This window comes from Leptodactylus fuscus, chromosome 1, assembly GCF_031893055.1.
Source record: "Leptodactylus fuscus isolate aLepFus1 chromosome 1, aLepFus1.hap2, whole genome shotgun sequence".
NCBI lineage: Eukaryota > Metazoa > Chordata > Amphibia > Anura > Leptodactylidae > Leptodactylus > Leptodactylus fuscus.
The window spans coordinates 185,475,626-185,619,804 of NC_134265.1; the positions used below are offsets into that span (position 1 = coordinate 185,475,626).

The window sequence follows — 144,179 nt, forward strand, 5'->3', positions numbered from 1 at the left end:
GCTCTTATAAGAGCTGTTGGTTGTCTTCTCCTTCCTATCCTAGCCTGTCCCTGCCTACCCAGAATCTAACCCCTAGCTAACTGGACGGAAACCTCCGTCCCCGGTGAATTGCAAGCTCAGAATGACGCGAAGCTGGGCGGCGCTGTTCTTTTAAATTAGAGGTCACATGTTTTCGGCAGCCAATGGGTTTTGCCTACTTTTTTCAACGTCACCGGTGTCGTAGTTCCTGTCCCACCTACCCTGCGCTGCTATTGGAGCAAAAAAGGCGCCAGGGAAGGTGGGAGGGGAATCGAGTAATGGCGCACTTTACCACGCGGTGTTCGATTCGATTCGAACATGCCGAACAGCCTAATATCCGATCGAACATGAGTTCGATAGAACACTGTTCGCTCATCTCTAATAATAATAATAATATAGGTGGGGCAGTGCTAAAAATATAATTCTAAAAATCATAGGCAGAGCAACAGCCCCTGACACTGCTCTCTGCAGAGAAACCCCATGGGGAGGACACCTGAGCACCAGGGACAGGTGAATTTTTTTAAATTATTTTTTTCACCTCTCCCAGCCTAATTAAAAAATAATATTTAAGCCTGGACAACCATTTTAAGTTTCATTATTTCTAGACGTACTGCATCTTATCTTAAGAGGAGCCTGTTACTAGATCTCAGCATATTAACCCCAAAGTTAGATAGGTTAGGGTCACCTGAACCAAACAATGTTTTCCCCTTGTGAATCTCTGTCTCCATGACTGAGATATCACTTTTCTTGTCAATATGCTAATAAGCTCTTTGGAGCAATGGCAACACCCTCATTGCTCCAGTTTGCTAATCAGGAACACCCTAATTGCTCCACAAAGCTTCATTTTCATTTTGACAAAATCTGTGATATCTTGGCAATGGAGGCAGCGATTCACAAGGGGAAAACCCCATTTGACTCAGGTGACCCTAACCTATCTATCTGTATGACTAGGGTGATATACTGGGTTCTGGCGACAGACTTCCTTTAGTATAGATGCATATTACACACTTTTTAATATATTCATGACTACATGACTATATATATATATATATATATATATATATATATATATATATATATATATGTTTAAATTGTTATGTATATATATGATATACAGTTGACACCTTATTATGTAGGTGTAATTATGTAGGTGTAATATATATATATATATAACGCCTTTATGTGGACCCTACTCAAAGACATGTCTAAATATATAAACAGATATACATATATATATATACATATACTGTATATATATATATATATATATATATATATATACTCTGTATATTCACATCAGCTTTTACTGTTATTCTTTCCTCTGTTCTGTTATGGGGACAGAAGAATCCGTCTAATAGTGGACACTAATAGGAACTGTTGAGTTTCCAGTACGTTCTCTCATACTTCACTGGACAAGAAGAGTCCTGTGATGTTAGACTGATTCTGCAATGGAGGCTCCTAATAGAGTCTTCTACCCAGCTATGAACCTAGTCTTATACATAATGTACATAGAATGTACACTATTTACAGACATCTCTAACTATACATAGAGATATATACATAGATATAGCTATATACAATATAAATGGATATTTCTATACAGTATGTATACATACAGTACACATTCAGTATATAGAGATATCTTCATTACATGCGGTCACTATTTACAGATATTTCTAAACATATAAATATATACAGTACATGACATAAATTTACATATATCACACATGGACATTATACATGTGGCATCTTGATATATATATACAGTACATGAATATATACATGACATAGATTTACATCTAAATTAAAAAATCTTATTTTACATTATTATTTTATTTGCTTTATTTATTCCATTTACTTACTTCCATTTCAGTATAGGGGTAATGATGGTAGATGTCAGGAAATAATAAATATTGTTAATCTTATTGCCGCATCACTATTACCAGTATTATACTTTTGTATTTTTACATTAATGTTCTTTGCTGTTATTATTGTATTATTTTATTTATTGTATTATTGTACTATACTATTATATTGTTCGCACCTGTTCTGGTTTATGGGAATTTGGACTCAACTATTGTCACTTAAGCTCTAGTGTCTCGAGGTACAAGCTATGATCAGCTCTCCGTCATGTCCATCATGTTATCTGTTATACATCTGATATGTTTTAGATATCATAATAATATAATATAAATCATAAAGTTCTTACTTGTATAACTATGTGGAACAGCAGAGCTGACAGTGCTATTCTGTCGGGCGCCATAATAACCCAAACCTGACTGAGTGGAGCTAACAGATTATAATTGATGCCAATGGCCACAAGAAGAAATCTTATTACAATAAGCAAAGACGTTAATGGAAATATTTCTTATGTGTTATATAAATGATGAAGCAGAATAATGTAGAGAGAACCTCATGTGAACGGAGACTAATAATGGACACTTAATAAGAGTCGCCCCCTGCTGTTATCTGTGATATGTGCTGTCTAATGATCCGTCATGTCTTAAGATCCTTAGCAATATGATCAGATCTCTTACCAAAGACGTCACCATACAGTTATCACCTCTGCAGAGCCGAGCGCACAACGTCCATCCCCTCCATCACTGCAGTAACTGACAGCATCCAACTGCTTTTTGAAATTCAGATCCAGCAATCTTATTGGTTGGTGGCTGCAGTTACCATGGTAACAGATGCAGCTGTACCAATGTACCAGCTGTACCTTATGTACCAATACTATTTTAGAAAAGAGGCCTTTTTCATTTTCCATAGACATTGATATATAGGGGTTTGTATATTGCAGGATTAGGTCCATTGTACTTACTGATTAACTGCCACCATTGATTTCGCATTTTACATTTGGAATTACATATGGATATTTTTCATTCACTGCTTTGGAAAATAATAGCACATTTATGGAAAAAAGCAATTTCACTGTTGTTTGCAAATATTTATATAACATGTTAACTTTATTATATGGGTCGTAGGGAGGGTGGCATAACATACATACCATATGGTACATGGAATTGCTAGAAAAGCATTGCCACCTAATACCCTATCGCAGTGATGGCGAACCTTTTGGAGACCAAGTGCCCAAACTGCAACCCAAAACCCACTAAATTATGGCAAAGTGCTAACATGACAATTTAAACTTAATACTGTGCAGATCCACAATTGCGGACCGTTACGGACCCACAAATACAGCTGTGTGGATGGCGCTTTACAGAGATTTCAATAATACAAGCAACTTTGTACTGAAATGTAAAGGTCTCTGCATTTAGTATTTTTGAACAATTAATGTTTACTATTTACATTGCACAGGATCTGTGTTATAGTGACCGTGCAATGTTATTACAGCCTGTACTATATCATGTCTCATATAAAACAGATACTGTGTGATATAAATAGTGAGGGGACCCCAGACAGTATTATATGGTCCGCAGTGGCCCCCAGACGGTATTATATGCCCAACCCGTGTTCTTCGTTCACTCAATGACCTAACACTTACATCCTCTATTATCAGAACCTCCCACGCTCATATACAAGACTTCTCCCGAGCTGCACCACTTCTCTGGAATGCTCTCCCCCGGACAATCAGATTAACTCCCAATTTCTACAGTTTCAAACGCAAACTAAAGGCACATCTTTTCAGACAGGCCTATCACAATTTCTAACGTAAACCCTTCCGTACTATAATTAGAATCCCCAAAATTTAACCTTCCTCTGTCCCCACTCCCACATTACCCCACATGATATGATGCCTTTTCAGGCTAACTTTATTTGTCCAAGCTCCATCCACATGTTACAGGACACCAATAGTGACAGCTCATAAAGTTTTGTTTGTATAATGACAGTAACCTCTATTACAAAATTGTCTGACCTCTGTTTAAGCAATACCGCCCCTGCTACCTCTTGTGTCACCCCCTCTACCTCATAGATTGTAAGCTCTTGCGAGCAGGGCCCTCAGTCCCATTGTGTGAAATGACGTTCTTTGTTATGTATCTGTCTGTATTTGAACCCTACAAATTGTACAGTGCTGCGGAATATGTTGGCGCTATATAAATAAAATTTATTATTATTATTATTATTATTATTATTATTATATGCTCCACAGCAGGCCCCCCTACAGTATTACATGCTCCACAGTAGGCCCACCACACAGTATTATATGCTCCACAGTGGCAACAACACCCCTCCCAGTATTATAGGCTCCTTAGAACCCTTCCCCCCAGTATTATATACTACTCAGTATGTCCCCACATACACACAGAGGAATTTATTTATTTTTTGTAGAGCTGAGTCTGGGCTCTGGCAGGCAGCCCAGGGTCACTACAACCCCCTTTCCCCTGTCTTTAGTTCTTTATCTTGTTGTAAAACAATAAAACAACATCAGGTTGTACACAGAAAAAGTAATTTCCTCTCTGACCCCCTTCCCTTTGTATACACACATACCACTGAGGTGGATTGATAACACAAACATAACAAAATATTCACCAATGATATTTATATATGACTAATATGATTAATTAATAATGCATACACAATAATACATAGCTTAATTAATCACATAAGGTCTTATTTTTTGGGCGACAAATTGTATTCGTTCTATTTGTTCAATTACGGGTTGTCTATGATCTTTTGATCACTTTTGATTATATTGTTTCAGAGAGTGAAATGACCAAAAACCTGTGTTTTGGGCATTTACCTTAATCTATTTTTGCATTACAGCATTTACTAAACAGGATAGGTATTTTTACATCTTATAAATCTGGGCATTTTTTGCTTTTGGTGATACCAATATGTCTAATTTTTAGATGTAAAATGGTGAAAGATGACCAGTATACAAGCCTTCCTGTTTTCAGAGATCACTTTTCAGCTGTCATCTTATTGTGACCACAAGCAGATTTACAATGAAAGGTAACATCTATACCTAAAGGCCCATTCTTATTGTGCAATTTTCAGGAATATTACTGAAACGACTGTTCCTAGAAATGCTCAATCCTGATAATTAGCCCGTGTAAATGTGGGAATGATCACTGATTTGTTGGATGACTGCATCTTTATGCAACATAAAAGATGCTAAATTCTCAACCGCACATCTCCCATATACCGTATTTTTCGGACTATAAGACGCACTTTTTTTCCTCCCAATATGGGAGGAAAATGTGTGTGCGTCTTATAGTCCGAATGCAGCGTGCGCAGCGTCTGTGTCCCGTCTGTGCGAATGAAAAGAAGAGCAGCACGGTGCCTGCCTGCTCTGCCCCTCCTTCCCTGTCTGTGTCGCGTGTTTGCAGGAGCGAGATCTGAGAGGCAGGGAAGTAGGGGCGGGCCAGACAGGTGAAGGAAGCGTGGTTTCAAGCTTGCCGAGAAAACCACGCCTCTTTTACCCGTCTGGCTCGTCCCTCCTTCACTGCCTCTCAGATCTGGCTCCTGCAATAATGCCACACAGACAGGGAAGGAGGGGCGGGCCAAACGGGAGGAGGAGGCGTGGTTTTCTCGGCAAGCTTGAAACCACACCTCCTTCACCCTTCTGGCCCGCCCCTACTTCCCTGCCTGTGTGGCTTCATTGCAGAAGCGACATCTGAGAGGCAGTGAAGGAGGGACGAGCCAGACAGGTGAAAGAGGTGTGTTTTCAAGTTTGCTTAGAAAACCACACCTCCTTCACCCGTCTGGCCCGCCCCTTTTTCTATTCTTACATAGCTTCACTGCAGGGTGTCTCTTTCCATCCATGGATGAGATTAGATAGAATAGATAGACAGACAGACAGACAGACAGACAGACAGACAGACAGACAGACAGACAGACAGACAGATAGATAGATAGATAGATAGATAGGAGATAGATAGATGGATAGATAGATAGGATAGATTAGATAGATAGGATAGATAGATTAGATAGATATGTTCAAATCACCCCCATAGCCCTACAATACATATAAAACAAAAACATTACTGTGAAACACATACACATTTGGTATCCCTGTGTCCGAAAGCCCCCGGTTCTATTTACATTGGTGAAATATTATATTATTAGGTTATTAAATATTTCACCAATTTTTTTTCCTTAAAATTTTTTTTTTCCCTATTTTCCTCCTCTAAAACCTTAGTGCGTCTTATGGTCCGGTGCGTCTTATAGTCCGAAAAATACGGTAAACTGGGTAATGTGCTGCCAACAAATACAAATTGTATGGGGATGAATAATCCCCATACATACACAATGATTGCTGTATTTAAATGGAGCAAAGGTGTGGTCATTAATCAGAAACAGTTTGCAATCATTGCTTGTAAAGTCAGGGCTCGTTCACATCTGCGCCCCGGCCTCCGTTTAGCAGGTTTCCGTTTCCTGCCCAAAACTGGGCAGGAGACGGAAACCTGCAGTCATTTTTCAAACCCATTCATTTGAATGGGTTCGGAAAGTGTTCGGCCGTGAGCACTGGTGAGCGTTTTGTGCTCTCCATGGTGAAAGTTTTTTTTTTTTAACTGGACACAAAGTCAGACACGCAGGACTTTGTGTCTGGTTAAAAAAAAAAAAAACGGGTTCACTGCAGAGAGCACGAAACGCTCACCAGTGCTCACAGCCGGATACGGTCTGACAGGTTTCCGTCTTCTGCCCGCAGAAGACGGAATCCTGGTCGGAGATAGGGCGCTGGTGTGAACCCAGCATTAGTCTGTATAAAAGGGCCTGAAACTTGTTTTTTTTTTACATAATGGAATAAATACTATGTTTAACATAAGGTGCTTTTTAGCCAAATTAAAGCTGGAGAGTCATGAATGAAAGAAGCAGGATTGAAACATTGAAGATTGACGGGAGAAAAGGACCACATCAAGTCCATTTACCCTATCCTTATATTACTACCATTTTATCCTAGAATAGATATGCATTTATTCCAGGAATGCTTAAATTCTCCTATTGTAGATCTTCCAACTATATCTGCTGGTACATTAGTTCGATGCCTAAACTCAAATCTTTCAGTGACACCATATTTCCTGAAATTGATTGTGATGTTACCCACAACTAATTTCAAATTGTGCCCCATTGTACTTGTATTTAGTTTTTTTTTTTAATTAAAAACATCAATTTTTCAGGTCAAGAACGAAACCCAAATGCTAGTGTGAACCTACCAACATCTGCACAGCTTGTTACACTATGGTCGAGTCCCCATGGGCTGGAAACGCCATGATTTGCCCGAAAAATTGCGGCATTTTACAGTATCTGTAAAGTGCATGGGATTCATGCGAATCCCATGCTCACTTTGCATTTCGAACCGTAGCGCGGACACGCTGCATTTTCCAAAAACGGCATGGTTTTGGAAGTTGTAGCATGTCAATTACCGTATTTTTCGGACTATAAGACGCACTGGACTATAAGACGCACCTAGGTTTTAGAGGAGGAAAATAGGGAAAAAAAATTTTGAAGCAAAAACTGGTAAAATATTTAATATATGGGAGTTGTAGTTTTGCAACAGCTGCAAGGCCACATTGACAGGTGACCCTGCAGCTGTACGGGGATGCATAGAGTGTTTTTTTTTTGCGGGGCCAGAAGTACTTTTTAGTTTACCATTTTGGGGAATATCTATTTCTTAGATCACCTTTTATTGAAAAAAACCCCAGTGGTTTATGATATATGATTTTCTACTTTTATATATATATATATTCTAGGGACAGGAGGTGATTTAGAACTTTTATTTATTTCATATTTTTAAAGTTTTTTTTTTACTATTTTATTCCCCCCCCCCCCCCCCGGGGGCTTGAACCTGCGGTCACTTGATTGCAAGTCCCATAGACGGCAATACAACTGTATTGCCGTCTATGGGACATTCTGTGTATTAGTATTACGGCTGGTCATAGACCCAGCCGCAATACTAATATAGCAGTGACAGACCCGGGAGCCTCATTAGGCTCCCGGCTGTCACCCGAACAGGTCGGCTCCTGCGATATCGCCGCGCAGGAGCCGGCCTGCAACTTTACAGGTACGGGGGAGAAGGACACTGTATACACCATGTTCTGTAGATGTCACCACCTGTATACACTGTATATAGTCACAAGGCTCACAGATGGTATACAGCGCACTGTATACACCATGTTCTGTAGATGTTACACCTGTATACACTGTATGTAGTCACAAGGCTCACAGGTGATATACTGTGTAATATAGGGGTACTATTTATTGGAGGAGCATTATATACATTATTTTTTTTTTACATAGCAGAGTACAGGAGGGGCCCGATATAGGTTATATATAGCATATACAAGCGGCAGTATACATATACATGGTGCAGTGCACATTGTATAAACGGGGGGGCAATACATATAGTATATACAGGAGGCAGTACATATAGTATATACAGAGGGCAGCACACAGTATATACAGGGGGCAGTACACACAGTATATACAGGGGACAGTACATATAGTATATACAGGGGCAGCACACACAGTATATAAGGGGGGGGGGGGCAGTACACACAGTATATACGGGGGGGTTTAGTACACATTGTACACACTGAGTTGCCGGATGCCGAGCTCCTCCCCCTCTCTCTCGCTTTCCCGTCATGCTCCGCTTTCTGTCACGTGCCTGTACATAATCGAGTGAAGAGTGAGCATGCTCCGTGTACAGGATGTAATGAAGAGGCCTCGGATGAATGGTTTCTGTGTGCGGCTAGTTAGGTCTGAGGCTCCATGTGTCACCTGTATGGGGAGAAGCCACCGATACTGACCCGGCATCCGCTGTACTAGAGAGGCGGATGCCGGGGAGGGATAGACGCCGGGGCCTGAGACATCGCTGCCCTGCATGAAGCCAGCGGCGGGGGGGACGGAGGAGCGGAATAGCATCACTCCTCCCGCTGCTGGCTTCATGCAGGGCAGAGGAGCGCAGCGATGTCGCTGGCCCCGGCACCTGTAATGGCGTCTATCACTTGCCAGCTTCCGCCTCTCTAGTACAGCGGATGCCAGGCGCCACATTCAGACTATAAGACGCACCCTTCTTTTCCCCCCAAATTTGGGGGAAAAAAAGTGCGTCTTATAGTCCGAAAAATACGGACTATAATCTTAGGAAACGCTGCAGCTTTACCGTAGATATAACAGAAAGTCTGCGGAGGAAAACTCTGTAAACTTCCTGTTCAAAGCGCTGCAGGAAGAACCGTGATGTGCTCCCGCCGTGCTTTTTCCCGCAGAGTACAGAGCTTTAGCGCTGAGTATTGTCCTGTGGGGCCTTAGTCTAAGTTCACACTGAGTTTTTTGGTCAGGAATCCTCCTCAATTGGGAGGCTTTTTTTGGTGGCTGATTTTGAGGTAGATTCCGGACCAAAAAACTACGTGTGAGCTCAGCCTAAACTCCTTGAGACGTGAGTTTTAGGGTAAGTTCAGACAGAGTTTTTTGGTCCAGAACCTGAGGCGGAGGTGGCCTCAGGTTCGGGACCAAAAGCTGGGTAGCCGCAACTGAAAGTTGGTGCACTGCACCGGCATCCAGGCGGACACTCCGCTCCGCTCCCAATGAATGGGCCTAGATGGGAGGAGGGTGCGTCTTCAGGCAGAATCACGAGCCCAAACGGCCTGAAGAATGAGCACCTCGCTTCTTTTTCCGGGAGCCGAAACAAGCCAGCTCCCGAAAAAAACTCCAGAGCGGCTCCCAATGATTTCAATGGGAGCCGTCTTTTTGGTCAGGATTTTGAGGTGGACACGGCCTCAAAATCCTGACCAAAAAACTCTGTCTGAACTTACTCTTAATTTTCTCCTCAATGGTTGGTTTGTTCAAGTTCCCCATCATATAACACCCACACATACAGCATGCACACATTTTAGTAGTAGTAGTGAGTAGTGTCCTCACTTAGGGACACAGCACACCAACTGCACGGCCATAAGGAACATACATAAGCACATCTTCACTCAGTAACACACTAGTCATCCTCCCTCCTTGTTAACCGAATACGTCACATGGAGGCGTCGCCAGAATAGTCTCTCTGCGGCCCCCGTATGACGCACAATTCTCGCGTCCTCGGGAGGCGGAGTCTCGTGTTGCTGACCTCTGTAGTTTCAGTTCTGTGCCCGTGGAGTTCGTCTCTTGTATAACCATGTTCAGACTGGAGGGTCTTGGGCCGAAAGCTGATCCAGAAGAGATGCGAGCCAAGATGAGGCGAGATGTCATCAGCTCAGTGCGGAACTTCCTCATCTATGTGGCCGTGCTTAGGATCAGTAAGTGACAGACACGTGTGCATTGATTCCCTGAACACACCATGCACTCTCTATCGATGTGTATCTTCTGGGAGGATGGGAGTGCTATGGCTATTTCAGTAACGAAATGGTGGTGTGCGCTTAAACTGACATTTGGAGAAAAACCTGGAAGAAAGGCATCCTCTCTCCAAGATGAATTGCCTAGTCACTGCCTCTCCGATGTCCTGTCCGTGTCCTATTGCCATGAGCTGCTTTGTACAGGAAATAACTCCTGGGAGGCAGACACCAATGTAGGATCCTGGAAAAAAAAAGAATTGTCCTGCTCAAGTCTGATGCAGCTAATTCAGCTGCATAACCCATGTACAAGACACACTGGCTTTTTGCTGCAGGCTTTACAGGGCCAATAAAAGTAGTGCAAAATTGGAGGCAGAAGTCTTCTTCTCATTCCTCTTTGCCTGTGTGAATGGCCCCTTAAAAGGGTATTTTGGGCACTACAAGTTACCCCCCCCCCCCTACATAGTTATTGTAATTAGTGTAAAAAAAAAAAAAAAAACCTTAATTATTCCCCTAACCCTAGATCACAAATAACCATAAACACATTAGGGTATCTCCACATCCAAAAATGCCCAAACTACAGACACACAAAAATATTTTTCCAATGTCGAATGTGATTATAAGGGAGTCTGCTGCTAAAGTATGTTCAGTTGTCAGTACCGTGTTAGGCTAGGTTCACACGGGTTTTTTGGCCTGGATTTTGATGCAGAGGCCACCTCACAATCTGGTCCAAAGTCGCGGCCTTCCGCTCCGGATTAGGCTCAAATGAATGGGCCTAGTCGGGAGGTGTTGCGCCGCGGACACTGCAGTGGAAAGAAAGGGCAGGTTGTTTCTTTTTTCCGCGACAGCATAAAACCGCTAGCGGAAAAAAGAAGTGAACGGCTCCCACTGAAGTCAACGGGAAGTGTTTTTTTGGACCAGATTCTGAGGCGTATTCCACATCAAAATTTGGTCCAAAAATCCCCCATATGAACCCAGTCTCAGGGGCCGTTCACAGCTAGGAATTTGACACTGAATTTGAGGTGGAATCTACCACATATTCTGCCAGAAATCCTCCTCCCATTCACTTTAATGGGAGGCAGTAGCTGATGTTTTTTCTGCTGGTTGATTTTTTTTTTTTCAGTTAACAGAAAAAATTAAGTATCCGGCTTGTTCTTAAGGCAGACTCTGCCTGAGAACTCAGATTGAAAAGAATGGGAGCAGAAAATACACCTTTTGCAGGAGCGCAAAAATTTAAATTTGGCATGACGACATGCATAACAAAAATGTTATCACTGTAATGTATTTATGTAAAGTGGTGGTGGTGGTAGTAGTAGTTGAATATGTTTATGGTAGGTGGTTGGTGCCCTTTAAAATAAAACCTCTCCATTAGCTTCTATTGAACCACAGGGCTGAGGACACAAACTGTAAACTAAATGGATGGTGTGCTTATGCATGCTCACTCTGTCACCAAAAACTTTGATATTTAGCTTGATAAGAAAATGTCTGATATTAATGTCCTTTTGGTTCACATGGTAGTCATCTCACTTTTTGTCCACTGTGCCCTGTATATGGCTAACAAATATACTTATGCAAAGGGCATGGAGCTATGAGTACTCATTGACCATATGTACAATGTGATGCTGAAACCAGTTTAGATTGTGGATTACAGGGGTGTTCTATTTCATGTTTGTAATTTCTGTTGAGGTGTTGAGAACATAAAAACAGTTACTGTATACTCACTTCTCTGTTCTGGGGTCCCAGACTTTGGTGTTTTGTTTTCCATATCAGTAACGGAGTGTTAATGCTCTCCTTGAATTCTCAGCCACTGATTTGCTGCATCATTCACGTATGGGCCAAAGGTTATGAACCACAAGGACCCCAACAGAGAAAAATATGAACTGGAACAATCCTTCAATGAACCTGTTGTTAATACATATCTTCTATTTTTTTGACAGCTCCTTTTATCTTGAAGAAACTGGACAGTATATGATTAGGTAACATCTGCGGGGAATGGTCTCCTCCAGTTACCATATGCACTGAACTAATTTATCAGCTTTTAAACTATGGGCAGAGGAACATTGGAAGCGTCATCAACATTTTTTTTCAAGAAAAAAAGTTCTCTATTGTGTTGTCTAATTGCATGAAGATGTGTCTGGTCAAGATGTCCCCCTGGAATTGTGCAAGTTATGAGTGACTCTTGGTTCTTGTGCCATTGCTTCATTCATTTTGGATGGAATATAGCATACAAATGCACGCAGAGGCCTTTCTATGACCTTTTCTTCTCATAAAATAAAGACAAAAGGTTTTCTTTTCTTTATTATAGCTTAATTCTTTATTTCAAATAGGGAAGGTAAGAGAATACACTGTCAAGGTGCAGTCTTTCTCCCACACACAACCACTAGCCATTGAATTGATCACAGAAAAAATGGCTGCTAAAACATAACTTTTATAAAAAAAAATTAAAGGGCACATTAAGAAAATCATGTGGCCTGACAGCATGACCAGAAATGTGGTCAATGCTTGAGGTCCAATGTGTGCTTTTTATACACATCAGCGATTAATTGAAAAATAACAGACACCAAGCATCAAATGTAATTTTGTTCACAAGAGATTTTTTGGCTTGGTCATTGCAAAACTTGCAATGTTCTACCTGCAGTTTCATTGAGACTGAACGAGTAAAATCCTATTATTATACTCTGGAGTCTCTTTAGAGTATAGTAAGCAGAGGTAGAACTTGAAATCTAGCTAAAATACCCGAATAAGATATTCCTTTAATAGTCCCACAATGGGGAAATTTCAGTGATACAGTTGCATAGATGGTACAGTAGTGTATAACAAGAGAGAAAAAACACATACAAGCTCCTGGCAGATAGAGAAATCCTAGGAATCATAGCAACTAAAAAAGAAAGAAACACAGACACACTGCAGGATCATTTAGTTCTCTGTGCGGAGTGATGTTAATAATACAGCCGAATGTGGTTGGAGGACACGAGGAGGGGTCACAGCATGTAGATATAACAGCCAGAAACGTTTTTGCAGAGGTGGGGGACATATGCAGCTATCATGATAACGTGGTAGTTCCTTTGGTAGGTGGTGAGATCTCCTGCTCACAGCTGATAGTTCGGTATCTTGTATCAGCACTATTGTCCATTAACCATAAAAAAAAATGCCCCAAATGTCTTTCATCACAAGTCCTCCTCCTTTCTTCTTAACACTGTGTTCTACTGCCCAGAGAAGTCTGAAGCCATCCAGGTAGACAGGGTGCTGCTCTCTTGCCAAGCTTCCATAACTCCTGGGGTAGGTGGGTGATGGTAGGTTCATTTGCGCTGCTGTCCACCCGCTGTGATTCTGCTGAAATTGCAGGAAAAACAGCTTGGGAACGGCTTGCATACGGTCAGTTTAAAAACCCATTCATTTCAATGGGTTTTTATTTTTTTTAAATGTAGATTGTAAGCCCACATGAAGCTCACAATGTACATTTTTCCCCTATCAGTATGTCTTTGGAATATGGGATGGAAATCCACGCAAACACGGGGAGAACATACAAACTCCACTCTACAGACTCCAGCGCTGCAAGGCTGCAGTGCTAACCACTGAGCCACCGTGTGGCCCGTCTTCAATTGGTTTTTAAAGCAAACCGCTGGTGTCTGTATGAAGCCTCTCAGGTGTGAAACTTTTTTTTTCTTCTTTGCACGGACACAAAGTCGGACATGCCGTAGAGGCTGCATATGGATACCGAGAGCAGCGCAAGTGTGAATGTTCCCTTAACTCCTTAAGTAAACCTATCTGTGTTTGCACACAATGGCTAATCCCGCCAGACCACATCACTAAGAGGCAGGATATCTTCTATGAACTAACCTACTTACAGCATCTTTGGGTGGAACTGTGTACTCGAACAAACCCACTTATAACATTGGTGGGCAGGACTGTCTGAAACATGACGTCCACCATGTCATTGGTAGGCGAGGCTACACATGTACTGTGACACTGTGTCTATTGTGTACCCCGTTAGCCATGAATAAATCCTAAATAAAGCCCTCCTACTCCTATCCAGAGCAGGTAGGGGAAGTTAAGGTAGGAAATTCCAAAGAGGGGTGCAACTCAGGATCTATTCATTAGGTAAAGCCCCTATTGAAACTGTGCTACGGGCATAAATATAAACAATGCTACCCAAATGGGCAAAGTAAGTTGTATAACACCCCCAGGCCTGCCTGATGTAAAACAGGCAACAGAAATACTGCCAGTGTCATTGATTGGTTGCACCAATATAGGCATCTCCCCCTCTACTGCGACTTTATCAGGCAAGATCATTTTGTCACACTTTTAAAGAATCTAAATAATTTTTATTAAAGAATCAAAATAATTTTATTTTATAATAATAGCATGCTTCATAATTCCTAAGGCTTATTCACATGTCTTTTGTACCTGGCTCTGAAAGGAACCAGTCACTGTAATGTTGCTCATACACCTTAGATTCTCACTAGACTTTTGGAGGGAGCCCTTTGGGTCTCGCTTCTACCAGCCACACAGGTTAACTATCGGTTGTGTAAGGAACAAATGGATAAGGCCACTTTTGTTATGTGTTTAGGATACTTTTTTTTTTTTCTTTTACCTGACTTGACGAGAGGGTGGCAGAAAATGAGGATGAAACTTGTACCAAGTTATCTTCTATTGATAGAAGAGAGGACAACTTCACTATTATTGGGAACCCACCGATCCTCAGAATGCAGCTGCGTTTCTCTCTTCTTGATGGAGCAGCAGGCCCAGCATGTACCATTCTGCTCTATGAGAGTGTCAGAGAAAGCATAACTTGTGACATTGTGTACTAGAATTGTGCCAAAATTCTGGTGCAAAGCAAGCCAACTACTTGATGGTATAAATTTAGACTAGACAGTCTAAAGATGCCTCAGAACTATTATCCTTCGTCAGCCACATCACACTGTCTAGTTTGTTTGTACTGTGTAAATGTTAGGTTGGGGCCCCACGTGAAGTAAACACCACGGAAAAAATTTCATCCACATCTTTCAAAAAGATAGACACTGCAATATTTTAATTATACCTACGGAAATGCTGGCGGTTTCCCTATTGGTATAATTGAAACAGAAAGTCCGTAGAGGTTTCTTGTGAAAAGTGCTGCGGTCTGTTTTTTTCACATCACTTTTTTTTTTTGCTGTGGCCCGCTACGTGGGGCCTTAGACAGGATTTGTAAATCTTATCCATTGCTTTTGCATCTTCATTTGGCTTACACATCTAACATGCACATAAACTATAACTAGTCAAACATATTCGGGCAGTAGATACCAGTATACCTTTGCCTCAACTTTACTTAAAATTGCAGTCATCTAGACTTTCCAGTACAGGTATATGCAGCATAAAACATACGCTCAGCATATATTTTCTAAAAGAATTGTTTGGCAGGTGTATGCAATTTATAGGCTTGTATTTCCCACCATGTTCCCTGGCAGGAAGCTATTATTATTCACAGAGGCTTGACATTGGATGGACAAAGCATTGGACAGTGTAACATAAATGTGTTCTCTGCTCTTATATTGACAATCTTTGAAGTGCCAAGATAAGGGTTTCTGTTTTCCTGTAATTCTCACAGAAAAGTCACTACATTTTCACTTTGATGTTAGTAGATAATATATTCAAATGTTTGTAAGAAGCAAACAGTACAGAAACAGCTATAATATGTAGGTTTTATTTTTCACTACTTACTCTCTTTACTCTATTATGACTTTTCATATTTGCATTTGTTTGGGCAGTGGTTATTCAATTTTGGATAAATAATAATAACGTTCTAATATACGATGAATAGAGTTCTTCCTGCTTCCAAAGCCTGTGCTTGAAAGGGATTGGTCCAAGTTTCAAAGTTATCCTCTATCCAGACCATTGGCTTGCTGTTGCATTCGCTATCTATGTGACTGTCAAAGATAGCAAAGTATAACACTTGGTAGTGCCATAGTTATGAATCGGAGCAGCAGTGCACATGCTCAGCCTGTGGCTCCCTTCTTATGGGGGCACAAAGCCCACCTCCACCAATCAAATAAAATGCTTCTGTAATATGTCTGTGACTGGCACAGTGGAGTAGAGAACCCTGCCCGCGATGGCTTACAATCTGTGGGATCTATATACAATATATATATCTATATACAATATATATATATATATATATATACAGTCCTATGAAAAAGTTTGGGCACCCCTATTAATCTTAATCATTTTTAGTTCTAAATATTTTGGTGTTTGCAACAGCCATTTCAGTTTGATATATCTAATAACTGATGGACACAGTAATATTTCAGGATTGAAATGAGGTTTATTGTACTAACAGAAAATGTGCAATATGCATTAAACCAAAATTTGACCGGTGCAAAAGTATGGGCACCCTTATCATTTTATTGATTTGAATACTCCTAACTACTTTTTACTGACTTACTGAAGCACAAAATTGGTTTTGTAACCTCAGTGAGCTTTGAACTTCATAGCCAGGTGTATACAATCATAAGAAAAGGTATTTAAGGTGGCCAATTGCAAGTTGTTCTACTATTTGAATCTACTCTGAAGAGTGGCATCATGGGCTACTCAAAACAACTCTCAAATGATCTGAAAACAAAGATTGTTCAACATAGTTGTTCAGGGGAAGGATACAAAAAGTTGTCTCAGAGATTTAACCTGTCAGTTTCCACTGTGAGGAACATAGTAAGCAAATGGAAGACCACAGGGACAGTTCTTGTTAAGCCCAGAAGTGGCAGGCCAAGAAAAATATCAGAAAGGCAGAGAAGAAGAATGGTGAGAACAGTCAAGGACAATCCACAGACCACCTCCAAAGAGCTGCAGCATCATCTTGCTGCAGATGGTGTCACTGTGCATCGGTCAACAATACAGCGCACTTTGCACAAATAGAAGCTGTATGGGAGAGTGATGAGAAAGAAGCCGTTTCTGCACGTACGCCACAAATAGAGTTGCCTGAGGTATGAAAAAGCAGATTTGGACAAGGCAGCTTCATTTTGGAAACAAAAATTGAGTTGTTTGGTTATAAAAAAAAGGCGTTATGCATGGCGTCCAAAAAGAAACAGCATTCCAAGAAAAACACATGCTACCCACTGTAAAATTTGGTGGAGGTTCCATCATGCTTTGGGGCTGTGTGGCCAATGCCGGCATCGGGAATCTTGTTAAAGTTGAGGGTCGCATGGATTCCACTCAGTATCAGCAGATTCTTGAGAACAATGTTCAAGAATCAGTGACGAAGTTGAAGTTACGCCGGGGATGGATATTTCAGCAAGACAATGATCCAAAACACCGCTCCAAATCCTCAGGCATTCATGCAGAGGAACAATGACAATGTTCTGGAATGGCCATCCCAGTCCCCAGACCTGAATATCATTGAACATCTGTGGGATGATTTGAAGCGGGCTGTCCATGCTCGGCGACCATCTAACTTAACTGAACTTGAATTGTTTGTCCAAAATACCTTTATCCAGGATCCAGGAACTGATTAAAAGCTACAGGAAGCGACTAGAGGCTGTTATCTTTGCAAAAGGAGGATCTACTAAATATTAATGTCACTTTTCTGTTGAGGTGCCCATACTTTTGCACCGGTCAAATTTTGGTTTAATGCATATTGCGCATTTTCTGTTAGTACAATAAACCTCATTTCAATCCTGAAATATTACTGTGTCCATCAGTTATTAGATATATCAAACTGAAATGGCTGCTGCAAACACCAAAATATTTAGAACTAAAAATGATTAAGATTAATAGGGGTGCCCAAACTTTTTCATAGGACTGTATATATATATATATACATCCTATTAATATTATAAATGTGAAAGTTTGTGGGTTTGGATGTTTATTCCTCAATCACACTTGAACAGCTGAATGGATATTTCACACACACCTACATATTGGCCAGGAAGGGGTGATAGGCTACTTTAAAAGTGTCTCACTCACCCTAAAACGATAAGGCCTACTATAGCAGAGTCATCGGAGTACTTCTGTAGGTAACAGCTGGATGAGTTGTGTCTAAAGTCAGCAGTGTACAGTGTGAAGAGAAATGGGGCAAGAACTGTACCTTGTGGTGCCCCCGTACTACAGATCACAGTGTCAGACACACAGTCCTGGGCTCTCACATACTGAGGGCGGTTTGTCAGGTAGTCTAGGATCCAGTTGGACAGGTGATGGTCCACTCCACCAAGGTTCAGCTTCTCCCTCAGTAGCCCTGGCTGAATGGTGTTGAACGCACTGGAGAAATCAAAGAACATTATTCTCACAGTGTTCCTAGGTTTCTCCAGGTGAGAGAGAGCTCTATGAAGAAGGTGGATGATGGCGTCATCTACCCCAATGCCCGGTCGATAGGCAAACTGGTGGGGGTCCATAGCCGAGCTCACTAGGGGGCATAGGTGTGTCAGGACCAGTCATCAGGTGGGATGTCAGTGCTACAGGTCGGTAGACATTGTAGCCCATTGGGTTGGGTTTCTTTGGTACTGGTAGCACGCAAGATGTTTTCCACAGTTGAGGTACCACTCCCAGCTTTAGACTCATATTATACATGTGCGTGATGATGCCACACAACTGGTCTCTGCACACTTTAAGTACTCTTGCACTTAAACCATCAGGGCCACCGACCTTGTCTGCTTTAATCCTCTTAATTTTCCTACACACTTGAGACTCCTTGAGGATCAGATAGCCAGATTGCAATTTTATATATATATAAATATATATATATATATATATATATATATATATATATATATATATATATATACTAAATAGCTACATCGCCGCGATCTATTAAGCTGGTAGTTTGGGTCATTAAAACCCACAACCAGGCAGGGACTTATGCCTTTAACCCCTTCCCGACATGTGCCGTAATAGTACGGCGCATGTCGGGTCTGTAACTATGGCGACCGCCCGGGAGCCGGGCGGCCACCATAGCCGCCGGGTGTCTACTGCTTTCAGCAGTAGACAACCGGCTCTGATGCCTCCGATCGGTCCCCGGACCGATCAGAGGCATTAACCCCTCCGGCATTAACCCCGGCGGCGCATGGGCGCCGCCATTTTGCCCGGGATCGCCGGCTCCTGGAGCATGCTCCAGGGCTGACGTCCCGTTGCCATGACAGCCGGGAGCCTTGTACAGGCTCCCAGGCTTGTCTGCAAATCCTCTCTTTTGCAGGCTGGTCTATGCAGCCTGCAAAAGAAAGGATGCTTTTTTGCAATGCATTGCAATGCATTAGCATTGTAATGCATTGCATTAGTGATCAGACCCCCTGGGGTTCAACACCCCTAGGGGGTCTAATAAATGCAAAAAAAAAAAGTTAAAAAAAATATAAAAAAATATAAAAAGAATTAAAAGTTCAAATCACCCTAGAACAGATATAAAAGTAGTTAAAAACTGTGAAACATATACATGTTAGGTATCCCCGCGTCCGAAATCGCCCGCTCTACAAATCCATAAAAATATTTTTCCTGTTCGGTAAACGCCGTAGCGGGAAAAATAGTCGAAAGTGCCAAACCGCCGTTTTTTCACTGTTTTGATTCTGATAAAAATTTGAATAAAAAGTGATCAAAGCAATAACATTTCCCGAAAATGGTAGAAATAAAAAGTACACCCGGCCCCGCTAAAAAAGACGCTCTATGCATCCCCGTACACTTACGTATAAAAAAGTTACGGCCGTCGGAATATGGCGACTTTTATAAAAAAAAAAAAATTTAACACAGTTTTGGAATTTTTTTTAGGGGTCAAAATGTAAATAAAACCATATAAATTTGGTATCCCTGGAACCGTACCGAAACACAGAATATAGGGGACATGTCATTTTGGCAGCACAGTGAACGCCGTAAAACCAAAGCCCGTAAGAAAGTCGCAGAAATGCATTTTTTCTTCAAATCCACCCCATTCTGAATTTTTTTCCTGCTTCCCAGTACATTATATAGAATAATTAATGGTAGCATCATGAAGAAAAATTTGTCCCGCAAAAATTAAGACCTCATAGGGCTCTGGGAGCGGAGAAATAAAAAAGTTATGGGGTTTAGAAGGAGGGGAGTGAAAAACGAAAATCAAAAAATGCCATTGGCGGGAAGGGGTTAATACTAAGGCTAAGTTCACATGTGAATTACGTTTGGCGTCATTTTCGGAATCGGTTTTTTGACCTTGATGCGTTTTTTGGCACAGTTTTTGGTAAAAACTGCTTCAGAAATCCTCCTGGACAGTTGACCTCCTGAGGCGGAATCCGCCTGTAGAAAGGTCATGTCGATTCTTTTTTCCGCTAGCGGCAACAAGAACGCTTGCAGTCTCCATAGACCACCATTGTGAGGGGGCGGATTATGACGTGGATTCCGCGCCACAATCTGTCCCCTCTGTGCCTGTGTGAACATCAATTGAAAAAATAGTCCAGTCTCCTATACTTCTTCTGGCATGAAGTCCACATGAATTCTGGCAGAACAATCCAACTAGTTACTGGTGTTGCCTTGGCAGATGACTCAGCCCCTTTATCTCTGTCTTCCCTCACATACTCAAAAAAAAAAAAAAAAAATCTGCAAATTGGTTGGTTATCTGTTGGCGGTGGCCAGGATACATACCCAAACTGTGGAAATTTACTTCCACCACATCTATGTAGGCCTTGCTTCAGGAGATCCTTCACGTCCGACGTATGGAGGACCTGGTCGCAGATCTCAGGTCAAATGATACTGCTCATAAACATGTGTGGCTCCAGTGGCACAAAGAAAAACATGTGATTAATACTAAATAAAATGTGCGTGCTGGTTACAAATATGAACTCAGAATTTGCCTGACACGTCTAGATTTTAAGTTGTGCATGCAAAGCCTATTCAGTTCTAATATTAATGCATTATATATTGGAAATATTCCAATGGAAATGCCCAGACCTGTTTGGACTCAGGCTGGTGTCAGCAGTAAGAATATAAGGCAAGCTGGACAGATTTCAATAAAGTGATCTGTTATAGTTCTATCATCTTATGAGGAAATGTGTATTTTGTCTAAGGGTATGGGTTTTGTTCCCAGTAGTAATTTTGATTTTTTTCAAACCCTTTTAGATATAAATAAGTTTGTCCGACTACTTACTGTAAAGAGGCATTTTTATGGTGTAGAATCTAATGATCAATTTTCAGAAATAAGTTTGGATAATACAGAGTTAGCATTGAGTGATGTTGAGGAATTTATAGGTCATCGGGATAATATTGAAAATGAATTTGCTGGCTTAATGTTTAATGAACAGACATCGTTGCTGGATTTAATGCAGTTGCAGGGAGAAAGTGTGTGTCCTAATGATGGGTCAATACATAAAGTTTTATCGTTTTATCCCTTGGGGTCCCGGGCTCCCGCCTATGGTCTGTTTCAGCAGGCCATGGAGCTGGACCTCGGGACCCTGAGGGAATCTATGACTCCTAGCCAAGGGAATTTGACACGAAGTGAACAACTGGCACTTAAAAAGTTGCAAGAAGTGAAGGGATTGTTTTTTAAAAAAAACGATAAAGACGGGAAGATCGCAGTTATGGATGACAAATTTTATAGAGAAGGGTGTCTAAAAATATTGCAAGATTCATGTACATATCGAAAATTAGACAGTGATCCTACTAAAGTCTTTCTGAGTAGTTTGGCCAAATTAGTACAAAGGGGAGTCAATTTGGGAATTTTTTCACCCGAACAGGCTAAACATCTAGTGCCTGATTTTCCCATAACTGCGGTCTTCCACGGTATCCCAAAAACTCATAAGGACACAGTACCGGTTCCCTTTCGACCTATTGTGGCAGGAATCGGGTCGATGAACGAAGCTTTATGTTCGTGGCTCGATTCCTTGCTACAGCCCATGGTAACTCGTATGCCAGGACATATACGCGATACTAAAATGCTGTTAAACATGCTACAAAATTTAGCATGGAAAGATGAGTATTCCTGGATAACAAGTGATATCCAGGCTCTGTATTCTAACATACCCCATAGCATGGTGGCCCAGGCATTGACCTTTCATATGTCTCGGTATGGCAATTTTTCTGACATTTTAAGTGAGTACATTATAGAAGTTGCAAACTTCTTATTGACACACAATTTTTTCTTTTTTGACAACCAATATTTTCTCCAAATTAAGGGAGCCCCTATGGGGGCCCCTTTCTCACCATCTGTAGCCAACCTGGTTTTAGGTTGGTGGGAGGAGAATAATGTATTTTCTAGTTCAAACCCATTTTTTGATGAGTTGGTGTGGTACGGACGTTATATCGACGATGTCCTGATGATATGGAAGGGGTCGATGACGTCCGTACCGAACCTGATTTCTTATTTTAATTCAAATATAATGGGTTTGAAATTTACATATATGTGTCATGCTACAAGTATATCTTTTTTGGATGTTACTCTGGAAGGTGTCAGTAAAGAGAACAAAATAGAGACAAGTATTTTTTGGAAAAGTTTGGCTGGCAATACTCTATTGTTAGCCAATAGTTGTCACCCAGTTCACACTTTAAAGTCGGTCCCTGTTGGGGAGCTTATTAGAACCCCTCGTACGTGTTCATCAGACAGAATATATGAAAAACAGAGTGAGATTACATTGACCAGACTTAGGGACAGGGGATACCCTGAGTGGTCCCTACAACGAGCAAAGAAAATAGCAGATAATAGGTCACGAAAATCTTTATTGGAAAATAATTTAAAAAAAACTAAACAAGGGGATGTATTAGGAGATAATCAAAAAATAGTTTTTTCCACTCCTTACAGCAGGCAATTTAATAAAATTAAGAAGATTTTTGAACACAATATCCCCATATTACTACAAGACCCTATTACATGTAATTTACTTAGAAATGGAGTCCAATTCACAGCTAGGAAAGGTCGTTCACTTGGAGACATATTGTCTCCAAGTTTATTTATAAGTGAAAAACAAAGTCCATCTGAAACATGGCTCAAGGTGAAAGGATTTTTTAGATGTGGCATGCCACGTTGTAATATGTGCCGATACGTTAAAAAAAAAAAAAAAAAAAAGTTTTTTGACTCAGAACACAAAAATATGTATAGCATTAAAGATTTTTTAAACTGCAATAGCAATTACATAATTTATGTTATTGAATGCACTGAGTGCAAATTATTATATGTCGGATGTTCGATCCGAAAAGTAAAAATCAGAATAGCAGAACATATTTGCGATAGTTCTAAACAAAAAGGTAGTATGTCCAATGTTTCTCGCCATTTTTTGGAGGAACATGGTGGTAAAACAGAGTCGTTAGTTTTTTACGCCATAGAGCAAGTACCTAAGCCCATTAGAGGCGGCAATTCGCGAAAAAAACTGTTAATACGTGAGGCGCATTGGATAATGAAACTCAATACCCGACATCCCTATGGTCTAAATATGAGATCTGACCTGTCGTATATCCATTAAATAATAGTTATATTGTAGGATAATACGCTGCGACCTGGAGCAGGCCGACAATTCCAGGGTAATGTGAATATGGACATAGAATGGTCTATGCTACAAGATCTGGAGATGTGTGACTCCCTCTGATCACGTGATAGTAGGTGTGGTTAATGAAAACACATGATCTAAATCTAAAATGGAGAATGAGTGAATATGCTGCGGCCTGGAGCAGGCCGACAATTCCAGGGCAATGTGAATATGGACATAGAATGTAAAGAATCCCCAGAGCAGACTTGCTTGGGGGTTTCATGGCGTCATAGTACCATAAAGCAAATGTATTTTAATTAATAAGTGCTTATGTCTCCTCAGGTCTTATAGTATTCAGTTTTGGTTTTTATAGTATATGCACCACTTAATAAATTACTTACCTCAGGAGTAGGGAGGGCAAGTTTAGGTCACCAGAGGTGGAAGAATCGGAGTGAAGCATAGTAACAGCTGTAGAGAGGAGAAAACAATTGATTGGTTGCTGGCTCAAAGGGAAGATTTCAAGCAGTGCTCAGTAACATCTGTAATGACGTGTAAACAGCTGATTGGCGGTTAGAGTTCTTGTGGCGCGAAATTGGATTATAAATAAGCGCCAATCAGCGTTCTCTGGTGAATTTCATCAAAGACCTTCAAGCAAGCTCCCTCCCTCCCACCCTTGTTTTCTGATGTTTTTGAATTGTCATGGTGTTTATTGAAGGGGTCAGTCTATCAGCTATGCTGATAGGACATTGATTAATTTTGGTTATTATTTATTTATTTATTTATTAATTTAATGAGTTATTATTTATTGATTACTATTTTCGGAATATTTATTGAATTATTTATTTATGAAATTAATTATTTATTTAATTGTTAAACTTGGGTTACCTAAATAAACACCGTGGCCAAAATTATTCCACTAAAGACATGGTTGTTTGTGTTTTTATTTAAAATTGTTTATTGTTCAGCAATGGTTTCTAGTAATGGGTACTTATGATGCCATGGTCTATGCTACAAGATCAGGTAAATAGTTAAAAGGATAAACAATATATGATCATAGTGATAATATATTTAATACTAGATGTTTGCATATATAAATGAATTTAAATTATAAAAGTGTGATGAGTTACGAGTACTTAAAACTGAGACGAGTGATTATAAAATAAAAGTTTAATATATGATAATGCAGGTTAAAGGTATACTTACCATATAGAGTTAATATATGTTTTAGGGGAGGGGTCTGTATTTTTGACTGTTTTATAAGGAACTTGTGTGTAAGCTAGCAGTAAGCCATGATGAAGGAACCAGCAAGGTTCTGAAACGCGTAGCTTAAACAATCTCTGTACGCTGGGTGTACTTACCTGTGATGCTTATATTTTTTTAATGCGGAAATAAAAGTTAATTTTTACCTTCTGGAGACGCTGGATATTCTTTACTTTTTGCTGGCTTTACAAGTGGAACAAGGTCCATCCACATCCGTGCGGCCCAGGATCAGGTGTTCATGATTAAGGGGTGAGCTGAATATACATTGTTTTTTGCTGTTTGGACTCAGGCTGGTGTCAGCAGTAAGAATATAAGGCAAGCTGGACAGATTTCAATAAAGTGATCTGTTATAGTTCTATCAGTTTTGCAACTTAAAGGACTCGTTTACACGGGCACAGAGGGGGCGGATTATGGCGTGGAATCCACGTCATAATCCGCCCCCTCACAATGGTGGTCTATGGAGACCGCGAGCATTCATTTTTCCGCTAGCATTTTTTTGCCGCTAGCGGGAAAAAGAAGCGACATGACCTTTCTTGAGGTGGATTCCGCCTCAGGAAGTCAATACAAGTGAATGGGAGGCGGAAACCGCGTTGCGGTTTTTGGCAAAAACCGTGACACGTTTTTTTAAGGTCCATTCACTGTCCGGGAGGGAAAAACAGCCTGGCGTTTTCTGAAGCAGTTTTCACCAAAAAAACGCCTCAAGGTCCAAAAACTGCTTCCTAATTATGAAGCGTTTTTTTTCCGGACCAAATTACACCACACGGTATTCACGTGTAAACTAAGCCTAAGAGGATCTTTCTTGTTCTCAGGCACATGTGGTTTTATATATCGCTAGAAAGTCGACAGTGCGCTGAATTCAGCGCATTGTCTGCTTTCTCGTTATGTGAAAAACATAAATAAATTTACTCACCTGACCCCTCTTTAAAGGGGTTATCTCGTTTGTATTATTGACGGCTTATATTTAGGATTCTTTCCTTTGGCTACTGAGAGGTAACGTGTGACAGGGACTTCCAACGGAATAAGCCTCAGGGTGCTGTGGAACCGGACAGTGGCCTGGGATAGAGACCCCAGCACCGGGAATAGGTGAGTGTGTTTTGTTTTGTTTTAAATAACTTTTCCTGTCCTCCAGATAAACAACTGTTTTTCCTAGACAACCCCTTTAATACAGAGTAGATACTGTAAATTTTGGTAACTGTAAGCATCACTATAAAATCAGGGTAGGTAACCCTGAAAGTACTCAGCGCTGTTTGGGTATAAAATGTGGGTCTAAAGGATCTCACCAAAGATAGGATCAACTAGCAACTGCTGAGTTGTGACTGAAACTTCAATATGTGCACAAAAAACATTGATGAAATCTAAAGTGGTGGAAAAACAAAAAGATACTAATAGCAACAAATCCAGCTGTCATCTGTCCAAAGCCCCTTTGAAAATGAAAGTACTTATCTGAGGATGTGGGATTATGTAGCACATTTAGCACTATCTGCTATTGGCAAATAGAAAGGTAAAAATAAAAACCAGCAAATCCTGGAGACTGTGACAATCCAAGCCAATTTTTTACTGGCATAATACAGGCCATAATGTGTGATAACGGATAACAACTGTGAGCAAATGTCGGTAATGTGTGGATAAAGTGTGTGTGTGTGTGGGGGGGCTGTCTCCTGTGACTATTAGGCTGGGTTCACATGGGAGTTCTTTGGTCAGGATTTTGACGCGGAATCCACGTCAAAATCCTGCTAAAAAAAAACGCCTGGGAACCAGTCATTTCCTTTTCCCGTGAGAATTTTTTCCCACTCATAGAAAAAGGAAGCGACCTGCCCTTTCTTCAGGCGCAATCAAACGCGGATGTCCGCCTCACGACACTCGCTCCCGACTAGACCCATTCATGTGGGCCTAATCCGGAGCAGAATACCGCGTCTGGATGCCAGTGCTGGCATCCAGTTGTGGCTAACCGTTTTTTTTTGGACTGGATTCTGAGGTGGCCTCCGCCTCAGAATTCGGTCCAAGAAACTACCGTGTGAACCCAGCCTTAGTATGAGGCACCTCCCACTTTGTCCATGTCAAACCAGGCAGATTAGGTTCGCAATATAGGAAAAGCATACTTGGACCATGTAATACACAAACATGCTGTGGTTCCGCGTGTGTTACTTGTGATGGGCTGGTGGGCACAGCCTAGTCTTGAGCCAACGCAGCATCCACGCCTCAACTTGTTTTAAAGGGGCTGTCCAGGCAAAAATGGACACACAAAATATTTTTGGAATTGGCCGGGGGCATACAGACAAGAGAAAATCCTTTTTATCTATGCTTGATGAAGACTTTCACAACTGTGAGCAGTGCTGGATCGGTTATATCAGGGGTAGGGAACGTACGGCTCTCCAGCTGTTGCAAACTACAACTCCCAGCATGCATACTGGCTCTGCTGTTCTGGGAACTCCCATGGAAGTGAATGGAGCATGCTGGGAGTTGTAGTTTCACAGCAGCTGGAGAGCCAAAGGTTCCCTACCCCTGGGTTATATGATGGACACCAACAGCACCATGCTGTGCTACTTAAATTAGGACTCAAGTGTGAACAGAGTCTTAGAAGAATGTAAAATGCTAATAATGTCAATAGTCTGTAGAGTCTCCTCCAGATTCAGATACATTCATGATGCAGCAATGTATTTTTAAGAGAAGACTGTCCTAGTTTTAGCAACAATGTAGGATTCTAGGGACCGCTAGGACTAGTTACACCTCAGTATAAGCCATTCTGTGGACTAGCTCCGCCAGCTGTACATAAAATGATCCAATCCCTGGAAGCTGTAAAGTAATGGAGCAGCGCTTTGTATGTGCAGACATCTCCTGACAGGAGGAGCTGGTGAATTCTGTGTGACTACCACATGATGGAGTTACATGCTCAGCTCTGCACTCCCTCCTTTCATCTTTACGACTCTTTCCTTCGCTCCCTCAAGTCTCTATGGTGTTCATTGGAAACAACAGGAGGGGCTCCTCTCCAGTGCTACTCTATGGTTGTAGAGGCAGATGCTGCCGCTGCTGCTGCAGTGCCGGCTGGCTGGAGGCAGCGCTTCAGAGTGGCGGGCTCAGGTAGGATCAGCGTCTGTGGGGAACTTGCCCGGCGCTTGTCCCCTGACTGACAATAGCCGCTGCAGCTGTGGCCAGGCGGGGAGGGATTTGTTGCCGCTTCTATGTCCGGCGCTCTCTGGGTTACAGGAAACCCCTGTATGTGTGTTGATGGTATGCGGTGATGCTGGAGGCTCAGGTACCACAGGAGTGTTTCCCACTGTAACCGGGAACTATGGAGCGTCAACTACGGCCAGACTGATGTGACAGTGTTGTGGGGATTATATTGTTCCGTGCTCCCATGTTTGGGTGGATGTGATTGATAAATAATCCAGTGTACATGCATAGCCATGTGCCTTTAAGTTAACCTGCAATGTGCCATTAGTGACCTCACAACTGTTGTTTACACCTCACTGATAGCGCATACTATGAATATATTCCATATCTAGCAGAGCTAGCAGCTACTATGGGGCCAACAAGTATATAGGGTGCTATCAGTGATCGGTATGGACGATGGAAGGGAATGTGGGAAACCTGTATGTGCTCCTGTTACTTTACTGGGACATCATAATGTCTACTGTCACTGTGTGATGTCACAGTATACGCAGTGATCTTTTTCTCGCTGAATTAACCCTGCGCTTTGATGTCAAAGTGGATATTATTCCTGTACTGTGACAACACTGGGACAGATAAAGAAACATACACCAGAATTCTGACATCATTTACATAGAAAATGAGGTTTAATGTGCTTTAGACACTTTCTAACAGTTTGTGGGCAGGGCTTGTTAAAAAGGGGGCATGAAGGGTTTACTATACATAAGCATGGCGTTGTTGGTATATGAGCATTTGGGGCCCCATTTTTAATTTTACCCAGGGCCACAGTTTGTCTAAAACCGGCCTTTGTCGCTAGGAGGCATATTGTATAGCTGGGAGTCCCTATCATCACTGTTTAGGCTGGTACATACAGCCAACACAAGGACCGGGTTTCACCGCTGAAACTTGGTTGTGTGCATGCAGGGTTAGTTCATCTGCCCCACTGTTTGTAGTATCCCTGTACTGTGACCACACTTTGTTCGTTAGCCCTGTATGTTAAAGCTAGTTCACACTACTATTATTAACGTCCAATGCTTCAATCCATCATAATATGACACCAATGGGCATTAACAGTGGCAAAGTAACAGATACAGATGGAGCCCCCTGTGTCTTAGGCCCGGTTCACATCTGCTTGGGGGACCACCCCCCACCCCGTACGGAAACCCACAGACCCCATAGACAATAATGGGGTCCGTGTGGTTTCCCCACAAAACACGTGGAGAGAAAAGTACTGCTTCAAATCACCAGGAGGCGTACCAGTTGAGGATGTCTGGAACGTGGCTCTTTCTTAAAGGGATCCTATCATTCAAAGTGTTTTTTTTCTGACTAACACGTAGAAATAGCCTTAAGAAATGCTATTCTTCTCCAACCTTTAGATGTCTTCTCTGCACCGCCGTTCGGTAGAAATCCCGATTTTCTTCGGTATGCAAATGAGTTCTCTCGCAGCACTGGGGATGGGCCCCAGCGCCCAAACAGCACTGAGGGCGTCCCCAATGCTACGAGAGAACTCTCTAGCGACACCTCCATCTTCTTCCGGCCCTGGGGTCAAATTTCTAGGCATGCGCTGTCGGCTCTACCGTCGGGCCTTGAGCAGAGCCGACTGCACGTGTGCGGCCGCTTTCTTGTGGCCCATTACCCCTGCTTACTGTGTAAGCGGCCACAAGAAAATGGCCGCTTACACCAGGCGGGCATGCACAGTCAGCTCTGCCCGAGGCCCGACGGCACAGCTGACTGCGCATGCCTAGAAGTTTGAAGCCAGCACCGGAAGACGACACAGGGAGATGCCGTTCAAGAAGATAGAGGCGTCGCTCTCCCAAAGACAAGGTGGGGAAGAGTTTCCGGGACATAAAATAGTACAGTAAACAGTGTCAGTAAAAGACAAATTAACTAACTGGACTGTTAACCGTAATGAAACATAATGAGGAGAGCTGGAAGAGGACTGGTATGGGTAACAAATGAAGGGCTGCAGCATCAGGGCACACTGGGGGAGACAGAGGAGAACCAGTCTATAACCTCCAGTCTCGCCGGGCGAGCACCCCACTCGGTAAATGCGAACAGGTGCGGTAGAGATTAAGAGATGGCATGAAAGAGGGAATGTTGCCAGGATCTTAGAGGACCAGGAGCCCACCCTTTCTGTAGACCTAGAGACGAAATGGGAAACCTCAGGTGTAGGAAATATGGTTGCGGATTAGGACATCCAACAGCAATTTGAAAGTACGTTATGTGGCCAGAGTGAGACACGAGATGTCTAAAAGAAGAAACAAGTATCCCTGGAAAGAAACATGTCCAGATTCTCTGGCCTTATACATAATAGCTTCTTTCAGTAGGTAGCGGTGGACTCTGCAGATGACATCTCTGATTGTCAGGGTCCGGAGCATGTGGGCCCAGGGATCAGTGTGCTCGGTCAAGTTTCAGGGGCGAATCTAGGTTGACTCCTAGTAGAGAGTTAAAAACTGAATGATGAGTTGAGTCCAGCTGCTGAGGCTCAATTGATTCAGGAATCCCTCGGATGCGGATGTTATTGCATCTGTTACGATTTTCCAAGTTATGAATGAGGTTGGCTACGTACTGGAGTTGATGAGAGTGAGTCAGCAGGGTAGAGTCCAGTACAAAGAGTCATCAGGAAGGTAGAGGAGGAAGCCTCAATAGAGTCAACTCTGCTCTCCAAGAGCTGAACAGAAGTCCGAATAGTGTACAGTTCCAACATGGACTGTTCCAGCCGTGATAGGCTTCCATGTGCCAGGAGCTGTTGTCCCAGTCTCCTGTGGAGAGGTAGTGCCAGAGATGGGAACCAAGCAGGAGGGAGGCTGTGAGTCTGTTGTGACAGGTGTCCCTTGGGGCTAGGAGGAAGTAACTGGTAAACTTTTGGACATTTTTTTTATTTTTCTGGCAGTATTTGTGTCTTTAATAAAATTTGTAATAAACTTTATTAACACTTTTTCACTCCTTTCTGTGAAATCCTGTATGTCTTTATTTTTCCCCTTGATTCTGTATTGAGATCTGTTATTACCTCTCACTGAATGTTACTGTGTATGGAGTATGGGGTTGGAGTACTGGGCTATGTAATATATAGAGAAAATGAGGGTGGGGGAGGGTCACTTCAAACAGTTATATCTCAGACATTATAAAACGTACAAACTTGCTTTTGGTATCATATGAAAGAGAAGAGTCAGTGCTGTCTGTTATTTCTGGAGATGTCACTGGTTGAAAATGCATTTGGGATATTTACTTGCATCTGCATATTATATGTGATAGAAATATCCTAATCCCGACTGTGTTTTCAACCAGTGATATGTCTGAAAATAATACAGAGAGCACTGCAGCCTTAGGCTGGTCTTACACGACCATAGTTTAAGTCCGCAAATGGTCCGCAATTGAGGGTTTTCAATTGCGGACACATTATATTCAATGCGGCCTCTTACACCACCAGATATTTTATCCGTGGTGTGCCGGGCCGCAACCGAGGTCCGCACTTTTTGGAACATGTCCGCAATGGCCGCAATTCACGGCACTGCACGGACTCACCCATAGAACTCTATGGGCGAGTGCGGTAGCTCATGGACATCTGCGGAGTGTAAGTTGATGATCAGCAACTTGCGGACTGCAAATGCATTACGGTCATGTAAGACCAGCCTTAGCCTTAAATCTCTTTCATGACTCCAAAAACAAGTTTGCATATTTTATAATATCTGAGATATAATTGTTTGAAGTGACCCTCTCCTACCCTTATTTTCTTTACATTTGACACCCCCCCCCCCTTATTCCAAGCCCATGCTCTATACACAGTAACATTCAGTGAGAGGCAGGAACAACTCTCAATACAGAAGCATGAGGAAGAATAAGGGAATTGAAAGGAGACAACGTTTGTTAATAAAGTATATTAAAACATTTATTAATGACACAAATACTGGCAGAAAATCAAAACTTGTCCAAAAGTTTAGCTGCACTTTAGCTTCATAGATGTCTTAAGAGAGGCAGAAGGCGTGACACCGCAGATTATTTATTTGCATGGGTGTCCAAATATTTATTGGTAGACAGTGTATACATCACCTGAAGGCTCATATGTAATTTTTTTGTTGTTGTTTATTAATCTGTTGCCCTGGAAAGTAAAAAGAAAGTATTAGGCCCAGTTCACATCTGCGTTCGGTAATCCATTCGGGGGGTCCCCATGCGGACTCCCGAACACATTGGCAAGCCGTGAGCAGTGAAAGCACACAGATCCCATAGACTATAATAGGGTCCATGTTCTTTCCGCACAATGTCCTCCCAAGTCATGTGGACAGGAAAGTAGATCATGAACTACTTTTCTGTCCACATGTTCCGTACGGACGTTGCGCGGAAAGTACACGGACCCCATTATAGTCCATGGGGTTTGTGTGCTTTCACTGCTTACAGCTTGCCAATGTGTTTGGCAATCCGTTCGGAGGGTCCTCATGTGGACTTCACGAACCAATTACCAAATGCAGATCTGAACCAGGCCTTATTCATCTACTAGTTACAATGCCAAAGTTTTGGTTACAGTAGTCTCATGCTGTATACTTAATGTCACTGTTGTACCTGGGTAAAGAAGGTCTGGCCAGTAGGATGAGATCAGTGGCACTGGATCCAGCAAGTGAGAAATGACTTTTTTGTGTGCAGTTGAAGTGTACCTAGCCCAGTCCTGAATGGGGGCTGGGTGCTTTCCCTACACATATCTTGAACATAGCCTAAGCAAGCTTTTGTCCAAGCATATGAAAGCCTTCTCTCCATTTCATTCCAGCCTTACAAATATTCCTTCACTTGTGACATACATTGAAAGGCATATCAAGGGAGCAATAGGCCCCAACAGGCACCACACACTTATTATAACCCTCTTGTAAACAAGTCTCATTATCAAGTTTAACCAAAGACTTTTCCACATTGGCCTCCTGAGATCACAGGTATTAGCGCATTAACACAAATAGAATAGGCCATAGTCTTTTGCCTAGATATTTCAAACCTCAAATAATATGTAAAAATAAAAAGGAATATATATATATATATATATATATATATATATATATATATATATATATATATATATTGCTTAAAAATATCCTCTAGAAATTTGATCATTTAGGTTTCCTTATATAATTTTTTTCCAATAATGTTGTACAATGGCCACGTTACACTATAGTCTATGGCAATAGGGTCTGCCTGAAAGAAGATGTTTAAAACTTTGAAGTTTATTGAAATATTAATTCGTACATCAGTGCCATCTGAGCAGTCGGAGGAGAAAGATATGACATCAAACGCTATTTTTACAGCAGTCCCTCCTCTCCACCTCTAGGCATAGAAAGAGAACAGATCTACGACCAAACACTGTTACAACAGCGATTTTCCTTAAGACACAGACTGGAAATGGACTGTTTATTGCGACGCTGGCAATCCAGTGATTTTTACCCCCTCTTCTATCAGCTGTTAGTTTGAATAGACACTGACCTATATGTTATATGTCATTGATGCGCCTTGAGAGCAGGCAGTGATTTAATATATTTGAGGCAAGCTCCAACAAAAAACACATTTGTATGGATCACCTCGGCATTGTGGATCCTCTCTTCTTAATATTCTCTGATGAACCTCTCTTGAATATTTCATGACAGGGGGAACTAGGTGTACTAATAGCATCTTGGACAAGAGATTGGTTAGACTTGCATTCAATCTGAGCTATGTAGTTCAGTGTAGACACCCTATCCCTACTAACCAAGGACTATTGACTAATTTACTTTTAGCAGTTTCCTAGTGGTAGTAGTACCTGACCCTCTCATTTGGGGTTTCAGGATTCATGCCTAGATATCCACAATCATTTAATTAACAACTACTAAGTGGACTTTGTTGGTGTAAATTCAGCCAGGGTAATCTCAAACTACGGTATATTTTCTGACCAGAGTGATTATCTACTTGAATGAAGAGTTAGTCACCTCTTCCCAGTGGCAGGGTCCAGATTCTCTCTGCCTATCTCTACTTCTTGGACTCCAATAATTATGTAATTGGCGCCCCAGGTAACCGCTGGCCTCAATGATCCCTTGCAGTAAAGAGAGATAACTACTGTGACTTTTAGTGAAGAGTCTGAAAGCAACAATCGAGAGTAGCAAGATATTGTATTTTACTATTTTTGTGCTTTGTAATTTATCTTGATTTTATGTGTTTGTAGTGGTTCAAAATCTTTTATTTTTGGTGACTAGAAAATTCACTAATTGAACCGGAGTTGAGACCAACGAAGACAAAATGAAGATGAAGCTGAAAGATCGAAGTAAAGACAGAAAACTTTAAGAAAGGTAAAGTGACTCGCATCTGAGGAAGAGAAAACTGTAATTTCTGTATTTTTATGACTATAAAACTCACTTTTTAGAAGAAAAATCTTACTAAAATCTGCATGCATCTTATAGTCTGCAGTCAGGAGACTCCCTTGACTGCTTTTTATTTATTTAATTTTTAAAGGGGCTCTATCAGCAAAATCATGCTGATAGAGCCCCACATATGCGTGTATAGCCTTTAAAAAGGCTATTCAGGCACCGTAAATGTTATATTAAACTACCCCCCCCCCCCCCCCCCCGTTTTAAAATAATACCCTAAAAAACAATGTGATCTACTTACGCATCGTGCACTGTGGGCGGGCATTCAGGGTGTGTCTTCTTCATCCACGCCTCTTCTTCCTCCGATGTCCTCGGGTCCCGTCTTTCTCCGGCGCTCGCGAACTGACATTGATAAAAAAAAATAAATGGCCTGGGCGCATGCGCAGTCGCCGTAGTAGAAGCCGCATGCTACTGCGCATGCGTCCAGGCCATTTATTTTTTTTTATCAAAGTCAGTTCGCGAGCGCTGGAGGAGGACGGGACCCGAGGACATTGGAGGAAGAGGAGGCGTGGATGAAGAAGAAGACACACCCGGATTGCCCGCCCACAGTGCACGTTGCGTAAGTAGATCACATTCTTTTTTAGAGTATTATTTTAAAACGGGGGGGGGGGCAGTTTAATATAACTCTAGCGGTGCCCGAATAGCCTTTTTAAAGGCTATTCACGCATATGTGGGGCTCTATCAGCATGATTTTCTGATAGAGCCCCTTTAAAGATTGGGGAAAGTGCTGCCAAAGCGCTTTACCCTCTGCTCCTCCCTACCTGACACTGATATGTCAGAGCAGGAGAGGAGAGAACTAAACGGTTGGCGAGAACTCTGAAACACAACTCTCTCCATTCTGCAGGTCCGCTAAATTACATTAAAGGTCCTACTCTTATATCAGAAGTATGTGACTAGTTACATATATAGGAGGAGTCAGGAGTCCAGTAGGAATAAAAAAAATTTCACTGGTCCAAAATCTTTACTGTGTGAAGTATAGTATTATTAAAGGGATAGTCAACTCATATTTTTTTTCCATTTAATACTGCTGCTGAGTGGCCCTTAAACATAGCAAACTATTATTCATCTGTCCTGACGCCTTAGTGAGCAATGGTTTGATATTTTTATGGGCCCCTCAGCAGTAGTATTAAATAATAACTTTGAGTCGAACAACTCATATTATTAAATTAGTGTAAAAGTATATATACTATATAATAGTGTGTGCCTGCAGTGTATGGAGCAGAGATGTTTGTGTATGTGTCCATAAGTTTTGTGTGTGTGTGTATAGCAAAGCTGTTTGTGTATGTGTATATAGTGTATGTTTCCTGTGTATGCAACAGGAGCAGATTGTTAGCTAATAACCCCCTTTTTCTACCCTAGAATACAATATCAAGTACCACAATACCTTGAATAAAATACCAAATAAGTGACACTGACCCCTCTATTCACTTTTACCACCAGACATGGTTTAAACCAGGGGTCTTCAAACTGCGGCCCGCCAAGGACATTTGTCTGGCCCGCGTGCCGTTGCCCGGATCGTTCACTAACTGGGAATCTGATACAGAGTTCCCCGTTAGTGAGTTTTTGCTGCTTTCAGTTGTATGTACAAATGCACGTAAGTCATCGTGCCTGCAGTCTTAAGGTGGACGACGCCTGGCGGCTCTTCATGGGTAGTATTAGTGTGTAGGTATGTGTGTGTGTGTAGATGTGTACTGAAGGGGGGGCATACGTAGGTGCATATAATACAGTGTGGGCGTGTGTGTACTGAAGAGCATATAATACTGTGTGAGTGGAGGGGGGTCTACTGAGGAGCAGATAATAATGTGTCGGTGGAGGCATACTGAGGAGCATATAATACTGTGTGGGGGCGTACTGTGGAGCATATAACACTGTGGGAGGGCCTGCTGTGGAACGTATAATCCTGTGGGGGGAGCTACTTTGGAGCATATAATTTTACATTTTTTTAAACTATATTTTGGCCCTCCAATGGTCTGACAGACAGTGAACTGGCCCCCTGTTTGAAAAGTTTGAGGACCCCTGGTTTAAACAGTATTAAGTTGTTTGGGGGGTTTTGTGTGTATTACATATTCAGGGGCTGTTCACACAGTTCCTCTTTATTTTCCAGCTGTCAGCTCCCCACAGTGGAATGCTGGTGGTCTACTTTACATCGCTGATTAGGCCCAGATTAATGAACCTCATCAGTGGGGAGTCTTGAGCCACGGACTCCACAGCAAGATGGAGCAAGGCGCTTGTTTTTTCAGTGTCCCCGAAGTGTTTTCTGAGATCAGTATATTGATTGATTGTTGTTAGGATCTGACATAAGTATCAGAACAGTAATTCATTGTTTAGATTGGTCTGTTCACTAGCATTCTATTGACTTGGTAGTTGTGATGTAGAGTATTACAGCTTTGTCCCATTTTCTTGAATAGGACAGGCTGCAATACCCACAGGCTGCAATACCCTGTACTGCTACTAATAAATAGTTGGTATCCAGGTAGACAGATGGATGGAAACAATGAGACCACAGCACACTCTTGAGTACTGTGGGTCCTTCAGACAACTGATCAGTGGGGGGTACTGAGAGTTAAACCCACAAAGATCTGTTATTAATGAGATATGGTGCTGATATCATTATACTGATTCAAAAAAACCCACATTTTTATAATTTTAATTTATTACCAATGGACTCTATAACATGAAGCTAGCTTAATCTCTTAGAGTCAGACTTATTATGCCTTATATGCCAATTTTCTGGCAAAAAAAAAAAGGCTTTTTTGCACAATTTGGGTTTTACACAAAAATTTGTGCCTTTTTCCTGTTTTGCGTCAATTGCATTGCAGTGTGCTAGATTTATATAGATCTTTTTCACCAGTTTGCAGGATAAACCTAATTTATGAGGAGATGTGCTCCTTGACCTGAGGGGCACTATTCACTGTCACAGGAGATGGATGCAGACTGGCATTGAAAACAGCAATCTTCATAAATCTTCCCCTTTTTAGAGTGTAGTTTTCTGGCAGCTAAAAGATCTTTTGAAATAAGAGTAAATGGTATTATTTTACTACATTAACCTTATAATATGTTTCACTGTATTTACACTTTACAGGATATTATGGAGATTGGTGGACTACCACTTGAACTCTGGCGTTTGATCTTAGCCTACTTACCTTTGCGTGACCTTGGACGATGTGGCTTGGTCTGCAGGTCATGGTATGACCTTATAATCAGCCTGGATAACACAAGATGGCGACAGCTATGTTTGGGGTGTGTGGAATGTAGGCATCCCAATTGGCCCATCAAGCCTGAAGTAGAACCAAGGTCATGGAGAGAAGCTTTCAAACAACATTATGTAGCCTCCAGAACTTGGACAAAGAACGCTCAGGACCTGGAGTCCTCCAACTGTTTATATCTGTTTAGGAGGAAAAAGGATAGAAGGGTGCTCTATGTTGGTTATGGTTGTGAGTTTGAGAACCTCAGGACGGCTCTAGCTTCAGCTAACATTTATGATCGTATTTTGCTCCAACCAGGTGTATATGAAGAGCAAAATGAGATAATTCTTAAAGTCCCTGTAGAGATCATGGGTCAAGGAAAACTTGGAGATGTGGCTTTACTTGTTTGCATTGACCAGCAGTGCCCAACTTCTCGACTATGCAACTTGGTTTTTATGCCTGCTTGGTTCACACCGGTAATGTATAAGGTGAAGATAATTTTCATTTGTTGGTTAAAACTATATTTTAAGCTAGTGTTACTGTTTTACCACATATTGTATACTCTTTGAGTTTATACTGCATTTTAATATTTTGTAGTCATCTGCCAGTCTGTAGGTGCACATACACATTAAACTGAAGTAGATGAAAATGGCGGCTTTCAACCTTAACAAAGTTTGGTGAAATTTAACAATGAATGATCGTTTCAGCTGGCCAGTGTCAGACACCTTGTTTGGAAGGAAAGCATTCCATCATTCAGTGGTTGTCCGTCAACCTAATCTTTGCATATGACCACTTTTAGGCATAGCTTGTATGCACAGTACTGTTCTTTATAATGATAGGTTATTTCTTTATTCATGATGTTCATATTCACCGAGCGCTCCTTAAAGCAACATATGATCAAGTAAAGTACATCAGAGCATGCAGAAACAAGACTTTTTACCTTTTTCTTTTTCATTCACTAGACATCCATTGGCTACGTCCAATTTGACAACTGCAACTTTGAGAATGGGCAACTGCAGATTCATGCGCCTGGAACTTGCCAGATAAAATTTTGCACTTTTAATCAGTCTAGCATACATTTCCACAATGTGGCACTCAGTGTGCTTGAGAACTGTGAATTTGCAAACAGTGAAAATGCCTCTGTGACTGTGGAGGGATCACCCACTTCTGATAAAAACTGGGCTTGCAAGCATCTCTCAGCCTCTGCCAAATCAAGGACTATGCTCTACACTGCTTCCGAGTCTCATGGAAATACTGACTACTCAGCTACTGGGTCACCAGGCGCAAATCTGAGGACATGTGAGATCTTTGTTAACGGAGAACAATGCCATTCACATCCTCAATCAAAATCCCAAATATTAGAGGATAACACTAATGACAAGGAGAATGAAATGAATGGAAATTTTTACATGGTTAAGGATGGGGAGGCCATGACTCTGGATACCGACTATAGTGACAGTGAATTGAGCACAGTCAGTGAGAATGAAGATGATGACCAGTCGGTGTACAAATTGTCATATCATTCTCATGGACTGAGTCACATGCTAGCCAAATCTATACACTGTAGGCCCCAGACTAATGGGATCCTCGCTTTACAGAGTGATATGGCTTTGAAAAGTTTGCAACAAGAGTTACAAAGGGACAAGGAATTGCAATCTATTGCCAACTCAGTTCAAGGATGTGTTGTATGGAAGTGCCTTTTCCGAGATGGCAAGGGTGGCATCTTTATTTGTTCACAAGGACAAGCGAGACTAGAAGGTTGTATATTTAGGGACCTTACTTATGCAGTAAGGTGCATTCAAAATAGCAAGGTAAGTAACCTGAAATTAACACTAGCATTGCCATACTTAATACATGAAATGTCCTAATTTATTTTAACATAGGGATAAAGATTTTAATAGTTAACTTTGCTCATAATATATCAGCACAAGTTAAGCTTTGTATACAAAGCATCTGAGCTTTTTTTTTTTTTTTTGCTATTAATGGGTTAATAAATGCACCCATATACGTTTAGCCAGGTTTTGAGTGATTTCTGGGAGCTCCTGGTATCTCCTATATTTATTTACATGCTTACCACTCAGCCCAATCTCCAACCCATATTATATACTTGCCCTCCACATTTCTTCCTGTGAGACTGCCCCTCATCCTGTACTGAATCTGTCTATGCATGCTCTTCTCCAGCGATGATCCACCTATACTGTGGATGCGCAGTAGAGGTGAATTATCGGCAGCAGTGTGCACAGTGCTTGGAAAACTTTAACTGTATGGGAAAGTCCAATACATTGCATTATTCAATACAAAGGACTACCATAAGAAAAACACCGCTTCACCGCTTTCGTCACTTACAATAAGTTCAGCTCTTTATATCAATTACTAGGCTCTACTCTACTTATTCTGGCACAGTTGAATTTTTGTCTCCATTCCCAAGCAATCACTGCTGTTAGTTTTGGTGCCTGATAATGCTATTTTGGCTCTGTACTGTCAGGAGGGCGGTGTCAGGCAGGAGCAGGGAAGAGGTGTGATTCTGAGCTCTGACACTGACTGCCTCTGATTGGACCTCTGGATCACACCCCCTGCCTGACACTGCCCTTCTGATATCAGGCACCAAAACGTAACTATGTTTGTTGCCCATGAATAGTTTGGGCTAGAGAAAACTTCAGACTACGCCAGAATCAGTGGAGTGGTGCCTATTAACAGATGCTAAGAACAGGAATTGGTGGTGGTGACGATAAGTCCACTTTAACCCTTTTGGGACATGTGACTTCCTATTAAGTCCTGGGTGCCTGGACGTAATAGTACTTCACAGGCGGGCCAGCCGCCCGTTCACGCTCACTATCTGAGTGGACAGGAGTTGATGTTGGCTTTAACTGACAGTAAGAACCACTCCATTAATTCCCGGTCGGAGCGCGGCTTTGATCGGGGTTTTTAACCCTTTGGATGAAGCGGTTAAACATGAGACGGGGGGATTGGGGGTGTCAATCTCTATTTCTCCAGCACGAGGTCTGGCCAGTGACTTCCTCTGTAGACTGCAATAAATGTGTATACACGTGTATTGCATTGTATAGTGCTGAACCAACAATCAGAGCATCGCTGGCTCAGGTCTCCTAGTGGGTCAAGTAGAAAATGTAAAAAAAAAAAAAAAAATGCAAGAAAAAAAAAAGTGTCAAAAAACTAATAACTTAGTAAAGTCCCAAAAATATAATCATACTGACCTGCAGAATAAAGGTAACATGTTACTTATGCTGTACGCTGCATGGCAAAGCAGATTAAAGAGTAAAAAGCTGTGTCATAATTAGGTGTGTGTGTGTGTGTGTTTGTTTTGTTATTTTAATCCAACAAGAAAGTTAATGAAATTTAGTCAAAAAGTTATAGGCACCCAAAAATGATGTAATAACAAAATGCATCTCATCCTGCAGAAAAAAAAAAACAGCCCACCAGAAAAAAACAAAAAAATAATATAGCTTGCACAATGTGAAGACAAAACCCCCCAAAATTGCCAAATCATTAGAACACAACTGGTTACGTCAAGGAGGGAATGTACAAGCTGTGCGAGCGTATATCAGAGTGCAAACCAGATTTAGAGCTTAAAAGGGAAAAGAAACCAGAAGTGACTGCCCCCCCAATCATAGGGGTCAAATGGGGTCACTCTTAGGGGATTGCACTTTTCTGATACCTTAGAGGCTCTGCTAACATGACATGGTGTCAAGAAACCAAACATCTAAAATTGCACTCCAAAAATCACATACGCTCCTTCACATCTGCCTCTTGCTATGTGCCTAAACTTCAGTTTACGCCCACATGTATGACACTGGTGTACATAGGATAATGTATTTAATGTTATATGTGCATATAAACTGCTGTTTTGGTACACAGCTTGGTACAGAAGAGAAGGAGCGTTATTTTGGTTTTTGGAGCTTCTGAATGTGGAATCACCCGACACTTGACCCCATTTTGGAAACTACACGCATGAACTTATCCAGGGGTACTTTGAGCAGTTTTAACCCCCAAGTGTTGCTATAATTTATTTTCCAGAAATGAATATGCAGCTGATGGTGATGGGTGAAAATGACAATTTTTCCAGGAATATGTTATTTCAGTGCATAATATGTTGTGCTTGGTTAGTATCACAGGTGAATACTCCAAATGCTGTTGTGCCTGGGTTACCCACTTAACAGTTTTTGGAGTGTGAATCTCTGCTGACACAAACTGGGTGCAAGGTATTGGGTACTGAAATGGTATTTCTCTGGAAAAATTGCAATTCTCATCAGCTGTACATTCTTTTCTGGAAATTAAATTAGTGCAACGCTCAAGGGTTACAAATGATCGCTATGCCACTTGATAAATCCCTTCAGTGGTGTCACAAGTCTGCGGATTTCACTTTACTGGCAATTCAGGGGCTCTGCAAAAGTGGCGTGATGTCCAAAAACCAAAATAGCGCTCCTTCCCTTCTGGCCCAGCTGTGCTCAAACAGCAGTTTATACCCACATATGGCATTAAATACGATATTATGTTTACAACCATGTCATGGATGTGGGCGTAAAATGAACAAAGCAGGTTACAGATGTGAAGGAGCTCTATGTGCTTTGATTTGGATTGTTGTTTTTTGGATGCCATGTCACGTTTGGAGAGACCCTAAAATTGCATCTACACAATCAGGTCACTTTTTGAGGAATTCCAAATTACTGGCACCTCCAGGGCTCTGCAAAAACAATATCACGTCCAGGAATTCCTTCTAAAATCTGTACTCCAAAAGCTAAAAAGCACAGTGCTTGTTCCCTTCTGAGCCCTGTTGTGTGCCCAAGCAGCAGTGTACACCCACATATATAACTTTTTTTCTACTCTGAATAGCCCACTTAATAGTTTTAGTATAGCATGTCTCTGATGACACAAAATAGGCGCAACATATTGGGCATTAAAATGGCATTTTTTTTTTTATTTTTTTTTAAAAAGTCAATTTCCACTTGGTATGTTACTTTTTGGGTACTCTAAGGCTTAAAATCATAATTAAAATTGAAAAATTCCTAAAGGGTGTAGTTTCTAAAATGGGGTAACTTTTGGAAGGTTTCTATTGTATTGGTACTTTAGGGGCAGAGCAAATGTAACATGGCACCTGAAAATGATTCCAACAAAATCTGCTCTACAAAAGCCAAATAGCGCTCTTTCTTTTATGAGCCTCACCATGTACCCATACATCAGATTATGACCACATATGGGGTATTGGCATGTTCAGGAGAAACTGTGTAACAAACTAGGGTGTTTTTTTTTCTTTTAACCCCTTGTAAAAATTACAAATATGGTGTTAAATGGATGGTTTATTGGAAAGAAAAAAAAAAGTAATTTTTCATTTTTATGGCCCAATACGAAGACTCCGTTCCCATGGAGTAATGCGTCGCTCATTTAGACACGTAAACAAGTGTCAGAGCGAGGCGCTTCAAAACGGATCCCATTGACTTCAATGGGAGCCGGCTTACGCGCATAACACATTGAAATCAATGGGAGGCTTTATAACCCATTGATTTCAATGTGTAGCGCGCGTAAGCCGGCACCCATTGAAGTCAATGAGATCTGTTTTGAAGAGCCTCGCTGTGACACGTGTTTACGTGTCTAAATGAGCGGCGCATTACTCAATGGGAACAGAGCCTTATAGAATCTTTGAAACAGCTGAAGGGTCAAAATGTTCAGCATACATCTTGAGAAATTCCTTGAGGGGTGTAGTTTACAAAATAAGGTCATTTTTGAGGGGTTTCCATTGTATTAGTACTTTAGGGGCTCTGCAAATGCGACATGGCATCTGAAAACTATTCCAGCCACATCTAACCTCCAAAAGCTAAATAGCGCTCTTTGCATTCTGAGCTCCACCATGTACGCATACAGTAGTTTACAACCACATGGGGAGTATTCCTGTATTCAGGATAAATTGCGTAACAAACTTTGGGGAGCTTTTTCTCTTTTATTCTCTTGTGAAAATGAAAACGTTTGGGGTTAAATTGACTGTTTATTGGAAAGAAAGTAATTTTTCATTTTTATGTCTTAGTGTTAATAAAATCTGTGAAAAGGCACTTGGGTCAAAATGCTCACTATACCCCTTGATATGTTCTGTGGGGGGTGTATTTTCCAAAATAGGGTCACCTTTTAGAGGATTTCCACTGTATTGGTACTCTAGGGGCTCTGCTAATGAGACATGGCACTAAAACCCATTCCAGCAAAATCTGCTCTTCAAAAGCCAAATAGCGATCTTTCCATTTTGAGCCTGACCATGTACCCATACAGCAGATTATGACCACATATGGGGTATTGCTGTGTTTAGGAGAAATTGTTTAACAAACTGTTGGGGGCTTTTTCTCTTTTAACCCCTTGTGAAAATGAAAACTTTGGGTATAAAGTGATATTTAAGTCATTTTTATATCCCGGTGTTAATAAAATCTGTGAAACGGCTGTTGGGTCAAAATGCTCACTATACCCCTTGATAAATTCAGGAGGGGGGTGTAGTTTCTAAAATGGGGTCATTTTTATGGGGTTTCCATTGTTTTGGTACTCTAGGGGCTCTGCAAATGAGACATGGCGCCTGAAAACTATTCCAGCAAAGTCTGCTGTTCAAACACTCAGTGTCGCTCCTTCCCTTCCTTGCACTGCCGTCTGCCCAAACATCAGTTTACACCCACATGTGGGGTATTTCTGTGCACGGGAGAAATTGCATAACAAACTGAGATGTGCATTTTCTCCTTTAACCCTTTGTGAATGTGTTAATTTTAGGGATAAATTAATGTATTATTGGAAAAAATATGAAATGTTCACAGGAATTTTTAATTCCTGGGAAATGTTTAAAAGGTTATCAAACTTCCCAAATGCTGTTTTGAATTATTTAAGGAGTGCAGTTTTAAAAATGTGGTGATTTGTGGGGGTTTCTAATATATAGGCCTTTATAATACTCTTCAGAACTGAAGTGATCCCTAAAAAATGAGTTTGGGCAATTTTCTTGTAAATCTGGAAAATCGCTGTTACACTATAAAGCCTTGTAACATCCAAAATCAATTAAAGGACGATTAAAAGATGATGCCAATATAAAGCAGAGATATGATAGATAATATTTATTCATGTACTTGGGTGATCTGACCATCTGCCTGAAAAGCAGAGCATTTTACATTTTGAAAATTGCGATTTATTTATTTTTTTAAATTTTCAATCAAATTTCCAATTTTTATTTTTTTTTTAAATAAATCCAAAAATTTTACCACTAACATGAAGTACAGTCTCAAAATCACTTGTGTAAGTTATAGCTTCTCAAAGTTATTGCCATATAAAGTGACATGTCAGTTTTGAAAAATGAGGTCCATAAGGTCCATGAAGTCCATATGGCACTTTTAGACTTAACCGGTTAAAAAAAAAAAAAAAAAAAAAAGTTCAAGTTGTGAATTTGTCGAGTAACTAGTAGCTAGGTATCAGTAGAATTTGATACAGGCTATAGTTTGTAGCTGCCTTTGTTTTTAAAAGAGAATTCCCACCTTAGAGGAACCAAGATGGCGATTTTTAAGAGACAATATATATATATATATATATATATATATATATATATATATATATATATATATATATATATATATACCGTATATTATATTTAGACATGGTTTAAAAGGAGGCTGCAGTTGTATGGTTGCACTCCTCCACAGGTAACAATAGAAATTGTGTGTTACTATGTAGCCTCAGCCTTTAGTTTTATTCAACACTAACCAGACTTCATGGTTTTCCTCTTCCAGGTTGTTATGTTGAAGAATGACATTCACCATTGTAAAGCATCAGGGGTTTTTCTGCGTCTAGCAGCAGGAGGTCTCATAGCTGACAACAACATTCATTCCAACACAGAGGCAGGAGTGGATATCCGCAAAGGAGCCAATCCTGTTATACTGGTATGTGAAACTACATATATGTATGTTTTATATCTGTTTAAATCATACTGTTGCCTTTTACTGGGCAGCAACAGTGTATGGATAGTGAAGTGAACATAGCAAAGTTTTTCCATAGCAATAGGTTTATCAAGCCTGAGTAGGAAATATGATGGTGGAGGTCCATGCTCTGCAACCCCCACCACTCACCTAAATGAAATTCCTTTGAACAGGAAAACTCCCACCCACTAACTTTTTTAAATGAGGAATGCATGTGTCTGTTACTATATTATGTACTCCCTAACTAGACAGTAGGATTTGCTTACTTGTATACTTAAAAGTGAACCTGTTATTTGATAGCAATGGTGCTGGGAACCTACCAATTGCTAGAACTCATTGCTTGTAGATTTTTGTATTTCCGGCACTTAAAAATAGCAGTCTTCTGACGACCTATTACAGTGACAAGTTGGAAGAGAAGTGGGGCTCAGGAAAACGCAGATTTACTACATACTTTTAGTATGAGTGCATTTTGAGTCTTAAAGGGAGTCTATCGTTGCCCCAGCTACTTTAAAGGGGTTGTCCCATCACAAGGATCCTATCTATACTGCTTGTTAATGTGGATGTAAGACTTTTCCTAAATACACTGCTTCAGCAAAACTGCTTTGTTTGTCCACTATCTTACTTTATTCATTTTTTTGGGACACATCCCTTGACTTATCTGGTCATAAGTCAAGTGATGTATCTGCTGCTCTGAGGAGGGAGGGGCTAAGTGCACGGGAGCGAGCCTGTGTTTCTAGCTATTCCTGTGTCTACACCACACATGTGACCTGGCTTCCTGCTTTCAGATAGGGGAGAGGAGCTGCTTTCATTTCTTCTGTTCTCCCATTTATCAGGCTAGCTAATTCAATTGTGTTCATTATGGCAGAGACAGGCAGTCTCTGTATGTAACACAGAATGGAGTTGCTGCTGCCTGTACTTCATAGTCCAATATGGGTGGGCGGAGCTACACGCTAATTTGGGGCGGAGCTAAACGGCAGGTTGCATGTGAAACCCCACCCACCAAATGATGCAAGAAACCAGGAAGAAAGAAGATTTTACAGCAGTGAATACTGGTGAGTATGCGACGTGGGAATACCCCTTTAAACTGCTCCCATAGTGCTGTAGATAAAGCCCCCTGCGCAGTGTGAGGATCAACTGACACTGCCCAGGGGGAGGAGCTGAATGCAAGATGAGTGTGTTTAGGTGATGATGCAGCAGTGCTCAGTGCCTGAAGAAAACTCCACCTGTGCTCCAAGATCCTCATTTGAATAAAGAATAAAAGTGCTTTTTCTTCACCTCCCTGGGGCCCTGAAATTTAAGAAAGGTTTGATTTATTTTTTTTATTTATTCTGCTAGCAGCCTCTACAGCTCTGTGGGAGTGGTTAAAAATATCTGGGTGCAATGATAGACTCCCTTTAAAGAAGAAATATTGTTCATGTCGCCATGTTGGCAGCTCTCTTGACAGATCATGTGTAAATCTGCTGAATATATATACATAGCACAGATGACATTGATTCATGTTTATAATTTCAGATCTTCACTTTTATGCCCACTGCTTTTTCTGTCTCACAATTATCTACTTTGTTTACTTGACTTGAGTCATTTGTCCTGCCTAGATTGTGTTGATTTATAGGGCTTTTCCAGGATCAGAATATTGATGGCATATTGTTAGGCTAGGCTATCAGTATGCTGGGTGTCTGACTCTCAGCCCCTCTACGATTAGCTGTTTGAAGGTTCTGCAACACTGTGTAAATCAGACTGTCTATATGGTAGTGGTGGTGCAGGGTATTTCATCTTTGACTCATTTACTTGCGTATCTGCAATGGTGCTGATAAGTAGACTGTGTTTGAATAGACCAATGTGAACAAAGTAGAGGTCTCAGCATTTCGCAGAGGGTTGCAGCCACTTCAAGCACTTGGTTGACAGAATACTAAATAGTCTGAACACCACCAACCGTAAGCCTTCAGTATGGTGCTTTAAAAAAAAACTTTAGCTGTATAGTGGTGCAGTGTTGTTACAATGTGAGTGGGTGCCTCTGTAAGCGATCAGAAAACAGATTATTTATAATATAAGTATAACCAAAAAAAATCTGTATGCATTGTACCAGATCAGATGTCTTGGTGGCAGAGTGCTCTAGACTTACCATCACACACATTTGTACACATTTGTCAAAAATAAGTAAGGTATTACTAGAGGGACCAAAGGCACACAGTGCAGAGCTAATGTAATGTTTCTCTATGACCTAGCCAACCAATAGCATACATGGACCTGTTTTATGGTTTTCTCTTGTGAACAGCATCTTTTATTCTCTAGCAGATATTTAGTTCATCATGTGTTATTCATGTTCTGTGTTTTTCTTTACCTTCCTTTCCCTGTGAACATAATGTAACTGGCAGTGTAACAGGATACACAGTGGCCTCCGCTCTGGCATTGTTGTCCTAGGCAACGGAAAAGGCAGCATCCGCAGCAATCAGATCTATGGGAATAAAGAAGCCGGCATTTATATATTGTACAATGGGAACCCCGTGGTGAGGTATGTTATTAAGGTCTCATTATGGTCTTTCAGTTCCTTTGACTGTATTTAGCGGATGCTAAGCACACTATTTTCAGAAACATGTCTCCAAACTAGTGCTCCGTAGAAAGTACTACCTTGCGTCAACTTTAATATTTCCCTTGTGGTTCATGTTCATCTTCGGAGACAGTGTTTTTCAGCTGCTTTTTTCATGTATCATTAATATGTAGCACGCTATGACTACTCTTTGCATGGGTGTAAAGATGGATTTCAAAATGTCATTTGTTAATTTCATAAAATTTATGCAAAATGCTGAATCTTATAAATAAATATCCTCAATACTTGTATATCTGAGCAGGAAAGAGAACGTCAGTAGTGCAAGAAAGGGGCTTTATTACTTTTATACAGTTAACTGTAGAGATCATTAAGATGAGACAAGTGTGGTTGAAATTTATAAAACCTTAATACTACCTAATGTTTTGGTTTTTTTATGGACTCAAAAATTGATACCCTATCAGCCATCAGTATCGCTTCTTCAGGGTCTGACTTCCATCAGCCCCTACCGGTCAGATCATTAAAGTGACTGTGACACTCAGACAGAGCCATTGTACATTTTGCAGCAGCTTTGTCTGACACTGAAGTTCTTTACTCTCAGCCCCATTCAAGTGAATACAAGTTGCACTCAATTCAAAATGTTTGAAGTTGTGCAGAATAAACCGTGATTAGATATGTGACTTTTGCCCATGCACCAAAACCCCCTTAGGCTGAGGCTCCACGTTGCGGAAACGCAGCTTTTTTTAGTTGCAGATTTTGCTGTGGTTTTATGAGCCAAAGCCAGCAGTGGATTGAGCAAGAGGTAGAAGTATCAGAGCTTCCTATATATTTCCCATTCCTTTTGTAGCCATTCTTGGCTTGGGCTCAAAAAAATGCAACAAAATCTACAACAAAATAAGCTGCTTTTCCACAATGTGGGGCCTCAGCCTTAATCAGCTGATTGGTGAAGGCCCAACTGGGAATTTTCACCAGTCTGATATAGATCATGTGGGCAGGCCATCAAAAACATAGGATTTAAGAGGTTTTCCAAGACTTTCTCTAGTTTATAAGGGACAGTGCACATACATGGGGTTATCTGTTCCATATGTAAAATCAGTCATGACAATTGAGGAAACTAAGCTGCTTGCATGGTAAAGCCATGCAGCCCTAGAGATACATGATAAAACTCTTTGTATCTGCAGCTGCCATATAGGAATCTGTACAGTTGGTACTGAGTTCATCTGAAGCTGCATAAATATGTATGTGAGCTACTCCTACTGGTTGTTGCGTCCAGATAGAGTGTCATATGCACAGTTTAACCATTTGTTGAACTGGATTGCTGCACGTTCATTATCCTCTTGACCAGGCATATCAATTTTATTATGCATTTTAGCATAGTGTGCATGATTCTAATAGTGATTGAAGAAATCATTTGTGAGTCTGGGTTTAAGTCTAAAATTGTCAGCGTGCTTGTTTTCTTCATACAGCCTATTTATAAATAATGTACCAATACCGGTGAGATTCAGTTGCTCTAGTAAGTTGTAAGCTGATGAACCGTGTAAGGTGCTTTGGCAAACAGTACAAGCTAGATGTTCCTCTAGAGAATTGCTGGAGATATTGCAAGGTGAGCATATTGTCAAAAGTAAAGGGTGAAAAACACCAGTGTAGTGTTGTTGTTGTTTTTTGTTGTTGTTGTTTTTTTTTTTTTCATTATTTTGTTTTGCTATTATGATTCCTTTTAGTTTTTCTGCATGTAATGTTTTTATCTCTATGTATTCAGTTATCTTCAGGAGACTTGATTCTAGATATAAGATAGTGTTTAACCTTGATTAAGATAAGCATTGCTACGCAGCGGGAATGCACTACTACTGCTATTACACCAGGCGATGTGTCTTCTAAGAGTAGAAATTCTTTCATATTTGTGAATTATGAGTCATGCAAAGTATGCACATTTCAGTCTGAGAAACTCATAATCTTCTAAGAGGTCAATAGAAAGTAAAAGACGGGTTCTGTTTCAGATAGATCTGTGCCATAGATATAGAACCAGGTATACATGCAAGCAAATTTACTGATCAAATACAGTATAACACCATTGTGGTGACTGACCCTGTCTATCTGTAATTTGTGAATTAAACATGACATTTTTGGCCCAGCATAAGTATATTCACGTATTATACTTTACATTACCAAATATAATACATTCTGTTTGAAGGAAGACTTAATTTTCCTATCTGTAGCTGCATATACTCCATGTGCTTCAGTATACTGTGAATACAGGGATTAAGATCATTAGTAAGAACATCTAAGGTCCTATGGGAAGAAGTTGGAACTCCCTGTGCAACTAAGCAACATTTCTGTTCTCTAACTTGTTTCTCAGCTTCCTTTGTGTTTGATGATGGCACAGCAGCATTGTAATGCGGCAGTGATGTCCAGCAGAAATGCAGTGGTCATTGAAAAAATTTTGTAAATAGCTTAGTAAAAAAAAGATGTCCTTTAATTAAAACTGTAAAGCCTATTAAATTAAAGGGTCTCTCTCATTGGGAAAAGTCATTTTTAGATAAGCACATTCTTGCATAGCCTTTCTAAAGGCTATCTCATATGTACCTTTTGTATGTAAATTGCCTCAGTAGATTTTGAATAAGTCCCTTTTTATTCATATGCTAATTAGGTTTCTCCATGCATTCCGGAAGTGTCTCTGTGCACTGTCTGCTCTATGTGTATGTACAGCAGAGATGAGTCATCAGCACAGCAGCCTCTGCTGTACATACACAGAGAATAGCAGAGAGGCGTGCACGGTGAGACTTTCTTGCAGCAAAATTATGATGTATGAGCCCCACATATGCGTGAATAGCCTTTAAAAAGGCAACTCAGGCACCGCTAATCTTATTCTCCCGCCCCCGTTTTAAAATAACGCAATAAAAACAAATATGCAAATTATTCTTACCGTGGGCGGTCGTGCACTGTCAGACGTCATCTTCTGTCACGCCTTCCTCTTCTTTCGGCAACGCCCTCCGTTCCTGGTTCTTCCCCACCTTGATCTTCCTCTTCTTCCAGGCTTGGTTCAAATCCGGCGCATGCGTTGTATCACTCCCTCCGGAGCACTACTGCGCACACTCCGGCGCCATTTTTCTCATGCACAGTACACTCATGTAGTTCTAAGGGGAACTGAGCATACAAAAAACTCTGTGTGAACTAGCCCTTACAAAGGAAAGTAAGCAGTCCTGTCTTATGGTTGTAAAGATGTCACAGCAGTTTTGTTAACCCTATGTGACCATAGCTAACCTTAGTCTCTTTCCTCTGCGTGGTAACCCTTTGGACTGTTTTTGTTTGTTTTTTTCACTGCAAGAACGTTACACAAAGTACCTGGTGTTGGGTATTTTTCTAGCAACTGCTTTAGACTAGGTACCAAACAAGTCAAAGTGGTATTAGAAGGCCTACTCACATGCGCAAACAATGCTCAACTGTGGTATTCACCTTAAATGATGACCAGCTACATTAAGTGGGTACTTATACATTGGAAAACATAGTTCCAGTACCAAGACATCTGGTGATGAAACCAACTGAACCGATCCAGTACTATGCAGTGAAAAAGTAACTTTTGTGTCCAAAAAGAAATATCACCTATGTAGATGACATATTATAAAGGTGTGTATATATAGACATGAGAAAAATAGAATGCATGCTCTGAAGTATAATTATTTTATGTATCAGGACATAAATAAAAAAAAAAAAATCCTTAGGAGGTCTTAAAATTAGGTAAATGCAATCTCAGATAAACAACAACACATGACAAATTTATATCATGTCATTATTTACTTAACAAAAACTAGGTGAGAATTCAGAAGCAGTTTGTGAGATATTAAGCATACTTTAAATGTTTCCTTAGGAATTAAAGGGGAATATAGCAGCCAAGTGCTAATAATCAAATGCCCTTGAATATTTGATCCTCAGCAAGTGTGATCACCTCTACAAGGCTAAGTTCACATTTGTGCTGGGCTCTCCATCGTTCAGGTCTGCAGGTGACCCCAAAGACTGAGAGCTAGATTGTTGTTTTAGTGGTTACATACAGGCACTGATGGGGGTCTGTCAAGTCTCCATATTTCAAAACTGAAACCATCCGAGAGTATAGACCAGGGATAGGGAACCTTCGGCTCTCCAGTTGCTGTGAAACTACAACTCCCATCATGCTCCATTCACTTCCATGGGAGTTCCAAGAAAAGCAGAGCAAGTATGCATGCTGGGAGTTGTAGTTTTGCAACAGCTGGAGAGCCGTACGTTCCCTACCCCTGGTATAGACTATAGAGTATAAACATTTTGGCAGTTTTTTAGTCTAGAGCAGTGATGGTGAACCTTTTTGAGACAGAGTGCCCAAACTGCAACCCAAAACCCAATAAATTATTGCGGAGTGCCAACACGCAATTTACCTTTAAAATTGTGGATCCACAATTGCGGACTCACAAATTACAGTCGTGTGAATGGGGCTTTACAGAGCTTGTACTAAAAGGTAGAGGTCTCTGCATTTGGTACTTTTAAACAATTAATTTTCACTATTTACATCGCACAGGATATGTTTTACAGTGTCCGGCAATGTTATTACAGCCTGTACTAACGTCTGCTATAAAACAGATACTGTGCAATATAAATAGTGAAGGGACCCCACACACAGTACAATCTGCCCCGCAGTGGCCCCACACACAGTACAATCTGCCCCGCAGTGGCCCCCACACAGTACAATCGCAGTAGAATCAAAGTAGTCCCCTCCCACACAGCATGAAATGGTTCACAGTAGCCCCCTCCCACACAACATGAACTGCTCCACAGTAGCCCCCTCCCACACAACATAAAATAGTCCACAGTAGCCCCCTCCCACAAAACATGAAATACCCACAGTAGCCCCCTCCCAAACAGCATGAAAGATCCACAGTAGCCCCCTCCCACACAGCATGAAAGGTCCAGAGTAGCCCCCTCCCACACAGCGTGAAAGGTCCACAGCCCCCTCCCACACAGCATGAAATGGTCCACAGTAGCCCCCTCCCACACAGCATGAAATGGTCCACAGTAGCCCCCTCCCACACAGCATGAAAGGTCCACTGTAGCCCCCTCCCACACAGCATGAAATGGTCCACAGTAGCCCCCTCCCACACAGCATGAAAGGTCCACTGTAGCCCCCTCCCACACAGCATGAAATGGTCCACAGTAGCCCCCTCCCATACAGCATGAAAGGTCCACTGTAGCCCCTTCCCACACAGCATGAAATGGTCCACAGTAGCCCCCTCCCACACAGCAGGAAAGGTCCACAGTAGCCCCCTCCCACAAAACATGAAATGGTCCACATTAGCCCCCTCCCACACAACATAAAAGGTCCACAGTAGCCCCCTACCCACACAGCATGAAAGGTCCACAGTAGCCCCCTCCCCAGACAGTACACACATACACAATACACTTACCTGAAGAGCTGCTGGGCGTCCACTTTTCTGTTCACTGCTGCGCGCTGATGACTTACGTCATCACACCTGCGCTGGTTCAGAGGTCACACTCTGTAGTCAGTGTACGCGTGGCCTACACTGAGCTACACTGACAGCTTACAGCTGGATGTGCATTTGCACAACCAGCTGAAGGCAGCGATCGCTCACTAACGGGGAATCCTGCATCGGATTCCCTGTTATTGAGCAATCAGGGCGACCGCACGCCTGCCAGCAGAGGGGGCTCTGCGTGCCATAGGTTCGCCATCACTGGTCTAGAGCATTCAGGTGTGTGTAAACATAATGCGAAAGAGGAAAAACATCAGCAATCTTTATAGAAGCAACTACTGCCCATTAATCTGGGATGTTATAGAACAATAGATTATGCGTCCAATAATGTGCAATCCATTATTATATGGTGAGAAGGATTATACATAGAGATGAGCAAGTAGTATTCGATCGAGTAGGTATTCAATCAAATACTATGGTATTCGAAGTACTCGATCAAATACCGCTTGCTATTTGCAGTAAAAATTCAATTCAGAACCAGCGTTGATTGGCCGAATGCTATACACTGCAGAATGAGTAAAAGCAAAGCAGAAGGAGTTCAGGCCCACATACAGAGAGAGAACCGTACAGAGCAGGACATGGCACAGGGAGAACGATAGACCCACAGGATAGTATTTTACCTTTGAGTAGCAATCCCCAGAATCCCTCCTACAGAACCACCATTGATTGGCTGAATGCTATACAGTGTATAGCATTCGGCCAATCAACGCTGGTTCTGCAGGAGGCTCGTCTTTGACAGTCAAAACTTCAGCATCAATGGCATCCCTGCAGAAATCCCAGGGCCACTGAAGGGTTAATCCCCCATGTGTAGAGCCCTGCACACCAGTGGTGCGCGCACAGCCGCTTATCTCCTACATGACAGCAGCCAGCCTTTGTACATGAAGCGGAGAACTTACCTGAAGCAGGTAGTCAGCTTGCCTGTAGACTTCAGGCAGGGGTACTTGGTGGTGTAAGTCTAAGATCGGACCACAATGTAGACTGCATATTTAACATTAGAGCAGTCTTCATTGTGGTCCGATCTTAGACTCCGCCTCGTCAAAGACGAGCCTCCCGCAGAACCAGCATTGATTGGCCAAATGCTATTCACTGTATAGCATTCAACGCTACATTGTGGTCTGATCTTAGATCAATGCTGGTTCTGCAGGAGGCTCGCCTTTGACGAGGAGGAGTCTAAGATCGGACCTCAATGTAGACTGCTCTAATGTTAAATATGCAGTCTACATTGTGGTCCGATCTTAGACTCCGCCTCGTCAAAGATGAGCTTCCTGCAGAACCAGTACCGCACTCCCGCCCAAGTACCGTACTCTCTTTCGCTCCTCCTCAACAGTCTCCTCCTGCTGCTCGTGGACTTGTTGAGTCCCATTTATCGAATTGTGGTTTCCACTGAAACGAGCGTTTGATTCCCATAGACTATAATGGGATTCGATATTCGATAGTCGAATATTGAGGACTACTCGAATCGATTAATTGAATCTCGAGTATTTAACTAATCGCTCATCTCTAATTATACACAAGTGAAAACGGCAAATTCATCCTGTGGTGCAAAGCTCAGAGAAATTGCAAGAAACCAAAGAGCTACATCTAAGGCTAAGTTCAAATCTGCATTGGAAACTCTCTACTTGGAGAATCAGTGACAGTGGGTGTCTAAGAATGGACATTTGATGGACCGGAACAACAGATAGGCCAACGCCAGTGTGAACCTAGCAAAAGAGTACAGGCTTCATTTAGCATGTTAAATGTACAAGTAACAAGACTGAACAAGTATGGCTATTCTAAAAATGACATGGCAGTATCTATCTATCTATCTATCTATCTATCTATCTATCTATCTATCTATCTATCTATCAACAAAAATAGCAGCACTCTGACACAGCACAAAGGCTATAAGGAACAAAGCAAAAACTGCATTACAGCCATAAAAATACTATAAACTAAATATATAAATAAATTTGATGTTCTTCGTTGTACATTTTTGATCAAATAGTAGGAAGAGGGGTGTGGTTCCCTTCAGTTGGACTTGCACTCCCATTCAATTGCACAGGCCCATTTATTTGGAACAGAGAACCCATCTCCCCAAGGCCATTTAAGTTGAGTATGCTCTGGATCCTTCCCTTGTGTTCACACTGTAGACCTATTCTGGTCCGGGAGAGGTATTTTATTGCCATGTGGTCACACTGCAGACCGATATTTGGGTCCAGGAGTGGTATTAGGGTAGAGTCCTACCTTAATGAGGTCGCCTTGTTGGGGCAGGTGGGCTACCTACTGTTTGATCAAATATGTACAACGAAGAACCTCAAATGTATTTATATATTTAGTTTATAGTATTTTTATAGCTGTAATGCAGTTTTTTCTTTGTTCCTTTATAGCCTTTGTGCTGTGTCAGAGTGCTGCTATATTTTTTTGTTTTTATGTATTTTGCCATGGTAGCTTGCACCTGTTCACATTGGGGAGTGCTGTCTGAATTTTCTCTATCTATCTATCTATCTATCTATCTATCTATCTATCTATCTATCTATCTATCTATCTATGCATCACACAAACTAGGTAGCTAGCTATCTGACTGTAATAGTGTATAAAAAATGTTGGTGGTCATGTATTTGATTGTTGGTTAGATGGTTGACTAATGTCAGTATAATATTCCTTTGGATGCTGGGAGGATTTTACTTGCTTCACAAGCTCTGTCAAGTGCCAGGAGAGCAGAGAAGACGTCAATCAGGAGAGAGGAGCAGGAGGGGGTCCTGCTGCTGAGAAGCAGAGCTTGAAACCGATCACATCAAGATTCTGCAATGCCCCCATTGCACTTCTAACTTCCATATTGAGACATTCGATTTTTATGCAAGTGAAGATAACATCCACAAAAGTAAAAGTATGAGGACACTGTCCACTGATTTCTGAAACAGATGAGATCTAAGTCAAGATGTTTGACCATATAATGCACAGTGCCACATTTTTTGAAAAGCAAACTCTGCGTAACGCAAACGCCTGATTCCAAATGTCAAACATGGTGGTGGAGGCACAGGACTTGGGAACTTTGTACTCATTTTAGTCAACCATGAACCCCAACATATACCAAAGTATTCTTCAGTCAAATATCAGGCCATGCCTCCAACACAAAGATTGGCTGAAACTGGGTCAGGCAATAGTACAATGATCCCAAGGATACCAACAAATCTAAAATAGATTGGCTGAAAAAGAAAAGAATCAAGGGTTTTCAGTAATCCAGACCTCAACCCAATGGAGATGCTGTTGTGGGCCTTAAGAGAGCTCGACATAAATGAATGTCCACCATACTAAGTGACCGGGATGTCATTTTTGTTGAATTGTTGTGGAATTTTGTTGCTGCTGCTGTTTTTTCCTGATATGAAAAGTCATAGAATTCAATTTTGACCCTTCCACCACCCCTTGTACGACACCCCCCCCCTTACCCTTTAACCCCATAACTCCCTTTTTTCCCCATTTAAAATTTTGCCCCATTTAAAATTTTGGTGACTGTACAATTTTTCTATATGTTACTGTTAACTAAAGCTCTTGATATGGTCTCTATTGACATTCTTAATGTTTTCCATCGCCAAAGACATTATTCTAGCTAGACGTGCCTGGATTCAGAAAGGTGATGTCCGAGACTAAAATCTTGGAACTACACCCCTTTCTGTTCAACCCTATAGTCCTTTAAAAAAAAAAAAAAAAAAAAAAAAAAAACAGAATTCAAAGAGGAAAGACTTTGTTTTTCTCATTACTATATATGACAAAACCGGTTTTAAAAAATGTAATCCCTTTTAATAAAAAAACCATTGAAATTAGAAGAAATTATCGATTTTGATTGCTTCAAGAAATACAAAGGCTAAGGCCCCATACAGCATGCTGCAGCAAAAAAAAAAAAAAAAAACAGTGGAAAAAAAGTGGCAGCATCTCATCACAGTTTTTCTCGCAGCTTTTGCTTCCATTATATCTATAGAGAAACCGCCCGCATTTCTGTAGTTATAATCTGCTGCGATTTCAAACAACAATGGTTTTTGAAATTGCAGTGTGTCTGCTGTGCATATTTTCCCAATGTGTGGATGGATTTGCTAAATTCCACTTTACAGTGACTGTAAAATGCTGCTTTTTTTTTTTTTTTTTTTGCAACGGCATTTACACTGTTTCCAGACTTGATGGTCTGTTGGTGTATGTTGACTTTCTTCCCATGCTCCTTTACCATGTGAATATGATTTCCACCCCAGCACAATATTATGTTATGCACCTCTATGAGCACTATTTTGGTTCTTTGATTCTTGCAATAATCTGCTTGGTACTGAAGACTGAAGCAATCACAGACAAGTAGCGCAAACACAGAGTGCTTTGGTTAGGCTCTTATTACTTATTTGTTTTTACATTCTTTTTTCCGCCATATTTTTTTACAAGCAAAACTATATCAGGACTTTTTTTTTTTTTTTTTAGGGCTTGGAAAAGCTGTGCTACACTCTGGTATCTCTTTGTGTATTCTGCAAAGTAAACATTATTTACAGTAGTATATGTCTTTGCTCTGACAAGTTTTGTTTTGTAGCACACAGTGTTGGTAAATGTAGACCACATGGATTTCTGCTATTGTCCATCTGGTGGAAAGGTTACTATAGGGGGTGAACTGATCTTGAGATTTCAGGATTGATTTTAAAATCCGATTTCCGATCATTTTCCATTCGAACCCGATTCCGATCCTAATGTAAGTCATTGGGATTTTTTTTAATGATCAAAGATCGGATTTTAAAAACGATCCTGTTCACTACACAGCGTGAAGTCCAAAAATTGAAGCCTCCATGCTGTATAGTGATTAAAAAATCTGCCGGCCACTCAGTCCCCCCCCACTTACCTGCACAGAACTCCTGCTGCCTCCTCTCCCGATGTGTACGCCACTCCTCAGAGCTCCGGGCTGTTGTTCTCTCCTCTCCTCTCCTCTCTCTCTTTGCACGCCGGCAGAGCGCTGTGTGTGCTCCCGCCTCACAGGCTAGTGTGACTGATGCTGGGTGAATGCGGGGGCTTGTTGTGGCTTAGGAGAGTGTGGGCTGGGTTGACTTGAGTGCATCACTCACGTCTCCCCTCCCTGTACCCGCCCACACTCTCCTAAGCCACAAAAAGCCCCGCCTACTCCCAGTAGTAACACTAGCCTAGGGAGCGGCAGCGGTTCTGAGCAGGTAAGTCGGTTAAGCGATCGGGATCGAAATTCCATTCTTTTTTAGGCAGGATCGGAACCCGATTGTGATCATGAAATTTACTCGATCGCCAATCGGGATCCGATCTTTTCCGATCGCTCAACCTTAGCTACTATACAGTAATAGGAACTCTGTCTTTTAATGAGCTCCGTACGTTTCTATAAATCAGATTTTTGATTCACTAGACATAAACAGCAAATATTCTTATTGAATTACAAAGGTTTTGAAAAACAAAGAATTAATAAAGAAACATAGTAGAAAATTGTACAACTTTAACTATACTACAAAAAAAACCCTTTATTTTCTTGCTACAGTAAAATCAGTAAGCTAAGGCCCCACATTGTAGAAATACAGCGTTTTTGGTTACTACAATGGCAAAAATGCTGCATTTTACAGTACCAACGAAGTCAATGAGATTTCATTTAATCTTATTCATACATTGTGGAAGTGTGATATTAAGTACTGCTAGTATGAAACAACCTTTAACAAGTACCTCCAGTTATAAACCGTTTTAATAAATGAATAGTACAGGATAATATATGAAAGTTTGTAATATGTCTTATTAAAGAAATATGTTTGTTTTTTTTCTCAACTTTTTAGGCAGAGTTACTTTCTACATAATAGTCTATGAAGAGAGAAGGGGAGACAGGAAAGGCACCCTATAGATTTGCTGCTTCTACATTCTATTAGTCTGTACACTTTTAACATTACTAGGTTGTATATAAGATGCCACCAGTGCACAGAATAATGCAATCAAATCAATTAACCAGCCAGCAATAGAGTCCCACTCCACCCTTCCTTTCTCCATAGTGTTCTGTTTGTGAGGCTGAATACAGAGATGGATATAATGTAAACAAGCAGTCAAACTGAAGATAAGGAGCAAGAGAACAGCTTAGAGAGTGGGCATAATTACTCCTGCAGAACAGCGTGCCCCTATAAACACAATGTCACCATCAATGTTCTGTACACTGAGCTATGACTATATCTATGACTAATATCTTTGAGTCTATTTTGAGAAAAGCACCTTACAAATGTTTGTGGTTGCAGATGAGACCAGGACTGGCAGTAATGGTGACTTCACATGTAATGTGATGTAACACAGAGAGAAGAATGGCCGCAGTTGCAAAATTGTATTACAAATCTAATCTGACTGCAAGCACTGTTGCCAATGGATAGGAACTGTAGTCCATCTTTAGTCAGGATGAGTGTGTTCAGTTTACCTTTTGACTTCCCTACAGCTACTTATTAGATCAGGGCTACATAAACATGAATGTGCCATTCTAACAAATGGAACATGAACGATTTCTGTTAGGCTCCGTTCTCATGGAGTAATTCGCCGCTCATTTAGACACGTATACATGTGTCCGAGCGCGGCGCTTCAAAACAGATCCCATTGATTTCAATGGGTGTAGGTTTACACGCACTACACATTGAAATCAATGGGAGGCTTTTTTACCTATTGTTTTCAATGTGATACGCGTGTAAGCCGACACCCATAGAAATCAATGGGATCTGTTTTGAAGCGCCGTGCTCTGACACGTGTATATGTGTCTAAATGAGCGGCGTGTTACTCCTTGAGAACAGAGCCTTAGGGAGAATGAATAATTAGGAAACAGAGCAAGGTGTATCGGGGAAATGTAGTTTTCCCTCATAAGAAGACCGTCACATAAGAAGACCGTCTCCATGCTAAGGAGCGCTCACCCTGGCCATTGCAAGCTGGATATTTAATGATTTGGGGTGCAGATCTTGAAAGAGAGGACACACAGCTGAAGTCACATGTACAGTGTAGATGGTTTATCTGCAGATGATCAAATAAAAAAAATTAAAAAGTAATTTTCAAATGTGAAAGCTGTGCTTAGATTGGTAGCAGTGGGTTTTTTTTTTCTTTTAAGATAGTTTTTCATAAATCTGTCCAATTGTGTTTACCTCAGCTTTCACAGGGATACCTGTATTCATGAGGTTCATTTATTCATTCTATATGCCGTGTTGACACGGTTTGTGTTCAAAATTTCAGTTGAGATTTCCTACTTCATTAGTCAAGCCGCATGATCTGGGATGGTCAGTAAATAGCAGTATGGCTTTCTAATAATAACTGATAGGCTTTCATTCATTGTCAATGAAATTATTTTCCAGCTGACGTGCTAAGGGAATTTGTGTTGGACCTGAGCGCTCTTGTAGATAAATAATCGAGCCCATATCTGTAGATGAACCTCCCAAGATAACACTGACTAAGTGTTTGTATAAAAATGGAATACAAGGATATGTTTTTGAATTGGTTTTGTATATACAAGAAAAAAGGCTATATCCCCAAGGTAGAATACAATATATTCTGTAAAAACATTCTGCTAACCCTGCATGCACCAAAAATATTTCCTTGTTGTAATAACAGGAACTTACCCAGGAACCTGGGTTCAATTATATTGTCTATCCATTTTACAGAAACAATTACAACTGTATGTTACACTACTTTCTGAAATGTGACACAGTCTGCTATAGAGAATCCAGACAGAGCCTGCAATACATATGTTTTTGGGTTGTTTTTTTTGTAAATTCTCATTTTTATAGAAATTTTGAACATTTTACAACTTTACATCATATAATTCAGAGTATGATGAATAAGAAGAAGCTTTGTCTAAATGAGCCTTAAAGGGGTTGGCCACTTTCAGACCATTATTGACAAACAAATGTACAATAAAAAGATATACATTTTTCCAATATACTGTATTTTTCGGACGCACTGGACTATAAGACGCATCTAGGTTTTAGAGGAGAAAAATAGGCGAAAAAATTTGCAAGCAAAAAATGGTAAAATATTTAATGTATGGGAGTTGTAGTTTTGCAACGGCTGCACAGCCACATTGACAGGTGACCCTGCAGCTGTACGGGGATGTATAGGGCGTTCTTTGTGGGGCCAGATGTACTTTTTAGTTATACCATTTTGGGAAATGTCTATTGCTTACATCACCTTTTATTTAAATCAGAGGCAAAACAGTGAGAAAAACCCGGCGGTTTAGCACTTTTGATTTTGACATTCACTGTACAGGAAAAATATTAGTAGACTGGTTATTTTCGGACACAGGGCTACCTAATGTATATATGTTTCACAGTAATCTGATACTTTTATATGTATTCTAGGGAAAGGAGGTGAACTTTTATTTATTTTATTTATTATATTTTTTTATATTTTTTTTTACTATTTTATTAGCGCCCCCTAGGGGGCTTGAACCTGCAATCATTTGATTGCAAGTCACATAGACTGTAATACAATTGTATTGCCTTCTATGGGAGATACTATACATTACTATTGCGGAGGGTCATAGACCAGCCACAATAGTAATATAGCGATGACAGGCCTGGGAGCCTTCATTTGGCTCCCGGCTGTCACCGGAACAGGTCAGCCTGCAACTTTAAAGGTATGGGGCCGGTGGGGACATTTTTTTTTTTTGGTGGGGGGGGGGGGGGGGGAGAAGACATCTCCGGTGGGCATCTCTGCTGTAATTTTTACAGCGGAGTTGTCGGAGCTCATGCCTGTGATCTCTGATTGCAGGCATATGGTTTGGTATTTGATTGGGGGGGGGGGGGGGACTTTCTCTGATCGCAGGCATTCGCTCCAGACCCGGCATCCGCTACGATATAACGGCGGATGCCGGGGAGTGCAGTAATTGCCACGCTCCTGCCGCTGCAGAAAACCAGTGGTGGCAGGAGCGCGGTGGTGGCACATTCGGACTATAAGACGCACCCTCATTTTCCTCCGAAATTTTTTGGGGAAAAAGTGCGTCTTATAGTCCGAAAAATGCGGTACTTTCTGTATCAATTCCTCACAGTTTTCTAGATTTCATCTTGCTGTCATTCATTCTGTTACTTCTTGAGGATGAAACTCTGACCATGGTCATGTGATTTCCGGTCCATGGTCATGTGATTTCCGGTCCATGGTCATGTGATGAGCACACAGGTGCACAGCTGATTACCAGGCAGATGTCTGATTACTGTGCTGTGACTATAACGAGCAGCACCTGTGTACTCATCACATGACCATGGGCCGTAAATCACATGAACATGGACCGTAAATCACATGACCATGGTCAGAGTTTTATCCACTAGAAGTAACAGAATGAATGACAGAAGGCAGAGATCTAGAAAACTGCGAGGAATTGATACAGAAAGTATATTGGAAAATTGTATAACTTTTTATTGTACATTTGTTTGTCAATATTGGTCTGAAAGTGGCCAACCCCTTTAAGGATTATCATCGGGTCTTAGAAAAGAGTAAATAATTAACAAGAATAAATGTTCGGTTCATACTGTAACAACAAGTAGATAGTAGAATAAACATTTATGCTATCAGAGATAGCACAGTAAATACTGGGAGGAGAACAGGGGGGTGGTAAGGGTTGGAGAGGGAAGGATATACCAAGATAGAACAGTTTAAGGGTCAGGGCATAGGTGTAGGAGGAAAATTTACTGTGTTTAAGTGAGCGAAGCCTGGTTAAAGTCTCGCCAAATAGACCAGATTTTCTGGAAAGAATCATGAGTCCTGTTTGACCAGTTCATCTGTTCTTCAAAGCGCATGGTCTGGTCGACTTTAGTAACCCATTCATGTAGGAATGGGGGTTCCTTCTGCAGCCAGTGGCCAGGTATTAGTACTTTTTCTGCTTTGAGGAGATGTGTGATCAAGCTCGATTTTGACATTCACTAGTCTGCCGTGGGACATGAGAGCAGAACAGCCTGTGGAGTAAGCACAACAGCATTGTTTGTTATTTTCCTAATGTGGGATTGGCTATTGTCCCGATAAGGTTTGATTTTATCACAGAACCACCAAATATGAGACAATGTCCCTCTGCCAGACTGGCATCTCCAGCAGGTGTTTGAGCTGGCTAATTTATGAGCATAAAGCCAGTCTGGTGATCTTTGCCATCTGGACAAAATCTTGCAATGGACTTCTTGAAGTTGAACGCAAGAAAAGAAACCATGCAAATTTTTTAGTTTGGCGTGACTATCAGCTACATCGAGTAAGATGTTTAACTCTTCCCAGGATTTCAGGAAGGTCGGGATCTGCTGTTCAGTCTGATGGTTCAGAAAATTTTTACACGATTTGACCTTCCGAAACATAGGAAGTCCACTAAGGGTCGATTTTTCGAAGTCCGTTAAGGGCCGCGATGTGGACCCAAGAGACTTCAGAGTGGAGATGCACTTGCTGAAATGAGCATATAGAAGAAAATTTAGAAGTGTGCTAGGTATTAAAGTACTTAAGTGTTGTCAGAGGACTGCCATCTGCTATAACATCTTTCAGTGAGAGACCGTCTAGTTTGGACCACAGGTCGAGATAAGTCTTTGTGTTTTTGCCATGTCTCGAGGGGACCTTTTGAGAAGAGGATCGAACCTCAGGTGGTTCGGGAGACGTTTTGGCGTGAGCCAGAGATAATATTTGTAGGTTGGACCTAGCATTTTGGCCAAAATATCTCTAATGATGGGGCAGCAAAGTGGTTTGACCAGGGTAAACCAGTACTGAAGTTGAGTGGCTTTATAGGTCAAGGAGAGGTCAGATTGGGCTATTCCTCCACACTCTCTTCTTACTCAGAAGGCTATGTGGAAGCCTGGAGGTTTTGATTTCCACATATAAGTGGAGAATAAAGATCTAACCAATCTAACGTAATTAGGGGGTAGGTATGTTGGAAGTATCTGCATTACATAAGTAATTTTTAGCAGTATATATGACTGGATTAAGTTTTTTTTCTACCAAACCATGTGAGGAAAGGAAGGTCGTATGATTTGAGAAGCACTTTGAGTGTTTGAAGAAGGGGTAGATAGTTCAGAGAGTAGGCGCGGTCAATATTGTTAGGTAGTCTGATCCCTAAGTAATTAATGGAGTCCTGTTTACAGAGGAAAGGGGAGTTTTGTTGAGTGATTTTAGCTTTTTTGTGTTGGGACTGATACGTTCAATATCTCAGATTTGGACACGTTTACTTTATAGTTAGAGAAATCTCCATAATGAGACGAGAGATAATAGAGATGTGTTGGGTTTTCGGCTCGGTCCCCACACCCTTCAATCAGTAGTGTTTGCAGATGACATACTCTTCCTGATATCTATCCCTCTGGAAGGACTTTCAGCCTGTAATACATATGTGAGCCTAGTCAAATGCTTTTTCATATTCTAGTTTTGTGGCCGTTTGTTTTGGCTTATAACAAACACTCTGGGACAGATACTGTGTATCTTTTAGACCGTGCCAAGTTACAGTAGACAGTCTTTAACTGCACCAGATTTTCCGAAGTGTCTAATGCTGATAAATCTTTGCATACTTTGACTGCTTACCTAACTACACCACTTATTAGTTGGCTTAGTAACTGGTAAAATGTTGATTCATGTTAAACTTTACCCCCTTTTCAACTAGCACAGCCCATTGGTCGGACAAGGTACAGAAAGTGATGGAATGTGTCTGAAACACATAGAAAATGATTTTTGTACAGCATGTACACCAGTTTTGGGGGATAAATTACACCAGAACTGCAGTACTATGTAACTATGTAACCTTATTAGTTTTTCTACTCCTATGATTTTATGCTTTTCTGTTGCCAACTTTCTTCTCTTCAGCTATTTTTATTTTTTTTCTGTAGAGAACTCTATGGAAATACTCCTGAAACAAACACCATAACAATAGCATGCTTCATTTAAAAAAGGCAAAAACAGTTAAAAGCACAAATGTACCTGCAAACACATCAAAAAATAAATTGTCGTTTGTTTTATAACTAAGGTACTCACCTACTGCAAACTTCTGGTTGTAGCATTTTTTTGCCAACGAAAATGCCGGCAAAGGTGAAATCACACTTTGGAAAAGCAATCTGTTTAGTTTCAATAGAAAAATATATTGAAAATAATTTAGGAGGAGTAAGGAACAAGATTGTTTTTAAACACAGTCATTTTAAACAATGCATTTACTATATGTTTACTATATGCAAAGTAGGCATTTTATTTATTTCTTTTTTTCCACAGTGGAAACCATATATTTCAAGGCTTGGCTGCTGGCATTGCTGTAAATGAAAACGGAAGAGGTCAGATCACAGGTATTATGAAATAATAAATTTCACACTAATAAAGTCAATTGTAACTCTCATATACTGCTAGAAATGCATTATTATTATTATTATTATTATTATTATTATTATTATTATTATATAACACCATTAATTCCATGGTGCTTTACATTTAGGGGTTTACATGCAGTACACAAAATATGCAGACAAATATAATACTAACAATGACTGAGCGGCACAGTGGGACAGAGGGCCCTGCCCGCAAGGGCTTACAATCTATGAGGGAAGTGGGATAGAGACAAAAGGAGAGGGAGAGGTGGTTCAGGTGTGGTGGTGTGGTGATAGCGTTATTGGAGGTTGTAGGCCTTCCTGAATAGGTGAGTCTTCAGGGCCTTCTTGAAGCCTGTGATTGTGGGGGTCAGTCTTATGTGTCTTGGAGTTCCAGAGTATGGGGGGATGGATGGGAGAAATTGTGGAGAAGGTTGTGTGAGGAGCAGATGAGGGCAGAGGTTAGAAGGAGACGGTTAGAAGGTTATTAATGACTTTGTTTAAGGCAGTTTCAGTGGAGTGACGGGGTCTGAAGCCTGACTGTAGTCTGTGAAAGAGCAGGTTGGACGAGAGATAGGAGGATAGTTCAGAGTGGACATGTTGCTCAAGCAGTTTTGAGGCATTCCTGAGCAGTGAGAGAGGTCGATAGTTGGATGGAGAGGAAGGGTCGAGGGACGGTTTCTTAAATATAGATGTGACTGTGGCATGTTTGAAGACGGAAGGGAAGGATCCATTGGCTAGGGATAGGTTGAAGAGATTGGTTAGGGCCGGAGTAATGACTTCAGTGAGTTTGGGGATGAGTTGTGACTGGATCGGGTCAAGCGCACAGGTGGTGAGGTGAGATTTGGAGAAATAAGTTAAGAATGAGGAGCACCAAGTAGTTGGTTAGAGTGGTTGTCAGGGGTATAGCGTGAGACTGTCTCTGATGGTGTCACTCTTAGTTTTGAAATAAGAGGCAAAGTCGTCAGATGAGATAAGTAATGGAGGGGGCACAGGAGGAGGGATTTGAAGGTAGTGAATAGCTGTTTGGGGTTGCAAGAGAGTGCAGATATGAGTGTGGTGAAATAGACCTGCTTTGCAGAGGTGAGTGCATTCTTGAATGCGAGTACTGCCTCTTTATAACTAAGGAAGTCCTCCTGGGAGTGGCTTTTGTTCCAGAGGCGCTCTGCAACCCATGAGGCACAGCTCAGTTTTTCAGTTGGGCCGTGTTTGTCTATTGATTGGTTGGACTCTGGTGTTTGTGAAGGGGGCCAAGGGCTGAGGTAATGGTGGTATTATAGAAGGCAGTAGCGGCATCTGCGTCCTCTAGTGAGGATATGTCAGCGAGTGGTAGGAGAGAGTCTGAGCACATGCGGATGTCAAGGCGGTGAAGGTTCCTGCGGGGGCGTGTTGGTTTAGGGGTTGAGGCGTCTATTACAGAGGATAGGGAAAAGAATGTCAGCAGGTTGTGGGCAGAGAGATAGAGAGACTGCATGTGGAGCAGTGGCAGATGAATATGAGGTCTAATGTGTACCCTTTATGTGGGTGGCAGAGAGAGTCCAAAGCAGGCAGTGAGGGTCAGGAGACTGGAAGCGGGGGTGGGGGAAGGTCGGTGTTAATGGAGATGTTGAAATCGCCTATGATGATGGTAGGGGTGTCTGTGGATAGGATGTGTGTGAGCCTGAGCCAGATGGTGAAATGGTCAAAGTAGGCAGTGGTAGGTCCTGGCGGTCGATTTGTGACAGCCGGTTGGAGGGTGAGTAGATACAGACACAGTGCACTTCAAAAGTGGAGGTGAGGGCAGGTAGAGGTTGGATTGGAACGAAGGAGCAATTGTCTGGCAGGAGGATGCCTATACCTCCACCAGGTTTATTGTTGGAGCGGGGAGTATACGAGAATTGCAGACCTCCATAGGAGAGAGCAGCAGGGGAGGCAATGTCTGAGGGTGTTAACCATGTTTCTGTGATACCGAGAAATGTAAATTCATTAGAAATGAAAAGGTCGTGGATGTAGTCCAGTTTATTGCGTGTGTAGCGGTCATTCCATAGTGCACCGGAGAGGGCAGAGGGAGGGACAGGAGCGAGTAAGATAGGTTTAAAATTTAGAGGGCTCCGTGCCCTGCCACCGGATGTGTGGAACAAGCTGACAGTAGGAATTTGCTGGGGTGGTCCAGGATTAGGAAATATGTCACCAGAAGTAAGCAGTAGCAGGGAGAGGGACAGCAGGTGTAAGTGGGAGAGGGTGTGGGGAGGTTTTATGTATCTGGGGCGGAAAGCCTACAGGTTTATGAGTAGCTGTGCAGAGAAAGTCAGATGGTAGTGTAGGATAGATGGAGAGATGAGGATTTTATGCTGTAAGTTTTGACAGCCCTGAAATTTTTCCAGAAAATTATTGCAACTTCATGTTTTGTTATACAGATGTTCATTTCCTTTGTGCGTTTTGTAAAAACACAAAAAAAAAGAAAAAAAAATATATTATTTCACACAAAACTCCAGAAATTGCCTGGCATAGTCAACTTGGTTGCACACTCTTTGGAAAAAAAAATAACAGAAATCAGTTGCTTCCTATAACCATCAACAAGCTTCTTACACCTCTCAACTGGAATTTTGTACTGCTCTTTTTCAAACTGTTCCAGGTCTCTCATATTTGAAGGCTGTCTTCTCCCAACAGCAATTTTAAGATCTCTCCACAGATGTTCAATGGAATTTAGGTCCAGACTCTTTGGCCACTTTAGACCTCTCCATCGCTTTGTTTACATACATTTCAGGGTGCCTTTCGAGTTTCTTTGGAACTTGATTGGGGCTGCTTATCTACCATCTGGATTATCCTGTGTTGCCATTTCAGCAATTTTTCTTTTGCATCGATGCCCACGGTGGTTAGCTACAGTGCCATGGGTTGTAAACTTCTTTATTATGTTGCTCACTGTGGACAAATGAACATCAAGATTTCTGGAGATGGACTTTGTAACCTTGAAATTATTGATATTTTTCCACGAGTTTGGTTCTCAAGTTCTCTAACAGTTCACTTCGTTTCTTTGTGTTTTCCATGCTTAGTGTGGCACAGACATACACACAATGCAAAGATTGAGTCATCTTCTTATCTCCTTTTTATCTGGGTTCAGGTGTGATTTTTATATTGGCCACACCTGTTACTTGCCACAGGTGAGTTTGAGTGAGCATCACATGCTTAAAACAAAGTTATTTACCCACAATATTGAAAAGGTGCCAACAATTTTATCCAGACAATTTTTGTATTTTTGTGTGAAATTATGTCTTAATTTCTCTTTTTTTTCCTCAGTTTTTCTGCGTTGTTCTAATATACACAAACAAAATAAACCTGTGTATAACAAAACATGTAATTGCAATCATTTTTTGGGAGAAATACTTTATTTTCTGGAAAAATTTCAGGAATGCCAACACTTAGGGCTAGTTCACGGCATTCTGCTCGCGGCATTCTGCTCTGGATTAGGTCCGAATGAATGGCTAGTGGGCAAAAAAAGCAATTAAGTCAATGGGAGCCCTTTTTGACATAGGATTTTGAAGCGGATTCTGCGTCAAAATTTGCTCCCAAAGAACTCCGTGTGAACTAGCCCTTAAGGCCAGGAATGTAGTACTACATTTTAAATTTGATTTACTGTATTATCACTTCTGAATACATGTTGCTTAAAGAAAACCTTTCATGTCGTCATGCACATGCAGTTTTATATATGACTTAAAAGCTGACCGTGTGCTGGAGATATCTCCCAATAAGAGTGTTCCTGACAGTCTAGCGTCATCGCTGGGCTTTGAGGAATGATCCCCATTTTCCCCAACAGTACTTGTCCATAGACTTGTGCTGTGCTGGGCGTTCCTCACAGCTCACCATGACTGTCAGGAACACCTTTCTGACAGTGGGTAGAGACTGATGCCGAAACTAATGGCATCGATATCTCCAGCCCTGTGTGCATGAGGACATGAAAGGTACTCTTTAAGCCACACAAGATAACACCGTATGAATTACGGATATGCTTAGTGCGTTGCTCCTCAAGCTCAGGTGGTTCTCGCTGGTAAGACGCCCTTACAAGAGCTATCCAGTTGCAGCAAATAAATATTTTTTTGTATTATCCAATTCTATTATACCATTTTCTAATCAACTTCCTGTATCTATTCCTCATGGTCTTCTACATCTCTGCTAATGACATTTACACGGTTGCATGGTTCATTACAGTCATAGCACAGTAATCAGAAATCTGTCTTGGTACAAGCTATTCACATGTGTGTCCATGACTGATTTTTTTTTTTTTTTTTTCCATCCATTGGCTGATTTTTATCCAGGAGTAAGTAAGTAAATTAGAAAAATGAAAGAAAGACCAAATCCATAGGTCAAAACCAATGTGGAATCACTGCCTAAAATAAAACGTAATCTTTAACATGTTGCCAACTAGCAAGGTACTTGCCGCCTTTCGATGAGCATTCTTGTTCTGGGTATGGTACCCGATCAGGAGCTGACTAAGTGCCATCAGTATCAGATGTAATCTGTATGATACAGCTGACATCTGTCTATAATACCCGCAATCAATCATGACCACGCCATTGAAGAGGTTTATGTAGCAACAGTGTAGCTGATGAGAAGATCACTGGTTCATGTCTTCTATTGGTACAAAGAAAAAAATCAAAAGTACTAAAATAAATGGCTTTCAAAATTCCTCTTTTCCCAAAGAAGCTACTGAAAAAATAGGCTACACCGAATTCCCCACCATGTACTATGTACAGCTTACATAATCACTTTTTACTATCTGCTGTACATTCAGATTTGGAAAAATAATGCTCACTACGCCCCTTGATAAACTCTTTGTAGGGTGCAGTTTTCAAAATGTTTCACAGCAGTTTATGCTCACATGTATGACATTGGTGCACCTGGGATACCTCCCTTAATGTCATATATGAGTATAAACTGACGATTGGGCACAAAGCAGGGTCAGAAGGGAAGCAGTGCTACTTTTTTGCTATAGACCTGTGATGGTGAATCGATGGCACACATGCCAGAGAGGGCACGCAGCGCCCTCTATTCTGGCCCATATGCGGTCGCCCAGATCGCTCAGTAATGGGGAATCCGGTACAGGATTCCCCGCTGATGACCCATCGCTGCCTTCAATCGTATGTGCAAATGCAGATACAGCTGACAGCTGTCAGTGTAGGCCGCAGATCGCGCGACCGTGGCCTACACTGACTGCAGAGTTTGACCTCTGCCCTGACGCAGGTGCGATGACGTAAGTCATCAGCGCCCACAGTCAAGAGAAGGTGGACGCTGGCAGCTCTTCATGGGTAAGTATAAGTGTGTGTGTGTGTGTTAGTTATAATACTGTGTGTGGGTGCCACTGTGGAGCATATAACATTGTGGGGGGCTACTGTGGTACTATGGAGAATATAATTCTGTGTGGTGGGCCTACTGTGGAGCATATAATGTTGTAGGGGGGGCCACTGCGGAGCATATAATATTGCAGGGGGGGCCACTGCGGAGCATATAATATTGCAGAGGGGGCCACTGCAGAGCATATAATATTGTAGGGGGGGTCCACTGCGGGCCATATAATATTGTAGGGGGGGGGGGGCCCACTGCAGACCATATAATATTGTAGGGGGTGGCACTGCGGACCATATAATACTGTCTGGGGTCCCCTCACTATTTATATCACACAGTATCTGTTTTATACGAGATGTGATATTAGTACAGGCTGTAATAACATTGCCGGACACTGTAATACAGATCCTTGCGATGTAAATAGTGAACTTTAATTGTTCAAAGTACTAAATGCAGAGACCTTTACATTTCATTACAAAGTTGTATGTATTATTGAAACCTCTGTAAAAACTCCAGTCACACGACTGTATTTGTGGGTCTGTAACTGTCTGCAAGTGTGGATCCGCACAGTATTAAGTTTAAATTTCTGTGTTGGCACATTGCAATAATTTAGTGGATTTTGGGTTGCAGTTTGGGTACTCTGTCTCTAAAAGGTTCGCCATCACGGATATAGACCCTTTGGTTTTTGTATGCCATGCCACATTTGCGGAGCACCTTAAATACCAGTAAAGTAGATTCCCCTAACATGTGACTTTATTTTTAAACTTCATCCCTGAATTTATTTATCCAGGGGTGTAATGATCATTTTTACTCCCCAAGTGTTCCATTATTTTCATTAGCAGAAGTGAATGCATAGCTGATGGTGAAAAGTCAGCTGCACATTCATTTCTGGAAAATAAATGAATGCAATACTTGGGGATTATAAATGCTCACTATGCCCCTTAATAAATTACTTGAAGGGTGTATTTTACAAAATGGTGTCTCTTCTTTGGGAATTCTGTTTTACTGGCACCCCTGGGGTGCTGCAAAAGTGACAAAAACCAGCCCCTCTAAATTTACACTTCAAAAGCCAAAAATCGCAGTGCTTCTTCTCATTTGAGCCCTATAGTGTTCCCAAACAGCAATTTATTTTTTTTGTATCTGGCGTAACCCAATTAAGTGTCTCTGTTGATAGAAAGTAGGCACAACATATAGGTCACTGAAGTGTCATATTTCTTAAAAAAAATTTCACTTTGTACATTCATTTTTGAGAAGTACTCTTGAGCTCAAAATGTTCACTATACTCCTTGATAAATTCCTTGACTGGTGTAGTTACTAAAATGGCGTCATGTTTTAGGAGCAGTTTTTTTTAAACTGGTTAAGGACCAGGTCTAAAAGTGCGTTAATGACAAGGCCTCATTTTTCAAAGCTGACATATGTCACTTTATATGGCAATAACTTTGAGATGCTATAACTTACACAAGTGATTTTGAGATTTTTTTCATGACTCATACTTCATGTTAGTGGTAAACATTGATCAAAATTTTTGTATTTTAAAAAAAAATATGTAAATTTGGGGGAAAAAAAATCTCAATTTTCAAGGTGTGAAATGGTCTGCTTTTCAGGAAGATAGTCATACCACACAAATACATTAATGAATATTATCTCCCATATCTCTGCTTTATATTGGCATCATCTTTTAATCGTCCTTTAATTTATTTTGGATGTTACAAGGCTTACAAGTGTAAGTGATTTTCCAGATTGACAAGAAAATTTCCCAAACTCATTTTTTAGGGACCACTTCAGTTCTGAAGAGGATTATAAAGGCCATTTTTAAAACTTCAACCCTGAAATAATTCAAAACAGCATTTGTGAAGTTTGTTAACCCTTTAAGCATTTCATAGGAATTAAAACAATATGGAGGTTAAATTTAGACATTTTCATTTTTATCCAATAATACATTCATTTATCCCTAAAATTAACACATTCACATACAGTTAAATGAGAAAATGCATCTCACAGTTTAAGCAATTTCTCACGGGCACAGAAATACCCCACATGTGGGTGTAAACTGATTTTTGGGCACTCGAGCTCACGGAATAGAAGGAGCGACACTTGGCATTTGAAAAGCAGATTTTGCTGGAATAGTTTTCATACGCCATGTCTCATTTTAAGAGCCCCTAGAGTACCAAAACAATGGAAACCCCCAAAAAGTGACTCCATTTTGGAAACTGCACCCCTCAAAGAATTTATCAAGGGGTTAATAAGCAGTAATATAACAAGAGGGAATGCACAGCGGATGGTGAAGAGTGAAGAGCTGTGTGGAGTACATTGGGTACACCAATTTCCCTACTATGTCCCCAATAGCTCCTATGATTGGGGAGGGTCACTCTGGGGGTCACTTTTAGTTTATTTTCCCTAGTAAGCTGTAAATCTGGGGTGTCTCCTGATATACGCTCGCACAGCTTATACATTCCCTTCTTGCCGTAGCAAGTGTGTTCTAATGATTTGGCGATTTTGGGGGGTTTTGCCCTTACATTGTACAAGCTATATTTTCTTTAGTTTTCTAGTGATGTGGCCATATGAAGGCTGATTTTTTTGTGGTATGTATTTTTTTTTAATGACACTATTTGTTTGAGTGCCTACAACATATTGAATAAATTTAACTCTTTCTGGGTGGATTAAAAAACATCAATTCTGGCATTGCTTTTTCCTTTTAATTTTTTGCCGTACAGTGTGCAGCATGAGTAACATGTTACCTTTATTCTGCCGGTTGGAGCGATTACAGCAATACCTCAACCTTGATTCATCTATCCAGAGGGAAAATTTTAGTTTGGCCCTAACTCCTTCAATCCTCGCCACACAGCCACACCACACATGAACTCCAGTGAGGTTGTATGTGACAAATTGGTGAAGCTGCAGGATTTTTTAATTTAGAATTTAAAGGGAAGCTGTCAGGTGTTGTTTCCACCATAATCTGGGAATTGCTTTCCCATTGGTGCTCCTGTATAAACTTTCTTTTTTGGGAATTTAAAGTTATAAATGTTTGACAGCATAAAAAGTCGTTTGCAAATTATCATACATTGTCATGATGGATGGGGAGCAATTTCAGACTAGTCTCTTTGATTCCATGCTAATCACACCTCCTTTACATGATTGCCATCTCCCTCACAGTCTCCTCACTCCCTGAGATCACAAAGGCAATTATTAAGATTGGCGTTTTTTAATGACTGTCTTTATAATCCCTATCCTGGTTGAGGGTGCACCTTATTTATATCATGGCTCACACCTCCTCATAAATGAGGTCCACCCTCGAGTGGGTCGTGCTTGTGCAGGGGAAATCTCTGCAAGTTCATAGCTGCCAAAGATTTCCAGCATCATGTACACCAGGTTTCTGGCCCGTCGAGCTGCTGATAGATGCCCTTTTACAGGAAGATAAAGACTGTTATCGAAACCCAATCCGGGTTTAATTTTCTGATTTAAGTGGTACCTGATTATTTTTAACCCATATATACTCGCTGTGACAAGGGTGGGAAGAGTCCACCCTGATCTGCCTATGTCCAGGATGTACCTAGATTGGAGTAAAAGGAGAGATCTGAGAGAAGTAGGAGTGGTTGACAATATCGTAAAACCTGTTTTGCTGGGCACAGATGTCAGCACGATGCTAGTCCATTATGTTTCTGATGATACTGCTGCTGATAATGTGTCAGACTCTAACCCTGTTTTGTCACCCTCATAGTCAATGGAGGTAGGACCAGTGACCAACCCTACTCTCCATGTGTTAAGTAGTGGGAAGTTAGGTAATATGTATGCACCAAATGTTTTAGAATCTGAGCCAATTCTCTTGCTAGCATCAGCAGTCTTGCTGCTATGTTTCTTAATACTGACCATGTTAAACTGTTTTCTTTCAATGTAACTGATGATATGATAACTAATGAGATGATAACTGATAAAGGGAAAGATATATGTCCGTGAGTGACAGCTATAACCAGCAAATAGGGCAAGGCATTTGAATAAATTACTGAGGGATGATTACTACCGTTAAGACAAATCCACCTGATATTCCGCTTAAATTGGTGGAGACAAAAGTCCTGCAAGTGGAACTTTTCTCTTTTTCTTCCAATTTCAGTATACATTTGGCAGAAACTGTCCAATTTTTAAACCGGACAGTTTGCTTTGTGAAATACTGACAGTTCTATTACAGACTGCGTAGTGCAGCCTGCAATAGAACCATATACCAGGCAAGCCTGGGAATCAATAGCCTCCTGGCTGTCATGCTAACTGATTGCTGGTCTGAATCAACAAAGGCAATCAAGGTGGCAAAAGTTTAAATGCCTGGTGATCGCAAGTATTAGCTCCTAAGCGTTCACCATATTTAAAGGGCTTTTCCCATCTCAGTGTATCAGCCAGGCTGCCTGCAGTGTCTGCTTCTCATTTCCTGTATTTCTCCTCGCCTACTTTTCTCTCCACATTATTTGTGCGGACACCAAGCGAAAAACACATGGACCACATTATAGTCTATGGGGTCCGTATGCTTCCATTGCTCACCGCTTGTCAGTGTGTTCGATATTCCATTTGGGGGGGTCCCCAAGCGGACTCCCCGAATGGAATACCAAACACAGATGTGAACTGGGCCTAATAAAGCTCACAACATGCTCCAGTTTCATAATGTCCTCTTTGTGACAACTGCTGACCTAGGCTCCAGGTGGTAGAAATTTTGCTATACCCCTAGATTGATTATGCATAGAATAGATACATTTTTAGTATATGTTTTCATCATCCTTGCTAAAGAGATGTAAATTTAAAAAACAAAAAAACAAAAAAAAAACCCTGATATCCACAAATAGAAAGTTCTATGGACAACAGTGGTTTTCCTTCTGATAAAAAAAAAATAATAAAAAAATCCATTTATCCTAATCTGGGACAGCCTCAGTTATGGAGACAGTTTGTTATTGTCAGTGCTGATAATGACGTAACATATGTATTATTCTGCATTGTATCTGTATCTAATATAATAATATATGCACTGTTCAGAAAAACGAAAACAAAATAGTTCCCATCTACTCTCTTGTTTTCCTTTTATTCTTAGTTAGATTGAATACCTTTACCCAATATCTCTATTCCTATTAAAAGCAGCTTTGTGTTGGTGACAATGTACCAGTTCAGCAGCTAACTGGATTTCATGGGAAATTTGATCCTCCATCTTAGTATAATTGCTTTTCTAAATGAGATGCCAATTCCTGTACTCAGGGAAAAGCTCCCATTACATCTGTAAGAATTCTTCACGTCTGAGTAGCTGCAGCACAGGAATTTATCCTAAGCCCTAGAATGACATGTGTGATGTCTAAGTCTCTTGTTAGCAAGGCTTTATTGTTGTAGACAGATTCATGGAAGCACTTTTGATCTAGCAGCCTTGACTGAATGCTGTGAAAACAAGCCATACTTTAAATGGAGCGAATTATTAAGACTGTGAGCAGAAAGATGGCACCAGCACAACAAGAGTAGGTAGCCCAAGTGGTTTGATAGCCGCTTCCCATTCTATAGCTGGTTGCAGATTACTTTAGCAGTAAGTAGGTCAGTGACATTCAGCTGGATTCTTGTTCTCAAAGCCCTCAGGAACTTTCCTCTGTTCTGAATTTATTTATAAAGGACAGATGGAAGATAAATTCACTCTTCACAAAATTACAGTTTTTTCCTGAATACAATTTTATTCTGGTTCATGGCCATTTGGGGCGTTATTTAATAGCTTTTAATGTGATTAAACCAGAGATTATTTTATGTAAAATGCATAAGAGACATGCAGAAGAAAGGTACAAAGGCTTACTGTTCCCTAACTAGAGAGGATTCGAGGGCTTTTCCAAGCCTTTGCCTTTTTTTTCCGTGTTTTTTTTTTTTTTTTTTTTTTTTTATAAAGAACACACATCTATAGGTTGTTTTTGGCATTGCAGTTCAGCTGCATTGAAGTTAAAGAGGTTGGCCACTTTCAGAACAACATTGAGGGGCAAATGTTATCGTTTGTATAATGAAAAGTTACACATTTTTCCAATATACTTTCTGTATCAGTTCTTCAATTTTCCAGATCTGCTTTGCTGTCATTCATACTGCTTACTCCCAGTGGATTAAAGTCAGTCATGGTCATGTGATATACGGTCCACAATCATGTGATGAACACACAGGTGCACAGCTCATTACAGTAATCAGACAGAATTCTGGAAAATTTGTCATTAGGTGACTTCAATGCTACTACTAAGCAAACAACTAACTATTCCAATATAGTGTTACACCAGTGAGCCTTACGCTAGGTTCACACCAGCGTTCTTCTTTCCGTTCTGTGCTTTCCGTCTTCTGCATGCCAGAAGACGGAAAGCACAGACCGGGTCCGGCCGTGAGCGGCGGTGAGCGTTTTATGCTCTCCGCCGCGAAACCGTATTTTTTTATCCGGACACAGAGTACTGCATGTCCGACTCTGTGTCTGGATTATAAAACCCGGTTTCGCGGCGGAGAGCATAAAACGCTCACCGCCGCTCACGGCCGGACATCTCTCTCACCCATTCAAATGAATGGGTGAGAGAGACTCCTGCAGGTTTCCGTCTCCTGCTCTGTTTTATGCAGGAAATGGAAACCTGCAGAACGGAGTTCACAACGCAGATGTGAACGAGCCCTTAGCAGTATGTGGCTCCTAAATTTATTTTAAAAAATAACTTTTAAAGGGATTCTATTATTAGAATACCCTTTTTAATCTAAATACACGTAGGAATAGCCTTAGGCCGGGGCCTCACGGGCTGGAAATGCCGCGATTTGGCTGCAGCGGAAACGCCACGGGAAAAATTGCGGTGTTGTACAGTACTTGCAAAATGGATGGAATTCATGCGAATCCCATGCCCAATTTGCGGAAAAAATCGCAGTGCGCACACGCTGCGATTTCCAAAACCGTTGCAGTTTTGAAAATCGCAGTATGTTAATTATATCTACAGTCATGGCCAAAAGTTTTGAGAATGATACAAATATTAATTTTTACAAAGTCTACTGCTTCAGTTTTTCTAATGGCAATTTGCATATACTCCAGAATGTTATAAAGAGTGATCAGCTTAACAGAAATTACTTGCAAAGTCAATATTTGCCTAGAAAATGAACTTTATCCCCCAAAACACATTTCAACATCATTGCAGCCCTGCCTTAAAAGGACCAGCTAACATCGTTTCAGTGATTGCTCCATTAACACAGGTGTGGGTGTTGATGAGGACAGGGCTGGAGATCAATCTGTCATGATTAAGTAAGAATGACACCACTGGACACTTTAAAAGGAGGCTGGTGCTTGGCATCATTGTTTCTCTTCTGTTAACCATGGTTATCTCTAAAGAAACACGTGCAGTCATCATTGCACTGCACAAAAATGGTCTAACAGGGAAGAGTATCGCAGCTAGAAAGATTGCACCTCAGTCAACAATCTATCGCATCATCAAGAACTTCAAGGAGAGAGGTTCCATTGTTGGCAAAAAGGTTCCAGGGCACCCAAGAAAGACCAGCAAGCGCCAGGACCGTCTCTTAAAAGTGTTTCAGCTGCGGGATCGGGCTACCAGCAGTGCAGAGCTTGCTCAGGAATGGCAGCAGGCAGGTGTGAGTGCATCTGCATGCACTGTGAGGTGGAGACTCTTGGAGCAAGGCCTGGTCTCAAGGAGGGGAGCAAAGAAGCCACTTCTCACCAGAAAAAAAACATCAGGGACAGACTGATATTCTGCAAAAGGTACAGGGAGTGGACTGCTGAGGACTGGGGTAAAGTCATTTTCTCTGATGAATCCCCTTTTCGATTGTTTGGGACATCTGGAAAACAGCTTATTCGGAGAAGACGAGGTGAGCGCTACCACCAGTCTTGTCTCATACCAACTGTAAAGCATCCTGAAACCATTCATGTGTGGGGTTGCTTCTCAGCCAAGGGAATCTGCTCCCTCACAGTCTTGCCTAAAAACACAGCCATGAATAAAGAATGGTACCAGAATGTCCTCCAAGATCAACTTCTCCCAAGAGCAGTTTGGCCATCAACAATACCTTTTCCAGCATGATGGAGCACCTTGCCATAAAGCAAAGGTGATAACTAAATGGCTCAGGGAACAAAACAGAGAGATTTTGGGTCCATGGCCTGGAAACTCCCCAGATCTTAATCCCATTGAGAACTTGTGGTCAATCATCAAGAGACGGGTGGACAAACAAAAACCTACAAATTCTGACAAAATGCAAGCATTGATTGTGCAAGAATGGACTGCTATCAGTCAGGATTTGGTCCAGTAGTTGATTGAGAGCATGCCAGGGAGAATTGCAGAGGTCCTGAAGAAGAAGGGTCAACACTGCAAATATTGCAACGCTGCATTAACTCATTCTGTCAATATAAGCTTTTATTACTCAGAATATGATTGCAATTCTATTTCTGTATGTGATAAAAACATCTGACAAACACACATAAAAACCAGAGGGCAGCAGATCATGTGAAAATACAAGATTTGTGTCATTCTCAAAACTTTTGGCCATGACTGTACAGAAACACCGGCGGCTTTCCCATAGATATAATTGTAACGGAAAGTCCCCAGTGCTGCTTGAAAATTCTCCAGCGACTGCCTCTGTGTTTTTCTCCACCTCCTCTCTCGCACTCCTCTTCTCTTCGTCCAAAAGCGCCGACTGCGCATGTTCGTCAGCTATTTTCCTGTGGCCCCTCCCGTTTGGCCATAGGAAAATGGTCGACAGACATACACAGTCGGTGCTTTTGGACGAAGAGAAGAAGAGTGTGAGAGAAGAAGCGGGAGGCAGAAAAGAAGACAGACAGTCGCTGACAGTCGTTTTCGATCAGCACTGGGGATGCCCCTAGTGCTGTTTGAGTGCTGGGATTGCCCCCAGTGCGGCGAGAAAACTCATTGCCATAAAAAAGAAAGAAGATATTTCTAAAGAACGGCAGCGCAGATCAGAATAATAAAGGTAACAGAAGTCATGCTAAAGGCTATTCCTATGTGTATTTAGTTTAAAGGATATTCTAATGATAGAATTCCTTTAACCAACCAAAAACTAAAAGGTTTATTAACCCCTTCTTGATTTTGGCCATAAACTCATAAAAACGTGTTTGCCTCTTTTAGATTTTTTTCTAACATGAATTTTGCAATAAAAAGTAAAATAATATGAATTACAATTGAAAATGGGAGGAGAGAGTGGGGTATATAAAGGAACATTGGGGGTGAGCAACATCAGGGAGGCTGAGGGGGGGGGGCAAATGATTGAGGAGCCAAGTAAATACTCTAACGCAGCAGAGAAACAACATGTAAAAAAGAAAAATGGGGATGAAGTGGGAAAGATGGGGGGCATCTATTCTCCACTAATCAATGCAGACCACTGAGAAGTGGATAGTAGTTACAAGTGAGAAGTACAAAGTAACATTGGTAGAGGCAAAGATCAGGGTGCGAGGAGAGGGAATTAGGGTGGAAAGAGGGTGAAGGCGGATTGGAAATTGGCGGAGTAGTAAAAAGTGTTCCAGAGGAGCCATGTCCACTGATGTGTCCTATCGTGCTGCTTCAATGCACCAAGCAGGTTTCCATATTGTGGAAGGAGAGCAGCTCTTTCAACCAAGTTATCAAGAAGGGGGGAAAAGGAGTCTTTCATAGCCTGGGTATGACAGTTCGGTCCACAACTAGCATGAATCCGAGTAATCTACAGGTGTGCTTTTGGAATTTCCTGAGAAATATTGAAAGGAGGAGGAGCGCTGGGTCATCTTCCAATGTAATACCTCTCATGATCTGGATGATGCTTCAGTCGGCCCAGAAAGGGTGCAGGAGCGAACATCCCCACCAGATGTGTCCCATCATACCCCATTGTGTGGCATCTCTAGTATTGGTCTTAAGTGGACAGATAGATTTCATGAAGGACAGAGGACGGAGATGTGTCAGGACTATTCTGTTTAGGACCTTCATTAAGTGGGATGCCAATGCTACAGGTCTGTAGCCGTTGAGGTCCGTCGGATGAGGTGTCTTTGGAACTAGTACAACACAAGAAGTTTTTCACAGTTGTTGTACCACTCGCAGCTTCAGGCTCATATTTTGTAATAACACCACACAGCTGGTTTCCACACATTTTAAGTACTCTTGCACTTATCCCATCAGGTCCTCCAGCCTTTACTGCTTTAATCCTTCTGATTTCCCTTCACACTTGAGACTCTGTGAAGATCAGATTGTAGTCAGATAGTAGTTGAGTGTTAGATAAACTGGTTTGATTTGATGCCCACACTATTAGATCAGATGGGTTGCTCAGCACCTTAATATGTGCACTGCAACAGCACTCAGCAAAGTCAGAGAAGGAATTGGCAAAGAGGAGATGCAGATAGGAAATGACAAGAGGGGTGTCCAACCAGGTGTCAAAGTTGAGGGTGGACCAGAGGAGCGCATTAGTCGGGAAGCCATAGAGAAGGATGCTACAATTGTTTAGATGGGAGGTAATGAGGACGTGGACTAGAGTCCTTTCCTCCTAGTCTCACGTCTGAGATGCAGGTAGTGTGAAAGCAAGCTAAAAGTACATTTTCTCAACAACAAGATTGCATTTGGACTCAAACAAGTTATGTTCACTATACCACTAAACACCCCTACAGCAATATATAGGTGCTTTACAAGGGATTTTGTCAGCAGTAAATTCCCTTTAGGCTAAGGCCCAACTTGGAGAAACCTAGCAAAAATAAAATGCGGTGGAAACACATGACATTTTTTACATTTTACATTGTGTTCTCCCAGATTTTCCCTCTGCAGACTTTCTGTCCCCATTATACCTATACGGAAAAAAACTAGCATTTATGCAAGTATAACTGACCTGCTGAGATTTTCCAAAACGCAAGTGTTTTTGAAAACACAGCTTTTCCACTGCAGATTTTTTTTCTGCAATTTGTGAATGTGATTAGCCAGAATCCCATTCACTTTGCAGGTAGTGTAAAATGCAGCGTTTTTTGCCACAGCACTTCCACCGTGCCAGAAATACTGCGTTTTTGCCTTAAAGGCCCAATTTTGTCTGAAAGAACCCCACTTAAGAAAATGCAAAGCTGTATATTTGATATATACCGTGTTTCTCCAAAAATAAGCCCTTGCTAAAGTTCATAAAAAAAAGAAAGTATCCAGACAGCTATATATGTAAAAAAGTAAATAGAATACAGCAGAACAGATACAGTACACTCTTTATCAAGGAAAACAGACACCTGAAAAAGAATTGCACCCTCAAGAGAAATGTACATGACTTTAGAAGAGCTATTTGCACAAGATGGCACTAGTGAGAGAGTTTTCCACAACAATAAAGGTTGACTACCGATAGTGCTGGGTTCTCACACACAGATCGGGTAGTCCTACTGGCATGACTACATTGTGGCTGCCTCCGGTCACAAGGGGCAGCCAACTGCTACACTTGGCTGCAGTGGAACACTGATGCAATAGCAAGGAACCTGACACAGGAGTGATACAGATCTGCGTGTGAGAGCCCTTCCACTATTAGCATATGACAACTCTAAATTGTTTTGGGTGTAGGGAGGTCTGGCGAATGAATTGTTGCTCATGGGAAAAAAATAAGACATCCCCTGAAAATACGGCCTAACACGTATTTTGGGGCAAAAAAATAATATAAGACCCTGTCTTATTTTTGGAGAAACATGGGATATGTTATGTTTCATGAAAGCAAATCTATAGTCTTCCATTTTGTTCATATTACAAATTGTTGGTATTTTTTTTTTCTGTGACAGAAAATGTAATTCGTGAAAACCAGTGGGGTGGAGTGGACATCCGAAGAGGTGGCGATCCAGTTCTCAGAAGTAACTTGATATGTTGTGGCTATTCCGATGGCGTGGTTGTGGGAGAACGTGGGAAAGGTCTTATTGAAGGAAACACCATTTATGGTAAAGATATTTCACGTGTTCTCGGTGATGTAGGGCCTGCAAAATTTGATACATAATGTCAAGATTTCAACTTGTTAAAAAAAATTTTTTTAATTTCCAGCAGTTAGAGTTTTGCAGAGATGTTATTCTACCTGTCTTTCGCGATATTTACGGAAAATGTCAAACTTTTGTATGTCTTCACAAAGTTGAAATTGGCATGTTGGGATTTTTACAAGACCTCTCAATGGAGTTCTGATCCAGCTGTTTACTACGTCATATTCCTGTTTTTTCTTTTTAGTAAATAGATATTTTTTTATAGAGTTGTGGGAGCAATGACCCAGTGTCTTAGGAATCTGATATTATAGGTGAATTAGCACATTTAAAGGCAACAGGTGCAGATGGCATCCACCCCATAGTCTTTAAAGAACTCTGTTTGCTCCTCCTTTAACTGATTTGTGTAACCAGTCCCTCTTAGCAGGTCATGTTCCTGAAGATGGGAGAATAACCAATGTTGTACCCATCCATAATGGTAGAAGAGACAAAACAGTAAACTACATGCCAGTGACACTAGTTTCACATTAGCATTCGTCTCTGCATTATTTGGGTCCACATAGAGTCCGTCCGCTGAAAAGTGGTTTCCTATGGACTCCTGTAGCAGGGTTTGTTGGGTTTCCGCTAGTTTTATACTGAAACCGAAAGAGCGGAAAGTCCTCCGTGCAGGTTTTAATGGATAAATAACCAGCTATAATTTCCCACAAAATCATATGTCTGTTTGCTCAGCCACTCCTGTTATATAACGGTCTGCCTACTGACTGAACAGCATTATCAATGTGATAGGTTTCCTTTAATCCCTGGATAGTTCAATAAATTAACAGTTGGCTAATGACTAAATATCAGAACAATTTTGCTAGTAGTGTGCATTCTGAGGACAGACAATTCACAAAAAAGTATGTTGGGGTGTGTACTGGGTCCTGTTAATATTTTTTTAGGTAACATAGGCAGCGCCGTACCTCCCATGAGGCGACCTGAAGCGACCGCTTCAGGCGGCGCTATGCCAGGCCCCCGGGGGGGCGGCATTTTTGCTGACCTAAGCCAGTCCAGGACAAGCTGTCCTGGACTGGCTTAGCGTCACCGTCTCGGCAGCCCGGCACGGGAAGCAAGCGGTGGATTGGGGAAGCCCTGTGGACGCAGGGCTGCTCCACCGGCCTCCCCTCATGCTCAGGCAGAGAGCAGGTCCTCTCCCTGCCTGCTCTCTGCCTGCTAACACCGCCCCGTCCGCTCCGCCTTCGCTCCACCCCGCCCCCTCCGCCCCGTCCCCCCTTCGAGGGGGGGGGGGGGCGTCTTTCTGTCGTCCGCCTCAGGCGGCATAAAAGCTAGGTTCACCCCTGAACATAGGAGAAGGTTAGGTAAGGTTTGCTGATGACACAAAAGTGTGTTAGGTGCCATTCACACAGCAGAAAAGGAGGAGGAATTCCTCTTCATCTTCTGCTGCCATTTTCCAGCCGCTGGCTACCCACATCGGATGCAGATGCCCTGCATTAGCAGCTTTCCAAACCTATTTGGGCCCAGTAGGAAGTAGAGGACAAATTCTGGATTAGGAGATTAGGCAATGTCTTACATCCAAACAGTGGTACTCCTGCTCTTTAGCAATACTCAGGTTAGCACAGATAGTGGGGAGAACAATCTCATGAGATTTATGAAATTTTGAGGCTGCTTTTGGCAAAAAAGCTGGATCAGGTTTAATTCCAGGACATCAAATGCAAGTGGCTGGACTCTTGGTGGATAATGGAGCCCTGACATAGAAGGTCCTGGCTGACTGGGAGATTCCATGGGTACGAAACAGACTGGACCTTTAGCCAGGTAAACCAGGCTCCCCTCAGCCAAAAGAGGGCAATTAGGAATACCATTGCTCAGTCCTCACTGATCTTCCTCATAACTGCTGGAATGAAAAAAAAGGGGGAAAAGCCTAAGATAAATTGTTTCGCAAGTGGGATTTCAGTACGTTCATCCCAAAGGGGGATTCCTCTGGGTTTAGGGAAAAAAAAAATCTCTACTTTCTTGTTTGATCGACTGGCAAAGAGAACTATTTCTGGGATCCCCAAGCTCTTCTGAGCTCTAACAAGATGGAAGGGTTTGATTTGGGCTGTGAAGGCTCAAAAAATCCGCTCTGAAATTTTCCAACCACCTGATATACTGGTACTGATACTGCTATTGTTGCCCTCCCCCCAAAAAAAAACTCTGGAAAAATTGGAATATGGTAATAAGCATCTTTCAGGTCTATCACTGCCATCCAGCAGTTGGGGATTAACAATCTCACTGTTGACTGAACTGTCTCCATCCGGAATTTCTTGTAAAACAGATGCTGATTTAAAGTCCAGAGATTTATTATGGTTCTGTAGGAGCCATTGTGTTTCCTTACCAAAAACAAATGGGAATAAAGCTCCTGCTTATCCTATTCCTGGGGAATTGGAATAAGCACCACTTTCAAGATCAGGCTCTTCAATTCCAATTCCAGAGCTGATTTAGAGGTTAGGGAAGTCAGAGTTCCAGGATCCAAGGGCTTGATGAAATTTTCTTCCAGGTAAGAAGGACATTCCTCATTTCCTTCCATCCCCATTCGAGCCTGGCATCATTGCTTATTGGGGCTTGGTTCTTTATTACAGGCTGAGTTGCTAAATAAGATTCCCCTTTGTTTCTTATTGGCTTTTGCCCAGCTGTTATCTCTGGATTTGGCAAATCTCTGCTTACTGTATCTTCCAAAGGGATGAAAGGACCTCCATGTATGACCAGAGGAAGGCACAAGAACACCTCTTTTTATCCACTGCCTTAGCTAGGAACTAATGCTGATCCAAAGATATATTCACTGTCACAGAGCAAGTTGCTGAACCGGATCTTAGATACTACATCACCTGTCCATTCAGCCATATAGCCCTTCTGGCAGAGTTGGTCAGGTCAAGGGAGCGAGTTGATAATCTGAAGCATCTACCAAAAAAATCCACTGCTTTTCTAATAAACGGCAGGGATGACAGAATCTTCTCTCTCAAGCCTTATCTCTTAATTGATTTTCAGCTCTCCTAGCCCGATCATAAGGGATCTTGCAGTACAGGTAACTGCTATATTGGGTTTGAGGGAAGCTCCTATTGACTCCCAGGAATGTCTTAAAGGGGTATTCCCACTTCGCATACTCACCAGTCTTCACTGCTGTAAAATCTTTTTTTCTTCCTGGTTTCTTGCATCATTTGGTGGGCGGGGTTTCACATGCAACCTGCCGTTTAGCTCTGTCCCCAAATCAGTGTGTAGCTCCACCCACCCATATTGGACTATGAAGTACAGGCAGCAGCAACTCCATTCTGTGTTACATACAGAGACTGCCTGTCTCTGCCATAATGAACACAATTGAATTAGCTAGCCTGATAACTGGGAGAACAGAAGAAATGAAAGCAGCTCCTCTCCTCTATCTGAGAGCAGGAAGCTAGGTCACATGGTGTAGACACGGGAATAGCTAGATACACAGGCTCGCTCCCTGCACTTAGCCCCTCCTCCCTCCCCCCTGAGAGCAGCAGATACATCACTTGACTTTTGAGCAGATAAGTCAGGGCTGTGGCCACAATGAATTGAATAAAGTAAGATAGTGGACAAACAAAGCCGTTTTGCTGAAGCAGTGTAATTAGGAAAAGTCTTAAATCCACATTTACAAGCAGTATAGATAGGATCCTTGTGATGGGACAACCCCTTTAAGAAGCTTTCTTATTTAAAGGATCACTCAGGGTACCCATGTCCTTGAAAAGGTAGTGCTGATTTCCTGGCGGCTCTAGCTATAGCAGCGTAAATTTTTGGTACATTATTCCAGGAAGATCAAGTACCCTTTTCAAACAGGTACTTATGCTTACGCTGTAGGGATAAAACCCTTCTTGTCCAGCTTTTTTCCATTCTCTCTTAATAAATGATGTAATATTTTGATGGACCAGAACGTGTCTCCTTTGATGAATCTCTAAGCCTTCAAGCATAATGTTCTCATATGACTTTGTGCAAATTGTCAGTGTCCTCTACCGGAAAGTATTACTGTCGTCCTTCTTCAAAGTCTGATATGGAAAAAGAAGAGGCATCAGATACTTCTCCACTTTCACCCTGAAAGGATTCCCCCTCAGAGTCATGACCCCGGATAGAGAAACTGGTCTTCTTTTTCTGCCACTTTAACCATTAAGGGAACTTCCAACTTGCTTTTGTATGATAGATCTGATACCTTGTAAGAATGACGGGGCCCCTTCAACAATCGCTTTATCAATGCATGTAGGGCAGACCTTTTTACCATAGGAAGAAGGAAGTCTGGCTCTACACATGGTACATTCTTTATTCTAAGATTTCATCAAGGCTTTCCTTGGTCTATCCTACAAAGACAGAGGGATGTTAATTAATCAAAAATAAATAAAAAAGGGTTGGAACGCAGTCACTTACATCTCCTAGAATACCCAGGAAGGTGAATGTGGACCTTCATTTTACCCTCCTGGGGTCTTCCTCTTGCCAGTGGCTGTACCTACTGCTGGAGCTAGTACTTGTCTTCCATACTGTAGAGAAGTCTTCTTAATGCAGGCCAAGAGTCTGATCAGTAGCGGCTCAACCATCCCTCAACCTTCATTACATAGGCATTCTGCTGTTTAAGCCACGGCCTTTCACCCTAAGCCATGTCCCTTCTACCAGAAGCCACACCCACTACTTCCGGTTAACCGGCATCTGCCGCCTGTGGAAGCATAGAGTCAACCACTACCAGGACCAACTCTTCTTATGCCCTTAGGTAAGCCTGCCCCAAAGCAGGCATGTAGGTCTCCATCAAGGGACAGAAAACAACTGAGGGGTAGTAGAGGCTCCACCTTTTTGTACCATAGGTTTCCTGTACCTGAGGACAGATCATCTCTCTGAGTTCTGTTGTGGATAATGGGGAAAACAGGAGCAGAGGCATACATAAAATATATGTATTCTGATTTAACCATAGTTGTAAATATAGACTGTTTAGTAGATGTATAATGGGAATATTCTACAACAATTACTATACGCACCTATTATTTTAATTAAGGATTAATTAGTTAAGGCTAATTGGTACAGATCACTTGAACAATATCTAGGTAAAGGTTATGTGCATAGAGTAGTTTAAGGGCGAAATACAACGATCTCCCATGGGACCAATACTATTTAATGGGATTATAAATCGCATTACTATTGAAGTGAAGTACTTAGCCTATGTTTGTAGCTGACACAAAACAGTGTTCTGAGGTGGACTCGGCAGGACGCATTCCCTTAGAACTGACTTGAGCAAGTTAGGAGATTTGGCAGAAAACTGCCAAAAAGAATATGTTTTGACAAAATTTTGTATGTGTAGGAATAATAAAAAAAAAAAAGTATTGTGCTGTAAGAAGTGCAGGAGATCGGCCAGAAACATTGAGGCAGTGGTACGAATTTGCTGGTTCTTTATTATAGGGGAATGCTGCTAACTGAATAATTCAGAGAACAACAATGTAGATCCAGAAGGCAACTAACAGTCTCTCTGTGCACACAAAATATATACTCTACTAATATTATAAATGTGAAAGTTTGGATGTTTGTGTGTTTGTTACTCGATCACGCAAAACCGGTTGAATGGATTTGGATGAATTTTGGCACATAGATTGTAACCTCGATTAACACATAGGTAAATGACATGGCTTCACTACTGTTATGAATATATGTTCATCTACTGTATTAAACTGCTCTTATCAACAGCACTATCTCAGCTAATTGCAGCTTGCTGATAAAGTCAGGGCTGTTATCTCTCTATGTACTGTAAACACACAGCTAACCCTCAGTCCATTGTGTACATGTATTTGCATATTATCTGATCTGCTCCAGGCAGGGTGCTTACAAACCCCTTTAATCCAAATTGGCAGTTTGCCAATTTTAAACATGGCAGGAAAAATTAAAATCTAATTTGTTGCAAAATTCTAAAACAATGAGAGCTATGAAGCTAGCCAGAAGTTACAGACTTCTCCTCAAGCGAAACTCAGGGGGATCATCAACGCCAACAACACACTCATTATATGGCGTCCCAGTGAGCTGCTGAGATGCTGGAACAATCACAGGCATGGTGCAAGAAACAAGTTCAGCGGCAGGCCAGCTTGACAGCTGCCAAAATGCTGATGCAGGCGGATCATCAATGCCAACAATAAGCTCATTATATGGTTTCCCAGTGAGCTGCTGAGATGCCGGAACAATCACAGGCACTGTGCAAGGAACAAGTTCAGCAGCAGGACAACTTCACAGCTGCCAAAATGCCAGAGCAGGCAAACCATCGCCGGCAGCAATTTGCTGACTATAGGCAGATCACCGATGCTAACAACACGCAGATGAAGTCGCGGGCAAAGGCTAGTAGATAATAAAACTGGCAACTGACCACGCAGGCATTCACTAGAGCTTTGCTAGTAGGGTCTGTACCTCACTAACTAATAACACTCTACACCAGATGCCCTTGCCACCAGTTGACCTTGAAGCACTCTCAATCTCGCTTTCTGTTGCTCAGATTTGCAGCTAACACCACTTCGGTGTCACCATCTCCCCCACTGCTCTACTACTAGACAGCGACTAGGCTGCTCTATCACAAGTAGCAGACGCCAACACGGTCTCTGCCTCTGCTCTTCCTACATGCGATACACTTCACTACCCCATTCTTGACTCAGGACTTAATATGAGGTCCTGCTGCATGACCAAATTGCTATAGCACATTATTACACATAACTATGGACAAATATATATGTATGTATAACTATAAACAACTACACATGAACATTATGTGCAAAGTAATCGCATTACAGCATCTTGGAACCTGAAAAGCACATAACGCGCATTATAGGTAATAGGAATATGCAGTAAAACGCACATTATGAGAAGGCACTCCTACTGCAGCATTGCAATAGTATTGCCTGTGCCATGTATCTAGGTGTTGCCACTACAGCAGATAACAGCTGCTTATTTAAAAGCTTGGTTTAATTGGAACATACCTCTGTGTCCTTTTAATGGACTCACATCCTGTTCCAAGCAAAATGGAGGGAAGCTGCCCATTTCAGAGTATAATAAGTAGAGCCCTGGGGAGGTGAATGAAAATAACAAACTCTTATACTCAGCTTGCCTCACCTATCCTGGGCATCCTCCCTCTGTCCAGTGCACTGACTTCATTACACCAGCAGACCTCACATGAACACTGAGGCCCAATCCCCAACCCCAAACAGTGACCCCTGGGACACCTGACCTGAGTGACAGGCTGGAAAAGCACACTGGGGACCATTGGAAGCCCAGGAGAGGTAAGTATAAGTATTTGTTATTTTTTATCACCTTCCCTGGGCAGGCTAATAAGAAAGGGGCCTGGCGGCGTGTACATACCGGTGGTGCATTTTACAAGTACTACCTGTGACTGATTCCCTGTGGAAAATGACCTCATTGTTGTAATGTGTGTAAAGAAACACGTATAGTCATATATATTTACCTCCTCATTTTTAATCATTTTGGGGGGGGGAATCCAGAGTATTGTCAGTGATAAAGCAAGTCATTTGAAAGTATCAGTTCAGCACCACGTTCATCCTATTATACCATGACACAGTATGGCATAGAGGATAAGTTTTTCTCATGAAATGTCTCACTGAATTTTGATTTTTACATTTAGGATCTGTTATATGTCCCATCTGTGTAGTTGATCTCCTTACTTGTCAATGTATAAGAAGCATGTTTATCTGTTTATATCTAACTCTTTCCAGGTAATAAAGGCTGTGGAGTGTGGATCATGTCATCCAGCCTTCCGCACATCACTAGCAACCAGATTGGTCACAATAGCATTTATGGAGTAGCTGTTTTTTGTCGGAAAGATGATGCCAATGACTATCTCGCCAACCAGGCGGGAAATGAAAATTTTAATGATGAAGGAGAAGCAGCCACTTGGGAAAATGATTTAGATAGTGAGGATGATCGCTTCTCATCTCGAAGGCCAATAAATGTAGCACTTATCGAGTCCAACAGTATTAACCACAATGGAGGTAAATGTATATATTTTCCTGCTGCGCAGTAATTTGTTACATGAAATGGTGAGCAAAAGGCAATTTCTATAGGCATGTCTCCTTATCTTACATATCATGCCAAGAAACTTGCTGATCTTACGGACCACAAATGTTTACAATGCCCATTAGACATGCACAGGAGAGCGGGAATTTCATTTAAAGCATAACTAAACTTTCAGACAACTTTTGATTTTCTGCCAGTATTTGTGTCAATCATAAATTTTGTATTATTATTATGTTTTATTAAATTTTAGCTGAATATATTACCAGTTACTGGTTTATTACCCCGTCCCTTCCTCCCCGATGGCTGTGTACACAGTGCTCAATGAGTTCTATATACACATCTATGAGAGCTGCCATAATGCGGCTCCCCTCTGATTCGGGCGTCACGTGATCTGTTTGGGATCAGAGATATTTACAGCTGCTGGGTCCTAGAGGACCCAGATCTGCTCAGCGGTCATGCGCATGAAGCTTCATTCCCTTGGGCTAAGGTGTCAACTCCAGTTACAGGGGAAATCAGCCTCCCCCACCAAAATAAATAGTGTTCAGAAGCCCCAAAAGTCTATTATGATCTTATAGGGACACAATGTAAAATAAATAAATAGAAAAGTAAAAAAATTTAAGTAAAAATATAAATAAGGGTCCATTCACACATTTGGTGCTGAATTTGGCGTGGTATTTTTATGTGCTTAAAAAAAAATGCCTGGCGGTTTTTGGCGATTCGGTTTTTCCACATGAATTTGGCAAATTCTGCACTTAAGTCCCTGCGAATTTTCCACCTCCCATTGACTGCGTTGGTTTTTACAGGCAGAATCCGCCTGAAAGAAGCTTTTATTCTGTTAGCGGAAAAATTCCATGAGTGAAAAAAAAAAAAGCTAGCAGAACCCATTGAAGTCAAGGAGAGTGTTTTTGTTTTTTTTTTAGTGCTGATTCTGACGCGGATTCTGCGCCAAATTCCTCCGTGTGAATGTACCCTAAATTATACCCCAATACCATGCCCACATCACAGTTTCTAGTCCCACCCCTGACGACACAATACAAAATAAAAATTACTACAACTATAATTTTTTAAAAATTTTTTTAGTAGCACTTACTGTTATTTAGAAAAAAAGTGAAATGTTCATATTTTCCTGAATATAAAAAAATAAAAATAAATTAAATAAATAAAAGAAACTATGCAAAAACAGCATAGAAATAAAGCCATATGTGTCACTGAAAAAAAAGCAAAAGTTAGTTGAATAACCCAAATGCTAAAAGTGTTGTATCCCTCATAACCACACCTATGAAAAAACTGAAAATGTCTCTGGTCCTGAACCAGAGAAATTGGCCCCGTAATGAAGTGGTTATTAGTCATGGTGGTCAAGGTCAGCTTCAACTAGTCATATGTCATCGCAATAAATTGTCTCTCAATGTCAGACCTCTGTCTGAAACACAGGGAGTATATCATTCACACTGCAAAAGGTGTGACTGCATGACTCGATGACGCTGCCCCCGTAATAGTTAGGGGACATTCACACGATGTAACACGGTGTTGATTTTGACATGTAAACTCGTGTCAGAATCAGTGTTGCAAAACAGAATCTCATTGACTTCAATGGGTTCCATTGAGCGCACGTAACACATTGAAATCAATGGGAGGCTTTTTTAACCCATTGATTTCAATGTGTTACGTGCGCTCAATGGAACCCATTGAAGTCAATGGGATTCTGTTTTGCAGCGCTGATTCTGACACGAGTTTACATGTCAGAATCAACACCTCGTTACATCTTGTGAACGCCCCCTTAAGGTACGTTTGCACCAGGTTTTAAAAGCTTATAATTTTACTATTCTGCAACAGAAATCATAGTAAAGGGTAACATAGAAAAAGTCATTGTAGTGATGCCATACATGATGGGGCAAGTTTAGTCTGGAAATACCACCTGACAAGTTCCCGTTAAGGAGCGTTTACCAGCACTTCTGACATGTCTGTTTTAAGTAAATATTTTTATTCCCCATAAAATAATTATTTGGATCATCATCATTTTTAAATGGATTTTAGAGGCAGAAAACCACCCTATAAACATACTTTTAAGGTTATATGACAGGTATTTAGAATTGTCATTTCATTTGAATGGGTTTTAAAAGCAAACCGCTGGTGTCCACCTGCAGCCTCTCCACAGGGAAACTTTTTTTTTTTTTTTGGCCGGACACAGTCAGACATGCAAGACTTTGTGTCCACTGTGGAATGACACAAGACGGACATGGGCGCAAGTGTGAACACCCGCTATGTCACTGGATGAGAACACTATTATTTACACACCTAGTCCTACTATCAGCTGAGAAATGGATGCAGTCAGTGGAGAACCTGTAATGGTGCCTCTACCTACCTTGTGTTATTTAGAATAGTCTTCTATTTTATGTGGTGGAGAGCGCTCTGAGTCTAGTAGTACCTGCTACCACTGCACCCAAATTATACTACTCTGGATACAGAGGCAATGCTCTGTAATGCTACACATGTGCTGTTCTTCTGCTCCACCCCCCTTTAGGAATATCAATGAACAACAGTCCAAAATAAAATGCTAATACAAAATATACTGTGATTCATTTTTTATGATGAGTTGCCAGTCCTCTGGTCCTGGTCTTTAGTAAATTCTACAGTGTATTGCCATTCAGGGCTACAACAAGTACTAGATTATTAAAGTTATTTTTATTATAGATAGTGATAAAAATATCTCTGCCAATGATAAGAACCAAGCCTGATTTCCACTGTTTTTCCTTTCTGTTGCAGCTGCTGGGCTATACATTAAGAGCAGTGAAGCACTGAATATCATAGCTAATGCTGTACATGCCAACCATGACAGTGGAGTGGCTGTATTTCAAAGTACTCAGTTGGTACGCATTGGAAATAACAGCATCTCCTGCAATAGACTGAGTGGTGTCCATGTGGAAACGGGCTGCCGAGTGGAGTTACGGGGAAATGGTATCTATGACAACAGAAGTCACGGCATTATCTCCAAAGGAGATGGGACTATCGTTGAGAATGATATTATAGGAAACCGTGGATGTGGGCTACAGCTCATACAGACTGCTGACATGAAGGTACAGTGACTAGGATCAGCCACTTCTACTCAAGAACCTTAAATTGCATTCAGGATTTGTTTCTCGCAACCAGAAGGCTGTTTTCATGCAACAATTTTTGTGTTGGTTAATGTATCAGTTTTTAAACAGGAATATTAAAAACTGATTAATTTAACTGATACATAAATGTCAGTAGATGAAACATGCATACATAAATATTTTGCTGTCCTGTCAATTTCTTACTGGATAGGAAGAGTGCAGATGCACTTTTCTCAACCTGCTTTCCTGCCTTATTAAGTTCCTGGATACTGTGCTGCTCCTATGGTTTCATATTGTAAAGTACCCTAAGAATAATTTCACAAACAGTGTTAATTTTTTTTAATTGACAAAAATAAAGTATTAAGTTGAATGAAGAGAAGAAAAATCTAAATCACATTAATGTTTGGTGTTACAACTCTTTGCCTTCAAAAACTGTGTGCAAATGGACCTAGAAGAAATGATGCTGAAGGCACTTGGCAGAGTGGTTGTTCCAGACATCTTGGCGAATTAACCATGGGGCTTCTGTGGATGGAGAATAATTCAATACCTCAAGTAGTCTCAGACAGATTCAATGACGTTGAGATTGTGGCTCTCTGCCATATCATCTCCTGAGCCAAATGCTGGTCACACCTAATATTGATGACGTATAGATTTCTCTTTTGTCTATTGACTTTGCATTATTTTATTGACAAACTTAAATCAACACCACTTTCATGTAACAACTTATTTTCCAAGATGAGGCAAGTGGGAGGGGGGTACTCTGGCAGGGGGTGTGGCTAATACAATGCAAAAAAACAAACAAACAAACTGGGAATGCCTTGGAACTTTGTCACATCGTTGAAGCCAGCAGAGCAGAGTGCTGGCCATCTCCATTCTTCTAAGCTCCATAGAACCAGAAGGACTCTAATTTGATAAGTTTTTCAGTTTTTTCCTTTTTATTTTTACAAGTTTTTTGCTGATTTATCCTCTTGTTGGTCTTGTTTATATATCAGCACTGAACCGTTTTGGTATTAAACTCATCCAGTTTAATAGTAATGTTTTGTTTGCTGTATGAACCCATTACATTTTCAAGTGTGTTCACATCTGACTCCTAGAGGAACTTGTTTATATGTGAGTGAGGTTTCTGCTGAATCTGGTAAGTCCATAATGGTGGCAGCATGTATTTAGGGTGTGATTTATGCTCAATCTACAGCCTGAGTGAAGGGTGAGTGAACTAACCCCCTGACAGCCACACCCATGTCACCATCCTAGGTCCGTAAGTGACAAGGTTGGTAGGGTTTTTTGTTTTTTTTTCAACAAGCAGAGTTGTATTTTAGGAATACAGCAATTTTGCACTGTTTACCACATCAATGTCCCATCGATCACCCCATTCAGGGGCATGTACACGCTGTGTGGCCTTACCCTTAATTAACATTGCTTGTGTCCACATACATTTCCATATAGTATGTAGGGAAGACAAACGGATACCAAATTTAGCAGTACATTATTCAATGTCTATGTCTGCCTTCAAACCAGACATCCAGCACTTCTCATGTTTTCTTACAGCTCTGAATACTAATGCAACAATACCTAAAAGTTCCAACCATATATTAACAGTTTGACTCTATGTTTAGGTGACCAGGAACAGGATTCAGTCTCTTCATGACTATGGAATTGCTCTCCTTGATCAGACCAAAAGCCTTGTACAGGAAAACATCATATTTCAAGGAAAATCAGGACAAAACATATTACAACAGTTGTCGAACAATGAAGACTGTATCGTTCAGCATAACAAACTGCTAACTTACAAGAAAAAGTAGGTTTTCCTGCGCCTGATAATGTATAGTATTAATGTATCCAAATACTGATGCAGTGCTCCTAGCTAACCACTCTGCAGGGAAACAGATAAGATCAGCGGTGTTCCCAGAGGACAGACTCTGATATCCTAGTGATATTCCACTACAGTCTAATATAAAGGAATACCCCTTAATTTCCCATCATGTATGATACAGGGACAGTTGTAGAGTTCTGTAAATGAATAAATGTGATTGTGTTTCAGTAACTAAGTACTTTATTCTTGCAGGCCAGATGTTACATGGAAGTTAGAAAATCCTCCTGCGAGGCCATACATTGAAGGATGTACAAGAGGGGTTTCCAGCACTCAGAGTAGTCAGAGGGTTGCTACTGTCACAACCAGGATTGCAGCAAGAGTGGAAGGGCGCTGTCACAATAATGGCAGCATCTTCTGTACGATCCTTTGACTACAAGACAATGCTGATGTTTAACTTTATTGATCACTGAACATCCATCGTTCCTGTCGCATCTGTTATTAGAGAGATGGACATTATACTGGACGGAAGCGATGCGGTCTTGCCAAAGTCCATCCTTTTGTCTGCTAGATGCTGTATTCATACTACTTTTCCATGTTAAATTACTGGTTGCTTTAAAAATATATATATATAATCATCTGGATGTCAACAAATATGGTACTTAAGAACTAGTAATAGTCCACAATCAGTTAACGTTAAATACAAGCTATTTATTATGGCCCCATTGTATAATAAATGCAAATCGCACATAACATTGTGTAGGCCGGAGTCCAGCACTCACTATACTTATACTCAATATACTTAGTAATACTAGTGTTTATATGTATCTTCGAGGACAAGCACAGTGGCCAATTTATTTTCAGGATTTATAGTCATTACTATTTGTAGAACATATCAGCTATTACATAAACAGGAAATATTAAAGATCATACATAGCTAGATTTTATTTTTTGTATTGTACAGTTTTGGGTGACCATGAATATCAAGTCTTTTTATAGTCTTATTTCATTGGTAGGTTCTTTTACTTGGAAAATATGAATAGCTGCTTCAGAATAGACATTTCAATGTAGACCATCACTAATGTACTAGGCATGCTGATATGTTCCTGCTATCTTACACGGGTAGTTTAGTGTCCCAAACCAGATAGGCCAGCACACCAACTGAGAAATGCACCAGAAATACTAGAGTTGAGTTATGGACACTGATTTCATTAGACTTAATTCTTACACTAGGTTCAATAGCGTTTGGGTTTCCGTTCTTCAGGTCAAGACAAAAACCCAATCCTCTTAAAAAGCAGTCACCTGTGGAACCGATAAACTGTGATGGGATCTTCCCTGTTTCTGACTCAAAAAATGCAGAGACTCTGCAATTTTCAAGCAGAATGGGGGATCGAATCCCTGATTGTCAAGCAAATGCAGAAGTGAACCAAGCCTTAGCAAACCATTCCCACAGTGAATAGATTCTGCAGGTTTGGGACATTTAACTACCATTGCATAAGGACAGGTTGGTGGCATAGTGTTTAGGCCTCCATTGACATTGCTTTTCTCTAGGGCCTAAGCTTAGTGCCATGCATCAAATGTAATGTCTAGATACCATACAAACTTAGCTTTACATCTAGAAAGTGAAAGGAAATATTCTCTTCACAGATCACAATATTTATCACAAATCAAACTCAAATCAACACAACTCTAAATGGCCTTCATTAAAAGGGGTTTTCCAGGAAAAAGTGGTTTTCTGGAGACTGGGGATGGTTTGGGTAAAAAAAAAAAAAAATAAAAAAATCTCCTGTCCCACTGTGCTCTGCAGCTTGTTCTAGTGGAGGTCCCTGCCCCATGCGACTGCTGAGGCCAATTAACAATCGCATCCGGCAAGGACTTCTGATGGAACAAGCCCTGGTGCGCCACAGGACTGGACAGCAGCCTGGAGCAATGGGGAGAAGGGAATATTTTATTTGGTTCACTTTCCCCAGCCTCCAGAGAAGAATTTTGTTGTTTTTTTTTCCTGGACAATCCCTTTAAGTTAAAGAGTAACTGTTGTTACAAATTTCTTTGTAAATATAAGAAAATTAAACTGTAATATATGACACTGTGCAAAACTTTTAGGCCAGTATGGAAAAATTTCAAACAAAATTATTTTAAAGATAGAAGTGTTAATTTTTGGGGGGTTTTTTCCAATGAAGAAAATTTATTCCGCAGCAAGGCAATGACCCCAAATATACAGCCTGTGTCAAAGCACAATAAGTAGCTGTGAAAAATGATGATCTAGCCCCCACAGAGCCCTGATCCCACCATCATAGAGTATGTTAGGACTACATTAAGAAACAGAAGGCTATGGTTACGCCCATTATCCACACAGGATCTGTTCTTCAAGATGTTTGGCACAACCTTAGTACCTTTAAAACAGAATCAATGAAAGTGTTATTAAAACAAATGTTAATTTGATTTAATTTCTCTTTTTGTTCATCTACATTTCCGATGATTCGTCTACCTGCTCTTTGCATGATCCCGGGACTGTTCCTGAGTGAATAAGAGATACAGAACAGATTTTCCTCCTGTACTTACAATGTGCATTGTACCATAGTTAGTCTTCACCCACCATCTCAGAGAACTACTCCATATAACATGCAGAGAGAGAAACTGCAGACCAATGCAAAATAAGTCTTACAATGACCAGAAATAGTCTTATTCCTCATGTTCGCACACAGATCTGCTAGTCCTGCATGGTCAATGGTGAAGTGATAGGTAATTTATTCTGCAGTTTGAGCAGAAATGGTACATTGCACACTATGGCTGTTCACATCTCTGCTCTTACTTACATTTTTCTACTCTATCGTAGCAAAGAGAAGATTAAAAATTATTGCCGTACTGAATATGTTATATATGACAACTAATGACTCTAGATGTTTACCAGACAAAATAGCACAGCCTGCTCCATGTATGCACTAGTGGGTGAAGAATTCCTAGAGCATGCTATGCGGTTTCTGCCTGGATAAGTAACCATTGGCATTGTCAAACACATTGAAATGATGGTAAAGCAGTATATGAAGACAGTTTCACGTTTGAAAGCTTTATATTTTTTTTATTGTTTATATAGTGATCATTTGACTTAAGATGTCACTTTGCTAATAATTAGATGTTTTATCTTTTTTTTTTTTTTATACTCACATTATTTGCTTTTATTATATATACTGAAATATTTATATAGAACCCAAACGGTAGTAGCCCTGCTGGAGGTTTCGATGTGCGTAATACTCAAGTGTCCTCACGACTAAAAAATAAAAAAAAAATCTCCAAAAATGAGGCAGCACTCCATTTGTTACAAAACAACCCCCACCCTAGGAAGGCCCACATTATCCATGTGGCACAGTCTCTGAGGGATAGTATTGAAATATCAGTATCTATAAGTAGTTAAAAGAAGGGACTCAGATGTTACAGGAAACCCAGGCCCAGCCTGCAGAATAAGCAGAGAAGATAGTTGTATAGTTTCACGGAAAGTTCCAGTAGCACCTGTATTATAGTCATGTAAATCTTTGCTTATTCTGATCGTTGGAGTTCTATTAAGAGAAGTTCCAATGTTAGAAGTAAATCATTAACACAGCTATATCCCAATCTGCTCAGCGTCTCCTAATGTACAACATGCTGCCCGTATCTTCAAATGCTTTAGAGGGGGGTTTCCCATCTCACACTCTTAGCAGCCTCTTCTCACTTCCTGTATTCTTTAGCAAGCCGATGGGTAGCGCTGACACTTGAATGGACAGGACACTATGAAATATCACAATAGATACACTTTGCCTTTAACGGACACTGTTCACAATAAAGGATAGTGTGGTTCAGCAGCAGGTCTTCAGACAGTTTAGCAGAGGTTGCCCAAATAGTTCATTTTAATTCTCCAGTCTTAATGATTATAACTTTTCCTAACATGAAGTTGCAGTTGTTGAAGACCATGACTGTATATTTCTACCAAGTGTATATTTCATATATAATATTAACATTCCATAGATTGGAACTCCTGTTAATAAAACAATTTGCCCAGTACACAATAAAGGAGCAATTTAATACTTCCCATACAGCTCACTTTACCTTTCACTAGCAAAAATAAAAATGGAAGAAAGCGGAGGCATCTTCCACATCTAAAGATTTACTTGGTTGTCCGGCAAGGTTTCATACTTGTTTAGCAGACAATTCCCATATGTGTATGATTAGCTACTGTGGATAAAGGATAACGTAAAACTATCTATTGTTAGGCATCAGACTCTGTGCATAAAGGAAGAGTCTTTTGAAAAATGGAGAATAGGTTTCACGTGTGCTAATGCAAGTTATAGTTAGGTTGGTACATATTACATTGAATACATATCATACTACCATTTTTATGCAGATGTCTCTCTGACGTACACGTTGTATCTAATATTCATGTAATGGACAGCGTTTGGCAATTTTTTTTGTTTTTAAGAAATAGGTTTGTGAAAACTGTATATACATAAGAAAATACAATAAAACTATATTTTATACACGTGGTTCTTGTATAAATGTTATTTTACACCATTTCATTTATATTTTGTTTTGCTATATGACAGATACCCAGATAAGACACCATATTAGACTTCCAAAATGTAACACCAACTTGGCAGTATTGAATATTGATTTATAACTTATAAAAAAAAAAATGATGAGTCACATGATGCCTTATGTTTTGTGGGAACATTGTGTTTTGTAATGGTACCATTTAATATTCTGCACAATGTACTGGAAATGTGTGTGGGGGGAGAGGGGGTGAAATATTTGCAACAATTTATAGGTTACAGTTTTACACCATTCATTATATGGTAAAAATGACATTCCATTTTAAATAGGGTGGGTGGGGTGAGAGGCAATGTTTTTCCAGCTACAAAATTCACCGCATGGGATAAATATTTATATATTTTAATACTTTAGGTGTCCAAAAAAGCCTTTACTTTTTATATGTGCTCTAACCCTTCATTTACATCTGCATTGGTTATTTCATCATATACCCACAGGAAACAGTTACTTCATGTAATGCAAACCTTAGTATAAAGGATGTGGCAGCTATAAAGCAAGAAGTTAGTTTCATATTGGCAAGAAGTTCTTTTTATTGTATTAAGATGTATCAAAAAGATAACTTTTTTCAGTAGAGAATCAACGTTAAAAGTCCAAATAACAGATACCAGTCAGTTATCTTTTATCTTTGACTTCTTAGCCAGAAAACCTTTTGGCTAAATCAAAGTATATCCAAGATTTGTGACAAGCCCGGAACAGGTTCTCTCAAAAGTTTGTTCGCTTCATGGGTCTCCCCAAAGGCTTGTATGTTGGCAGAGGAAGTTCCAATATGCCCACTTGGTGACCCTCACCCATGAACAAGCTGGAGAACATGAATTTCTTGTTTATCCTCAGCCTCATGGCTTTGGCAATTTCAATAATCCTAATGAAAGACACAAAACACGTGAGGATAATCCTGCATGCGAATCACTGTATATGTCAGTCATGCCCTATGTATGGCTTACAAAAGACTGCAGCATAAAGTATTTAAAAAAGAAAAAAGTATATCCAGCACGTTGAAAAAAGTTTGAATTAAAACATAGCTTTTAATACGGAAACAAAGTCCATTAAAAAAAAAAAATAATCACAAACTGAGGAGACTAACAGGATATACTAGACCGCTGACATGTTTCGAGGTGGACACCTCTTAATCATAGCGATGGCAGCATGGCTACATAAGCCACCAGTAACATAGCGGAGATCTGAAAATGTCTGCCTTCACACACATACACATGACTAGTATTTAAAGGGAATCTGCAACATGATAATGCAATGTACTTTGTAGGTAGCGTGTTACAGAGGTTGAATTGAGAAGACTGCGATATACCGTTGTGGGAACAGATTCAATATAACCTGTCATTTAGGTCTCTGCTGCCAAAGATGGCCGTGTCTAGCTACCTGCATCACAACTAATCAAAGTGAATGTGGATGCAATGTGACCTGCGGCAGTCACCAGAACTCAAGCAGCTTTGGATTTCTGGAGAATCTAGTTGTCACAGCAACTTCCAGGTCACAAGTGTTTATATCGCAACTAATGACTGAACATAGTTCTGCGTTACTCACACTGACATCATTCTCAGCTCAGCAGTGTTACATCCCAAGACGCTTTATTGTTAGGGGAGACTAGCTAGGAGACATGTACATATGCACTCTGGGCATAGAACTTAACACTTTCATACCTCTTCTCTGAAAGCTTTAAATCCCTCTGTAGTACTGTCAGATCCACTTGAAAGTCACAAAGATGTAAGGCCAAGGCCATAACATAGGACACAATTTTACATTTCATTGTTGGAGATATTGATCGCTGTACGCTAGGAAAGAAGAAAAAAAAAAGTCATGTCATGCTATTTGGCTGCCTAGGATGCAATAAATAATTGACAACATCTTCTTATGATTAATGCATATGTTTCCAGGCATCACAGTTCATGCCAGAAGTTGAAAAAAATATATATTTGTACAATATGCTCACGGGTTTATTAAGAAAATAAAAATTACTTATTATAGAAAAGTAAATTTAAAAAAAAAATCAGTTCAAGAAAAGAGGAGAACCATCAAATTCCATATTTCTAAAGTAGTAGTAGATGGAGGTATATACACAGAAAATCTATGAGCACGAACTACATTCTGAGCCCCAGGGAGTGATGTGATGTGAATGGAGACAACCTCGGTACAAGACTGTGAAACGTAATGGAGCTATAAAAGCAATAGGAAATATAATCACAATGCAGAATTAAGAAACTGTAAATCACTACAAGTTAGTCGCTAGGGCATTTGAAGAGGGTAACCTGTGGCAATTTCAGTCAGTGTGACCCTAGCACTTTTTTTTCCCCCCTAAAGTTGGAAAAGAAATCTATAAATAAATAGTCTTATGAGGCCATACAGTGATCCAGAGGCAGAATGGGGGCAGTAGCGTGAGGAGGCCCTACAATGACCCAGTGGCACTGTGTGGAGGTTGCAGCAGCCTTATGAGGCTGTACAGAGATCTAGTGGCATAGTGTGGAGGTTGCAGCAGTCTTATGAGGCAATACAGAGATCTAATGGCATACTGTGGAGGTTGCAATAGCCTTATGAGGCCATACAGTAACCCAGTGGCAGAGAGGGGAGGTTGCAGTAGCCTTGAGGCCATACAATGACCCAGTGGCAGAGTGTGGAGGTTGCAATACCCTTATGAGGCGATAAGAGTTACCCAGTGGCAGATTGGGGAGGTCGCTCTACAGTGACCCAGTGGCAGAGTGTGGATGTGGCAGTAGCCTTCTGAGGCCATACAGTGACCCATTGACAGAGTGTGCTGAGGCAGCATGGATCATTTTATCTGCTGCATCAGGCATTGGTGGTTGGAAATCCTGGCTGATCAACACCTGATTCAATTTCTCAAAGGTGAGTTTCTACAAATTTTGGGTGGACAGGAGAGTTTCTACCAACCGGGCAGGACAGCTTTTCCAGGGCAGACTCGGCCAGTTGCGTCCACAAATCTAGTTTGGCTGCCCAGAAGTCCAGTGAATCTTCCACGATGGGTGGCATGGTGCACTCTAAGTATGCCACCACCTGCTGGTTCAAGTCCTGCTCTGTGTCTAGCTGTTGATGAGCAGCTTCTTCACTATGCAGCTGTTCATCAGCGACTCTAGGATCAGGCTGCTGCTGATGGAGCCCATACTGCTCCTGCCACCCCCACCACCCTCCCACAGCTGCCATGCCACTGCAAGTTGAGTGCTCAGGGCCCCCTAGTCAACATGCAAGAGGATGGATGATGGTGCAGATAGACAGCAGCCATCTTGCTACATAGCATGTCTCTATAGTAGTTCTGTTGGTCTTCAGTCAGCAGGTGTAAAAAAAAGGGTGTATGCCCCTGGGTGGCATATGGCAACTGTTCCTGTGGCAGGCTGAAATCACATATTGGAGTCACCGTTCTCCCAGGCCACTTAATGGTGCATCTAAATATGTTGACGCAGGGCTGTGGTGCCTGTATTAATTAACAGTATATATATAACAGGTAATAAATTTGATTTCCATTGATGATTTTTGTGTCATTTTGTTGTCATCACATTCAACTTTGTACAGAACAAAGTATTCAATGGGAATATTTCATTCAGATCTATGATGTATTATCTATGATGTATTTATTTTTTTGAGCATTGTATATTTGGCCTACAGTGGTCCCTTGACTTTCGTGGGTCCGAATTTCACGGAAGGGATATACCCATGGGTTTTCAAAAAATATTAATGGAAAAAATACTCTGTGGTTTTTTTGAACACCACCAATGTATATATTTTATGAATATTGCATAAAAAAAAAAAAAATCACAAAATTCCTAAAAAAAATTGAAAATATTAATTCTAACACTAAAATATATAAAATATCACATCTGTACAGTATTGGAAAAAAAAACTGAATCAGTCACTGCCAAACTTTCGTCCACCATTAGTTGAGCGGAGTGATACATCCTTAGGTGACATCCAGACGCTGACTGGCTGAAAGAGCAGTTTTAGGGTGCATTCACACTACGTTTACGGCTGCTTATTCTGAATGTAAAACACGTTCAGAATAAGCGGCGTATAAAGCAGCTCCATTCATTTCTATGGGAGCCGGCATACGAGCGCTCCCCATAGAAATGAATGGGCTGCTTCTTTCACTGCGAGCAGTCCCATTGAAGTGAAAGGGGAGTGCCGGCGTGTACGCTCCGGCATGAGCAGAGCTAGCCGTATACGCCGGCACTTCCCATTCACTTCAATGGGACTGCTCGCAGTGAAAGAAGCAGCCCATTCATTTCTATGGGGAAATGAATGTAGCAGAGCCGAGGGTGCACAAGGTGTAGTTGAGCTAAACACACACATTCAGCACTGCTTCATCACGCCAACAGAATGCATTGGCCAGCACTGATTGGCCAGAGTACGGAATTCGGCCAATCAGCGCTGGCCAATGCATCCCTATGGGAAAAAGTTTATCTCACAAAAATCACAATTACACACCCGATAGAGCCCCAAAAAGTTATTTTTAATAACATTCCCCGCTAAATAAAGGTTATCCCTAGCTATCCCTGCCTGTACAGCTATCCCTGTCTCATAGTCACAAAGTTCACATTCTCATATGACCCGGATTTGAAATCCACTATTCGTCTAAAATGGAGGTCACCTGATTTTGGCAGCCAATGACTTTTTCCAATTTTTTTCAATGCCCCCGGTGTCGTAGTTCCTGTCCTGGGGAATCGAATTTTGGCGCACTTTACCACGCGGTATTCGATTCGAACATGGCGAACACCCTGATATCCGATCGAACATGTGTTCGATAGAACACTGTTCGCTCATCTCTAGTTATTAAGGGAATGGGAAATTGTTATTTAGGGGATGTCCTGCGATACTGTTCATATCCAAAAATAGTGTATGTATATGAAATTAAATACTGCGTCTCCACGTCACAGAAATTTGACTTTAGCAGGCGGCCTTGGAATGTATCCCCCACAAAAATCAAGGAAACACTGTACTTTGATTTCATAAATGTGTATTCTTATTTTTTGTGCAATAAAGTTGTACTTTTATACTGCACCATGATGGGAAACATTTATACATTACATTTAATATTGAGCCAATAGTATTCTCTCTTATAAGAGTTATATTTATTTTGCTAGTCAGCACGATTACAGTGATAGCAATTAAAAAATTGGGCATTTATGTTTTACTACTTTTGTGCAAGAAAATCACTTATATGCCAAAAATGTGTTCTGGTAGCACCATATTCTGAGAGCCATAACTTTATTTTTCCATCATCAGAGCTTTGAAAGGGCTTGTTTTTCAGTTGGAATATCTGTTTATATTGGTGCCATTTTGGGTTGTGTGTGACGTTTTGCTAATGCCAACAAGGCAGTAAACACAAAGAGACCCCTTAGATGCCACAACCAGTTATGATTGTGACATCTAAGTCGTTAGACAGCCAAGATCAGTAATCACAGCAGTTACAGGAGGATGTCAGCTGTCTATCTCAGCGGATTTCCCACTCTCAAGGGCACTGTCTCAGAAAATGAGCCGATGCCATCTGCATAAAGTACTAACACATCAATTTGTAGGAACGGATTCCTGCCGGTGGCGTAGTATGTCACAGGACAAGAGAGATATCAATAAAAACATGTCAGTACATGTGGGAAGTGTGAAAACTTAATGACTTTTTTTTTTTTTATAGGGAGCTACACAAATACTAGCCAGTCATTTTACATTATACATTCTCTTTACACTTACAGTAGATATATAAACCATTATAAAGGAAAAGAAAGGGATGACTTACCTGTCATTCTTAAATACTGGGACAGTGAAATTTTTCAAAAACTTGCCAATAACTACATTTGGACATTCCATAGCAACAAGATCTAAAATAGAAGGCAAGACCATGTAGATCTAGTTTGTCACCTACTGAAACATTTCAATGGCACAAGATGTGGGTTTTATTGAGAACATTTTGGAGATTGTATAATTTTGAAAACAGTGATTTGGGGGGAGGTAATTTTTTTTTTCTGTAAATCCAAGTTCACATAGTCCCTAACTTTCATACACCACAGAAAGAGAGCAATGGACTTAAATGGTTCTTCTTTCTTCAGATTTGTATACCTCTGAAATGGAAGAAAAAATCCAGCATGCACTTTTTCTTCAGTCTGCAAAACAAACAACAAGCTTCGATCGCAGTTTTTACACACAGTGACTGCAGAGAAGAGTGGGCATTCCAGTGTTAAGTCTATTGCTCTTATCCTATGACACATGTAAAACACAGTGTTGTGGCAAGTCTTCAATAAAGAATTATACGTTTCATCAAGTCGGTACTAACAAAGCGCTTTATTTGGCGGTTCCTACCATACTGGAGGGGCGCCAGGTTGGTTGTCGTTTTGGCCATTTTCCTTCCCTGTTGGAGTTGGTAAGTCAAGTGCTGCTGGCAATAACTACCCAACACTATTAGGTGGAGATCCCCTTAACTGGAGACTCCCCTGGTGATTGATTCTATCAGAAGTTACGGTCTGCTCGGTGCTACCCCTCCATTTCTCAGGTGTAAAAAATGGACAGCAATAATAGAAATATGAACTTAGCCTAATAGCATTCACTATATGGGCTAATTGGTTTTATATTTTAATAGTGCAGACATTTTAGGACACAGCATTAGATAACATACATCTTCTCCTTTAGCATGGTAACCGCATCATAGGTGGGATTTGATAGACTTGTCTCTTTATTCAAGTTCATCAACTACCTGACTTTTGGAATCTACGTTCTACACGAAGAGTGTCCTGCAACCCGATTGTTTCATAGTTGCCACATCTAGAAAACTACATTTACAATAAACATATGAAACTGTGGCTTACCCCTCCTTTTCACAAGCCTACGTTGGCTGAGATTTACCAGAGCGTTAATATACCACAAAACACGAACTTGATGATTAACGTCTTTTGCAAACTTAAGATCTGCAAGTTGTTGCAGCACAAAACTGCAAAGTCTGGAAGGATAAAGAAAGATACAGTTATTACCACTCCATGTTGTACACGCATGCATATTTTGTATCAATTGGGAGGCAAGAATAAGCTGCTAAGAGAACTCTCAGGATTTACTCTTCAATTAACAGTATTAAGATGGAGCAAAACAACTGAAAGTAATTCATCTACCGAGCTGAACCACGAGACAAAGAAGCACTACTGATATAGGTCCTATCACTGGATCTTATAAACTCGTACTTGCCACTGAATAATAAATCATATATCCATCAATTGCTTGATCCCGGTTATACTGATAATACGAGTACTACTCAGTGTACCCCCGAGACTAATGCCAGAATGTATTACAAAGCCCTACCTCAAATCTTGAGACTAGCTCTGAATCGGATATGAAAGTTCAATTCCTTAAATGCCGTTGCCCATAGAGACTGTGGCATTTAATGGATTTGACTAGGGATAGGTGAGACTTCTGCATAGCTCCCTGGCCTTGTTACTCAAAGGAGGGAGGTGAATATGGCGGTCTGACTGAGCTGTGCTGCTGGTTTAATATGTTTCACCCTGGTGTGTAAAAAAAAAAAAAAAATAAATGTACTCACCACAAAATCCTTTTCTCGTTGTATTCACTGGGGACACAGCACCATGGATATAGACCCAGCCACTAGGAGGCTGAACAGTTTTCAGCTCCGCCTCAGTCTATATACCCTCTAACAGACAGGCCAATAGGCTTCCTTCATCGCAGACCGGATCCATTTGGAGATGGAAGCATGAAGGCCCTCGCGAGAGCCCTCGAAAGGCACAAAGTCTCTGAGCGACGGAAAGGGTCAGTGAGTGACAAGTAGACCCAAACTGACCGGACAACATCCAGGCAGTGAAGAGAACGCTCACGAGGATGCTTGGGATCAGGACAAAAGGATGGCAAGACTAATGGGAAAGGAGGAAACCACTTTACACAGAAAAGACAGTGGTGGACGAAGGAAAACTTTGTCTCTGTGGAGAACCAGGTAGGGGGACTGCCGAGACAGGTTAGCAAACGACTGTGTGACAGCAGCAATGAACTTCCTGGTTGTGTTCAGAGGGGTATTAATAAGAATACCCATCTTGTAAGGCTCAGAGGAGTATTACAGTATCCCTCTATGTAAGGATCATAGAGCAAAAGCATATTATGATTTCTTATTGATAGGAGAGGGGATAACATGGACAGAAGCCCACGCTACCCCTTTCCTGGGGCACAAATGATGATTAATCATCTCTGTGCAGTCTGCAGGGCTCCTCCTCCCCCAGCACACCTTAAGATGCTACCTGAGGCGGAGGGACGGAACACAACACCTTAGAGCCCTATATCTCAGGACTGGTTAGGGCTATGAAGTTGTTGGGAAATGAGATGTGTAATAGAATCTCAATGCTGAATAGCATTTTCAACATTGAATTGCTCCAAATATGTAAGGGCTATCCTCAAGATCTCATCTTTATAAGGAATCCAGAATCAACTTTGTAGCCCCAACCAGTCCTGAGATATTAGCATTAGTAGTAAGCACATATTAGATACCTCCTCAGCTACAGAAGTGCCACCTTGGGAGGACATATAGATCCATAGTTGGCAAGGAAAACGTGAAAGGGAATCTATCAATAAAACTACATTTTTTGTCCCCAACACGTAGGAATAGCCTTAAGAAAGGCTATTCTTCTCCTACCTTTACATGTCTTCTCCACGCCGCCGTTCCGTAGAAATCAAAGTTTTCGGCGGTATGCAAAAAGAGTTCTCTCGCAGCACTGGGGCGGGCCCCAGCGCTCAACAGCACTGGGGTCTTCCCCAATGCTTCAAAACAGCTTTCCACTGCCGCCTCCATCTTCTTCAGGAATGGGCTCTTCACGCGTCTTCTTCCGGCACAGGCTTCAAACTTCTAGGCCTCAGACCTAGGGCAAATCCGACTGCGCATGCCCAACGGCCTAAGAAAATGGCCGCTTACACAGTATTGTAAGCGGCCATTTTCTTGTGACTGGCAGGCATGCACAGTCGGCTGCCCGAAGCCTAGAAGTTTGGAGCCTGCGCCGGAAGAAGACGCGAGGAGAGCTCATTCCTGAAGAAGATGGAGGTGGCGCTGGAAAGTTCTCTCGCAGCATTGGGGACGCCCCCAGTGCTGTTTGAGTGCTGGGGACCGCCCCCAGTGCTGCGAGAGAACTCATTTGCATACCGAGGAAAACCGGGATTTCTACAGAATGGTGGTGCAAAGACGACATCTAAAGGACACTAGGTTAAAACTCACTAGCACAGTGTCTGTGAAGAGGGTATGGTTTGGAGGCAGAGCTAACTTTGATATTCCTAATGTCAGCCTCCTAATTGCCACGTCTATACTCATTATGCTATGTCCCCCAATGAAATAAGTGAGAAAATCCCTTTAAGGACAAACATCCAGTACACCTCCCTGAAATGTAGTTTGAGGCAATTATGACTAATCCCCCATTTATAAAGTGAGTCCTCTTTGTTAATGAACATCTGTCACCACCACATTATAGAGATAAACATACATTTGTTTAGTATGCCACTTTTGTAGATTTACAAGCTTGAAGTCATATGCAAATGAGGTAGCTAATGCGCTGGGGCGGGCCTTTGGCCCTGGGAGCACTGCTGCTCAAGTAGGATGGGTGGGGTCCTAACAGAAGGATCAACGCTCACTGAATGGGGTGGCACAGGCAGGAGATCCCAGGGATCTGAGCAGTGGTCCAAGGAACCAAAGGCTTGCATATTTACATGAAACTGGGAATCTGAAGAACAGAGACCTATATGGAAAATGTAGAATCACAAGATACTAGGATTAGGTTTCTAAAACAATGTACTTGCAATTGCACATGACCATGTGCAGGCTGCTGGCCGTTACTGAACAGCACGTCCGTTACTGAACAGCACGTCCGGTACAGAAGCAACACCCGGATATCATGTGTGTGCCCCTCATGCACTAGAAGTGCTTCCATGGCCCCATTCATTCAATGAATAGGACCTGTCCTGAGCTCTGTGGCCCAGACTGTCATGAGCTGACAAAAAGGAATGGGTCACTGCGCTATCCAAAAGAAACACAGATAACATACTGATCTAGAATACGGTCGTGTACAAGGGGTCTAGGGTCCAAACAAGGATCAGATATTTTTGTACACATGATAACCTAGAAGTTCTGCAGGTGTCTGCCTAAGGGCTAGTTCACACGGGGGAAAAGAGGCGCATTTTGCCTCAAAATCCACCTCATTACAATAGTGGTCTATGTAGACCGCTAGCTTTTTTTTTTTCTGCTAGCAGTTTTTCACTGCTAGCAGAAAAAGGAAACGACATGACCTTTCTTCAGGCGTTTTCCACCTGAAGAAAGCAATAGAAGTGAATGGGAGGCAAAAAAGCGTGTTATTTTTTTTTTTAGTTTGTTTGCTTTTTGCAAAAATAACCGTGTGGGGAAAAAACGTGACGCTTTTTTGCTGCCCATTCACTTTACGGGAGGGGAAGACCACCTGGCATTTTTGTAGCTGTTTTTACAAAAAACAAACCGCTCCAAAAAGCGCAAGGTCCAAAAAACGCTTCCTAATTAGGAAGCGTTTTTTTTCAGGACCACAATAAGCCACACGTAATTTACCTGTGAACTAGCCCTAATAAAATCTATTTATTGTCTGCCCTCACACAGCACAGTATATTAATACAATACTAGGAACGTCTTTTACATAAGATGTTAATATATTATTAAAAGTTGGCTTACTGTTTTTTGTCGGTTCTCTCCTGGAGCTCCTCTGGTGTGATATTCCTAAAAGCAGCAGAAACATTTTCCAGGGACATATACTCCTCAGGAGTGATCACTTCTCAAAGGTTAAGTATTAACACCTAATTCTGCCAGACCACTATTACATTTAAGGGTGCATTCACACTAAGTATACGCTGACTGATTCTGAACGATACAACACGTTCAGAATCAGCGCGTACAAAGCAGATCCCATTCATTTCAATGGGAGCAGGCATACGAGCGCTCCCCATAGAAATGAATGGGCTGCTTTTTTCCCTATTGGTTTCAATGTGATACGCGCGTATGCCGGCTTCCCATTGAAATGAATGGGATCTGCTTTGTACGCGCTGATTCTGAACGTGTTTTAACGTTCAGAATCAGTCAGCGTATACTTAGTGTGAATGCACCCTAAATCAGATGTTTCAGTCATAATGTGTTTATGTAGAAAAATTGCAGTCATGAGAAAAACAAAGTACTCCCTCTATGAATTCTATAATTTTATGTATCAGAACATAATACAAATATGTGGTCCTTAACCCCTTCTCACCATAGATATTTTGATTTTTGACTCCCCACCTTCCAAACACCATAACTTTTTTTTCCATTTACACATCTGTATAAGGATGCAGGATAAATCGTACTTCATAATAGCATTTAACCATTTAAGTAACATTTAACCCTTATGTGACGCAGACCTGTTTCATTTTTGTTTTTCCCTGCATTACAAAAGCCAGAATTTTAAATTTTTTTCCAATTTATGTAGTCATATGAAAGCTTGACTTTTGCATGACAAGTTGTGCTTCAAAATGGTACCATTTATTATTCTGTACTATGTACTGGGCAGCGGAGAAGGGTGGGGGAGAAAATCAGAATGAGGCGAAATTGAAAAAGTAAAAAATTGCTGTACCGCCTTTTTCTAATGGGGTTATTTATATGGTTTCCACTGAGCAGTAAAAATGCCATGTTAGCTTTATTCTCTGAGTCAGTACGATCACGGTGATACCAAAATTATACAGTTTTGTTTTGGTTTTTTTCATGTGTTAACTTTACAAAAAAATCTAAGTTTTGAAGAAAAAAAAAAAATAAAATCTTGAATCTTCGTATTCTGATACATGTAACTTTCATATTCCAGCATACGCAGCTGTGTTAGGTGCCTTTTTTTGTGGGAAAATATATACCGTTTTTATTTTTTTAAATGTAGATTGTGAGCCCCATATAGGGATCACAATGTACTTTTTTTTTTTCTCCTATCAGTATGTTTTTTTTTTGTAGAATGGGAGGAAATCCACACAAACACGGAAATCAGCACACTATCGTCTCTCCCATTCTGTGCCCCCAGTGAAGAGCTATTGGTGTCGGTACCGTAGCTCCTCACCATCAGAAGGGCGTTTCTGACAGTCAGGAAGGCCCTTCCTCACAGTAGCGCCTACAGCGCTGTACTGTGAGAGCGGGGAGGAACGCCCCTCTCCCATCCTGATAGTACTCGTACTGGGAGGGCATTCCTCACCACACAGCATCATCACTGGGTGGAACGCAACACCCCCTCTCACAGTACAGCGCTATAGACGCTATTGTGAGGAAGGGCATTCCTGACAGACTGTCAGAAACGCCCTTCTGACAGTGAACGACTACGGTACCAGTACAGATAGCTCTTCAGCGGGGGCAGAGAACGTGAAAGCAGATAGTGCACTGAATTCAGAGCACTGTCAGCTTTCTAGCGGTGTATTACACTGCAAGTGCCCCAGGAGGTGAAAGGTCCTCTTTAATAAGATGCTATGTATCTTCTTAATTCCTATGGAAATCGTGTGGGTGTAAATTTTTAATGTGTTTATTTTGGCAAAGTTTTTAATAAATAAATAAAGGAACAGTGTTATTTGCACATGTAGCTGTTCATTTAAGGTTGTATTAACAAATTTTAGGACCTTCTAAGGACCAGGTGTTCTTTTATTATGATATATCCTGAAACTTAAAACCATAAAAATCATGGAGGATGTACTTTGTTTTTCTCATGATCATTTGATGACCACTGATAATCTCCGCTAAAAGAAGCCTTGTGTTTAACATGATTATTACTGCCCACACTATCAAAACGACATACATGGTATTGTGAGCACCAGTTTCAGATGAAGGATACGCTGATTGAATGGATAAACATCCTCTTGTTTGTCAGCTGCAGCACAACATGGAGGCAAGAATAGCGAATGTGACTCTTCCTCTGTCCTATCCGCAACTTCTCTCACCAATTCTGTAACAATTACATACATGACATATTAAGGTAGAATCACACTATAGTTATTAACTCCTTCCCGCCACAGCCAGTTTTTCACTTCCTACCAAGCTTGAGTCTTCAAATCGGACACGAGACACTTCATGTAGTAATAACTTTGGAATAATTTAACTCACCGAAGTGATTTTGAGACTGTTTTTTGTGACACATTGGACTTCGTTTTAGTGGTAAATTTTGGTCAATATATCAAGAAAAAATGAGACATTTGATGGAAATTTTGAAAAAATATGCAATTTAAAAAGTTTGAAATGGTCTGCTTTTCAGACAAATATCCATACCAACCAAATGACTTCATAAATCGAATGCACAACATCTGTTATATGCTGGCATCAAACTTTAAACCACCCTTTACACTTTTTACAGACATTAGTCCTTTCAAAGATACTTTTTGGAAAGGTTCTTGAAAGGTGTTTTGAAAGGCCTCTGTATCAGAAACCCCCCAAAATCATTCATTTTCAAAACTGAATCCCTTAAATAAATCAAAACAGAATATGCAAAGTGTTTAAAGGCGTTGTTTAGCTTAGATCGGGAAGATCGGTTAATTCCAGACAACCCCTTTAACAGTAAATAAGACAAAATGGAAAACAGTGAAATGAAAATGGAAACAGTGCTAACTGGCTTTTGAAGGACTGATTTTGCTGGAAAACTTTTCAGTTACCATGTCCCATTTGCAGAGCCCCTGAGGTGCCAAAAAAAAGTAGAAACCCCCAGAAAGTGACCTCATTTTGGAAACAAGACCCCTCAAGGGGTATAATTGAGTACTTTGACCTTACAGGTTTTTTCACAGCATTGGGCCATGTAAATGGAAAAATACATTCTTATCTATAAAATGTTGCTTTAGATGCAAAGATTTACTAGGGATTAAAGGAAAAATGCACCCCAAAATTAGGCTATTAACTGTGAGGGGAACCATTATTGTAATAGTGAACTAAGAGTGTCCCCCATTCCCAAAACACACACACAGATAATATTACCTGTGGTGGGACCTATTACAGAAATGGTAATACAGTAAATTCCAAAAACTGTTAAGCAGGTTATCTTTGGTACAACAGCTTTTGAAGAGTTTGTCTCTTATTTTTGGAAAAATTGTCATTTTCACTTTGCACAGCTAACGGTGCATTCATTTCTGGAAAATAAATTAATGCAAAACTTTGGGAGGGCGTAAAAATTTGACATTTCTTTTGAACATTTACATTTTTTGCCATTGACCATACAGCATAAGTAACATTTTACCTTTATTCTGTGGGTCAGTATGATTACAGTGATCTATAATGTTTTGGGGGGTTTTATGCCTTACTAATTTTGCAGAATAAAATTTTATTTAGTTAAAAAAAAATGTTTAAATATTTTTGCAACACCATCTTCTGAAAGGAAGAAGTTTTATTTTTCTGATGACAGAACTGGTTAAGGGAAGAGCTGTTCTTTTAATTGGTACAATTTTGGGATTCATTGACTTTTTAATCACTTTACTGAAGATCTTCTGAGGTAAGATGGCAAAAATAGTTTCCAGCACTTTTCTACTTTTTTTTATTTTTTTTTTTTTTTTATTTAACACATCGTTAATGGTGTGGTTTAAGTGTTTTAATTGTACATAATAAAAATTATACATGGAGAAAATGGGATGAGCGCAATGGAAATAACAGTGGCGTGATGTCTTTCTCCTTATTAATAATGCAAATGTCTATTACATTACTCTAACATGCTAACGTGTTAGATCTAGTGGTATTAAAAGCTTACACCCTCACTTTCTGGGTGACAAAGTGTAATTTTAATGGCACCTTTCTAGAAAAAAAGGGACCAAATGGTTGTCTAAGTTACAAAAAAAAAAGTTTAGGCAAGCGCAGGCAATGATTTAATATAACAAATAAACCCACACTTAATTGTCCTCCCTACTGTCCTACCTGCTGAACTGTCTGTATACGCATATCACTGTTACAGCCAATCACAGTCCTCACCTGTATAATATACTGTAATCCAATGTATTATTGCTAGTATACTGCTCTAAGAAAACGTTTAGACCCTGCCTCTTACAGGTCCCAAAAGGTGTTGACTCAGGGGTCTATATAATACAGGGGTTATTATACTATGATTAAGAATTGATAAATGATAAATCAAGAAATCCAGTGTCACAAATATGCATAATGACAGCATACAGAACAAATGTAGGACTTGCCTGTTGTTCCCTTGGATTCAATTATCTCGTCAGCTGCCTTTGCCATTTCTTTACTTATAAATTCATTTTCGACTAGGTTCAGCTTTCGTGAGGACAAAGCACGCTTCTGCTTGTTAGTTCCAAAGACCTCGATCAGAGCATCAACCTAGTCAACAAAGAAATGTAATGAACACTGTACCTATATTAGTGACAAAAGTGTTAAAGAAACATGCTACTGTGTGTACATACAATGTATATACCACTGCAGCCAATGTATGAAGGATTAGTAACAGTAATTAGTAATCGCCAAAAGTAACAGGATTTTAAAAGGTAAACAGTGGTGATTACTTGCAAAACTGCGCCATCACTGGCACCCGCATAGGGCTTAGTTTAGTTTATGTGAGGCAGTCACTATGGCTTAGGCATATGGGGTTACTAATTTAAGACCTCCATGTGTGTCGCATTAGCAACTTCAATTCACCTTTCATTAAAAACAAGGGCTGTGCTCTCATGTTGTTGCTAAATACTTTGTCATCAGGGCGATTGGTGCAATTTATAGAACTAAACACAGTGAACTGCCATTGTTATGCAAAATACGAAAAAAATTAAAAATTGCTTTCACTTAGAGTGGTTTTAGGCCACATCATGTGAAGTTTCAGTTTTGAAGAAATCCTCTCCATCTGCAGAGTTACCTGTGCCATTGGTTTTGGATACTGATGTCACTGTCCTGCCAGGGGGACCTTTCTCCACCACGGTTGAATAGCATTCTACTGTCGGCTGGATAATTGATTTATTGCCTAATTCAGCACACGCCTAGCCTTTTATCTACAACCCAACAGTATTAATTCACTGGGGACACAGCCTAAACATTCCTTACAGTGGCTCTATCATTGGGAAAACTAATTTTTAACTAAACACATACTTGCATAGCCTTTAGAAAGTCTATTCCACACATACCTTTTGTATATTAATCACCTCAGTTGTTTTTGAATGAGCCCGCTTTTATTCATATGCTAATTAGTCATCAACAAGCACCGAAGTCTCAGTAAGCACTCTCTGCTATGAGTGAGAGAGAGCAGGGAGGCTGCAGCTGACTCATCAGCCTTGCACACACAGCAGATAGTGCTCACTGAGAATTCCGATCTCGTTTCTGGCTAATTAGCATATGCATAAAAGCGGCATCATTCAAAAACGACTGAGGTAATTAACATACAAAAGTTATGTGTGGAATAGCCTTTCTAAAGGCTATGCAAGTATACACTTAGTTAAAAATGAGTTTTCCCAATGACAGAGCCCCTTTAAGGACCAAGCCTCATTTTTTCAATAAAGACGTGTCACTTTATATGGCAATAACTTTGAGAGACTAATTTGCACAAGCAATTTTGAGATTGTTCTTTTCATGACACCTTGTACTTCATGTTAGTGTGTTTACCACTTATTAAATAAATAAATATATATATCCAAAAATAAATTGGGGGGGGGGGGTGCTATTTATTTAAAATGTGACATTCTCCACATTTTAGACATAGTTATGTCAAGTCTCAGGTCATGAATCAATATTTTTGTACGTTTACACCTTTCTATTTTGTACGTTGCAAATACTAATTTTTCCTTGCTACTAAGTGCTGACCGCTTTAGACAAAGAAAGTAGACAAGATGGTGCCGACATCCTGCTTGCCATACCTCATGGCTGACGTCTCAGGCCGAAACCAAGGCTGTACTTTACTGTACGTCAGAATCAAGGGTTAATGGGGGATGGACGGCTCAGGAATGTCAGAAGAGCTTTATACTATACTATGCATTAACCTTCCTGTTTCCTTTCCTGCATAAATATGTGTGACGTGAATAAACATGGGCAGTGCTTTTGAACAAGGGCAAGACAGCATGAGCTTGATGTGAACCAGAACTGAGTGTCTGTGTCCTTCTTAGTGCCGTGCACACATGCTCATTAATTTGGACTGACTAATTGACCCGATATTGTCGATTTACGACCCCAACAGTTATACCACCCTAATCCTATCCTACTAATATTATAAAGGTGAAAGTTTGTGTGTTTGGAGGTTTGTTCCTCAATCTAATTTGCATTGTGGCTAATTTGCATGAAATTTGCCACATACATAGATAGGAACCCCGAATAAAACATAGGCTACTTTTTATCCTGGTAAATGACGTCACTATACGACTGCAGTGAAGGAATTTAGGTTCACACAACACTAAAGGACCTGTGATGACGTCATCACAGGTCCTTGAGCCATTCTTGGATAGGAGCATGCTAGGCAGTGGGTGGGGCTATATGCTATTTTGTGGGTGGAACTATATAGGATGAAGCTGGACAGTGTGAAAGCTGAAGAAAATTGGGTCTCATGGAAGATCAGGAGACTACAGAACATGCAGGCTGTGTGTGGGCAAGAGGACTATATCGGGTGTAGAGTTTCAGTGAGTACTACAGGGAATGTGTTGTTCTGCCTCTGATGGGGGAGGGGGGAGAACTGTGTTACATTTCAGCAACATCCGTTCAGCCCTTTGTAACACAAAAGCTGCTCAGACAGTCACATAACCAAACCCCTGTAATCACAATTGCCCCATGTAGCAGAGTTTAGGCAGCGATGTAGCACACCCATATAGGCTCTCCATATGCAAACATGTACATACAGCTGGGTATCCTATGCATATGCAGCGATGTAGCAGAGCCAAGACACAGGAGAAGGTTGATCAAACTGTGGCAAATTTCTGCAACATACATTCAGCCCTTTGTAACACAGAAGCTGCTCAGGCACTGACATAAGAACACCCCTCTAAGCCAAATGGCCTGATGTAGCAGAACTTGGGCAGCGCTGTAGCACAGCTGAGTACGCTCTCTATATGCAGAGATGTACATACAACAGACTATGCTGCGCATATGCAGTGATGTAGCAGAGCCGAGACGCGGGAGCAGGCGGATCATCCATAACAGCAATTGGCTAAATATAAGAGGCTCAGAGCTAACACCAACCCGCAGACGAAGTCGCAGGCAGATGCTAGTACATTAACAAATATTATCGACCATATCTCTGCTTTATATTGGCATCAACTTTAAAGCAATTTTGAACATTAGAAGGCTTACAAGTGTAACAGCAATTTTCCAGATTTACAAGAAAATTTCCCAAAGTAATAATTTAGGGACAATTTCAGGTCTGAAGAATATTATAAAGGCCTATATTAGAACTACCACCCATAATTCATCTCATTTTCAAAACTGTACCCTTCAAATAATTAAAAACAGAATTTGGAAAGTTTGTTAACCCTTTAACCCCTTAAGGACACAGCCCAAATGTATGTTAAGGACCAGGCCTATTTTTTCAAAATTGACATGTGTCACTTTAAATGGCAATAATTTTGAGACGCTTTAATTTACACAAGTGATTTTGGGATTATTTTCTCGTAACACATTATACTTCATGTTAGTTGTAAACACTAATCAATATTTTTGTATTTACTTATTTAAAAAATAGGAAATTTGATGGAAATTTGGAAAAAAATTGCAATTTTCAAAATGTGAAATTCTCTGCTTTTCAGGCAGATAGTCATACCACCCAAATACAGTAATAAATATTATCTCCCATATCTCTGCTTTATATCGGCATCATCTTTTGATTGTATTTTAATTTATTTTGGACGTTATAAGGCTTACAAGTGTAATAGTGATTTTCCAGATTTACAAGAAATGTAACTGTTTGTTTTTTTGTTTGTTTTACACACTATTTTTTTTTAAAAAAACTTTTTTACATTTTTTTTATTTGTGCTGCAAGCACATTAGAACCAGCGATCAGAGAGGATCGCTGGTTCTATACTAACTACAGACTGCAATACTCATGTATTGCAGTCTACAGGAAGCTAGCTATGCAGATGCATAGACTAGCTTCCCCTCGTCCTGGCATCCAAGGGGTTAACCCTCCCCCCATCGGAGCGAGCTCCGATGGGGGGAGGGATTATGGAGCAGCGTGTAGCTGTAAATTACAGCTCACACAGACTCCAGATGCTGCCGGCCAAACCCCTAGGGTGCCATGATCACTATGGATCATGGCACCTTAAGGGTTAAACAGCAGGGGGGGGGGGGGGGTCGGTGCAATCAGTCAGATACAGCCGGCCTCCCGTGGAGATCGCACGGGCTCTGCTTCTGAGCCCGTGCGATCTCAATCACGTACTGGTAGGTGGGAATGCGGGAACTAACCACATTCCCTGACGTACAGGTACGTGATTTAGCGTTAAGGGGTTAAGCATGTCACGGGAATTAAAACCATATGGAGATGAGATTTAGACTTTTTTCTTCTTCAATAACACATTCATTTAGACCTTACATATCCTCATGAATGTGTGGTTGTATATGCTGCTAGAAAACAGATATTGCACCGAATTCAGTGTACGGTCAGCTTTCCCAGGTATGTGCTCTGGTGGTGGAGATATTTGTGTCTTTAGTATCTCCCTACTGTCAGAAGCGCGTTCCTCATAGCTCAGCATCATCACTGGGTGGTGAGTAATGTCCCCCCCCCCTCCCTCCACCAACAGTACCCTAATATAGCTGTGTACTGTCAGAAGGGGGTGTTCCTTATCACCTAGTGATATTTTAGAAACTATACCCCACCCCTCAAGGAATTTCACAATGGTTAATATTTTGAGTCTAAGAGTGCTTTCCAAAAATTAATGTACAAAGTGAAAATTGACATTTTTAAATATGCCATTTCAGTGCCCAATACATTGCACACACTTTGTGTCATACACTCCTAAAACTTAAGTGGGTGCAAAACTACTGCTTGGGCACACAGCAGGGCACAGAAGGGAAGGAGAAGTACTTTTTAGCTTTTGGAGTATAGATTTAGAGGGACTTTATGGATGCCTTGTTCTTGCACAGCCCTGGAAGTCACAGTAAATTGGAATTGAAGTGACCCCATTTTGTAAGGCAATTTTAGGGCCTCTGCAAATGTGACCTGGTGTCCAAAAACCAACTGTCTGTACTCCAAAAGTCACATAGCGCTCCTTAACATCTGTGCCCTGCTGTGTGCCCAATCGGCTGTATATGCCCACATGTATGACACTGTTGTATCCAGGATAACGTACTTAAAGGGGTATTCCCACGTCGCATACTCACCAGTCTTCACTGCTGTAAAATCTTCTTTCTTCCTGGTTTCTTGCATCATTTGGTGGGTGGGGTTTCACATGCAACCTTCCGTTTAGCTCCGCCCACCCATATTGGACTATGAAGTGCAGGCAGCAGAAACTCCATTCTGTGTTACATACAGAGACTGCCTGTCTCTGCCATAATGAACACAATTGAATTAGCTAACCTGATAACTGGGAGAACAGAAGAAATGCAAGCAGCTCCTCTCCCCTATCTGATAGCAGGAAGCTAGGTCACGTGGTGTAGACACAGGAATAGCTAGATACACAGGCTCGCTCCAGTGCACTTAGCCCTTCCTCCCTCCCCCCTGAGAGCAGGCAGCTACATCACTTGACTTTTGAGCAGATAAGTCAAGGGCTGTGTCAACAATGAATTGAATAAAGTAAGATAGTGAACAAACAAAGCAGTTTTGCTGAAGCAGTGTATTTAGGAAAAGTCTTACATCCACATTAACAAGCAGTATAGATAGGATCCTTGTGATGGGACAACCCCTTTAATGCAATATGTGTGCAATGAAGGGAAGGAGCGCATTTTAAACATCATGCCACTTTTGTAAAGCCCCTGAATTGGCAGTTAAGTGGAATCTGCAGGTATATGACCCCATTTCAGAATCTACACCACTGAAGGAATTTCTGGTGTAGCGAGCATTTTTAACTGTTCAGTGTTGCATTTAATTTCCAAAAATAAATACACAGCTCCTAATGAAAATTTTTCCAGGAGCTGCGTTATTTCGGTGCCCAATATGTTGCGCCCAGATTAAGTCAGCAGAGAAAAACTGTTAATGAAGTGTTCATCTCTAACTCAAGTTGGGCACAACATATTACGCACCAAAATAACAAATTCCTGGAAAGTGTAACTTTCTCATTTCACCAGCAACATTTTATAGCAACACTTTTGGCTTAAAAATGTTCCCTATATCCCTGGATTCCTTCAGGGGTGTAGTTTCCAAAACACGGTCACATGTCAGGATATTCCACTTGTGGCATGATTTTCAAAAACCAAATTTTCTAAATCTGTGCTTCAAAAACCACATGGCCCTTCTGTGCCCAGCTGTGTACCCAAATAAATTATACCCACATATGAAATTAAGCAAATTATTCTGGGCACACCAGTCATATTTGTGCATAAACTTCAGTTTGGGCAAACAGCAGGGTGAAGATGTGAAGTAGTGTTATATGGCTTTTGGAGTACAGATTTAGAAGTTTGGTATCTGGTTGCTATGTCATGTTTACAGAGACCCTGAGGTGCAAATAAAGTGGAAATACATAGAGAGTGACCCCATTTTGAAAATTGCACCTCAAGAATTTATGTAGTGAGCATTAGTATCCCAGAAATGATACTCAGAGGATAGCAAAAAGTGAGTATGTAAGCTGTGCAGAGTACACTGGAAGCACTACATTCCCTACTATTTCCCCATTAGCTCCTATGATTTTTTCTTTCCCCCGAAGGGGGGGGGGGCGCAGTTCGGGTTTCTTGTCCCTCGTAAACTCTAAATCTGGAGTGTACCCAGATATATGCTCGCACAGCTTAAGCCCCTTTCACATCACGTTATACAAGTCTGTCTGACTGATCCGTTTTTATAGTGGTTTACCTTATAAAAATGTGTCTGTTGGTGAACTCCAATAAAAAAAAATATATATATATATCTGTTATGGTCTCTGTATGCCCGGGCCGTTATTTCAAAACGGACAGAAAGGCATGTACTACCACGCTTTTCTGTCCTTTAACAACAACAGATCAGCAACGGTTCCTTTTCAATTTACTTTAGTTCCCTATGTAAACGGACGCGCAGGATTTGCAGCTGCTTAATCATTCCGTTATGGCTTATCCGTTCATCCCTGTAGAGGGAACTGTCCCCCCCATTAGCCACTAATCCTCCCCTCATGTTTTCCCCCTCTCCTTCTGTCTCTACCCCCCTTCCCTCATAGATTGTAAGCCCTCGCGAGCAGGGCCCTCTACCCCACTGTCGGTCACTGTTAGTATTATATCTACCTGTATATTCTGTGTATTGTATGTAACCCCCAAATGTAAAACACCATGGAATTAATGGTGCTATATAAACAATAATAATAATAATAATAATAATTAATTGCACAGCAGGGTCTTGTAAGAAGGGGAAGTCAGTGGAACTCTACATAAGGTAAACCCAAATACCTCCCCAATATTCTCCTCTGCAGGGTACGTAATATTTCAGTTTTATTGTATAGGTTGTTATGGAGAAGGCGATATCAAATATTTAGTTTATTAATTTTTATGTTTTTTAATATACAATTCATAACATATAGAAAAGAGGGAGTTCTGGACTTTTTTCATTTTTCAAACTGAGCAGGCAGGAGGCTTCTGCGCTAATAAAACGAGGACTAGCAGCTGCATTATCTGAGTGTGTTTTCTATCCCCTCCTCGCTTCATAGACTATCATTGAGAAAGTAACTGCCTGAAATGTTGAGACATATTTCTTTAATATATGAAAATTTCCAATATGTGTTATTCTATAGTGTGAGAGTCAAATCCTCTAATCTTGTATTTTGGCAGCCATCTTGTACTCTTTCACATATAAACTGTATAAGTATGTATTTTTCTGCTTAAGTCAAGGAGGCCCCTTGTTAGACTTTAAGGAATGTGATAATGAACATTAATGCATAGGTTGCTAATCCTTATCTCTCAAGGGCCTCATTTTGAGAAGATGCAGCTGACTTTGTATATCTCTTACCTCCTTTACATGCTGTATGGACACATAACCAACAAAAGTATTAATCTTATGGTATCTGGGCACTCTGTCATATTTTATGGTATATGAAGGTCACTTAGAGTGTGTACAGACACAGAATCTATGTAGCTCATTGTTAATTAAGTTGCAACATGTCATCTTATCTCTTTTGCCATGATATATACATATAGACATAGTCTGGGATGTTAGCTCACACAAGTATTTTGAATCCTTCTTTGTTTCATGGGAAAGTCCATCCCAGTTTGGAAAGCTATAATGAGATGCAGATTATAATGAGCCTCAGCCAATAGTCATGTGCCAGGCTTATCTTATATCTCTATGACCAATCATGTTATACTAATTAGAATAGCCAAGCCAGCTCTTTGTCTGTAATGTATTTAAACTACCTTTTTCTTACAATAAAATTAGAATTCACTTGGTACACCATCAGCTGTGTGCGTGTGACTTCTGCAGGCCTGCGATCTAATCTCTAATTAGGACCTCTACAACATACGGAGGGATCCATTGATGTCCCTATCAATAGTATTCATTTATGAAAAGTTGTTTATAATTGGAGGTTTAAAAGCTTTAAAATACACAGAATGGTTAAAGGGGTTATCAAGGATAAACTGATTTTTTTTTTTAAACGTACCCTCTCTCTGTATGTTCTCCTTGGCTGGTCTTGCTCTTGGTGATCATCTGAACACAAACAAATAAAAAAAGCCTTGTAAATACACGGCATGAAAAAGGTGCAATTGACTTTTTTAAAAAAAAAATTTTAAAAACTCCCCTGCCACACTCTTGAAAGCCCACCCTGAAACATTTTTGCCAGCTTACTGGCGTAAATGGCTGAAATCAATGAGTTGGCATAGATTTCACAGTGCAGGTCCATGGCCTGGAAGAGGGTGCAAATTATTTATAAGGAGGCTCATTTATGGTGATTTATGATGAGCTACTGGAAGGATGAGAGTACCAGACATTAAAGGGGCTCTATCATTAGGAAAAGTCATTTTTAACTAATCACATCCTTGCATAGACTTTAGAAATGCTATTCCACAACCTACCTTAAGTATGTAGATTGCCTCAGTGGTTTCTGAATAAGTCAGTTTTTATTCATATACTAATTAGACTGGTGCACGATGCATCGTGCACCCCAATTGCTATTGTTTCCTATGCACAGGCTGCTGTTGCTGATGACTCAGCTTCCTGTTTGTACACACACATAGGAGATAATAGGAGACAAGTGCTGCTGGGAACTTCCTGTGCTAGCTGGAAACTCATTAGCATATGAATAAAAACAGACTTATTCAGAAACCACTGAGTCAATTTACATACTAAAGGTAGGCGTGGAATAGCCTTTCTAAAGTCTATGCAAGGATGTGATTAGATAAAAATGACTGTTCCCAGTGATAGAGTCCCTTTAAAGGACAGATGCAAATGGAGCCCCTAGTAAGGAGTCCATCCGCAATCACGCCAATGTGAAGAAAAAAAAAACATAATGGAAGCGTTTTTTTAACTTTTTGATTGAAGAAAAAGGACCTCTCTCACTTATATCATTGGGGGACACAGCACCATGGGTATAGACCCTGCCACTAGGAGGCTGACACTAGGAATAGTAAAAGATGTTTGCTCCACCTCTGGGCTATAGTGGGGCAAAAAAGTATTTAGTCAGTCACCAACAGTGCAAGTTCCACCACTTAAAAAGATGAGAGGCGTCTGTAATTTACATCATAGGTAGACCTCAACTATGAGAGACAAAATGAGAAAACAAATCCAGAAAATCACATTGTGGGGTCAAAATGATCACAAGAACGGTGAGCAAAAATCCCAGAACCACGCGGGGGGACCTAGTGAATGAACTGCAGAGAGCTGGGACCAATGTAACAAAGCCTACCATCAGTAACACACTACGCCGCCAGGGACTCAGATCCTGCAGTGCCAGACGTGTCCCACTGCTTAAGCCAGTACATGTCCAGGCCCGTCTGAAGTTTGCTAGAGAGCATTTGGATGATCCAGAAGAGTATTGGGAGAATGTCCTATGGTCTGATGAAACCAAACTGGAACTGTTTGGTAGAAACATAACTTTTCGTGTTTAGAGGAAAAAGAATACTGAGTTGCATCCATCAAACACCATACCTACTGTAAAGCATGGGGGTGGAAACATCATGCTTTGGGGCTGTTTCTCTGCAAAGGGGCCAGGACGACTGATCCGGGTACATGAAAGAATGAATGGGGCCATGTATCGTGAGATTTTGAGTGCAAACCTCCTTCCATCAGCAAGGGCATTGAAGATGAAACGTGGCTGGGTCTTTCAACATGACAATGATACAAAGCACACCGCCAGGGCAACGAAGGAGTGGCTTTGTAAGAAGCATTTCAAGGTTCTGGAGTGGCCTAGCCAGTCTCCAGATCTCAACCCTATAGAAAACCTTTGGAGGGAGTTGAAAGTCCGTGTTGCCAAGCGACAGCCCCAAAACATCACTGCTCTAGAGGAGATCTGCATGGAGGAATGAGCCAACATACCAACAACAGTGTGTGCCAACCTTGTGAAGACTTACAGAAAACGTTTGACCTCTGTCATTGCCAACAAAGGAGATAGAACAAAGTATTGAGATTAAATTTTGTTACTGACCAAATACTTATTTTCCATCATAATTTGCAAATAAATTCTTACAAAATCAGACAATGTGATTTTCTGGATTTGTTTTCTCATTTTGTCTTTCATAGTTGAGGTCTACCTATGATGTAAATTACAGACGCCTCTCATCTTTTTAAGTGGTGGAACTTGCACTATTGGTGACTGACTAAATACTTTTTTGCCCCACTGTATATCATCTCCACAGACACTATGTTAACTAGATTCAGCCTAGTGTAGTGTCCATAGGAATCACACACGACCAGACTGTCTGTCTTGCATCAATTTTTTTTCTTTTACAAGTGGGGATCCTCAGCATGTACGCCCCGCTAGTCATAACCCCCTTTGGGTGCAGCACTCTGAGGACTGGGTGACAGATGAGATACTATTTGCACATGAAGCACTGGCGTCTGGAATGCCGGTGACCCCACACCATGTGCAAGGTCCACCAAAGGAGTGACCCTGTGGCACCTGAGGACAGTGGATCAGGCAAGTACCTGAACTTTTTTTTTCCCCACTTTACTTACTCCGTTCCGACTGTTACTTTGCTGCAGTTAATGTCCATTATCCTAAGGTAATTAAGCTATATGGATGAGTGCTAGTGAAGAAAGACCTCACACCCAGCATATAACAGAGCATTTCTTGTATGCATAAGAATTCAAACTAGTAGTTCAAGTCTATGGGAATAAGAATGAGGCTTTAATAGACTTAAATGGTGAATCTGATCTCCTGTTCACTCAGGAAACCCTGTGGAGAAGAGAGAAAATGCTCCAAAGAGGAGCACATAAATTCAAAGCAAAATTGTCAGCAAGTTATTCTTTACCATATTATACACAGGCTCATTTTTCAAATGAGGGAAACTTTATTTTTTCTGATGTGCTTCTTTAAATGTGCAAACAAAGTCTAAGCTACTCATCTGACCGCAGTGATTTTTGAAGATTTTTATAGCTCTTTTCAGAGGTAAAACTTACCAGTACTGTCCTTCAGTATTGGCTGCATATTAAACTGTTCAGCATCATACACTTCCATCTTCCCAGTTTCTTTATTTAGCACACCAACAAAATATCTAGAATACAAACAAAAATATCTGCTGTAGGGCTGGGCGATTAGAACCCAAATCAAAATCACAACACAATTTTATCACAATTACAGTTAAACTATTTTAAGACATGCATATTTTTACATGTCACAGCTCTTATTTACCGTATTTTTCGGACTATAAGACGCACTTTTTTCCCCCAAAATTTGGGGGGAAAAGAAGGGTGCGTTTTATAGTCTGAATGTGGCGCCTGGCACCCGCCGTAATAGAGAGGCGAATGCCGGCAAGGGATAGACGCCGGGGCCTGAGACATCGCTGTGCTCCTCTGCCCTGCATGAAGCCAGCAGCGGGAGGAGTGATGCTATTCCGCTCCTCCGTCCCCCCGCCGCTGGCTTCATGCAGGGCAGAGGAGCGTAGCGATGTCTCAGGCCCCGGCACCTGTGCTGGCGTCTATCCCTTGCCGGCATCCGCCTCTCTAGTACAGTGGATGCCGGGTCAGTATCGGTGGCCCCTTCTCCCCTTCTGGGGACTGGCCCCGTACCTGTGAAGTTGCAGGCCGGCTCCTGCGCGGCGATATCGCAAGAGCCGACCTGTTCGGGTGACAGCCGGGAGCCTAATGAGGCTCCCAGGCCTGTCACTGCTATATTAGTATTGCGGCTGGGTCTATGACCAGCCGTAATACTAATATACAGAATGGCCCATAGACGGCAATACAGTTGTATTGCCGTCTATGGGACTTGCAATCAAGTGACCGCAGGTTCAAGCCCCCGGGGGGGAATAAAATAGTAAAAAAAAAAAATAATAAAGCTTTAAAAATATATAATAAAAATATGAAATAAATAAAAGTTCTAAATCACCTCCTGTCCCTAGAATATATATATAAAAGTAGAAAATCATATGTCATAAACCACCGGGTTTTTTTTCAATACAAGGTGATCTAAGCAATAGATATTCCCCAAAATAGTATAACTAAAAAGTACATCTGGCCCCGCAAAAAAAAAAAACACTCTATGCGTCCCCGTACAGTTGCAGGGTCACCTGTCAATGTGGCCTTGCAGCTGTTGCAAAACTACAACTCCCATATATTAAATATTTTACCATTTTTTGCTTCAAAATTTTTTTTCCCTATTTTCCTCCTCTAAAACCTAGGTGCATCTTATAGTTCAGTGCGTCTTATAGTCCGAAAAATACGGTATATGTTACGCCATGCAGCCGAACTGAGTGGACTCGGATTGCAGGCATTACCAGCAGGTTGTACTCAGCTCCACTTCAAAGCGGGTGCCATATTTAAAAACCCAACATCTGTCGTAATAGTACGTGATGTTGGAAAGAGGTTCAGTTCAAGTCACAGAATCTGCCGCTATCACAGACTCTTTCCTGTAAGGACAGTACTATGTGCATGTGGCTTAAGTGTCAATATAGACAACACAGATTCTATATCAAAACTATACATTGTAAAGCATATTTAGCCTTTCTACTGCAAAAGTTTAAAGCAACGTCAAACACAGAACAATAGTTCTGCACATTTTCCACCAAAGATCTATCCACATTTCTCCCCTGTAACTTAAAGGGCTCGTTCACACGGGGGGGGGGGGGATGGATTTTGGCACAGAGAGTGACGCGGGGAACCGTGTCACTTTTGGGTCAAAACCCGCCTGCCACGACAGTCGCTGTCGCAGCTTACCCCTCCGGAGTCGGCTCAAATGAAGAAAGGGCTGAAGAAAGGGCAGCTCGCTTCCCTTTTCCACTAGCGGCAACATGCCACTAGTAGAAAAAAGAATGCTAGTGGTCTTAATAGACCACCATTGTATGAAGGCGGATTTTGGGGCGAAATCCGCTGTCAAAATCTGCCTCCTTGCCCCCATGTGAACTACCCCAAAAGGAACCGATCACCAGGAAAATGCTGAAACAACCGAGTAGGTTGCTACGGAATCTTTCCATACATACCTATATATTTTATTCACTGAAATCTGTTCTCTCTTTGCTATAACATCAAGGAGGTGGTCCTTAGAGTAATTAACAGCTATCTGTGATTGACATCCTACTTTCTAAGACTGCATACACTGATAGCAAAGTTTCTGACTTCATAGCAAATAGTGAGCAGAGATTTCAATGAATCAGTGACACGTTATACTGAAAGTTTCCCCCACAACACTATATATCCATCCCCTCAGCTCCTCCTACTCTATAAGGTGATGGCTGCTGAATGCATTGCATCTTCCTTACGACAGGTTCACCCACACTAGATAGAAACCACAGCTATAATTACAGTCTTCTGAATAAGTCCTTAAGGAAAAATCAATGCCCTGTATTGAGAAGGCAAAACTCTCCCTAATGACACAAGTGTCGCAACTTAAGCTTACAGTCAGTTGCAGACGACCGTGCTGCAACGGGCCTGCCATGAATTAAAAGCACCGGCAGGAAATGTGGGACATGAGCATGTTCCCCATGTGCCGGCCAAGCACAGGACCTGTTTCCGCGGCTACTTTCATTAAATGAATAGGAGCCACAGAGTATGGGCCACAAAACATGACTGGAATAGGAAAATTCATGGTCATATGTACAGGTCCATAGCAAAGAATGAGTCAGTGTGCTGTCCGTGAAACACATGGATAGAAACACTGACCATGGCCATGGTCATCTGCAAAAGGGCTGAAGACTGCAGTGCAGGTTAGGGAACAAAAGTTCCATTAGTTGCTGCCTCTAGCTAGAACAAAGAGCAAGCGAAGCAGACTACAGCGTTTACAGATTTCTGTTCAATTTTCATTATAGTACAATCTAAATGAACGGAAGTTTACAAAACCAAAGTTTCATACTGAAAGATTGTGTGAATTTACGGATGTAATGCACATTTTCAACTCCATGACATGTTTCAGTCTATCTTGGATTTGCTTCAGTTTTCAATACGAGTACTGTAAAGAGGTGAAAACCATGGCTAAACTTGACTATACCAACAGAGTGACAGATTTGCAGGGCTGATACAGGTGTAAACTTGGCCTTAGAATCATTTCTTCCTGTTAGCTTCTGAATATGGCCAAAAATGTGTTCCTACCTGCACAGAGTGCTAGACTTCAAAGCCTGGGGTGAAAAGTTATTTCCAACATAATTCAGTCTCTCTGTTTCTGCAGTCTGAAAAAAAACAGAAAATGTTAAACACCTGAAACATAGCAGCATTTATTAAAATAGGACTCCTCAGGTCTCCTGGCTTGTCTATTTCAGTAAATAATTGCACTGCCCTTGAAATAATTCTGAAGCATCGTTTCTTATAGGTGAGTGTTGAGCAGTTTCTCTGCTCCTTCTGGGAACTTGTGAATAAATTGACAAGTAGATGTTACTAGTTAGGTGGCGGTATGCCCATGATGTCTGACTGTCAAATCACTGTTGCCAACAACAGAGTTTGCAGAAACACACCACATTGATGTCACAATTCATTAAAAAATTTCTAGGAGGAATAACAGAAAAACAGCACAACGTATAGTAATAAAGAAAACTAAAACTCACATTATAGTATTATTTCATAATAGAATTATTGAGCAAAACAAACATTTCAGACTGTATGGGTGGCTTGACATTTTTCTGTTCAGGCTTTGGTGACTTATGCACCAAGGAGCTAAGAGGAGAGAAACTAATAATCAGAATATCTTTGTCCTATGTGCCAGGAGGAACATTGAGAACAATAGCCATTCTCTCAAACTGTGAGAGCAAGCAATAAATGTACTGTAGAATTGCTTTTATGACAAATACTGTAGTGTGTGTGTTACAAACTCAAGAAGTCAGACCTTAATCCAAATTTTATACAGTACTAACAACTCTTACAACATAGGTTTAAGTTGGTGAGCGCTGCTGATTACATAATATATAATAATACATTTTATATATATAGCGCCAACATATTCCGCAGCGCTGTACAATTTGTAGGGGTAAAATACAGACAGATACATTACAAAGAGAATCATTTCACACAATGGGACTGAGGGCCCTGCTCGCAAGAGCTTACAATCTATGGGGTAGAGGGGGTGACACAAGAGGTAGCAGGGGCGGCATTACTTATACAGGGGTCAGACACTTCTGTAATAGAGGTGACTGTCATTACACAAACATAAAACTTTATGAGCCGTCACCAATCGTGTCCTGTAACATGTGGACGGAGCTTGGACCTATAAAGTTATCCTGAGATGACATCATATCATGTGGGGTAATGTGGGAGCAGGGACAGAGGACGGTTAAGGGTTTACGTTAGACATTGTGATAGGCTTGTCTGAAAAGATGCGTCTTTAGTTTGCGTTTGAAACTGTAGAAATTGGGAGTTAATCTGATTGTCCGGGGTAAAGCAGTCCAGAGAAGTGGTGCAGCTCAGGAGAAGTCTTGTATACGAGCATGGGAGGTTCTGATAATAGAGAATGTAAGTGTTAGGTCATTGAGTGAGCGGAGAGCAAGGGTTGGGCGGTAGACAGAGATGAGGGAGGAAATGTAGGGAGGTGCGGCATTATGGAGAGCCTTGTGGATGAGTGTGATAACTTTATATTTTATTCTATATTGAATAGGCAGCCAATGTAGCGACTGGCACAGACCAGAGGCATCACTGTAGCGTCTAGCCTGATAGATGAGCCTGGCCGCTGCATTCAGAATAGATTGTAGAGGGGAGAGTTTAGTAAGGGGAAGACCGATTAGTAAGGAGTTACAGTAGTCAAGGCGAGAATGAATCAGAGAGACAATAAGTGTCTTTAGTGTATCTCTGGTAAGGAAAGGGCGTATTCTGGAGATGTTTTTGAGGTGGAGGTGACATGAACGTGCAAGTGATTCAACATGAGGGTGAAGGAAAGGTCTGCGTCAAACATAACCCCAAGGCAGCGGGCCTGCTGCCTAGGAGTTATAGTAAGGCCTGAGACTGCAATGGATATATCAGGGACAGATCTATTAGATGGTGGAAACAGTAGTAGTTCAGTCTTAGAGAGATTTAGTTTCAGATAGAGAGAGGACATGATATTTGAGACAGCAGAGAGACAGTCACTGGTGTTCTGTATGAGTGCAGGGGTGATGTCACGGGAAGATGTGTATAATTGGGTGTCATCAGCATAAAGATGGTACCGAAGCCAAATCTGGTAATGGTTTGTCCAATGGGGGCTGTGTAGAGAGAGAAGAGCAGGGGGCCTAGGACCGAGCCCTGAGGAACCCCAACAGCAAGGGAAAGAGGGGAGGAAACAGAGCCCGCAAATGATACAATGAAGGTGCGGTCTGAGAGATAAGAGGAGAACCAGGAGAGCGCCGTATCATTGAGACCAACTGAGCGGAGCCTATTGAGGAGGAGATGATGGTCAACAGTGTCAAAAGCTGCAGAGAGGTCCAGAAGAATAAGAAGAGAGAAGTCGCCATTGGATTTAGCCATTAGGAGATCATTGGAGACTTTTGTGAGAGCCGTTTCATAACCCTAAAGCCCTTCAAAGTCTGCCCAAAACCTTCGAACACTACAGATTGTTGAACATATCCGATGTCAGAGTACCTTTAACATCACACCAATATGCTTATTTTACCCCATATGTGCCTGAATCCTGCTTCGTATTGGTTTCACTGCTGGATGGCAGAGAAGGAGTCGTCCTACCTGCATCACTCTGTTCTTCGGTGGAGCTTCGATCTGAAGAACACAGTGCAGCGCTTCTGGTGCCCGATGGCATTAAAGTGCACCCGTGCTCTCTGTGCTTCTGATGGAGGCTCTATCGCAGAAGGAGTGACACAGGTAGGACGACTTCTCTCGGTCATGTTGTAACTAATAAAACGTTACAATAAGGCCAAGAAGTATTCCATATAATTTTACCACTGTCCACCAATAAAACAGATATTTAGCAGAACTCTGACGCACACAAGCTAAAAGTCAGAATTTCTGAGGGCCAGAAATAAAAGATTATGTTTTTCTATAAGACATCTTGAGGCCTGCAAGGTACTGTATCTTTATATTCTATTTTGTGCTGGCAGACTCCCTTTAATGTGTAACGGGGTGCAGCTTAGTAGATAGTAGGCATAGACTAAGTTGGACACCTTGCACTATGCATATATCAAAATTTTGGTTAATATTTCTGGTACAAACTAAACCAACTATTAAGAGATGTAGTTGGACTAGACCATCTAATAATGTAACAAGCTTACCATCCAGCATCAGACAATATGGCACATTTTAATTCTAACTAGTCTAACTTTTAGGCTAAAACTGCACGTTTTCTGCTTCTATTATATACCTATAGGGACATCGCCAGTATTTGCATAGGTTTAATTGGCATGCTGAGATTTCGAAACTGCAACCATATAAAGAGGCCAGAGCCTCTTACTACAGGGTGGCTGAGTGCCTTGCAGTACTGGTGCCTTTGTATATTTTCTCCATGTTTACATGGGGTCCCTTCAGGTACTCCAGTTTCCTCCTGCATGCCAAAAATACAGGTGAATGTTTATACAGGAAGCCAATTTATCCATCTCGTGGTTGTTGGGATTGAGAAACTGTATGGCAGCGATAAACTTCCCTACTTTACAATGCTCCCTGCGCTTAAGTCCCATGGTGTGAAAAGTCTTAATAAATCAGGGCTGCCTTGCACTATCAAGGTCATATTGAAAGACCAATCTTAATAAATCTGTCCCAGTGTCATCATTCATCTTCCCCAGTAGGGCTCACAATCTTATCCCTTTTCAGTCTTTGGAGTATGGGAGGAAACCCATGCAAATACAGGGAGAACATACAAACTCCATTCACATGCTGTCCCTTAGCTGGATTCGAAACCAGGACCCCAGAGCTACAAAGCAAAAGTACTGAGCCACCATACTGCCATTTACCAACACCAACTTCAAAATAAAATATTAAAATATATATTACAATGAATTGCTGAAATGCATACATAGCTTGTGACTTGTCAACAAATTTAGAACAGTTTAGCAATTCTAATATGTACCACCAATCTCAGCAAGGAGGGCATTCACGTTATGAAATGCTAGTTTGCCATATTGCACATAATTTCTACAAACAATACAAATCTCAATGAATATCCAAGTATTTCAATCGATCCAATGGTTAGCACTTAATTGTCTTACCAGAATTCTTTGCCTTTTAGTCTTGTTTTTATATAATGCAAAAGAAATATTTTCTGGAGTCTGAATTGTTCCATTTGAAAACTGAACTGCAAAATAAACAGAACACATATACAGAACATTACTTTGTGTAAAAATGGATTCAAAAACCATAAAAAAAAAAAATCTCTACAATAAGTTATCATTCAAATAAAAAGCGATTACCGGTATACGTCTTTCCCTAAGTCACCTTTCCCACAAAATAAGACTCGAGTGAAATCATATGTAACCCATAATGATACCAACAGATATGACAGCTCATCCCATAAGAGAGCCCTCACACAGCTCAATAGATGGAAACAAAAATAGGTGAGGGTGTCCGAAAATAGAGACACAAAGCTATTTATTCAAATCTAAGCATAAAAAGAGTATAAACTTGGTAACACCATGATTGTGCCAACCCATACAATAAGGATAGGTCACAATCGCTCCTCTTAAACCAGCAGGTAGTCGTAGACACCAGCCAGCCCTATAGGCTAATTTTACACAGACTTCAGCGATTAAATTTTTAAAAAAAATATGACACGTTTGTTTTTTTATTAATGTATATGCAAAATGATGGACTTTCCACTGCATACTTGTTCGCCACATTTTTTTTTAATGGATGCATTAACATTATAGTAAAAACACGATATGAACCTAATCTAAAGCCCCATTCACACAAAAGTTTAACAGCCGTCACACAGCTCCATTAAAGTGATTTTCTGACCGACCATGGGATTCGAATGTAGAATAGCTGAAAAAAAACGTCCCTTTTTCACTGCTGTTTTGAGCCATGGCCATCTGAATAGACCCTCAGGGCCAGTTCACACCTGCAATTGGGCCATTATGTTCCCCCATTTGCATGAAATATGGGGAGGGAAAAGTCCTGCAAGCAAAACTTTTCTGTCTGCATTTTTCGTGCGGAAACCACACGGACCCCATTATAGTCTATGAGGTCCACAGATTTCCTTAAGTAACCACCTTTTTATGCGGATAGGTTTCCGTTCGGAAGAAGGGGGATCTCCCCGAATTAAAACCCGAACGCAGATGTGAATCAGGCCATAGTGACGTCATTGCAGCAGTCACACTTCAGGACAACACGTCATCACTGCAGCCGAGTAAACATAAAAATGAGGGGCCAGCAAACCACAGGCACGAGACAGGGGGATTTAAAAGGCAAGTGTATGGTATGTTCTGATTACTGAAACTTCTATTTTGGAGTTTGAAGTATAGCGGACCACCAATATGGCCCGACTAAAGCAGGTTGGCACCCAGCTTTACCATACCCCTGAATGTAACATTACGCGGTTTCTGCCCATGGTCGGTCATGACAGCCTGTGTATCAGTGCCATGCCTTTCAGGACACAGCTTTCCTTGGACTTCAGACTAGAAGCTGCAGCTTGTCATGTAGGCTCATGACTCTGTAGTAAGTACCGATATGAAGAGCTCAGCCAGGCCGGTACCACCCACCCCGCACAGCCTGTACATAGTATATATGTGGCAGCTCTTACCCAGCAGAGCTGGTCGCTCAGGCTCTCCGCGATACTCCCAAGTTGCTTTCCCAGCCATGTCTGTAACACACACGTGTGCTCCGTGAACTTCCTGTGCGACTGTGGGAGGAACCCAACAAACCAAAGACTGCTACACCCGCCCCCATAAAGAAGAACCTCTGTCCCCGGCTGCACCCCCGAGCACAGCACACTGCGCCCTCTGCCGGCCACTGCTGTAAGTGTGGTGGTATTCCATTGTACAGCGGGTATATCTTTACACCGAGAAATACTGTGACTATTCAGCATTTTCAGCCATTCCTCAACACTGGGATTAAGTGTAGCAAGGGCCTTGGGCTGTTTCACTCAATTTCACCGCCTTCTATTTGTCATTTATATAGATAAAAAGGGCAGTGTTTCGGGGTGTTGTGCTACATGGAAATCCGAGATTTTTAGTTCGTTGAATAGGACTTTTCATGTCCTCTACAATATGATATATTATATACCACAGCAAAGGTGACTGTGCACTGTCAGTTTTGCAGGTATGGCCTGGTTCACATCTGTGTTTGGTATTCCGTTCAGGGAGTCCGCTTGGGACCCCCCCCCCCCCCCTCCCCGAACGGAAACCTATACGCATTATATAGCGTTTGTCTTCAGTAAAGATGCAAACCCCATAGACTATAATGGGGTCCATGTGCTTTCCGCTTGGAGTCCGCATAAAACATCCAGAAAGAAAAGTGCTGCTTTTAGGATTTTTCTGTCCACATGTTTAATGCGGACACCGAGCGGAAACCACACACACCCCATTATAGTCTATGGGGTCTGGGGTTTCCCAGGTAACCGCTTTTCAATGCGTATAGGTTCCCCCCGAAGGGAACCCGAACACTGATGAGAATAGGGTCTAAATTCCCCTGCGCCAGAGATTGCCGTTACTTTGGACTACCAATATCAGTGCACTGTCAGAGGGGTCGTCCTCAAGGTTGGGCAGTAAGGAACGTCCCCAGAATGGTACATTTCTATAAATTTGTACTACAAAGGAGGACGTTCCCCAACGCCCAACAGTGATGCTGAGCTGTAAGGCTGACCCCCTATTACAATGCAGTGATGTTGGTAACTGAAACATACTAGCAAAACTAACACTATTAGCTTTGCAGCAGTATATAATATGCAGATGGTTGGCAACCAACATGCTAATTAGGCTCTCTACTGTCAAGTGGGAGGTCACAGTCTGCTGCAGCCTAGGACCACCCACCTGCCAATAGAGAGCCCAATTGGGTGCAGAAACTAACAGCGCCAATTGCTCAGGAACAGTGGGGGCTAGAGTAGGGTCAAAATTCAATTTGCTGTGGAATGAAAGAGGTAAATAACTCCCACCACTACCTATCTACGAAAAGGAGGGTTGGAAACTTAAAGTGGTCCTGGCAACAATTTTAGAAGTTGCCCCATATTAGATGGATAAAAGTCATGGCCAACATAATGTGTGATTTGGCATGTAGGTATTAGAAATACTAATATTTCACTCCTCAACAATGAAAAGTCATAAGCTTACGTAAATTGAGGAAGAAGAAGTTGTCACTAAGATCTGCAAGTGATCAAATCTGCAGATGAGGTCTATGAGCGTTATACCTCCTGAGGAAGCCCAACTTGTAGGTGAAACGCATTGAGGTGAAGGTGGCCAGGTGAAGGGCAGAGCTATAGGTTTTGATGCTGGTGTTTTCCACATAAGTATAATTGAAGCAGAAAGTCTGCAGAGGAAAAGCGCTGTGGGAAAACTGCAATGCCTTTCCGCCACAGTTTTTGCCGCAGTGCTTTTTCCGCCTCAAATCCTGACCAAAAGACTCCGTCTGAACTCAGCCTTATAGAGCAGGAGGTGCTGAGCATAGCCTGTTATTCTATTCTGTGCGCATGGTGTCACAGGTCCAACTCCTACTACCTAACTTAAATACCTAATAAACTAAACACCTAACATTGAAACTTTGCAAATAAATAAATGAAACAGACAACTCTTTTGTGGATAAATAAGGCCGCAATGTTTATTAACCCCTTCCCGCCGATGGCATTTTTTGATTTTCGTTTTTGACTCCCCTCCTTCTAAACCCCATAACTTTTTTATTTCTCCGCTCCCAGAGCCATATGAGGTCTTATTCTTTGCGGGACAAATTTTTCTTCATGATGCCACCATTAATTATTCTGTATAATGTACTGAGAAGCTGGAAAAAAATTCTGAATGGGGTGAATTTGAAGAAAAAGTGCATTTCTGCGACATTCTTACAGGCTTCGGTTTTACGGCGTTCACTGTGCAGCCAAAATGACATGTCCCTTGTATTCTGTGTTTCGGTACGATTCCGGGGATACCAAATTTATATGGTTTTATTTACATTTTAAGCCCTTAAAAAATATCCAAAACTGTGTTAAAAATTATTTTTTCTAAAAGTCGCCATATTCTGACAGCCGTAACTTTTTTATACATCTGTGTACGGGGATGTATAGGGCGTATTTTTTGTGGGGCTGAGTGTACTTTTTAGTTCTACCATTTTGGGGAATTGCTTTTGCTTTGATCACTTTTTATTAAAATTTTTATCAGAATCAAAACAGTGAAAAAACCAGCAGTTTGGCACTTTTGACTATTATTCCCTCTACAGCGTTTACCGTACAGGAAAAATATTTTTATAGATTTGTAGAGCGGGCGATTTCGGACACAGGGATATCTAACATGTATATGTTTCACAGTATTTAACTACTTTTATATGTGTTCTAGGGAAATTTTTAATACTTTTTAATAATTTTTATATTTTTTTTTTTACTTTTTTTATTTATTTTTTTTGCATTTATTAGACCCCCTAGGGGTGTTGAACCCCAGGGGGTCTGATCACGAATGCAATGCATTGCAAAAAATCATCATTTCTTTTGCAGGCTGCATAGACCAGCCTGCAAAAGAAAGAGAAAGCAGACTGGCCGGGAGCCTTTACAAGGCTGAAGGCTGTCATGGAAACGTGACCGATCAGAGACATTTGCGCCGGTTGTCTACTGCGTAAAGCAGTAGACACCCGGTGGCTATGGCGGCCGCCCGACTCCCAGGTGGTCGCCATAGTTACACACCCGGCATACGCCGTAATAGTACGACAGATATCGGGAGAGGGTTAAGGGTTAAATTAAGATGAATTCATTAAATCATGAATCAATCAAATTAATAACCAATTACCAAATAAATCAATTATTAATAATCAATAATCAAATAAATGAGTTCATCCAATAATTAACCATAACTGATTAGAATCTAAAACCACGTAGTCCACCCAGCATTAGCTGGGTGACCATTTCCCACTAACAAACATTGCAACATTTTGAAAGTCTATAAAGAAGGGGGTGGGTGTGTGTGAGCTCAGGTTTTTGTTAGCTTTGAAAAACTGCTTGACCGCTGGCGCGAATATCGCCCTTTTATATTCAAATTTCCCGCCTTATCTACCGGATCCACCAATCAGCTGATTCTGTCCAGGAAAACTGCCTGGTGATAGAAGTTTCTGGAATACGGATGAGACCATCGGCGAGCTTGACCACAGGGGGAGACCCTCGGTAAGTACCATGCTTTACCTGAGGAGAAAAAAGGGGGGAAACAGCACGGAAAACATCCAAAAAAACACAAATTTACCTCAAAATTTTTAATTAAAATTTATTAACATGTAGTGTACCGTGACAGCATGTGTTCCCCAGGCTAGAATAGGGGGACTGCTAAAATAGCAGTTACATACTAAGCCTGACAGTATGTAACTGGCTGTAATGGGATCCGATGGGTGTCCGCCATTTTAAAACTGAAAGTACCAAATTAATAAGCCTTGCCTGCAGGATTTTTTCGTCTTCTGATTTCTCATGAATATTACGATGGATTCTCCAACAGAGACGTTGACGCTAATGTGAACGTAGCCTTATATGGAACTTTTTCCCACAAACTGTATATATGAGTTTGCTCAGCTTCTTCTGACTGAAGAAAGAAAAGTGAAAATTAATATTTTTTCACTTTTTCTTTTTAGAAATTCTTTATATCAAAAATATAAACAAACACAACAAGCCATACAAAAAAGTCTATCATTAAACAATCAGCATATTCAGGTCTGAGATTTCACAATTGATAAGCTAATAGAGAAGTATATGCATAAACAGAGGGAGGAGAGAGGAGAGGAAAGGGGAAAGACCAGAAGGGAGAGAGGAGAAAAAAAGGGGGGGGGGGAGTAGGGAAGGCCAGGACAAGGAGTTCCAGCTACCCCACCACCAGAAGTAGCGTTCATGGATTCCAATTCAACCCACAAGGTCTCTGTAATCTTGCAAACCCTGGGAGAGGATCCATGGCGTCCAGGCAGCAATGAAAGACTTATGCATGTTCCTGTGGTCATAAGATCCTCCATGCCCTGGATATCCTCCATCTTATCCAGTGTAGGAGTGAGGGTGGAGCAGAGCACTTTCAAAGTGCTGGAATGCCAGCCCTAGCAGAATTAACCAGATGCTTTATTAGAGAAGATTTGCAATAAGTATGGAGGGAGAAGTCAGAAGTGGAGGAGATAGAAGACAGGAGTCCGAGGAAAAGTAACCTAGTAGACTTTCTAAATGATCCGGTGTACCCCATCCCTCCGCCCAGTACGCATCCAGAAAATGTGCAATTGTGTTCCTTCCTCTGTGCCTCATCACCAACATCTTGAGGAAAGAAATAGGAAAATCTTGTGCAACATGATATTATCTGGTTAAGAGCTTGTAGACCGCCACTTGGTATCTGCTCGCAATATAACTTATGAGACAATTCAAGACTCCCAGAGCATTGTGAGTGAGAATACCATATTCAGGTCAGTTTCCCACTTCATCAGGAAGGCAGGCCTATGACCCGGAGGACGGGAAACCAACAACAGGTAGAAATCTGAAAGGGAGTATCTGACTGGGCCAGACCCAGCACAGGCTCTCTCAAACCGGGAAAGAGAGTGGTCAAATTCCAGGGAGTCGGGAGGAGAGAAAGTGAGTGAACTAAGGGACTCTCCATGGATCCAGTGATGGTAGGTCTGGTGCATTGAGTAGGTCCCCCTGAGACAACCAGTGTCCAGCAGAACGAAAATGCACAGCTTTTTGTCTATGCGTTTCATGCCACTGTTTGAAAGGGCCAGGATATAGACCAACAGCGTAGAGAGGGAGATATTGGTTCTCTAGCGAAAAGGTTCCTACTGTATTGAAGCATAGGTCTTAGAGAAGTGCCAGGACAGCTGTTCCCCAGTAGCTGCTGGAAACCCTGGGAAGGGGCACTAGAGACAGTGAGCCCTAAGCTGAAACCCCCCACTGTCTCTTCCTGCTTGCCTGGTCTTATCCTATGTAATAGGCAACTGGGCGACGGGCCCTTCCTATATACGTGAAACACAAAACGTAGTCAAGACAAACAACACAAAAGGGAGATCAGCAAGCCAAGGGTTCGGTAACAGTCAAACTATGCAGGACCAAATCAAAATCTAAAGAATAGTCAATAGGGGAATCCAGAGGTCGGAAGTCAGTAATATAATAGTAGAAGAAGAGAAGCTTAGCAGGTACAAAGTCAATAGCCAGCATGTCTATGTGGGCTGATGGCCTGTATATAGGAAGCCAAAGACCAGCCCTAGGCTTGATTGGAAGACATGCTGTCAGTCACACAACTAGACTACAATTAACCACTTCATGAACAGAGGTGAACAAGGTGCAGGAGATTGGTGTGGTAGAAATTAAATTACAGAAATAGAGCTGTGTTCACACAGTGCAACCAAAAACTCTAAGCAAGGAATCAAACTGCACACGCCTCTTGCACCGCAGCATGCGAGCAGAGGGTGGCGCAGTTACCCGAACAGGCAGAGACGTTACAGTAGGTCCAATGGTGGGCTGAGATTTGAAAACTTTGGTATGATGTGAGTCCAGCAAGGGGAGCAAGTGGAGTGAAGTTCCAGAGAAGGCATGCTCCATGGAGACCCACTGCTTGATGTAGAGATGTCATCACCAATCCAACACCCGTTGGAGCATGGAAGCCTCATGCGATGGTCAGGGAATCTCAAGCCACCCCACTGTTTCAGCATAATAGTGGTTGAGTGGACCAGCCTAGCCTTACCCTTAATCCACAACAACAAAAGAAATTGGTCAAAACCAAACAAAAAATACAAAAAAATATAAAAATATATTATATTATTCATTATTAATTTTATTAATAAGTAGCTATACATAAGAATAAAATCCAAACAGCAGGGCACATGTCATCAGCAAGAAAAACAGAAGACAAAATAAAATACATAAAAGATGAAGGTGCACAAAGGCCTCTACTATAAGAGATAATAAAATAGCAACCATTGAACAAAAAGTATGGAATAATACTTCGGGGCAACATGGTGGCTCAGTGGTTAGCACTGCAGCCTTGCAGTGCTGGGGTCCTGGGTCCAGGACTAACCTCTACAAGGAGTTTGTATGTTCTCCCCGTGTTTCTGTGGATTTCCTCCCATTCTACAAAGACATACTTAAATGAAAGAAAAAAAAAACATACATTGTGATCTCTATATGGTGCTCACAATCTACGTTTGAAAAAAAAACAAAAAAACATACAAAGTATTGAATAACACAGCTAAAAAGCCAAAGGAAAATAGAAGAAGTCTCCCAGCTCCTCTCTTATTCTCACCAGGTGTCACTACTTAACTTACTAAAATATTTAACCTCTCTCTTTCTTCTGGAATCTTTCCCTCCTCTTTCAAACTAGCCATCATAACCCTACTACTGAAGATATTCTCCCTTGAGTTGTCCTGTGCTGCTAAATACCAACCCGTCATCTCCAAAATCTTGGAACACTTGGTCTATTCTCGTTTAATCCACTATCTTTCCACTAACTCTCTTCTTGATCCCTTACAATCTGGCCTCCACATTCTGCACTCTACCGAAACAGGCTTTACAAAAGTGTCTGAAAATGATCTGCTGACAACTAAATCTAATAGTGACTATTTTCTTCTTATTCTTCTGGATCTCTTACTAGCATTTGACACTATTGACCACCTACTCCCTGGTACGCTGCACTCACAGACATTGTACTCTCCTGGTTCTCCTTATATCTATGAGACTGCATTTTTCATTTGCAGGCTTTGTCTCTTCCACTTGTTGTTAGGGTTTCTTGTGGCTCAGTCCTAGGCCCCCTCCTCATCTTTCTCTGTGCAGCACCTATTGGATAAACCATCCTTAGATTTTGCTTCCAGTACCATCTTTATGCTGATAACACCCAACCACATACCTTTTGTCACAACATCACCCCTGTACTACTAAACACCACAAGTGACTGTCTCTCTCCTGTCTCTAATATCATGTCTTTACTTGATCTGAAACGGAATCTGTCTGAATTAATGTTGTTTTCACCAACTACTAACTGACCTAATCATGATATTTCCCTTTCAGTCTGTGATTTTACCATAACTCCGAAGCAGCATGCCTGTTACCTTGGGGTTATATTTGACACCAAGTTCAATATGTTTGACCTTTCCTTCACCCCCATATTCAATCATCCTCACAGTCCTGTCATCTCCACATCATAATCATCACTAGAATCCGTCCCTTTCATACCACAGAAACATTAAGCACCATTATGGTCGCCTGATTCACACTCAACTTGAATACTGTAACTTCTTACTAATCTGTTTTCCCCTTACTAAGCTCTCCCATCTACAGTCTATTCTGAATGCAGGAGCCAGGCTCATTGGTTGCATATTTATTATAAAATCCTATCCTATCCTACTAATCCTTCCTACTAATCCTACTAATATTATTATATTAAGTTTGTGTGTTTGGATGTTTGTTACTCAATCACGCAAAAAACGCTGAACGGATTTGAATGAAATTTGGCACATAGATAGTTTGTAACCTCGATTAAAACATAGGCTACTTTTTATCTTGGTAAATTATATTGCTTTACGACTGTTATGAATTTATGTTCACATATTATATTAAACTGCTCTTGCCAGCAGCTTATCTCAGCTTCTGATAAAGCCAGGTCTGTTATCTCTCTACGTAAACACTCATCTAGCCCTCAGTCCATTTTGTACATGCATTTGCATATTATCTGATCTGCTGCAGGCAACAAACTGACACACTGGATGGGAAAACCCCTTTAATCCAAATTGGCAGTTTTCTACTTTTGAACATGCTGGAAAAAAAGAAAATCTAATTTGTTGCAAAATGCTAAAACAACAAGAACTATGAAGGTAGCCAGAAGTCAACAGAGTTCTCAAGCGGAGCTGAGGGGGATAATCGGCACCAACAACCCACTCATTACATGGCGTCCCAGCAAGCTGCTGAGATGCCGGAGCAATCATGGGCACAGCGCGGGGAATGACTTCAGCTGCAGGCCAGC

The 144,179-nt window shown here is 41.1% G+C and overlaps 3 protein-coding genes across 3 annotated transcripts; 2 read left to right on the forward strand and 1 right to left on the reverse strand.

Annotated features, from left to right (window-relative positions):
* The first annotated feature begins 10,012 nt into the window (after positions 1 to 10,012).
* TOMM5 (translocase of outer mitochondrial membrane 5) lies at positions 10,013 to 12,529 on the forward strand. The gene is made up of 2 exons (XM_075280625.1): positions 10,013 to 10,202; positions 12,173 to 12,529. Exons 1-2 carry the CDS (start codon positions 10,082 to 10,084, stop codon positions 12,205 to 12,207), a joined length of 156 nt encoding a protein of 51 aa, XP_075136726.1. The 5' UTR covers positions 10,013 to 10,081; the 3' UTR covers positions 12,208 to 12,529.
* A 15,357-nt stretch (positions 12,530 to 27,886) lies between these two features.
* Positions 27,887 to 96,878, forward strand: FBXO10 (F-box protein 10). Its single transcript, XM_075280419.1, has 12 exons — positions 27,887 to 27,946; positions 34,219 to 34,311; positions 37,472 to 38,062; positions 38,537 to 39,385; positions 45,329 to 45,478; positions 47,890 to 48,026; positions 65,744 to 65,814; positions 82,877 to 83,029; positions 90,784 to 91,059; positions 93,848 to 94,158; positions 95,790 to 95,971; positions 96,239 to 96,878. The coding sequence occupies exons 3-12, from the start codon at positions 37,478 to 37,480 to the stop codon at positions 96,414 to 96,416; spliced, it is 2,892 nt and encodes a 963-aa protein (XP_075136520.1). The 5' UTR covers positions 27,887 to 27,946; positions 34,219 to 34,311; positions 37,472 to 37,477; the 3' UTR covers positions 96,417 to 96,878.
* Positions 96,879 to 101,143: 4,265 nt separating this feature from the next.
* On the reverse strand, positions 101,144 to 135,967 carry POLR1E (RNA polymerase I subunit E). Its single transcript, XM_075263991.1, has 12 exons — positions 135,830 to 135,967; positions 134,301 to 134,386; positions 130,282 to 130,358; positions 127,162 to 127,256; positions 124,208 to 124,254; positions 115,715 to 115,859; positions 113,389 to 113,499; positions 111,234 to 111,330; positions 107,374 to 107,504; positions 106,311 to 106,392; positions 102,217 to 102,348; positions 101,144 to 101,420 (listed from the first exon to the last, which is right to left on the reverse strand). Exons 1-12 carry the CDS (start codon positions 135,885 to 135,887, stop codon positions 101,264 to 101,266), a joined length of 1,218 nt encoding a protein of 405 aa, XP_075120092.1. The 5' UTR covers positions 135,888 to 135,967; the 3' UTR covers positions 101,144 to 101,263.
* Positions 135,968 to 144,179: the final 8,212 nt, after the last annotated feature.

Bases quoted from the DNA above. Each gene is read 5' to 3' on its own strand.
- TOMM5 (XM_075280625.1), top strand. From the start codon at position 10,082: ATGTTCAGACTGGAGGGTCTTGGGCCGAAAGCTGATCCAGAAGAGATG. The intron at 10,203-12,172 runs GTAAGTGACAGA...TTTTTTTGACAG, and splicing joins TGTGGCCGTGCTTAGGATCA to CTCCTTTTATCTTGAAGAAA.
- FBXO10 (XM_075280419.1), top strand. From the start codon at position 37,478: ATGGAGATTGGTGGACTACCACTTGAACTCTGGCGTTTGATCTTAGCC. The intron at 45,479-47,889 runs GTATGTGAAACT...TGTAACTGGCAG, and splicing joins GAGCCAATCCTGTTATACTG to TGTAACAGGATACACAGTGG. The intron at 83,030-90,783 runs GTAAAGATATTT...AACTCTTTCCAG, and splicing joins TGAAGGAAACACCATTTATG to GTAATAAAGGCTGTGGAGTG.
- POLR1E (XM_075263991.1), bottom strand. From the start codon at position 135,887: ATGGCTGGGAAAGCAACTTGGGAGTATCGCGGAGAGCCTGAGCGACCA. The intron at 130,359-134,300 runs GTAAGACAATTA...GTTTTTTTTCAG, and splicing joins CTAAAAGGCAAAGAATTCTG to ACTGCAGAAACAGAGAGACT. The intron at 106,393-107,373 runs GTAAGCCACAGT...CTTCTATTTTAG, and splicing joins TAGGCTTGTGAAAAGGAGGG to ATCTTGTTGCTATGGAATGT.